The following is a 144,179-nucleotide window of genomic DNA, read 5'->3' as shown; positions in this document are numbered from 1 at the left end:
TTTTCCCTGGTGTGTGGACGGACATTCCTTTTCTTGTAATGGCGCTTTTAGGCTTAATAATTTAGGCTCCTCATCCATCTCTTCTCAACTACCAACCATTTGTTGCCGCTCTCATGTACCGCTCTCCCCAAGTACCCTGAATGAACCATTCCCAAATGTCTCCACCACTTACTTCCCTCGACTATTTCTAACAGGCTGGAGTGAAAATCTGCAAGCTATTAATTTCAGGGATGGTTCCATGAATGTCGTGATGTTCTAGTAAGATTTTTTTGGAACGCTACCGGAATGTTTTCATCTTTCTGATTCTATGTTCATAAGGATTTTGCCCTATTAATGTGATAAACCTACAACCTGACTGTGGTCTACAGAAAACAAAATGAAAAAATGTCTTGCGAATGCTTAAAACATTTCGAAATACTGTTCTTTAACTATGTACTCCTTTGCTGTACCTTATATTTTCCATCAATTTGCTCCCATCACCCACCTCCTAGTAAACTTCACCTATAGCTACCCTACACTGCTTACTTACCCTTAATACCACAACCGCCCGTCTCATCTTTCCACTCATCGCCCTTATTTCTCTCGGTATTGGTAGTCTCCCAGCCCTCCCTCTGCCTCCTTCATCCTCTTACCTCCTCCCTTCTTTCCCTTCCATTCCCACCAAGGCGTTCTGCGTTATAGGCACTGGAGACGAGATTAGCTAGAGCCCCCGGGTAGGTGCGGGATGAGGGGGCGGGAATAGCGTGGGAAGGAAAGTAGAAGGTTGGGGCAAGAAATTGGTTAGCAGTGAGAAGGTTTAGTGGAGGCGGTATTGAGGTCAGAGGGTTGCTGTGTGTGTACTGCTAAGCGTGCGTATTGTTTTATTGTGATTATGTATTGAGAGAGTGAATTGTGGCACAAAATGGGAGAGAGATGTACGAATAGCTCATTAAGAATGCGTTTTTATTTTTTTTGTTATTGAATTTACTGTGTGTGTGTGTGTGTGTGTTTAGAGGCCATGTAGTCCAATCTACTATGTGTATGGGTAACGCTGAGGCTCTTGAGATCTTTCAAACGTCCATCATCCTCTTACACAGGCCAAGCACTGCTCGGTCGTCAGTGAATGCCTATGATGCCTGAGTAGGGTGCGCACCTGGGCTTGCTTGGCAAGTGACAGGTGGCGACTGTTTAACCGTATTTTTGTCAAGGAATCTTTATATCACAACGTGTCAGGCAGCATATCTCTTTCCTGTTCTGTTTTCTCTACTTCATCCTTCCCTTCTTCCCAGTTCCTATTATTTATTCGTTTTTCTCATTCAAGATCCTTAATTCGGCTTGTTCTGTCTCATTCGCCCCCAACCCATTCCTCTCCTCCTCTATTCTTCTTTTCTCCCTTCATCCCCATTCTTCCTACCTTTTTGCCTAATCTTCGTTTCCGCAGTCCCCGTCATTCTCCTCCTTTAATTTATCCCTTTCATCCGTGTCCTTTCGACCATTACTCCCTTCTCCCTCTTCCCTCGTTTACTTCGTTTCTTCCTCTCCCCTTTCCTGGAACTCATGCCCTCCTCCCTTTCCCTCAGCCTTAATCCTTACGACGCCACTCTTTCCATGCCATCTCACCCTCGCACCTTTACGCTTCCCTCCCTGCCACATGCTCTCTCCACCTCCACCACCATTCTCCAGGTCTGGTGACGCTTGCTAAATTACTATGACTTGTTGATTTGTAATGATGGAGGAGGAGGAGGAGGAGGAGGAGGAGGAGGAGGAGGAGGAGGAGGAGGACGACGACGACGACGACGACGACCCTGGGTGCCTCGTTGAGTTGATGTGCAGTTCCTTCTTCAAGACCACTGCTTTCCATCTCTGGCTGACTGACTTTACGTTCGTGTGTGTGTGTGTTGGGAAAGATAAGTGACAGAATTATATTTTTGCATACATAACCAGATTTTGGATAATCCTTTGGCATTTCTCTTATGGAACTGGAACCTTAGTCATCAATTTTTTCTCTCCCTTTTTATTGATTTGTTCTTTATTGTCTGAGGCCAATATCCTTCATACTCTGGGACGGCGTAAATCCATGAACAGAACATAGCATAACACACACACACACACACACACACTATACACCGCGTAGTGTAGTGGTTAGCACAATCGAGAGGGCCGGGTTCGAGTCCCGGAAAGTGGCGAGGCAAATGTGTGGCCCCTGTTCACCTAGCAGTAAATAGGTACGAGATGTAACTCGAGAGGTTGTGGCCTCGCTTTCCCGGTGTGTGGATTGTGTTGTGGTCTCAGTCCTACCCGAAGATCGGTCTATGAGCTCTGAGCTCGCTCCGTAATGGGAAGACTTGGTGACCAGCAGACGACCGAGGTGAATTACACACACACACACACACACACACACTCTCACACCACGTAGTGTAGTGGTTAGCACGCTCAATTCACAATCGAGAGGGTCCGGGTTCGAGTCCCGTAGGCGGCGAGGCAAATGGGCAAGCCTCTTAATGTGTGGCCCCTGTTCACCTAGGAGTAAATAGGTACGGGATGTAACTCGAGGGGTTGTGGCCTCGCTTTCCCGGTGTATGGAGTGTGTTGTGGTCTCAGTCCTACCCGAAGATCAGTCTATGAGCTCTGAGCTCGCTCCGTAATGGGTAAGACTGGCTTGGTGACCAGCAGACAACCGTGGTGAATTATACACACACACACACACACACACACACACACACACACACACACACACACACACGGTAGCTCAGTGGTTAGAGCGCTGGCTTCACAAGCCAGAGGACCGGGGTTCGATTCCCCGGCCGGGTGGAGATATTTGGGTGTGTCTCCTTTGACGTGTAGCCCTTGTTCACCTAGCAGTGAGTAGGTACGGGATGTAAATCGAGAAGTTGTGACCTTGTTGTCCCGGTGTGTGGTGTGTGCCTGGTCTCAGGCCTATCCGAAGATCGGAAATAATGAGCTCTGAGCTCGTTCCGTAGGGTAACGTCTGGCTGTCTCGTCAGAGACTGCAGCAGATCAAAGTGAAACACATACACACACACACACACGCACACACACACTCTCTCTCTTACACAATCATTAACATAATTAACATGAAAAAAAAGCAAGTAATGAGGAAAATTAACACTTCACACAAACCACACTCCACACAAACTACCAATAACGCTAAAGATTCAGTACGCGTGAAAAGAGGTAGTCATCATTCAATTCCCCGGCTCATGGATGGGAAGGGGATCAGCATCATTTCGATCGACGGGGCACCCATTATGAGGTGGGAATTTGACGCCGTGAAAAGGTGGATTTATGGAGCGGAATTTCACAGAACACAGGCGAGAGGGACTGATTTACGAGGCGATGCATCTTCAGAGAGAGAGAGAGAGAGAGAGAGAGAGAGAGAGAGAGTGAGAGAGAGAGAGAGAGAGAGAGAGAGAGAGAGAGAGAGAGAGAGAGAGAGAGAGAGAGAGAGAGAGAGAGAGAGAGAGAGAGAGAGAGAGAGAGAGAGAGAGAGAGAGAGAGAGAGAGAGAGAGAGAGAGAGAGAGAGAGAGATGCATTTAAAAAATTTTCTTAATTTAGATTTAGAACTAAACTAGAAGCAAATTTCTTAATTTAGATTTAGAACTAAACTCTAAACTAGAAGCAGAGATAGTGGAGGTGATATTAAAAGGAGAGTTCCTAAACTAGAAGCAGAGATAGTGGAGGTGATATTAACAAGAGAGTTCCATGTCTTTGGGCCAGTGACTGTGAATGGCCTGGCAACAGTGTCAGTCTCGTAGTGAGGGACCTAGTGATAATTGCTGTACTGTTATGAACAAGCCAGGAATGATTAGAACCACTCAGGATGCACATTATTTACAATCTTAAACATGTCAAAACTAATGTCATACAAATACTTTTATCTTACTTTCAACCACTTGTTCTTTAAAAGCAGGAGAAATTTGGTCATATTTGTTAATACCACCGACGACAACTCATGCTCCAAAATTCTGAAGTTTTTGGACCTTGTTAATTAATAAGAGAAATAGTGATGGTGCTCCAAATACTAAGGCAATAATTAATATGACTGAGGACAAGTGACTGAACTCCAATATTCTCAAGATTTCTTATCCAAGTAAGAACCTGTCCTATTAATATAAAAAAAGCATGCCCATTACTTATTTGCTGATTTCATTGACATGTGTCTAAATTTACATGTATCAGTCCATGTACAGGCCTAGGTTCTTAATGTGGGTGCTGGGATTGATAATGGTACCATCAAACTCATCCTACATATCACACACAGGCCTGTGTGATTCCCCTTTACTATCACATCCTCAGGCATCCAGGAACACAGCTGTAGACTACCGATAGAAGTACATTGCATTTTAGAAGCATTTATCATTAAGCCACTTTTTTAAAATAAGTTTTAATTTCCTTTACAGTATCTTCAGTTTCATTAATTAATTTGTTTAATTTGTCTAATACACCTTGATGAAATTGTGTATCATCCGCATACTGAACAAGTGTGCAGTCAGAAATGTGGTCCTCCATATCGTTAACATAAATATTGAATAAAATAGGGCCTAATATTGAACCTTGGGAAACACCAAAAGGTACAGTGGCTTTTGAAGATAATGTCTTATTAAGCTTGATAGACTGTGTTCTATTCTTCAGATAACTCCTTAGCCAGAATGAGTTTATATTAAGAAAGGCACATTTCAAGATAATAGAATGGTTTACACTGTCAAAAGTTTTTGATTAATCACAATTAAAAAGGCATCATTTTGTTATCTATGTTCTTATCTTCAAAAGAGCCAATTCAGTGAAAGATTGGGTCTGAAACCATGCTGACTGTTTGACAATAAAAATTTAGTCTAAAAGATTATTTGATTCAATTTTTCTAAAATCTTGGATAAAATAAGTAAAAGAGATTTGTCTATAGATACTTACATTTTCCTGATCATCTTTTCAAATTTTTGGAAACAACCCAATAATCAAGGTGTTGTGACAATAACAGGTAAATGAAAAGCAATCGTGTAGAAAGAATCTGACGAAATTAAGAGAAATACCATCTCATCCAAACAATTGAGTTTCATTCAGGCTTTTTATTGTGAGTATCACAGTTTCAATGTTTGTTGTCAAAATCATGAAATGAGAATTCTTTAATTCTGGGCAAGTCAAGTCATTATTTAGAAGAGATTTTCAAGTTAGTTCAAAAGTGTTTTTTCAAACATTGGCAAATAAAGTATAGAAATGCACTGATTTTGCTTCTTGGCAAATAAAGTATAGAAATGCACTGACTGATTTTTCTTCTTTGTCTGAAGATACATCTTCTGAGCTACTTTTTGAATTGGGAAATACATATTTGTTTGATAATGTTTCACTTATCACTGAAACAGTTTTTGTTGTTGCTGAGTTCATTCAGATAGTATTCTTTTTTTTGTTGAGTGTATTTAATGACTTGCCTCTTCCCACTCCTGTACTGCTCCATGAAAAGTATATTTGTTCAGTCTTTTTAAAGGGAATTATGAATTGCTTTCATTTTACTTATTGTAGCCCTTAACTAATCAGTAATCATGGTCTTTTAGTTTCTTTAGTGACAACAGGAGCGCATATATCTAAACATTTAATAAAATTTTTGTTAAATATCTGTACCTGATGATTGACATTGTCAGTATGAAGAATTCCTTTGAAACTGTGATACTCAGACATTATCTTTATCATAGTTCCTGAGTTGACAATGTTCTGATGACAGGTTGTCTTCTATGTTTAGTAATATTAATCTTAATATCTAACCATGATTTAGTAGTTGTTAAGTTAGGAACAATGACTTTGGCTAAAACTAAGTAAGGGTTATTAGTTATGATTAAATCTAAAAGAATAGTAGCTGTGTAAGTCTGTTATTTCTTAAAATATAATTTAAATTACTACTATTTAGAAGCAAGTCATTAAAATCTCCAGGTATATAAAAGTTCTTCTCACAGACACATAACTGCCTAAGCACATTTTGTAAATATTGAAATAGACAGACACTGCCACCCTGGCTAACATCACTTCTATACAGAACATAATTGAGGATACTGATATGTACACATCAGAGGTCTGTAGCCAGGTCTCACTTACACATAGCACATCAATGTTCCTGATATAAACAAACATTTTATTTTGTCAAAATTAAATTACATATTATGCAGTAATGTATTCTATAATTAGTTAACCTTTTTTCACATTTATAAGCATTGGCAGGGTCTTCTTTAATATTGACACAATCTTCTCTTATGACCCAGATCATACCATAATCCACACCTTAGCTTACAGACACATCTATACAGGTTTGCTGTTGATGGTTAAAATCACCACAGTTATAACACCTTATTCTTCTTTTTACATTGTAATAATGACCATAGTCTCTGTATCATGATGTATCCATTCATAAAGGCCCTCTCTTAAATTAGTATTGTTAGGGAGGTAAGTTCTGTGGTGTGGTGTTTGCATATAGGGGAGATAGGGTCTGTATTGTAGTGTATTCACCTAGTTGTAATTTTACAGGGCCTGGGTATCATACTCGTGTGGCCCCGTCTCCATATCTACACACATCCAACTTTCCTTTAAAACTATGCACACTCCTCGCTGACACCACCTCCTCACTCAAACCATTCCACACCTCCACACATCTTTGTGGGAAACTATATTTCTTCACATCCTTCAAGCATATTCCTTTGGCTATCTTTTTACTATGCGATCTCGTAGTTCTATTTAAGTTTTCCTCTCTCAACATCATTTGCTCATTATCCACTTCATCCAGTCCGTTCAACAGTTTATAAACCTGTATTAAATCTCCTCTTTCTCTTCTTTGTTCCAAGGTAAGCAAATTCATTTCTTTTAATCTCTCCTCATAGGTCATTTCTGCCAATTCCGGAACCATTTGTGTTGCCATTCTCTGCAATCTCTCCAACTTCCTTATATGCTTCTTTTTAAAACCACTCCAGCATATTCCAATCTTGGTCTAATTACCGTACTAATTAATTTCTTCGTCATATCTTTATCCATATAATGGAAGGCTAATCCAATATTTTTTATCAAATTATACGTTTTTCCAAACATCTTATCAATATGAGCCTCAAACTGCCCATGGTCTTGTATTATCACTCCCAAATCCTTTTCCTTTTCCACCTTTTTCATCACTACTTCTTCACCCATCTTATATGACCCTCTTGGCCGTCTTCCACTCTTCCCCATCTCCATCACATGACTTTTGCTCAGATTAAATTCCATTTGCCACCTCTTGCTCCACTCCCAAATCTTATCCAGATCTGCCTGTAAAATTTCACAATCTTCTTCACTCTTCACACACCTACACAACTTCGCATCATCCGCAAACAAATTAATATAACTGTTTACTCCCTCTGGCATGTCATTAATATATACAAGGAAAAGTATTGGTGCCAGCACTGAGCCTTGTGGGACTCCACTCTCCACCACCAACCAGTCCGACTTTGCATCCCTTATTACCGTTCTCATCTCCCTCCATCTCAAGTAGTTTTCCATCCACTTTAACACTTTTCCTTTCAGTCCTCCATAAATCTCTAATTTCCATAGCAGTCTCATGTGAGGTACCTTGTCAAAAGCTTTCTTTAAATCCAAATATACACAGTCCATCCATCCTCTCTCTCTTGTATTTTGTCAACCACTCTTGAATAAAAGCTCAGTAGATTTGTTACACATGACCTCCCTTTCCTAAAGCCAAATTGATGATCCGATAATAACTTATGATCCTCCAGGAACCGTATCCAATATTTCTTTATCACCCTCTCACAAATCTTACCGACCACACTTGTTAGAGACACAGGTCTATAGTTAAGAGGCTCTTCCTTACTGCCTCCCTTATAAATGGGCACCACTTCAGCTCTTTTCCACTCTACTGGTACTTCCCTGTTTCTAATGAACACCTTATAATATCATATAATGGATCAATCAATTCTTCTCTACACTCCTTCAATAATTTTCCTGAAACTTCATCTGGTCCCATCGCTTTATCATCTTTAAGTTCCTCCAACATTTTATATAACTCCTTTTAGGTATCTTAATGTCATCCATGTGCACATTTCCTTGTACATTCTGAGGCTTTACAAACATTGTTTCTTCAGTAAATACTTGCTGAAACCTATTATTTAGCAATTCCGCTATATTCTTAGGGTCATCTACTATCCCTTGCTCTCCTTTTAATCTTTCAATGGACTCTCTCTTTTAAGTTTACCATTTATGAACCTGTAAAACAATTTTGGATGTTCCTTACTCTTGTCTACAATATCTTTTCAAATTTTCTTTCTTCCTCCTCCTTACCCTCACATACTCATTTCTCGCCACTCTATAATTCTCCTTATTTAGTATATTCCTGCTCTTTTCCATCTTTTCCAAGCCACATCTCTCTTTTCCTTAGCCTTAACACAAGTTGCATTAAACCAATCCTTTCTTCCTTCCTCTCTTGGTTTATACTTTGGTACAAATTTCATAACTCCTTCTTTATAATATTTCATAAAAATCTCATATTTTTTTGCACTTCTCTGATTTGTAACATCTCCCAATCTAATTTTCTGAAATAATTTTTCAAACTTTCTGTGTCCATCTTTCTATAATTCAATCTACCACTCCTGTATGTCTCGTCTTTCCTTCGCTGTGTTGTTGCTATCTGCATTTCCATAACCACATGATCACTCTTTCCCAAAGGACATTTGTATTGTATATCTCCACATAGGTACACTTCTCTTGTTAACACCAAATCCAGTCTAGCCGGTTCATCATCTCCTCTATATCTAGTATTTTCCTTCACCCTCTGTTCCATCATATTTTCCATCATTAGATTAAGAAATCTCTCTCCCATGCTTCCTCTCCAACACCACTTACTAGATTTTCCCAATCCACCTCCTTACAATTAAAATCTCCTACTAGTATCACCTTTCTTTTTCCAGATAATACACTTTCCAAACTCTGTAAAGTATCCTTGATCATATTGTCGTATTCCCTTAATGTCCAAGAATTTGTTTTAGGAGGTACATAGGTCACCATGATTATTAATTCTTTTCCATCACTTTTTATCCTTATGCTTATCACTTCTGCGTTGTTCTTCCCATACCAAACCTTATCCACATTTATTTATTTCTTCGTCATAATCATAACTCCTCCTCCACCTTTACTCTCTATCCTTTCTCCATATATTATATTTATTATCCAAATTTATCTTTGTTTTTCATGCAATTTTGTCTCAGTCAAACACACTATATCAGGCTTCTCCACCATCATATAGTCTTGCAATTCCAATCTACTTGACAGTATCCCATCTATATTAGTATACATTACGGTCCACCCACTGCTCCCTCTAGGGGTTTCTCCGCATTCCTTCTTTCCACATACCACTTTCTGACTCTCTCTCCTATAACTCTCCAAAAAAACTTTTCTCTTTCCTCCTCAGACCGCTCATCATTTTTCCTTCTCGCCTCTTCCACCAATTCCTTATATCTTCTCCTCTCTTCCTCATTTCTATTCTTTCTCACAAACACCTCTTTACAACCTTCTATCTCTCTTAACTTTGATGTTCTATATAGGATATCCTCCGCAGATTGTTGTGACTTCAGTACTACTTTAATCGGTCTGCTCACTCCCTCCTTATACGGACCCAGTCTATGGATCTCTTCCACTTCTTCTTGTAGGTCTTTTTTTTCATCATCATTTAGATTTTTGAACAGATCTCTTACCGTTTTTAATTCTTCCTTAATTCTCTTAGGCTTATATGTTATATTTTGTTCTTTCATCCCAAATATTAACACACTCTTCTTTTCTGCTATTTCCCTTATCAATGTTTCCTTATTCTTCATTACATTAACCAGTTCCTTGGACCTTTCTTTTTTGTCTTCCTTCAACTGATCTTTAATTATTTCTTGTAATCCAACCATCTCTGCTTCCCTCGACTCAGTCCATTGTGTTTTCTTCAGTTCCCATTCCCTTTCAAACCTTTCATTCTGCTCACTAATCATTTCCTTAAAGTCATCTTTCTCCTTTACTACTCTCTCCATTTTCTCCTCCAACCATCTCTTGTATTTTTCAACCTCCACTCTCAAGTGTGCATTCTCATCCACCAATCGTTTTTCATTTTCCTCCAGTCTCTTAACTCTTTCCTTCAAAGCCTTGCGGAATTCTCTATCCTGCTCCTCCTCACTCCTCTGAACTTTTAATTCCTTCACCAACTCCTCAAATCTCTTCTCCAACATTACCAATCTACCTTGCATTGTTGCCCCTGTTGAAGATGGACTCATGCTTTGACTGGCCACTTTCGGCTTTGCTCCCTGGGCCTCATCGACATATTTTGAATTTGGTAATTTATTTCTTACCGGTCTATCCATTTTTTTTACTCTTCCTGGGAGCATGTGGGTGTGTGGTCACTGGGGGCCAGGCCTGGTAGCTACGTGTGTGTGGTGGGATGCATTGGCGGCTGCTATGGCTGGCCTTTGTGTGGTTCCCGCTCTGTCGTTTGGAGTGTGGAGGTTCTCACACCTCCGATCACTCCCATGTACACGCCACCAGGCTACATTCACTCTGTACACTCGTTCACTCGCTCTGGTTGCCCCTCAATACCAATAACGATTTTCACTCAAGCACATTGCTTAGCGTGTGGAGTGTTAGTTAGATGCCACTCTGAGCAGGAGGCACGTCCGCTCTCCATGGAGCGCGGAGTGTGTGTGTGGATAGATAAGTGTTGTTATGGATGTTATGTCTGTATTGTGATGCATGTGGATAGGAGTTGTAGTTAGGGTGGAGAGAGAGAGAGAGAGAGAGAGAGAGAGAGAGAGAGAGAGAGAGAGAGAGAGAGAGAGAGAGAGAGAGAGAGAGAGAGAGAGAGAGAGAGAGAGAATTTCTTCTTTTCTTATCTTGGTCTTTTGTCCTTTTCTTTTTATATTTTTTTTCCTCCACCTCTTGTTTTTTTTCTTCTGCTCCTCCTCTTCCTCTTTTTCCTGCAATAATAGGAAGCAAGTAAGATTTAGGTCTATTGTCAATATTTACTCTCTCCAGTGATAATATTTGCTTGAAAACTTTTTCTCAGATCTTTTGTCTACACAGAGCCTCCTTACTAGCCAGAGAAAAAGGTAAATGTAAGCTTGTATTTTCTTCCGAAACTTGTATTGTGCTGGTAAAACAAGCTTTAAACAAGTATTCTTTTGAATATATAGAATATAACTTTTTTTGCTTTGACTAGTTTGTATAGACTATTTAAAGAACTAAAGGATAAATCTAAAATTTTCTATTCCAGCATGCACGAACTAAAAACAGTGAAGAAAGACATGCAACTCTAGAATGAGCAAGCTTTCCGGTCTACAACAATAGAGAGGCTAGCTACTATTACCAACAATTGTTATGGCTACAGGTAGTGGAGTAGGAACCCTTTAGTCAACAACAATAGCATCAATTGGAACCAGTATCTTGCCTGCCCAGGATGCTGTACCTAGCACACTATTGAAATAGAGGATGAAAGTGGCTCACTCCTAAATTAACTAAAAAAAACAACTGTACTACATATGTCAAAAATACTCAAGACTCTGGAGATTTTATAGCAGCGTAGCAATTATCAAAGAAAAACAACCAGTTAGAAATCTTAAATTCTTCATTACACAATATAGAGGGTCTTTCGAGTATTTTTGGCTTAGTACAGTTGTTTATTGGAGAATTTTTAGGCCCACTTTAATACAATACTAGACTTTAAGGCATTTTTAGGCCCTGTTATAGTTATAGGAAACTTGAAGGCCATTTTCCTTACTTCTTCAGTAGTGAAATAGGGCAGGAAGCTGGTTCAACTGGTGCAGGGAAACTCAAGAAGCTGCTGAATCCCAATGACAGTTTCTTAGACGAGCCATTTTGTTGCATTGTTGGTAATGAGCGAAGGCTCTTTTCATACTAACTGTTCTACTGATCTTGCTAACTGCATTCCTTCCCTCCACCTGCAGTCTTGCTGCAAAAGGCTTTCTTCTTCCTCTCATTCCTATTCTGTCCAACCCTCTAACTCAAGAGTTAACCAGTACTCTATCATTTATACCTTTTCTCTGGCAAACTCTGGAACTCCCTACCTGCTTCTATATTTCCGTCTTCCTACAACTTGACTTCTTCTTTTAAGAAGAAGGTATGAAGACATTTGTTCCTTAATTTTGGTTAACTCTTTACTTTTTTTTTTTTTAGGAAACCAGCACTCAAGTGTCCGTTTTTTTAATATTTTGTTGCCCTTGGCTGACTTCTCTCTTGCAAAAAAAATGTCTTCTCTACAATATATTCATATTTAAAGATGAAGAAGCCTTATCTATATTTCAAGCTATTTATTTACAAAGATACTCGAACTGTACTTAGAAACATCTAAAAAGATATTCAGAGACAGACAAAATATGTAATTGGATTCATATCTGTTTCGATACATTCAAATAAATAATGAGAACTAACTACGTACATAGAAATTGATTCATAGTTCGAGCCATCTAGAAAGATACTCAAATACAATATACATATCTACACACATATGAAGCAATTAATCATGAGTATTGCAATATCTCAAAATGTATTCAGAATAGCTATGAAGCATTTCAGGGTTCACATATTTATTATTGATGGAGGTCAAGAAGCAGTGAACTGCACGGGAGCTAGGTTAGTTATGCTTGGACAGAGGGATATTTCTCATCATGGTATAGTCAAAATTACAGGGATTACAGTGCATAATACATCAATAGTGATAATTTGGGTGCAGTGCTAAAAATTTTACTTTAACTACTGAATAACACAGACCTGGATATCATGTGCTACCAGTGTATTAACTCTGCACTTTTCAAGGATAAGTATCCACATTATTTAACAACTGGCCAGTTAGTAAAATAGAGAATAACTTATAGGAAAGAGTTACGAGGCTTAGTCGGCCTCCAAAAACATAAACGTAAGTTTAATAGTACAGGCATTTGATATATGAATGTCAAACAATTTTATCATTAAGAATAATCTATTTTGTGACAATACTTTTTTTGTCTTCAACAATATAAATAATAAAAAAATAGTAAATTGAAATAACATCCACATTTCATTTCAATTTTCAGAATTACTCATTTAGTTAAGGAATCCTCAAGCCATAAGTAAACAAATACACAATAAAGCATATCAATAGCCCATTATAATGTTGCATGAAAGATAACTGTATTCTAAAGGACAACTAGGGTAGTTGTAACAGTTAACCATTTCACGACACAGGATGCTGGTCCAATGGATGTAGAGAAACTCAGGACACTGAGGAATCCACACCACACCTATGTATGCAGATAGTGCTGGTGATACACTTCCTGGCTCCATCACAAGCCTATTAAAATAGGGATGGGATAAATTGTTAGTCAGAATTCCACTATCCATGAAAATATAATTCCTTAAAGCTATGAAGCAGCTTTTAAAATACACATTGTTTTCCTTCTTTTAAGATAGCTGACAAAAACACAACACAGCATGCTTCCACCAACCTTACAATCTCACCAATGGCAAGACAACACTACTTCTACAACTTCCATCTAAATGAGAAGTGAGTACAATAATGCTTGTGCTTGGTGGAAAGGTCAAAACTGTTGAAAGCATGCTAGATCATCAGATGGGTGTAGCTTACTTCTCCTGGTCTGGTAATAACAACTACAAACAGTTTTCATGAGTGTAAAGAGTTAAGACAAAATCAACAATAGTTCAGTGCTTGTGATCAATGGTAGATGGTACGAATTGGAAGCACAGCCTGTCAACTGAAGGGGCTGATCTTTCTTGGCCTGCCAATGAAAACTAAAGCATCAAGATAATTCAATAATTATAAAAAAAAAAGAAGAAAATAGCAGAGGTGGTGATGTACTTCTTATGTATGCACTAATATCCATACAATTTTTAATCACTAGTGTTCTCTAGTTTCTTGAGCATTATTATTGCCCATGTATGCTTTTATCATGGCATCATGCCTCAAAGAGGCAACCTCCTTACCAGCTGCAAAGCCAGGTTTACCACTATGTGTTCGGCTTCACATGAAGGTTAAGCATGGAAGACAGCATCATCTCCCTCCTGACTCAGTCAACTATCACCATGCATTCATAGTCTTCCTAGACCTGGAGATAGCTTTCAAGCTCGAGTCTCGACCTGACCTCAAGTGACCATGGACATGCATGACCTCCACTCATACTATCTTCAAGTCAAGCTAGGTTAAGTAGGCTGTGGTGTCCTTAGACACCAGCTCAGGAACTGTGAAGAGAAAACAAGTATGTATTGGACTTATCCTCCTTGGAATCCCTGATGAAATGCTCAACCCCTAAGAAGGCTGCCTGTGCTCTTGAGAGTGAGCTGGCTCACAACAGGGAAAGATGCAGTAATGGTGAGTGCAAAGAGTGGCCTTTATCACTTCACCTCTCCTTCTCAAACGAGGGGCCAGAAAAGGGTGAACCAGAGCTGCAGGATCAGGACTGGACATGTGTGGGCAAGACTGGATGTGCTGCCTGCCACCAGTACTATCCCTGGCCCAAGCTCAAACTGGGCTGCTTGGAGAACACGAGTCTGCTTACAGCACCATTATGGTGCTAGAGGTGGAGCACTCATAACTGAAGATGGAAATGAGGCCTAACCTCAAGGCAGATTACATCCTCACCCCAAAGGACAAAGCCTCTTCCCCAGAGACGTAACAGAGCCGGGTTCCACTGAAAACATGCAACAATGCACCCGTGGAGCTTCACACGACACCAACTGCTGAACAACTTTCTTTACCACCTGCAGCACCACACATAGAGGGCAAGGTCCCCATGATTAGGCTGAGTGAGGAATTGCATGGTCTAGTGCATGGATGTCTAGGAGCTAGTGGAGGATCGAGGTGAGGCAGCTCATCCTGTCGGCTGAATTCAGAGCTCAGAAGGGCATGGACATGTTCCTCCTTCAGGGAAGTGGCAGCCGCCATCACAACAGTAGGAGGTTTACAGCAGCCTGTGCCAGCCAAGGGGGAGCCCCCGCAGCAGCCCACACAACCAGCAGACCAAATTCGTCATAATGGGGAGGTGCAGTACCACCAACACCAATTCAGCAGCTCTAGGCTGAAATTCCTACAATGGAATGTGCAGAGCCTCCATCCAAATGTCACCAGGTTCTCCAGGCTGTAATAAAGGAAAACCTTGATGTGGTGCTCCTCCATGAGACATTGGCACTGGCAGACTTCAAGTGAAGGATAACAAGATACACTCACTGGCCGCCGCCATGGTTGTGGGAGGCCACGGCTGCCTAGTGCTGCTGGTGAGGAGTGCCATCGCATACCAAAAAAACTATCAACCAGTGCACTGCAGGCAGGCATGGAGGGACTGGTGCAGGACTGCAATGGCTTCACCCAAGCCTTAAGTACATCAAACAGCATCATATCCCTTCTAACACAGGTCAATTACTGCCTCGCACTTGTAGTCTTCCTCAATCTAGAGAAAGCTTTTGAGCTGGCCAGCCCTCATGCCATCTTCGCCACCCTGGCAAGTAAGGGGGTTTAAGGAAGACTACTCCTCTGGATTCCACACTACCTTCAGCACTGCCTCATCTGGTTTAAATTTCAGGGCCACAATTCCAGCTCCTGTGAGCTTGAGAATGGGATGCCACAGGGCAACATCTTAACCCTGTTCATCTTCATCATGCTGATGGAACAGTTTGTTGCCCTCCCTTTCTAGGTGGGCACAGTGCTACTCAACAATGCAGATGACCTTGCCCTTGTAATCGTGGGGCAGGCCTTGGAATGCGCTGGACTTCATCATGGCAAAGTGTGAAGAGCTGCAACACAAAACTTTTGCAGAGAAGTCCTGGGCCATGGCTAGGGATGTAATGGAATGCCTGACTTTCTGATCTTTCTAAGATTTCTGATTTGGGCAAAAGAAGCTTAGTAGTGTTCAAAGCCTCAAAATCTCAATTCCTCCATCTTATCAACTTGACACAACCTTTCAGACAACTATCCCATCTTTTTCACGGACACTCAGCTTTCCCAAATACACTGAATATCCTTGGTCTGTTCATTATTCATACTCTATACTGGAAACTTCACCTCTCTTCTCTTGCCAAAAAGTTTCTATGAAGTTAGACATTCTGAGGCATCTCTTGACAGTTTTTCTCACCCCTCCAACTACTAACTCAGTACAAGGGCCTTATCTGCCCTTTTTATGGAATACTCTTAGTATGTTTTGGGGTGTTCCACTTGCACAGCTTTATTAAATATGGTGAAATGAAAAGCTTTTCATCTCATCAACTCCCCTCCTCAGACTGACTTTCTTCAGCCTCTTTCTCACTGTCTGAATGTTGCATCCTCTGCTATTTTTTATTGCTATTTTCATGCTAACTGCTCTTCTGATCTTGCTAACTGCCTGCCTTCTCTCCTCCTGCAGGCTCGCTGCACAAAGCTTTCTTCTTCCTCTCACCTTTATTCTCTCCAACTCTCTAATGCAAGAGATAACCAGTACTCTCATTCATACCTTTCTGTGATAAACTCTGAAACTTCTTGGCGGCTTCTGTATTTCCATCTTCCAACGACTTGACTTCTTTTCAGAGAGATGTTTCAAGACATTTGTCCCAGTTTTTTTGGCTCTCTTAATCTTTTAAGGAACTGGCAATCAAGTGGCACCTTTTTTTTTTTTCCTTGGCCAGCTTTCCACACTCCATTAAAAAAAAAAATCCTCAGTGGGGCTCAGCAGATGCTGGACCTCATCATGACCAAGTGTGAGGAGCTGCCTGGACTCAAAATCTTGGCAGAGAGGTCCTGGGATATGTCCATCGAAACAGCCACCCCGATGGGCCAGCTGAGCATTCAGGGCATCAGGCTAGCCTGGACCTTTTCTTTACCTTTATCCTTCTGCTTATGCTGTTACCTTAACTTCTCTGTTGGGTTCCTCCAATTGCAATATCATTTCTGTATCTTGTCCTAGTTCTCCAATCCCTCCTCAGGATTTCCTAAGGCAGACTTGCCTTTGGCATTTTGCTTCTGCCAGTTGGGGAGACCTGAAGAGGTACAGGGTGTTTCAGAAAAAATGCCAGGATTTGGATCTCCATTTATTCAAAAACTAATAATGACAAAAGAACAAACTGTAGTGCTATCAAAAGCAAACTTGATGGCAATTTATCCCTTGTCTAAGTGAACTTCTTGAAGTTCATTTTTTCAATATGAGTGCCATGTCGGTTGAAGCATGCTTTAAGGCATACACAGAAATTGTTGAAGTACACGAGACTTACCTCGGGTCAGTTGAAGTGTGCTTCATAATTTTACGAGGCACGTCGCCTCTGCTGGATGGGAGCGCTTACATGAGAAAGCTTTCGCCACGTCACACCTCAGACTTTGAAGTCATACAATCACCCACATGCCATGTAATCCCAAAAATTCGGTACTTAACCGGGAGGGAGAGGAGGGTATGTAAGCGCTCCCAACCAGCAGAGGCGACGTGCCTCGTAGAATTGCGAAGCACACTTCAACTGACCTGAGGTAAGTCTCGTGTACTTCAACAATTTTACCTGGTACCGCCCTCTGCTGGTGGAGCACTTACATGAAGCTTTGAAACCATGTGGGTGTCGTTAGTGTATGCTGTATCCCACCTCTGTGCCTTCTAAACAAGACTTAAAAGTAGGAATGAAAAGGAAAGTATGATTGTCCCCAAAACCTTCTATTTTACTTATAACTCCTGCCACTTACAAGTAGTAATACATATGCAATCACAAAACAATGATAACAATAAGAATAATGACAAGGTAAATGGACAACAAATAAAAGAGCCCTAAATTGTAAGGACTAGTACTTCATGGTAGCCCATGAAAAAAGAAGCTGTAGAGACATAGCAAAATTAAACTAATGTTATAAAACAGTGTTCAACCACATTTGGTCATTCCTGTCGTCCTTAGGCCAAGACTGCATCCTGGAAAGTATCTGCAATTGGAATAATAGTCTTGTCATAAAACTTTGCAAAAGTACTTTCATTAGTCCAACCTGCTTTTGCCATAATGCATGTAATTGGCACTGCCATAGCTTTGGCCTTTGATGCTGCCGTAAACCTAGAAGTATTAATACCAGTCAACTGAAGCATGGTTTAATCCACCTAGCAATTGTGTCCCTGGAAACGGCCTTGTGTGGTTTAACAACACTAATGAATAAGAAAACCTTGCTGTGTGGTACATCCTGTCTAAGTGCCTCTGTCCTGAGGATGTACGTTTGCAGTGTTTCACACACACACAACCTACGGTCAGCCGGGTATGCCTAGAATTTCACAGTCTGCACATTAAATTTGGGCCTACACTGTTTAATGGTACCCCCCAATGGCAAAGTAATTGAATTCTGATTAATCAAAATGCCATCCAACATGAGCAAATGAAGTGTCTGAACCCTGGCTGCCTGAGTCAAAGCCATCAACATCACCAGTTTTAGAGTTAGTTCTCTGAGGGACAGTTCTTGAAGTGGAGACATAGATTTTAATTTCTGGAGCACAGGCCCTACATCCCATGTCTCTGCGTAACGTGGTTTAGGTGGTCTAAGATGAAAGACACTCTTCATAAATCTATTAACCAATGGATGGCAATCTGCTCTACACCCATCCACCATGATACCAATCGAAGACAAGGCACCTCTAGCTGTGTTTAGTCATACCCAACATTCCTGTGAAATGTGTCTGCTAAAAAAATTATAATGTTGGCCAGAGAGGGAACAAGGGGACTGAAATTCCCTCTAATACAAAATTGGGACCACCGTCTAATGTGTGGCTGATACTGCTTTCCCGTGCCTGGCTTCCAGGAAGCTATGATAGCAGCCTTTGCATGAATACCCTGTTGTCGTAAGGTGTCCCGGATAAACGGCATGCCATCAGTTTTGTGTGCGACATGACTGGGTGTTCCTCTCCTGACGCTGAGTGAGTTAGCACCCCTTTTTTCCCCATGATGAGTCGGGGGTGATTTGTAAGCATGCCGAGCAGCATCCCCATCCAAGGCTGCGACATCCAAAAGGGCACCACCATCCAGACACGCTCTCTCTTCCCGGATCTTTTGGAGGCACCTAGCAATAAGCGAAAAGGGTGTAAATAAATAGGGAGGTCGAACTGGGCCCAGTGAAGAGAGAACGCGTCAATGTATGTCGCTAATGGGTCCGGTTTCCATGGACAGAAGGTTTTAAGCTGAGTATTGATCCTAGAAGCAAAAAGGTCAATTGAGGGAGTGCCAAAATCACTGCAAAGAGAAAGGAACACATCTGAGTTTAGTTTCCACTCCAGCCTGTCATTCACCTGACGCGAGGCCAAGTCCGCCTTAATGTTTTGGTTGCCTGGGATGTGCGAACATGTAACCCATGGCACTGTTCGCAATGCACCAATCCCAGATTACGACTGCGATGTTGTTACATGCAAGAGACTTTGTATCCCCCATCTCATTTATGTATGACACTGCCGTAGTATTGTCACAGAAAATTTTTGTGCTTCCCTCTGAGCTCAGACTCGAAAGTTTGGAGTGTCAACAGGATGGCTTTAAGCTCCAGGACATTGATGTGTAAATAAATGTCTCTCTGCCAGGGACCAACTGCCATTAATCGTATGCCGATGGAGGCAGCCACCCCAACCCTCAATTGATGCATCAGTGAAAATCTCGACTTCCGCGCTAGATCTGAAAATTTTTCGGTCTTGCTTAGCGACATTTTTGATCCACCACCTTAGTTCATGTTTCATCTCCTCTGTGGTGGACTTGCGGCAGTCAAAGTTACCTTTCATTTCCCTTAGAGCTAGAATTTTAGTAGCTTCCAATTGCCTATATATAATGAAGCTTACCCATTTCAACCGCTGGGATGGCCACCACGAGTAAACCTATGACCTGAGCAACCTCTCTAATTCTAGCTGTGTCTTTGCCCAAAAGACTATCACATGCTTGAATAATTTTGTCCCTTCTGCGTACCAGCAGAAAAACTCTCATACCCTCAGTGTCAATGATGTTGCCGAGATATTCAAGACGTTTAGTTGGAGTTAAAGCTGACTTTTCTACATTAATGCAGAACCCCAACTTTTCTAAAATGAGGGTGGTGTCCTGAATAGAAGAAAGACATCCAAGAAAGGAATTGCTACAAATGAGTGTGTCATCAATGAAACTAGTAATAGTATGACCTTGTTTCCTAAGCGTTGCAAATACTGGTTTCATCAGTTTTGTAAAAATCCTAGGTCCTTCTGCAATACCATTGGGCAGGCAAGTGAATTTGTATAAAACACCCTTCCAAGTAAAACACAAAAACCTTTGATGTTCCTCTGCAATTCTAATGGAGTAATAAGCGTGCCTCAAGTCCACTGATGCCAAAAAATCATCCTTGTTTATGAGCCTAACTGCTTGCTCAAAGTTCTCCATTTTAAAATGTCTGTAAGAAATTAATTTGTTAAGCTTTTCCAAATTAATCACCAACCTGTTTTTCTTCGCCCTCAGAAAAATGAGGGAGATAACCTGATCATCCTGTCTTTCCGTTACACAAATAACCTGAAGTTTTAAAAAACATTTTACTGATCTCATCATCAATGAACTTCTGTTCATCCCTGTTAAACCTATACTCCAACTCATGATGGAATAAATGATCAATGTTATCAACATCAACACTAAAGTGACAATGTGACACAATGTCTAAAATAACTTGGTCACTGGTTATGTTTTGCCATTCCTGCAGAAAATAATGGATTCTACCTGCCTGAAAGCAGTCACTTGCCTCCTCATTTACCGGGGTCTTTCAGTGCCCCGGCTCTTGTAGTTTTTTGACTCAGAGTCCAGCAGCAGAGAGGATGAACGTTGGTTGCCCCTGAAGCTTGACCTCTGCCGACCATATGGCTGGAACCTTGAAGCAAAGCCCCTCTGCGTCTGCCTAGCCCAGGGAATCCGCAGGCGGCTGTTAGCAGCCCTCCAAGACAAGGCTAGTTTTCTACTAGAAATCTTGTTCCTCAGCTTCTCCGCATCTTCAATCTGTTTAGTGGACTGGGAAACATCGTCCCCAAACTGAAACCTGGTCACCGGCACCTTTTCTGAACACAAGTGGGCGTATTTGGTGTTAATTTCACGTTTAAGAACAGCTTGACGAGCGAGGTTGTTTTTGTAGTTAGCATTACCCAAGTGCCAGTGCGCCATTAATTAACCCCACTTCCTGTGCAACAATTGGGTTTTGTGTGTGCTCAGCCACTTTGTCGAGAGTCAGCAGTGACTTTGTAATAATTGTAGAAGCACCCAGGATATCCTTACTTACATCTTTGAGGTGAAAGTCATTTCTCTTTGCCTCTCCCCTAAGTGCATCCCATTGGGGCAAGCGCCTGGCAATTAATTGTTAGGTATCTTGATAATATTATCCTCAAACATGTGTTGGTACTCATCATCCCTCATACCTTTACTGAAGAGATGATTCACCATGTCAGCTACCTTGGCATCAATGTCCTCTGACACGGTATCTGCCGGTCCAAACACCTTGACCCCAAGCATCAGGCCGCTTCCCAGAGGGCTCTCTTCCAACACTTCCCCTTCCTCCAAGTGACGGGGAAACTCATGGAACCCAGAGAAGTCATGCGGAGGGGCAGGAGAGCAAGCGTGGGAAGTACTCGTGCCTTCATTCACAGCACAAGCCCTAGGAGGTGAGGTCCGTTGCTTCTTAAGGTTATCTAACTCGCCCCTGAGGTCAGCCAAAGCCTCAAGCAGCACAGACCACGGCACTGGTGGGTCCGTTTCCTGCCTTGGGTGTTTGTTGTGCTTGCGCCAGCTGTCCCTGCCAGCGCGCCGGTCCGACATACACGTGTCTCCCTTGGTGGGGGAAGGCCACGCCAAGTCCACATTCTGCTGTTGCTCTTAAGAGATCCTGCGGTCCCCACCTGGCCGGTCACTCGTCTCGTTCATTAGGCCTATGATAGATTGTATCAAGTAGTATGATTGTTTTTTCATAAAAAGGTCTCAATAAACAATGATTCAATAACATCAGACATTACACATAAATTTTGTAGAATACGACATGAAAAACAATCTCTGAGATACATAAAAATTCCCCCACCATAAAGATTCCTGTTGTTGGCAAAAAAGTTTAAAACCTTTAGTCGTGTAGAAGTGTTCAGTGTCATTGGACAGGCGTGTTTCACAGAAAGAAATTATAACAATTGGAGAATTTTTTGTATTTCTGATTGAATGAGAAATTTATCTTAGGTTTTGTTGAATACTTGAAATGTTATATACAAGAGCAACATGGGTGTTGAGTTTTTTAACTGTTGTTCAGAGTCAAGTCTTCCTTCAGCAAAGTTTTCACTACCCAATATAACAGTTACAAAAATAACTGAAATAGTAAGAGTAAGTAATGGAAATTACGCTTTGTTCATATTAGCAGCAGGATCACCTCTCCACGACGCTCTCCAGCAGCAGCCAGCCAACCAGCAGTCTCCACGCAAGCTCCGCCCCCGTGGTCCTAAAGGACCAATAGGCGCGCTGCACGGCCTCAGTCGCTGCTCCGGCTGCGCCTTTAAGTAGGCCACACAGGTGTCCACTCCATTGGACCCACAGCAGCCGCGACATCACCACCTCCGCTCCAGCACAATAAAACACAGAGGCTTAGTCCTCACTATACAAAAAAAAGAATATAGACGGCAGACTCCTAGAGGAGCCACTTCCTTCCCTACGTACCCGGTGGAGAGAGCCTCACCTAAGGGTAACGCTGGAAGGCTGTGGTAACTCGCCCTACCCAGGAGACAATTTTGCCACCACTGTCCCTCTTCCCCTCATACCTTTCCTCTTTTCGCACCGGCGACCGGAGCCAGGATCGGGCCTTAGGCAAGCCCGCTTTCCGCACTCCTAGCCAGCCAGGGGTTTCTAGGTTGGCCAGAGCGGCCTAGAGATTCCTTGGTAGCGTGCCAGCCCTCCCTTCGGGTTAGACAGTTAGGGACACTTCAAAGAGCTCAGGATCCCCCTTGGGATACAGGACATTAGGGCGATAGGTAACAGTCTTAGACTGTTATAGGTCTCCCTAGGATAATCCATCCCCTTTTTCACCAACAGATTCCTCACCCATGACCGAAGGATGAGGAACGAACGCCCCCCGGATCGCACCATACGGTATCGTATAAAGACTAACAACCTTCCTGCCGAACTTAGTAATGTCTTCTTCTCTCAAACACAGGTACCTCATACGAAATGCTTCAAGTCTGGACCCTATATCATCGTAGGTGTTGCCAGCGAAGCAGACCGGGACAAACACACCACCAGCGCTGCCACCGGAAAACTTCAAGCCCTTGGTTTTGAGCTCGTTGAGTCTCAAGACCAAATATCTGCCAAAACCATCCTTGCCCGCCGTGTCGACGATTACATCCTCCAAATGAGTGTCGAAACTCTAAGAGATGAAATCGAAGACAAAAACAACATAAAAATCGCAGACATAAAAATAATCCCCAAGGCACACATGATCAAACTCAGACTCAACAACAAACAAGAAGCAGAAAACACAAAAAACAAGGGTATCAAAGCCTTCTCCCAGATCATCCCACACTACAACATAAACATAGAGGAATACCTACCTGTTACACAATGCTACAAATGCTACCAATACACTCACCGGACAAACCAGTGCAAGGAACAGGAACAATCGTGCTCTAAGTGCGCAGCTAAGGGCCACGATTATAAGAACTGCCAAGCACCTACACTAAAATGTATTAACTGCGACGGTGATCACACAGCCGTTTCATTTAAATGCCAGATTAAACGGGAACAGCAAAAACAACAAAACTCCTCTACACCAGCCACAAACACAGTATCTTACGCCCAAATTACCACACCAACCACCTCTGCCGCACCAGCCACTACAGCACCTACACAAACACAACCCAACACGGAAAAACTCTTACTAGCAGAAACAATCATTAAATACTCTATTCACCTCTCTCTTGGGGACCTACAAAAACAAACAGACCTAATGAACTCTCTCTTAAAACATAACGGCTGCCCCACAATATCTTTCCCACAACAGTACATAGAAAACAACAAACAACATTACCAACAAAAATACACAGAACAAATGGAAAAAACTCCTCCAACCACATCATTCCTACCACAGGATTCTTCCTCCTCTGGTGACACCAGTCCGAGCTCACCACCGGCCCTCCTTATTGCCGAAGAGACATCTGGGGAACCGCAGCCCCAGAAGCCCTCTCCACCGGAACCTGCTCCAAACACCGACACTAACAGCAACTCCACAAACACCACCACCAACAACAACGCCACCGCCACTAACAACACCACCACTAACAACACCAACACCACAAAAAACAACCCTTGATACAAAGCGACACCTCCTTGTTCCACCCCAACCCTCCCCTCCCTCTACACGTACCGCGTTAAGAGGAAGGAAAAACATATAAAGAAATATGATAACAATTATGCAATTAAACTGTCGCGTCTTCTGGAATAACAGACACCTTATCTCAGAAGCCATCCGATCTACCGATCCAGACATTGTTCTCCTCAACCACACTGGTCTTCCTCCTAAACCCCTCAAACATTACGGCTACAATACACGATACACGATAGGAACGGTCTATGACGGCGTAGCCGTCATGGTTAAAAACAACATAAAACACGTACACATAACCGACTGGCCATCAGAACACTTCCTTGCAACCAAAATTCACACTCAGCACGGGCAATTCCTAGTTGCCACAACATATGCAAGACCAAACACTGGACTTCCTCTGAACAGTTTAACTAACCTTTTCAACAACACAAACATACCAGTCTACATTTTAGCTGACCTCAACGCCACACACACAGCCTTTCGTCACAACAGCAACAACAGACACGGACAAGAACTCCTCATGCTCACACAACTCAAACGCCTCCGGTTCCTTGGCCCAGATTTTCCTACCTGCTTCACCAATCATGGATCTGGCAGACCCGACCTCATCCTCTCCAACCGCCAGTCCTTACCCTTCCATCACCACATCTCCCACGGACCACCCTGTGGCTCAGACCACGTTCCCTCATCCTGAAAATATCCTCCAACCCCATCTCTATTCCTTCCACTAACTGGGAACCAGCCCTGATTACCAGGGCCTACCACACACACACATAGACAGGGCCCTTGAGCGACTTCACAACAACATCATAACATCAGCCGACAGACACATCCCAAGAAAACACCACAAGATCCACATTGACTTCAGACCCTCTATCAGGACACAGAGACTACAAATATGTTACAAAACATGCTTTTTCAAAACCACAGAGACACACACATCCTCCGCAGACACATCATAAACAGCTTGCTGGATGACCACGACGCCCACTGGAGAACTAAGGTCTCCCGTTTGGACGGAGCCCGCTGCAAAAACCCCAGTCAGTTCTGGTGCATGGTGCACAGGCTGAGGGGATGCCAGCTCTTGTATAACATTTCAAGTATTCCACAAAACTTAAGATAAATTTCTCATTCAATCAGAAATACAATAAATTCTCCAATTGTTATTATAATTTCTTTCTGTGAAACACGCCTGTCCAACGACACTGAAACCTCCTCTACACGACTAAAGGTTTTAAACTTTTTTGCCAACAACAGGAATCTTTATGGTGGGGGAATTTGTATGTATCTCATGTTTTTCATGTCGTATTCTACAAAATTTATGTGTAATGTCTGATGTTATTGAATCATTGTTTATTGAGACCTTTTATATGAAAAAACAATCATACTACTTGATACAATCTAGCATAGGCCTAATGCTAACTTTTCTTTGTTTATTGAATATTTAGAAGCTCTCCTCAAAAATATTTCTCAAGATTGGAAAAAATTGTTTACTTATGGGTGACTTCAATGTGAACATTCTTGATAGTTCTGACAAAGGTGAGAGTGTATCTAGACTTACTAATCAGTTATGGGGTATTAATCCTTGTACACATAAGCCTACAAGAGTACAAAAACATAGTGCAACTATCATATATCAAATCTTGTGTAATAACACAAGCATTTTATCAGGTGTTGGCATCCTCGTAACTGATGTAAGTGACCACTTCGCCCCATTTCTGCTCCTAAAAGGTGGAACCCCTAACCTGAAGGATCTTCTTACCTTCTCATACAGAGATTATAAAACAATTGATAAAGATAATATGTGTTCAACTATGCAAGAGGAAATAGAAAAACTAAATCTAGATGATGATCCTAACATCTACAATGCAGTCTCAGACGTAATAATGGAAGTTATAAATCATGTTATTCCCATCAAAACCGTAAAAATTAATAATAAGCAGTTGAATAAACCTTGGATAACTCGAACTCCAAAACCTTATTAAAGAAAGACAGAATAAAAATATTTAAAGAAGCCTATCTCACTTGGTAGAAAATATAAATAATTAAGAAACAAAGTAAATAACGCAAAGAAAAACTATTATCAACATAAATTCAAAGATAATGATGGAAACAGTAAGGCTATCTGGAAACTTATAAAAGAAATTACAAATGGGGAGGGCAAAAGTAATCTCAATATTAAATATCTAAACATTGGAGATAACAAAACATCTGATCCCAAGTTGATAAGTAATTCCTTTAACGATCACTTCTACATCATCGGAAACCGATCGGCAAGTGTTTTACCAACTTGTAATATCTCACCTATAAATTATCTATCTGTTGATTATCCTGAATTTATACCCTCAGATACCACACCTAATGAAATTGCCTCCATTATCAATACGCTCAAAGATTCTGCACCAGGTTTGGATGACATGCATATAAAGGTCTTGAAGTTAACAGTCACTGTTTTAGCCCCAACTATCTCTAAATTAATTAATTTATCTTTCAGAACCGGCATATTTCCAGCAAAATTAAAGGCAGCTAAAGTAATACCGGTTTTTAAAGGGGGCGAATCAGGTGATGTAACAAATTATCGGCCAATTTCTATCCTTAATTCTATTAGTAAAATATACGAACGTGCAATGTCAGACAGACTGGTAAGTTTTCTGGAACAGCATGGGGCTCTAACTGATGCACAATTTGGTTTTTGCAGAAACCTATCCCCTCAAGTTGCTATTACTCATTTAGTTGACAGAATACGTCAGGATCAGTGATAATAAATATTCAATTAGTATTTTTCTAGATCTCAACAAAGCTTTTGATACTTTAAATCATAATATATTGCTCGGTAAATTACAACACTATGGTATTCGGAATTTATATTACAACTGGTTTAAAAGCTATCTGTCTGAACGTACGCAGTATACTGTCTCAAATAATGTTATTTCCACAGCTTCTGAGGTAACTACTGGAGTCCCCCAGGGCTCTATATTAGGACCAACTTTATTTTTGCTGTATATCAATGATATTGTTAAGTCTTCAAATATTTTAAAGTTTACCTTGTTCGCAGATGACACCAACATTACTTACTCAGAAACAGACATGGTCTTCCTAACCAGAATAATCAGTCTCCACTTAGTTGCTGGCTAATAAACTTTCACTTAATGTTGAAAAAAACAATTACTTAATATTTGCTGGCAACAAACCCATAACTGAAAATTTCAATGTAATGCTCTGCAACAAAATTATACACAGATCCTCAACAATAAAATACCTTGGAGTTATTATTGATAACAAACTTAATTGGAAAGACCACATCTGTCACATACATAGTAAAGTTGCAAAATCATCTAGCATCATGCATAAAATAAAACAAAATTATTATTAACCACTGAAACACTGATCACTTTGTATTACACATTAATATATCCATATCTACAATACTGTAACACTGTATGGGGGATGGCTACTAAGACCACACTTAATTCTGCTCCAAAAAAGAATAATTAGAACAATGGCTCAAATAGATTTTCATGAACACACCACTCCATTATTTAAAAGGTTACGGGTTCTAAAAATCATTGATATTTACAAGCTGGAATGCCTAAAATTTATTCACTCAACAGCAACATATTGATAATCTGTTTGTATTTCCTTCTGCATCCGATACACATAATATAAATACATGAAATCGTCATAATCTAAGATCACCTTTTCCCAAAACAGAATCTCAAAAAAGATTTGTAACCTATCTTGGAGCTGTAAATTGGAATGAATTACCAGAAAATATCAAAAATATTGTTAACAAACAGAATTTTAAATCAATGTAAAAAAAAAAAAAAACATCATTGAAAGTTATTGATAAAAATCATGGTTTAGTTGTTTATGTATTATGTAACTAGGTATATATATGAATATATGTATGTATGTATATGGTATTTATACTAAATAATTGTATATTCTTGATTCTGTGTAGCATTATGTATGTATAAATGTATGCTCATATACTATAGAAGTGATAGTGACAAATATTTTCATAACTTGTGCTTTAGTTGTTGAGGACGGCTTAAGATAATGAAACATATTGTGTACTTTTCAGTAATTGTTATTCTTTTGAATATGCTTTTCATTGTATATTTTTTTACTCAAGTAAATATATTTCATATCAATCAATAGTCTCTGATAGTTATATTAAGAAACTTATTAAGGGCCTGTCAAAAATAACATATTTAACGGGCCCAGCCAAAAAATATTAGTCTATATACTTTCTCCTTGTAATTATATATGGCTAAATAAACCATTTGAATTTGAATTTGGGAGAGAGAGAGAGAGAGAGAGAGAGAGAGAGAGAGAGAGAGAGAGAGAGAGAGAGAGAGAGAGAGAGAATTTTGGTTCAATTTATTACGCCTGTGGGCAGCAGACCTAGTAACATTACAGGTACAGAGAGATTATGTATACATTGCACTCGTGTCTCGCAGGGCACGCTGAAAACACACACGCACGCACGCACGCACACACACACACACACACACACACACACACACACACACACACACACACACACACACACACACTCACCTCGGTCGTCTGCTGGTCACCCATCCAGTCTTCCCCATTACGGAGCGATCTCAGAGCTCATAGGGCAATCTTCGGGTAGGACTGAGACCACATCAACACACAACACACACCAGGAAAGCGAGGCCACAACCCCTAGAGTTACATCCCGTACCTATTTACTGCTAGGTGAACAGGGGCTACACATTAAGAGGCTTGCCCATTTGCCTCGCCACTTATCAGGACTCAAACCTGGCCCTCTCGATTGTGGGTCGAGCGTGCTAACCACTACACTACGCGGTGTAGGAACGCAATACAGTAGTTTAGTAGCCACCAAAGTGAGGATGGCGGGTAAGAATGAGACATCGAGATGATCGTCTGTGAGGAGGTATTTACAGACATTAATTAAGTCCAGTCCTTGCGGGAGTAAGTTAATCACTGTGGGACAATGAAGGCAGTAATGGTCAAGGGTGTTGGCATTGGGAGTGTTACGGTCTGCAGGAGGAGTAGTGCTGCATGTCCTGCGCCTAGGATACTTGCCACACAGGCCTGTACCCCAGCCTGAGCCAAGCACTGGCGACATTGTGCCTGCGCACCATGAGGCCATGTCGGCGGTACTCATGGCGACATTGGAGGAAGTGGTCGTGATGCTGTATGGACACACTGTTGGCTCTCTCTGCATTCCTGCGATGTACTGTCGAAGCGTGGGCAGCTGAGTAGATGGTGTGTTTCAGGCAGTGAAGAGACGGGTCAGCATGTGTCCCATCTCAGTCCAGCGTACAGGCCGCCTTGGCAAGACGATCCACCGTCTCATTGCCACTAAGCCCTATGTGAGAAGGCGTCCACACAAAGCCTATGGCAAGGGATGCATCGTGGGCAAGGGCGAGGTGACACAGAAAGTCCTGCGTGACGCAGCCATAGCTGGGTGTGGGGGAAGAGAGGGAGTGAAGAGCCGACAGAGAGTCCCAGACGACTACTCCATTCAGGCTTCGTTGGACAAGTAGGCTTACGGCGTCCAGTATGCTGTGTAACTCAAAGGTGGAGGCTGACGAATTGGGGAGTCTGCAGCCGATCCATCCCTCCTGCGCAGGGTGTGGCGTAGAGTACACGGCGCAGGCAGAACTACCGTCTGCCTTCACTTAGCCGTCAACGTAGATGTGATGTGCTTCGGGGATGGACGCAGACACAATGGCGATGGTTTCCAGGGCTGCCTGCTTCTGTAGGATAGGAGAGGCATCTTTGGTGATTGGTGTGAAGGTGACGTCTAGGGATGGAATCCGCCATGGTGGTAGATGAGGGACATCTTGTTCTTCAGGGACATGAAGATTAAGGGCACAGTAGTTGTCACACACTGCCTTAACGAGATTTTGGCCACCTAGCCGAAGTGGGAGTCTGGGGGTGTCCAGGTTGAGTGATGTTTTGATGACAGCAGAGTATTGCAGGGCAAGATGCAGAGAGTGGAGACATTTCACTGTGAAATATGTAATGTTGGCGTAAATCCTGTCTATGATTGGTGGCATATCGAGATCAGTCTGCATATTGACTATGCGAGTAGAGGGAGGACAACCAAGGATGAATTTCATGATCCGGTTTTGAAATTTCTCAAGAGGTTCTAGTACTTTTCTTGGTAGTTGAGCAAGAGCAGGGAACAGATAATCGATAACAGACCGAATAAACTGTATGTAAAGTGTCCTCACAACCGGGGTTGACACACCAGTGGCATTGGTGGCGAGCCATTTAATAAGGGTGAATCGAGGTTCCAGATGATCAAGAAGGTCTTTGATGATGGGGTGAACACGTTGTCGTGCGGGTATAGATGAAGTGACCCGGACTGGAGCGCCAAGGTAAGTGTACTGCGCGCAGTGAGGGACGACAGTTCCACCCACGGTGAACGGCGGCAGTGCCCTGAGGTTACGGGAGGAAAAATCCTGCTCTTTTCTTGGGAGATAATTAAGCCACAGGAGACAGGACAAGTGGAAGGCATGAAGAAAGTGTTGTACATTGGGAGGTGATGAGAAGTGGATACAGATGTTATCGCGCCGCGTAACACATGATGGTAGTTCCAGGGATGGCAGGGAGAAGTGAGAGAAGTCAGTGCATGAAGATATTAACCCGTAAACTGAGACATTCACATTTAGAGGGTGTCTCCTGGTGCGGCTAAATCAGCGAACGATTGACTTTCAATGAAAGATATATACTTTATAAAGATGTGTCACAAATACTTCATTTCACAATTCTGTAACTCAAAATTTACTGTAGCTACCATATTTCTAAGTATTTTTCGCCACAAAAATGGATTTCTGGCAGTATCTGAAAGCATTGTGGAGAGCGGGATGGGAGGAGGGAGGTAGGGGGAGGCGGCAGGGGGGATACACACAGACCGCTTGTTGCCACTGTTCGTCGACGGGACAGTGTTGTCAACGCTCGAATGTTGTCTCTCTCTCTCTCTCTCTCTTGCTTGCTTCAAGAGAAATAAATGATAAAACAAAAGTATTTTATTTCTATAATGGCCATCACGACAGCCACCCTGGCGGGCCTGCTGCACGTCCACGGTACAGGTTGGCCTGTACAGATTGTTACCAGTAGTTCGGGGTATAGCTCAACTTACGGCTTTCCTTCACAGCACAGCTCACGGACCTCAGGAAGAGAGTGCCGGCCAGGATGAACGTCATGAGGGCCATGACATGGCCTGGTTCTGGGGCTACCTATGATGTCTTGCGGCTGTATTACGTGCAGGCGGTGCGCTCTTTTTTATACCATGTGGGCTTTTCACGGGAATTTATAGGCTAAAGGGGATACTTTTTGGGGTACCTCCTATCTCAAAGCCCACCCGCTAGGAAACCGTTGCCCCGAGTGAGGAAGCCCAACCTACACTCGGACCGTGGACAGGATTCGAACCCGTGCGCTTGGAGACCCCTCGGATCCCAAAGCACGCATGGTTCCACTGTACCACGGCGTTCCCTTTGGTAGATCACAGCGCTCCTGTCCTCACCTTACTTTCCCCAAGCCAGGGAACACGCCTGGAGGTGGTGCAAAAGCAGCGCCATGAAGGTGATACTGGGAATTTTGAGGCGGTGCAGCGCCAATGTGATGCAGAGCAGGTCCAGACTTGTGCCCCTTGCTACCAGGGTGGATTACGTCTCAGCCAGCCAAGGTCTGGATCCTGAACTGCAACGAGGAGGACATCCTGCAGATGGTCGTGGTGCAGAGAGGCAAGCGATTGCACAGCAAACCATGACTGACCATAAACTCATAGCTACCAGCATCCTTGGCTACATGGAAGGGTAGCCCTACCAGTGGCAGGAGGCCAATGTGCCCACCCCATGGGAAAAACCTGCCGCCTCATTGACGACCACGCCTCTGCCAGTCCCTTTTCAATATATTTCCACACCCTCCCCAGCCTCTGCCAGTCCCTTTTCAATATATTTCCACACCCTCCCCAGCTACGAGTCCTCTCAACAAAGACTGAACCACAACGAGCAATTCTATGTGCACACGAAGGCCTTGGTACCAGTATTGAAAGTAAAAGTATGAGTGGACATCAGGGAATAACGGCAATGACGAATGTTCTAAACAGAAAATTTTATAGGCGTACAATGGATGCTGATATTAAAGAATATTGCAAGCGGTGTAAGATGTGTCAGAAAGTCAATCCCAAGTGGAGGCAAGAGAAACCTCCCTTACAGAATGTACCTGTCCCAAAAGCTGTGATGCAACAGATTGGAGTCGACATAACTTCACTTCCTGAGTGTGATGGATATCATTACTTTATCCTTGCAGTAGATTATTTTTCCAAATGGACTGAAGGGAAGCCCTTGAAAGATAAGATAGCAGCTTCAGTGGCCAAAGGTAATATGTTGTCATTCTTGTATAAAAATTCAAATCAATGACTAAGGAAGAGAGTTTATAAACTCTGTATCTCTAGAGTTGCATCGCCTCACTGGAGTCCATCATCCACAAGCAAACGGTCTTGTCGAAAAACAGAATGGGACCATCAAGAATAAGCTTCTCAAGGTTTTACTAGGAAATCCTTATGGATGGTCAAGATGCCTTGAGCCACTGCTATTTGCTCATCGTACAACTGTACATGGATCAATATAGATGACACCATTTTTCCTAATGTATGGAAGACAGCCAACATTGCTTCTAGATGTTGCCAACCTTTTAGATAGTGATGATACTACTGATGATAACTCCAATTCTATTCATGAAGATGATAGCAACTCTGATGATGATATCTGAGTTTGATGAAGATGAAGTGATGAAAGTGATGGAAGGAATGATGAAGATTAGAGAAAAGACACATGATGCAGCTCATAACAATATCAATCTTGCGCAGGCAACGCAAAAACAGCAGTATGACAAAAGGCAAGGATGGACTGGTTCTTCCCTTACAGAAGGGCAGCAAGTTTTACTGAAGGATATGTACAGAAAGGACAGGAAAGGTGGTAAGACAGCTTTGCCTTTCAAGGGGCCTTACGTTATCGTAAAGATTTACGACAATCAAGTTAGTACATTGAAGAATGAAAAAGGTGAAGTTCTGAAAATCAGGCAAAATATTGCTAACTTGAAGCCATTCTTTGCTCCTCCCAAAGAAGATGAAAGTCTAGAGGAAGAAAAGGAAAAGGAAAAAGAGACAGCTGAAGATGACGTTGAAGTACACAAGATCGAACGAAATGCTCCCTGCACTTACAACCCTGTCACTAGTCACTGGCAAAAAAAAAAAAAGGCTGCTCAACTACAACTGACTGTTTAGAGCATTCATCGCCCAAGAAAAAGAGGATGTTTACTCACCAAGCCAGCAACACTTGAGAGGATAAATGGTGATGGCAAATGTTTTTTTTTTCGGTACGTATACTACGTATACGTAAGGAAGGCGGTGGCGTAGTGGATAAGGTGGTAAGCGTGGGATCGGGCAGAGACGTAGGTTCGAATCCCACCACGTACAGCCTTAAAAACTTTGCCATTTGTCGAGTGGTTTAAAGTTACCTACATGTCACCATGATACCCAGGTTCTTGGTGGTTACACCCAAGATGAGCTTCCAGGGTGTTATGGGCCCTAATATGGGTACCACTATAAATAAAATTGCCTGCGCCACTAACGGGCGGATGATGAACAGCTCTTCCCATACACTCTTCTCAAGTGTGCCTACAGACGCTATAGGCCTAAACGTAAAAAAAAAAAAAAAATACTACACAGTACTTCTGGGATCGGTCCACTCCCCCCGGGGAAAATTAACATTGCATCTGGAAACCTTATCAATGTGCATATCTGCTGCGTCTGCATAGCAGTCCATGTACTGATCTTTTTAATGACTGCTGACATTCATTCTATTGTCGTTCACCTATACACACACACACACACACACACACACACACACACACACACACACACACACACGATATGCGCGCGTGATAGTAAACTCCAGAAATCTCCTCAGTGAAAAAAAAAATAAACTAAAGAAATAATATCATATGCAGTAATTACTGTATCGAATTCCAACAACCTATCACGTTAATTTCCTTCTCGCCATAGTGAAGAAAAGCATGTTAAAGGTTATCAGTGGTGTTAGGTTAGTGTAAACAGTCACTGCTACATGTCAGGTTTGTATAGAGCAAAGGTTCGCAAACTTTTTTGGGTTGAAGCACCCTTGGCAAGCCCTGCAAAAGTCCCAGACACATTTTTAGGGAGTAGGAATTCTGATTACAAAACAAATAATCACTATTTGCAAATAATCACTATTTACAATATGTTTGCAGTTACTATTAGGACAAAAGTCTTTAATTTAGCTTTTGGTGTTGTTAAGTATACAGAAAATACTAATACTTCATAATGAATGAATAAAAAATGGAAAAGGCAAATGAATAAACGACTCAAGAACTCGGCTAAATACAATACATAAGTCCTGCCGCCTTTGCAGGCAAACGGTAACTGAAGAATGAGAAAAAATAGAAAAGAGTGGCAACACCTCTAAACTTGTGCAGCAGAGTAACCGATAATTATTATGAATTATGTGCAATTTGTGTTGGTTTACCTTTGTTTATCGGAGAGAGAGAGAGAGAGAGAGAGAGAGAGAGAGAGAGAGAGAGAGAGAGAGAGTGTGACGGTAGTACAGAAATTGTTTTTAGCCCTGAATTTTGCCGGCACCTTTAGTAAATGTAACGGTAGGCTACCCTTTGGTGCCGCGGGTGGACACGGGTCCTAAACAACTGGTAGAGAGTGTTTGCTATCGTTGCACCACCAGAGACTGTCAATTTCTTCTACGATGGAGACTATGTTCGAGATTAACGATATGGTAGTAGAAATGAACAACTTTGTGTTGGTTATTTAATATAATTTAAATGTATAATTGCGGTTTTACAATCATTAATACCTTATAAATACATGTGTTCAGGGTATGGTTAAATAAGAAAACTGTCTGAACGTTGCTTTTATACCATGATGAGTAAACATGTGAAGAATGCATGTCTTGCAAAATGTTCACGACAGAATCAATAGAACACGAGTAGGTTGTGCATCCAGTAGGTACATCCGAGATGAACCCTAAACGTGTGCATGGAAGAAGGGCATCCTGACAAACTAAATACTTACTACTTGAGATTTTTGCAATGCAAAATGCTAAACAAAAGTATGATTCTTTATAAGTATTTTGATATTGTTGGAGTAAAAGTGTTGAATATGTATTATTATGAGCGGTATCATAGAAAAAGTGTACGTTAAGTATAGACCACCAGCCATCATCTCTAGACACAGCCCACTAGCAGCCCGGAGACGACGGCGTGCTGCTGCAGCGAGGAAGGCTTGGCTACCCCATCCGTAGACAGCTGAGCGAGGACTTTGTGGGACAGGTGCGGGGCGCACAGTTGCCTTTCACTGGTTTATTACCTGCAATCCTGCCTCGCCAAGGCCCGACTCGGACCAGGGCCAGCCGTAGCCATCCAGATTCCCCGCCACTGACCTCTTAAACAGTCGCGAGATGAACTCTGCCCTGCTTATCCGCAACATCCCGTGAGACATTCTGATAAAGGTGCTAAGAGCAGCACCCTCTCCCCGATGTCCTAACTGCGCCTCACAACCACCTGACTCTCAAGAGAGAGGGAATGGAGTTTCTTCACTGGCGGGCTGATGTCTGCATTGTACTATATACTATACAATTTTTCTGCAATATAAATGTATCTATATGTTGTATAATAAAGCTAAATAACAAACAACTCAAATTCTCTGCCTGCTTCTTCTTACGACTTGACTTCTTTCTTTTAAGAGGGAGATTTCAAGACATTTATCCTACATTTTGGAAAACTCTATGACTTTTAGGGAACTGGGAATCAAGTGCGCCTTTTTTTTCTTATTTATTGTTGCCCTTGGCAAAGGCGCTTTATATTATGCATTAGCATATGCACCATTAAGTTACTATGAGAAATATCCAGATATGGTATACTCTACTGTACCTTTACACGTTTGTTCTCGATAACTACACAATTAAATACATAATGAAAAAATGAAATGTCATTCTACAATTGTAACAAGCACGCAGATACAGGAAAGAAGAGTCGTCCTCCCCATAGACAGCAGATCGGGCCACTTCAGCGTCACCGCAAAACGGTAACGCATCTACCATATTGCCTACCAACTCACATTGCACACCATATAGACCACGATGGGATGGGTGAAAGCACTGCGTCACCATCAAAGTTATAAGCAGAGCCTCTGGGGCAGGGCTCTGACAGCATCACGCACACTATCTTAGTGGAAACTTTGAGGCCACACAAGGCATTCAATGTCAGACAATTAGGGGGATGCGCGAACGCAATCCCCCGCTATCAAAAATTTCGCACTCGAGTTAACCACATTTGGGTTAATCGCAGGGGTCAGCACCGCCGGAGTGCAATGGTGGGCCTCGCCCTGGGAGAACCGCCTTCATGATCACGGTGTCTCCTGTGCCAGGTAAGTATGCATTCTATCCAAACTCCGCTCACCCAACCCTCAACAGCTAAACACTCGCAAAACTGTTACAATATTTTATGCAAGTACTCGTTCGAAACTATATCAATATTTACGTTATTATTAAGGTTAAAATTAATATAAAAATTATCATTCACAGCCTGCCTCGTTTTTACACAATCACCATAGGTATATCAATAAATAAATAAATAAATAAATAAATAAATATATATATATATATATATATATATATATATATATATATATATATATATATATATATATATATATATATATATATTATTACAAATTATCCGGTTTCTCACCAAAAACATTTTAACAAGGTTATTTCCACAATAAACGTCAATGAAACACAAATATATGTACATTTTGTCCTAGCAAACTAAGGATAAAATGTGCTCTAGCAAGCCGCTTAGCGCATTACAAATACGATCATCAAGTGCTGATACAGTTTTAGCTTAAAGATACATTTATAATACGGGTCAATATCTGTGTTACATACAATGTCCAAAGGAGAACAACTTGTTCAAAAATCTCCAGCAACAAGTAAAAGCAGCACGTCATGTGCACCAGCATAATATGGTACCACGTTGACTATACTATGTTCTTATCTTATCAGAACGCTTTCCAAGTGCATATATATATATATATATATATATATATATATATATATATATATATATATATATATATATATATATATATATATATATATATATATATATATATATATATATATATATATATATTAGTCCTGTCATGAACCTTCCTTTACTCAAGTTCCTGTTAGCTATCCCTACTGGTACACAAGTTCTCTATTGTGCTCATTATGAACGTGAGACTCATCAAATCCCAAACTTTACATTTCAATCTACTGCACATTGGTCCTAGCCTATAAAAAACATATATCACACGAAACAAAACAAATCTTCCTATGTACCTGTACATGGCAGTTAGTACCTGAATAAGGACTACCTCCTGTGCTCAGGAGGAGCAGGCAACTCTGGAGCCAAGGTAGCGCGGCTCACTATCTGGGACGATATAATTATTATTATAGTAACAGCAGGTATAGAAAAAATTGAACCGTTCACCAACAACACTAAAGAACTGTTGATCGTGTACATAAAATAACTAGAAATTTGTTCATCACAGTAGACAGACCTCTGAATGTAAGATTGGATCAATTCAATGAGACCTCTTAATGAAATAAATGAGGGATTATTTCCAGAGAAAGGTATAAAAAACTGAGAGTATTGGTTAACTCTTCCGTTAGAGAGTTGGACAGAATAGGGGTGTAAAGCGAGGGCACAGGAGGGCAGGCATGTAGTTATGAAGATCAAAAGGGCAGTTAGTAGGAAAATTGCGATAAAAGATAGCAAAGATACAACATTTCGCCGAGAGAAAGAGGCTCAATACAGTCAGTTGAGGGAGGGGAATTGATATGACGAAAAGCTTTTGATACCACCCTATTAAAAAAAAAATCTTTAATTTATTGATAGTATAATTGTTAGGTGTAGCCAAATATATATTTAAGACTAGAACGTGTACAGTATTTTTTAATCTGCCTCAATTTTCGTGTTACAAGACTTTGTGTAATAAACATACGAAATATTAAATAACATAACACCCTTTATTATACATTCTTGTAAGATTAACTACACCAGATACGGAAAGATAGAATATTTACATTATTTTATTAATCGCTCTTATATTTATTGTGTTAACAGTGTAATAAACTTGATGAAATATGTTAAATAACTCCTTTCTTTATAAATAGCCTAGTTGGATTAGCAACACTAGATACGGAAGATAGAACATTAATCTTATAAATACACCTTCAAGAATTATATGACTGTGAATAATCATTGTTCAAAATCACAGCACGTTAATGTAAAACGATCTTATGCAAAAACTTATTCATAAAAAATAGTTGTTCTCAGTTCTTAAAAAAAAAAAATTACATTAAACATCTTGACAATTCACCAGATATAAAGGTTATACGTACCAAACTTTTTTTCGTTCAACTAAATACAATACGAATCACCCTTTATTGTAAGCAGAAGAATCAAGCGTAAGCATTCAGTTATAAAGTGTGTTTTCAATAATAATAAAACAAATTCTGCAATATTTGAACCGCAATGGGCTTCGGGAGGGAGGAGGTGGGCGGAAAGAGCATCAGACAGCATTTTCTGCTCTTACTTAAACATCCCTTTATCTTCAGCTAACTTTGTATACACATTTGCAGAATTCAATGTTACAAAAAGACACTTAATCATAACACGCAGCGACCTGTTATGTATGCAGTAATATATATATATATATATATATATATATATATATATATATATATATATATATATATATATATATAAAATGCCCCTAACTGTTAGTGTTCTCTAGATTCCGAAGTATTATTGACTACGTATGCTTATATCACGACATCAAACTCTGCTTGGCGACAGCCGCCCTCAGACCCAGCCTGAAAAACGCGGCCTCTTCACCAGCCACATGTGCTCACAGATGTGATATTGTGGGTGCTCAGGGCGGCATCACTATTCCACTTCCCTTCCCGACATAGAAATGACGACGACGAGCGGCAGATGTCACCACGCTACCCAAGGGCATGTGAATATCGTGAATACACGCAATTACTTTACATGCAAGTCCTTTGTATATGTAAATATATATGAACATGTAATATATACAAAATAAACCTTCACTTCTTACTGAAAAAGGCATTGGGAGGGTCAAATTACCACCACTGCATTGTAAAATAAAGATTATATGCTTTCCCAAGGAGACGACACCAAAATGTTATATTGTGCAATATATTCTGTCATCATCGTCAAAACATCAGCATTAATATCTTGATGCCGTTTTATATACATTTTGTTATGAAGCCCACTATGTGGGCCAATAAAAATTTCTTAAGACTCATTGAGTTGTTCCCCTCCACGGAAATCTTTAGTAAAAGGCGAAAGATTTATGCGTTTTGAAGGGAAACCAGAGTTATGTTAAGCGACCAAACTCTCGGCCAATACCTTTAAACCTGAACACCTGCGCAGGATCCATGTCAGAGTAAGAAAGGCTAGTCTATACTTAACGTACAGTTTTTTTCTGTGATACCACACATAATAATACATATTCAACACTTTTACTCCAACAATATTAAAATACTTATAAAGAATCATACTTTTGTTTAGCATTTTACATTGCAAAAATCTCAAATAAGCATATAGTTTGTCGGGATGCCCTTCTTCCATGCACACGTTTAGGGTTCATCTCAGATGTACCTACTGGATGCACAACCTACTCGTGTTCTATTGATTCTGTCGTGAACATTTCGCAAGACCTGCATTCTTCACATGTTTACTCATCATGGTATAAAAGCAACGTTCAGACAGTTTACTTATTTAACCATACCCTGAACACATGTATTTATAAGGTATTAATATTTGACTACAAAAACCACAATCATACATTTCAATTATATTAAAATAACCAACACAAAGTTGTTCATTTCTACTATCATATCGTTAATCTCAAACATAGTCTCCATCTTAGAAGTTGACAGTCTCTGGTGGTGCAACGATAGCAAACACTCTCTACCAGTTGTTTAGGACCCGTGTGCCGCGGCATCAAAGGGTAGACTACCGTTACATTTACTAACGGTGCCGGCAAAATTCAGGGCTAAAACAATTTCCGTACTACCGTCACTCTCTCTCTCTCTCTCTCTCTCTCTCTCTCTATTCGATAAACAAAGGTAAACCAACACACATTGCTCATAATTCATAATAATTATTAGCTATGCTGCTGCAGAAGTTTAGAGGTGTTGCCACTCTTTTCTATTTTTTCTCATTCTTCAGTTACCCGTCTGCCTGCAAAGGCGGCAGAACTTGTGTATTGTATTTAGCCAAGTTCTTGAGTCGTTTATTCATTTGCCTTTTTCATTTTTTATTCATTCATTATAAAGTATTAGTATTTTCTGTATACTTAAGAACACCAAAAGCTAAATTCAAGACTTTTATCCTCTAATAGTAACTGCAAACATATTGTAAATTGTGATTATTTGTAATTCTTTTGTAATTAGAATTCATACTCCCTAAAAAATGTGCAAGGGCCTTCAGAAAGCTTGCCAAGGATGCTTCAAACCAAAAAAAATTTCGAATCTTTGCTCTATACAAACCTGAAATGTAGCAGTGACTGTTTACACTAACCTAACACCACTGATAACCTCATGCTTTTCTTCACTCTGGCGAAAAGGAAATTAACGTGATAGGTTGTTTGAATTGGATACAGTAATTACTGCAAATGAGATTATTTCTCTAGTTTATTATTTTTTTTCATTATGAGGAAATTTCTGGAGTTTACTATCACGCGGGATTATCGTGTGTGTGTGTGTGTGTGTGTGTGTAGATTTGAGCGACAATAGAAGGAATGTCAACAATCCAAAAAATAAGTACATGGACTGCTATGCAGAGGCAGCAGATATGCACAATGATAAGATTTCCAGATGCAATGCTAATTCTCCCCGGGGGGAGTGGACCGATCCCGGAAGTACTGCAATACCGGGCCGATCCGCGGCAAAGGTGGAGCAAGCCCCTAGCACTTCGCCATAGTCCAAAAATCAGATTAATATCGTAGATCCCACATGGGGATCGTATCAGATATTAAGCTGATAAGAACAGATACTACACTTTGATCTTAGCCAAAAGGCCGAGAAGCGATACCCGCCAATAGGAACGCAAGAGCCACACTCCCAAAGACTGAACACCCAGGCCGATCAGTGATTTACTATGCTATTGGTATCTAACCCTCGTCTTATTTACAGATAAACTTGAAGTCTATGTTAGGAAATTAAATATATTCTCGATCCTTAAGATTCATTACACTGGTTCCTTAACCAGTGTAATGAATACGCAGGTGTCACTGCATAAAAATTTTCAGGGAAAAAAAAAATACTCCAGGAACAATGAATGGTATTGATATTAAGCATCATACAGAGACAGCTACAAGTGGAACTGACGTTCCTAGCAGCAATTAGTTTTAATCTTAATCTTTTACTTATTTTCCTCAATCTAATCGACAAAAGATTAAGCTCCTGGAAGTAATATATTTGTGTGCTTTATGAAATTTAGTTTTTAGTATCAAGGAATGTTTACATCTTGTACTGATACTCTATAAACCTTTAATAATAGTAAATAATAATAATGAATGTTTACACAACGGGGCAAAATTGAATGTATTAGAAATTTCATAGCATACTGAATATCAACAGGATCAAAACTTTCTCGAGAATCTCTGGCAACAACACAACAAAACAGAATAAGCATGTTATATGCACCAGCATAACTAACACACTGCCTCTACCATGCCATAATCTTATCAGGCAGCTTCACAGGTGTATATAGACAAGAAGTCCTGCAATGAGCTTTCCACCATAACAACACCTATACCTAAGTTGGCCATCAATACGGCTACGCAAGTTTTCTTCTGTGCTATTATGAACCAGAGTCACGTAAACCCAAGATTTTCAAGTAATTTATCTGCATGCAATATTGTTCTGATTTTGTATTTCCTGACCTCATTAGTGAAAGACATAACTCGATCGATCTAATGCTCCCCCACCCAAAACATCCGATTTCCCACAGGTACCCTAAGATAGTTGGGAGTGACAAGTAGGCGCATTAAGTTCGATTTGAAAAAGTCAAATCGAAAAATATATATTTCCAACGGAAAAGAAGAATGCCATCAATCGATGCGGTATATTTCTCAACAGAAAAACAGACGCCATATCGGAGATTCCTTGGATGGGTGAAGGTCCAAACTCGCCGAAATTTCATATGGTTCTTCAATAACTACTGAACCATTTTGATGCTGAAACTTTGTATAATGTCAAGAACTCTCCAACTATGTACACAATAACCGAGCATGTGCGTCAACAAACACTGATGTAGGTACAATATAAATAATAAAGGAGAAGCAATATAAAGCCTATAAAGCATAACGTTCGTGGTACTCTTCTGTAAATATGTGCAAAAGCACCTTAAGTAATGCAATAATGGACGCACCATGTATTTGTGCAAAAGCACTTGACATAATGCATTAATGGACGCACCACTGAATTACTGTCACTAACATCCAGATATGCTACACTGTATGTACTGTAGTACCTCAACACACATGTTCTCATTAACTACACATTCAAATATGTAATAGCAACGAGAAATGTCATTCAACAATTGTAACAAGCACGCAGATACAGGAAAGAAGACTCGTCTCCCCATAGACAGCAGATCGGGCCACTTCAGCGTCACCGCAAAACGGTAACGCATCTACCATATTGCCTACCAACTCACATTGCACACCATTATAGACCACGATGGGATGGGTGAAACCACTGTCACCAACAAAGTTATAAGCAGAGCCTCTGGGACGGGGCTCTGACAGCATCACGCACACTATCTTAGTGGAAACTTTGTGGCCACACAAGGCATTCAATAACAGACAATTAAGGGGATGCGCGAACGCAATCCCCGCTATCAAAAATTTCGCACTCGAGTTAACCACATTTGGGTTAATCGCAGGGGTCAGCACCACCGGAGTGCAATGGTGGGCCTCGCCCTGGGAAAACCGCCTTCATGATCACGGTATCTCCTGTGCCAGGTAAGTATGCATTCTATCAAACTCCGCTCACCCAACCCTCAACAGCTAAACACTTGCTAAACAGTTACAATATTTTATGCAAGTACTCTTTTAACAAGATATTAACGTTTACGTTATTATTACTTTTACAATTAAATAAAACTTCTCATTCACTGCCTGCCTCACTATAAGTATATAATGAAATATATACATATACATATTGCAAATTACCTGGTTTGTCACCACTCGCATTTTAACAAGATTGTTTCTACTATAAACGTCGTGTTAACCATCACTACTGTTACATAAGTTCTCTATCGTTATGAACCAGAGACTTACCAAACCTAATCTTTGCAACGCATTCCATTGCACTTTGGTCCTCGCCATGTAAAAAAAAAAGTAAATCACATGAGACAAAATAAAAGTTCCTGTGAACAGAGTAGTTAGTACCTGAATAAGGACTACCTCCTGTGCTCGGGAGGGTTAGGCAACACAGGAGGCAAGGTAGCAGCTAATTGTATCTGGGACGATATAGTTACTATAGCAGCAGGATGTACAGGAGAAATACGTAGAATCCTTCACCAACAACGCAATAAAACTGTTGATGGTGTACATAAAACAACTAAACCTTTTGTTCATCACAGTATACAGACCTCTGAACATAACCTTGGAACAATTCAACGAGATACTCAACAAAATATATGAAGGATTAATTCAGTTGCATAAACAGAGAACCAAAACAATTATGCTGTGTAACTCAACTTCCCATTTCTCGATCAGACAATCAGACATGAAAATAAATGGAGGTACTCAGGAAGAATGACAACAAGCTGCTGGCCTAATAAAACAATACCTAACTCAAGTTCAGAGAAACCACTGGAAGTAAAGATAGACTTAATTGACCTTATCCTCACAAACAATAACAATCTGACCCATTCCTATGATGTTGGTAGAACGATAGGTCAGACCATAAGCAAATTCAAGTCAAGATTACTACATGCAAGTTTGTAGAACAAGAGCCAATTAAGACACAGAAGTAAAAATGCAATGGTAGACCCTTTAGACCATCTAAATTTCTACATCTCAGACATGAAATTTAGAGGCAAACCTGTTAACAAATAAAAACCCCAATGTTCAATGGGTCTACATATAAAAATGTTAATGATAATGATAAAAATAAAAATAGAAATAATAATAGTAATAATAATAATAATAATAATAATAATAATAATAATAATAATGAATAATAAGAGAGAGAGAGAGAGAGAGAGAGAGAGAGAGAGAGAGAGAGAGAGAGAGAGAGAGAGAGAGAGAGAGAGAGAGAGAATTGTTTAAGGTTTATTGTGTAAAATGTGCAATATTTACTTAATTACGTTATATATATATATATATATATATATATATATATATATATATATATATATATACACACAAATGTACATTGATACACAAGCGGGCATGAGCCCGCCGGTGGCGTGTCGAGGGCTGGTGTTTGCCGTCCTCTGTGCTGTGGTGGGCGGCTGTTTGTGACCACCCGCAGCGAGGCGTGGTCAGCGGGGAGGAGGGGCAGCCCGGAGCACCCGCAGCATCACGTTCAAGGGCGTGATGGACAAGAAAGACAGCTCTAGCCTCGCGGCGGGCGAGCACGTCATCGCTGTCAGGCTTATTGGGTGCTGGCTGTGCTGGTCTGAGGGGAGCGATCGCGGGGCAGGGCAGGAAGTAGTGGAAGAGTGGATGGCGGCTGTGCTTCCCGTAGTGGTCACACTCCTGCCTCTGGAAGCTCCTCCCTGATGCAGTAGCCCAGTCTCACTCGCTGCAGCAGCACGCCGTCTGCACGTGACCGCTGCTGGGAGGCGTCCAGCGGCTGGTAGTCAATGGCAGTGGCGTACCAGTTAGTTAGGCACGAGGCTTTCGTTGTCGCTGGGCTGCGGCTGCTGGAGGACCTGCAACCCCGCCCTGGAATCCATGTGGACCACCATGGTGGCCTCCTGACGGTGTTGGACGTGCTCCAGGATCAACTGGATGGCCACCAGCTCCGTCTGCAGAGTGGAGCAGTGGTCAGGAGTCCTGGCGCACAGCTCCATGCTGCCGGTGATGGCAGCAGCAGCCGTCCTGCCGCTTGGGTTTACCGTGCCGTCGACGTAGTACATGGCACATCCTAGCTGGCTCAGTGACGCGCCATGGCCATGAGAACGTGTTACTGCAGCTCTGTGGTGGTGCTGAGGGACTTGCTGACGGGCACAGGAGTGACAGTGAGTTAGCTGTGTTGGCCTCCCATGCAAGGGGCCGGTGAGCGGTAGATCTGGGGGATCTGGCTGAGGCTTGGCCTCATAACCTGCATGTAAGGTGGTGGGTTGCGAGCACAGACCGAAGTAGCCACGAGTTGTGGAGGACCTAAGCGCCATGTGTCATCGCCAGTCATAGCCTCCTCTGTGACACGCCCTCCGCGTAAGTCTGCAGCACCCTGAACACGCGGCAGGCTTCGATCTGTTCCACTCAGGTATTGAGGGGCACGAGACCGATCTCCCACTGCATGACGCTAGCGCTGGACCACCACGGTGCCCCCAGCATGGTCCTCATGGAGGCGTTCTGCAACTCCTCCAGTCGCTCCTGCTGGTGGGGGGAAAGAGTGCAATGAGCACCAGGGTGCTGTAGTCCATCAAGGACCACACCGCCTGTACGTGGCACAGACGCATGATGGAGTACGTGGCACCCGGCTGGCCTGTGCTCTCTCCCTCAGGCAAGTGACGTGGGCTGTGAAGGACTGCCGCTTGTCCCGGCTGGGGAGGAGGGCTCGCTGCGTCCCGCTGTTGCTCCAAGGCAGTGACCCTCACACGCAAGTCCCTGGCATTAGCCAGGGGCAGCAGGAGCTGCACCACGTCCTGGAGGGTCGCAGGCACGCCAGCCTGCAATGCAGGGACTGCACCCTCAGACCCTACCACAGCAGCATAGTAAGGGGCAGTCCTGGGTGACACAAGGACAGGTGGCTGTATGGCAGGGATGGGAGAGTGAGCCACCCCAGAAAGGGCTGGGGCAGCTGCGCCAGGCAGGGGCGGAAATGCTGATGGCTGAGCAGCTGGCAGAGGCAGAGCAGGGAAGTCGGACCAGGACGGGGCACCACTTGCCCAAGCATTGTGTTCCGGAGCTGGGACGGGCCGGAAAACCACCCTGGAGGGGCCGACAATGATGCCGCAGGTCTGTGGCTCCCTGACGGGCCTGGGCCGAGCAGGCAGCGGCGACAAGAGGCGTTGTGCTCGCTCCCACAGTTGCAATACAGCGGGACGACTCTGGTGCCAGCATGTATCTTCTCCAGGCAGCAGGAGGAAGGATGACCCCCAGAACAGTACCTGCAGCGCGGCGCCGACTTGAACTTCCAGCTCTGATGCCCGAACCGACAGCAGTGGCCGCACAGGTCAGGCTCAGGGGTATACAGGCCCACGCGGAAGCGGCCCAGGCCGTGGAGGTGCACCGAGCTGGGCATGGCCCCTTCAACGAGGCCCAGGAGCTGAGGGCGGGGTTCACCTGTGATGACGCGCCTCTTGAGCCAAAGGAAGGCCTCTGGGGTGGAAAGAAGATCAACATCGATGACGGTAGACGTCATGAACGATGACCATCAGCTGCCGGGCGTCAGGGTGTGCGGGATCATGGTGAGGCCGAGTAAAACCCTCTTTCACCAACATGTATGCTGCCGACCGAGGGTTGACTGTCAGGTACGGCATGCGCCTACCTTCTTTCATGAGTGGTTCCAAGGACGGGTGCTGTTTGAGCACCGCCATGAACCACTCGTAGAGTTGGGCCAGACTCTTGCCGTGCCCCTAGGGAAAGGTCACACGGCGACGGGAAGCGCCCGGCTGAAGCGAGGAAGCACGAGATGGGGCGTCAGTATCCATGGCGTCATGCAGGCCTGGAGACAAGGGTGGCGAGTCCATAGGGGTGGAGGTCAGGTCAGGGGAGGCTATGCGGTCAACGGCGGCGGGGAGACAAAGCTTCTTTGCTCCACCAACAGGAAGTTTTACCTTCTTCACATGAATAATGGTCTCCCTTGGCTGGCCTGCTGCAAGACAAGTGTCTTGGCTATCCACAGGAGAGGCCGTGAAGGTTTGCTCCACAGCACTTCTCTTCTTTGTAAGGGCTTTGTTCCCACAGAACGGAGCGAGGAAACTAGACACCCGCCAGCCACGGGCCGTGGTTGCTAACTGTTTCGTAATGGCTAATTATGACAGGTATGACCACTGTTACGTTCACCGGTTAAACGGGTAAGATTGGCATCGGGGAGCCGGTGAACAATAACAATAAAAAAAACACTGCAGGTTCAACTGGTGAGGAAATGCAAAGGGGCACTTTAAAAAGCTATTTTAATAAACCATAATGAAACTGACACACATAGATATAACATGAAACATGAAACTGACATACACATAGATATAACATGAAACATATGAAACCGACATACACATATACATATAACACAGAAATAAATACAACAACAAAGAACCCAACTTAATACCTAACAATAATACTAATCCTATATGGAGGCAATGTGGAAAAACACGGGACGAGGTGAAGTGATACTTATGCGGTGTCGCAGTGGTGAAGTGCTGGGTGATGGTTGATCCCACAATAGTCCAAGAGGCGTTGTGTTCACTGGTTGAGGCCTAGACCTCGACTGACTTCCAAAAAGCCAAGAGCTGGCTTAACACTTCCGGTTGAGTCGAATGGGACCGCGTGAATCCAACTTCTGGACAGCAGCGAGCTTCATGAGACGGTGACGTGGAGGGTTCATGAGACGGTGCCGTGGAAGGTTCATGAGACGGTGACGTGGAACGGGAGGTGGAGAGGTGGCGAACGAGGTAGCAAGCGGAGACGGTGATGGTAGTGGAGTATGTTACGGGCGGGCCGGCCCGTAACACCACTTCACATCATCATCCATCGTGTTTCAGGATAATATCAAGACAATACTAAACCCACTGAATCTTGTAATATACCACTAATCATGCTTGTAAAGCTTTATCATTGGCCTTAAATCACCTCTAAACAACTAATATGACATTTCAATCACTTAGAAACATTGTAATATCATCGTGGCCAGGTGGGTTGGAGGAGCAGGGACAGAAGTGTGTATCTGATGAGCAAATATCTAATGAATGAGAAGAAGATAGGCTTGCATAGGCTAATTATCCCCTCGAGTTGTGACGTCATGGTGTTGGGCGTTTCTGATTGGTGGAGCCGCTTCTCCAGTTCAATATGTCTTTAATTTCTTAACAAAATAGTAAGTGTAGCAAATATTTAAGACTAGAATGTATACAAACTTTATTATTAATCTGCCTCAATTTTCGTGTTACTAATGTAATAAACATACAGAGTGTTAAATAACATAATATCTTTTATTATATAGCCTTGTGAGATTAGCTCTCTCAGATATGAAAAAATAAAAATAAAAATTTACATTATCTTATCAATTCTTCTTTATCATGCTAACAGTGTAGTAAACGTGATGAAATATGATGAATAACTCTTTTGTTTATAAATACCATGGTTGGATTAGCTATACAAGAAATGGAAAGATAGAACATTAATCTTATCAATACTTTTATCAGTCTGTGAATAATTCTTGTTCATAATCAGAGCACATTAATGTAGAACGATTTTATGTAAGAACTTATTTATAAAAAAATAAAGAAATCGTTATGTTCTCAGTACTTCAAAATAATTATATTAAACCTGAAATTTTACCAGATAAAGGTTATAACAAAGTCTTTTTTTCGTTCAACTATATGCAATACGAATTACCCAGAAGAATCAAGCGTAAGAATTGAGTTTTCAAATGCCTTTTGAATAATAACACATATTCCGTAATATTTGCACAGCAAAGGAATATGGGAGGGAGATGGGCGGATAGGGCATCAGACAACATCGCTTATCTTGAGCTAACTTTGTATACACATTTTGCAGAATTCAAAGTTATAAAGAGACAGTTAATCAATACACGCATGGATGTGTTAAGTTCGTATGCAGAAACATCCATAAAATGGTTTTAAGTGTTAGTGTCCGTTAGTTACCCATTCATTATTGACTACGTATGCTTATATCACGGCATCAGGCTCTGCTAGGTAAATCTAGCTACGTCACACACGGGCAGGTGACTATACGTAAGCACTGTACATGCATGTACTTTGTATGTGTATGTAAATGTGTATGAACATGAAATATGTACACAATTAAACTTCACTTCTTAATGAAACAGGCACGGGCATGTCATGTTACCCCCATTACATTGGAAAATAGGGATTCTAATATGATTTCACAACAGAAACACGTAGCCAAGATGACACCAAAAGATTACATTGTGTCATCAAAGCCAGAACATCAGCATCAACATCTTAATACCATTTCATATACATTTTGTTATGCAGCCCACTAGGTGAAACAATAAAAATTTAACTCATTGAGTTGTTCCCCTCCACAGAAATCTTCAGTAAAGGCAAAAGATTTAAGCATTTTCAAGGGAACCCAGAGTTATCCTCATAAGTTCATAAGTCTTGAAAGGCAGAACATCAGCATCAACATCTTAAAGCCGTTTCATATACATTTTGTTATGAAGTCCTTTAGGTAGCCCAATAGAAATTTCTTAAAGGTCATTGAGTTCTTCCCCTCCACGGAAATCTTTAGTAAAGGCGAAAAAATTATGCGGCTTAAAGGGAAACCAGAGTCATCCTCAGCGTCACAACTCCGGATCAATACCTTTAAATCTGAACACCTGCGCAGGCTGCATATCTGAGTAAGAAAGGCACGTCTATATTTAACATACACTTTCTCTGTGATACCGCTCATAATACTTTACATACATTACTTTTATTTCCACAATATTAGAATACTTATAAAGAATCATACACTTGTTTAACATTTTCTGCCATCACCAGACACGTGCCGCCCAGCCGACAGGATTAGGCGAGGGTGAGGAGAACCATGGCTCAACGCTCCCACCCCACCAGGCGGACCGGGAGCTAGAAGCCAGCAAGAGGCAGGTGTCCTGGTACGCTGCCGCCACCCCCTATTACCTCTAGACACAGCCCACTAGCAGCCCAGAGAGGACGGCGTGCTGCTGCAACAAGTAAGGCTCGGCTACCCCATCCGTAAACAGCTGAGCGAGGACTTTGTGGGGACAGGTGTGTTCCCACTGAGGAGCGCACAGTTGCCTTTCACTGGTTTATTACCTCCTATCCTGCCTCACCACCGCCCGATTCGGACCAAGATCAGCCGTAGCCATCCAGACCCTGCCGGCGGCCTCTTGAGCAGTCACGAGGTGAACTCTACCCTGCTTATCCACAGCATCCCATGAGACTTACTGATATAGGTGCTAAGAGCAGCACCACCTCCCCGATGTCTTCACCGCGCCTCACAACCAGCTGACGCCTGTATTGTACTATATACTATATAATTTTTTGAAATATAAATGTATGCATATTTTGTACGTTAACCTTAACAACAAACAACTCTGAAACTCTCTGCCTACTTTTCTTACAACTAACTTCTTTAAGAGGGAGGTTTCAAGACATACACATTTTGCAGAATTCAAAGTTATAAAGAGACAGTTAATCAATACACGCATGGATGTGTTAAGTACGTATGCAGAAACATCCATAAAATGGTTTTAAGTGTTAATATCCATTAGTCTCCATCTCACATTTTGGCTAACTCTATGACTCTTCTAGGCAACTGGATATCAAGTAGGCCTTTTTTCTTTTTATTTTTGTTGCCCTTAACAAGCTTCCCTTCTTCCATAAAAAAAAATAATAATAAATAAAATAAAAAAATAAGCTGGAATTGAAAGTCATAATTCCAAAAGTATACATTTCCGATGTTAATGATGTATACCATCAATCAATTCACTACATTTCTCACAAAAAAAAAAAAAAAAGCCACGCAGATTCGTTAGTTGGGTTGATCTAAATTGACCGAAATTTCATATAGTTCTTAAATAACTACTTATGTTGAAACTTATACCGTTTCTGGACCTCTCCGAAACTTTATACAGTAGAGTATCAAGAACTCTCCAAACAAGTACACAACACCATTTCGGTAGACACCTACCGAAACGATAATTTACTCCCAGCGAGGTCTAATAACACTATAACACTATAGTTCAGATGGTACTGTGAACCTTCCATTAAAGCTAGTTGTGATCTCGTTGAACGTTTCCCTTAGTGTCTCACAACTCACGGGGGCAGTCACAGCCTGCCCTCTAAAGACAACTCTCCTTCTTCACAGAAAACTACATGTACTTATCACACATACACCCTGAACTTAAAAAATAAAAAATAAATAAATAATAAAAAAAAAAAGGCGACTCCAACCTCAGTCTTGGAGTTCCCTTCTGAAGGTGACCAGAAATGTCCCCAGGTCGGGCTCCTCTCTTGATAACGACCCAAATGTCTTAACACCTCCAACATTTTTTTCTACATTAACTTCTGCAACATTCGCGGTCTTGGATCTAATTTTCAATCTGTAGAACACCACCTCTCCTCTACTAAACCTCATTTTCTTTTCCTCACCGAAACACAGGTGTCTGAGGCAACTGACAGCAGCCCTTTCTCTGTTCCCCTTTACTTTCTCTATTCTCATTTTCGTGCCAAAGCTGGATGTTGCGTCTGTGTGTGCAACGACTTAACTTGCTCTCGTGCCTACGTTCTCGAATCTTCTGAGTTTTCCATCATCTGGCTTTGACTCAATAATCATTCTGTAACTAAATTCATCTGTGCTGCCTATCTCTCCCTTAACTCCTCTGACAATAGTAAATTCTTTGACTATTTAACTTCCAAAGTGGAGCACATTCTGTCCCTCTAACCATTCGCAAAGATTTCCATTCTTGGAGATATTAATGTTCACCACAAGCTTTGGCTTTCCCCTCCTTCACTGACCATCCTGGTGAACTAGCCTTCAATTTTGCTATCCTCCATGACCTAGAGCAATTGGTACAACACCCTACTCGTATTCCTGACCGTCTTAGAGATATGCCCAACATTCTTGATCTCTTCCTCACCTCTTAATCCGTCTGCTTATGCTGTCACCCTATCATCTCCGTTGGGCTCCTCCGATCATAATCTCATTTCTGTATCTTGTGATTGTCTTCATCGTACATTACTCATTCTTTTTCTCAACCTAAAACTTCTAAACCTTGGTTTAACACACACTTTTCTCGTGCTTTGCATGATAGATACGTGGCCCAAAAGACACTTGAGACTTCCCTCTTCTGAATCTCACGTACTTTATATTTCTGCCCAGAATCATGCCGAGTCTGTTCTACTACTTGCCAAACAGTCCCTCATAAATAGAAAATGTCAAAATCTTTGAAACTCAAACTCCCCTCGAGACTTCTGGCTAAGAACATCTCCAATAACTTCACTTCTTAATTTTTCTCAACCTAAACCTTCTAAACCTTTGTTTAATATAGCTTTTTCTTGTGCTATACATGATAGAGAGGTTGCCCACAAAAGGTACTTGAGCCTTCCTGAATCTCATGCACTTTATATTTCTGCCCGGAATCATGCCAAGTCTGTTCTTCAACTTCCCAAACACTCCTTCATAAACAGAAAATGTCAAATCTTTGAAACTCAAACTCCCCTCGAGACTTCTGGCATCTAGCCAAAAACATCTCCAATAACTTCATTTCATCATCTTTCCCTCCTTTATTTCATCCTGATGGCACCACTGCTATCTCTCCTGTCTGTAAAGCTGAACTCTTCTCTCAAATCTTTACTAACAACTCCACCTTGGATGATTCTGGGCTTGTCTCTCCCTCTCCTCCTTCCACTGACTTTTGTCAATTAAAATTCTTCGTAATGATGTTTTCCATGCCCTCGCTGGCCTAAACCCTCGGAGGGCTTATGGACCTGATGGTGTCCCTCCTATTATTCTCAAGAACTGTGCTTCCGTGCTTGCACCTTGTCTGGCCAAACTCTTTCAACTTAGTCTATCAACTTCTACCTCTCCTTCTTGCTGGAAGTTTGCCTAAATTCAGCCTGTTCCAAAAAAAGGGTGACTGTTCTAATCCCTCACACTACCGTTTTATAGCTTTAATCTCTTGCTTGTTTAAATTTTATTTTAATCTATTCTGAATTGGAAATTCTTAAACTACTGTCACTTCGCAATCTTTTATCTGATCGCCAGTATGGCTTCCGTCAAGGTCGCTCTACTGGTGATCTTCTAGCTCTCTTTACTGAGTCTTGGTCATCCTCTTTTAGAAATTTCGGAGAAACTTTTGCTGTCACGTTATATATATCAAAAGCTTTTGATAAAGTCTGGCAGAAAGCTTTCATTTCCAAACTGCCCTCCTACAGTTTCTATCGTTCTCTCTACAACTTTATCTCAAGTTTTCTTTCCGACCGTTCTATTGCTGCTGTAGTAGACGGACACAATTCTTCTCCTAAATCTATTAATAGTGGTGTTCCTCAGGGTTCTGTCCTGTCACCCACTCTCTTTCTATTATCCATTAATGATCTTAACCAAACTTCTTGCCCTATTCACTCCTACGCTGATGATACCACCCTACATCTTTCCACGTCCTTTCAGAGACGACCAACCCTTCAGGAAGTCAACAGATCGCGCAGTGATGCCACAGAACGCCTGATTTCTGATCTAAGATTTCTGATTGGAGCAGAGAAAATCCAGTAGTTTTCAATGCCTCAAGAATTCAACTCCTCCATCTATCAACTCAACACAACCTTCCAGACAACTATCCCCTCTTCTTCGATGACACTCAACTGTCTCCCTCTTCCACACTGAATATCTTCGGTCTGTCCTTTACTCATAATCTTAACTGGAAACTTCACATCTCATCTCTCGCTAAAACAGATTCTATGAAGTAAGGCGTTCTGAGTCGTTTCCACCAGTTTTCTCGCCTTTCTAACAAGTACCTTACCTGCCCCATATGGAGTACTCTTCGCATGCTTAATGAGTTTCCACATATACAGTTTTATTAGATAGGGTAAAATCAAAAGCTTTTCGTCTCATCAATCCCCTCCTCTCACTGACTGTCTTCAGCCTCTTTCTCACCGCCGAAATGTTGCATCTCTTTCTATCTTATATCGCTATTTTCATGCTAACTGTTCTACAAATCTTGCTAATTGCATGCCTCCCTTCCTCCTGTGGCCTCGCTGCACAAGGCTTTCTTCTTCCTCTCATCCCTTTTCTATCCAACTCCCTGATACAAGAGTTAACCAGTACTCTCAATCATTCATACCTTTCACAGGTACACTCTGGAACTTCCTACTTGCTGCTGCATTTCCATCTTCCTACGACTTGTCTTCTTTTAAGAGGGATGTATCAAGACATTTACTCCCAAATTTTGGCTAACAGTTTTCTTTCTTCTAGAGCAGTGGTTCCCAAACTGTGGGAAATGTGAAGCTACCAGGGGGCAAATAATTACAGTACCTACTAACTAAAAAATCTCGAAGTCAAATCAAAAGTCATTTTATTTGTTACTAACCGTTCTCTATGGCTATGCTTAGTTGTTACTAACTGCTCTCTATCCACTTTACTCTGTAACTATAAGTTTATCAGTATATTTGTACATTTGAAAAATAGTTAGTAAATAGTCGTAGTGTGTTTTAACTGCTCTTTCTCTCATACACATGAAGGGGGAAATCTGGATGGATGAACTGGGTGCAGGAGGAAATGACAGAAAGAAGTTTGGGAACCACTGTTCTAGAGAACCAGCACCCAAGTGGGCATCTTTTTTTTTTTTTTCTTAAATATTTTTTTGATCTTGGCTGGCCCTCTCTCCTACATGGAGGGAAAAAAAAAAAAAAACTGAGCAAGTGCATCAAGATACGCTTCACAGTAATTAAAGTACAATATCAATAATAAAAGGGTAGCAATATTAAGTCTAACGTTCATGGTATTCTTCTATAAATATATATAAAAGCATTTTACATTATGCATTAATGGACACAGTAGGCAATTGTGCAAAGGCGCTTTATATTATGCATTAACATTAAATTACTATGAGAAACATCTAGATATGCTAGATATGTTACACTGTACCGTACCTTAACACACTTCTCGATAACTACACATTGAAATACGTAATGACAAAATAAAATGTCATTTAACAATTGTAACAAGTAGGGACATACAGGAATGAAGACTTGTCCTCCCCATACACAGCAGATCAGGCCACTTCAGCGTCATTGCAAAACGGTAACACATCTACCATATTGCCTAACAACTCACATTGCACACCATTATAGACCACGATGGGATGGGTGAAAACACTGCGTCACCATCAAAGTTATAAGCAGAGCCTCTGGGACGGGGCTCTGACAGCATCACGCAGACTATCTTAGTGGAAACTTAGAGGCCACACAAGGCATTCAATGTCAGACAATTAGGGGGATGCGCGAACGCAATCCCCCGCTATCAAAAATTTCTCACTCGAGTTAACCACATTTGGGTTAATCGCAGGGGTCAGCACCGCCGGAGTGCAATGGTGGGCCTCGCCTGGGAGAACCGCCTTCATGATCACGGTGTCCCCTGTGCCAGGTAAGTATGCATTCTATCCAAACTCCGCTCACCCAACCCTCAACAGCTGTTTGTTAGTTAGTTATCCGTCCCTAAAAGAAAGGGACGGAGTGGGCCCTCAACAGCTGAACACTCGCAAAACAATGGGACCGATCGCGATGTGCTATGTAGGTGCCTTCAACCGCCAGATGGGTTAATTATTTCACAGTAAGTTGGTCAACTGAAACGTACTTTTCTGCACGTTTTGTAAATATTAAATGGTTTAATAAAATAGTTATAATCTTTCTAAGAATGTACTCGTGGCATATAAGCTAAAAACGTTAAAATATTTATATATATGTAGAGCGCTCTTCTTTACCATCTCTATTTCTGGGACAAAAAATAGAAAAGATCATTAATAGGTAAAGCGTAGTTTTAATGCCTTTTTCTTTCCATAAAAACTAATATGAATTATATTCATACAGAAAATCACAATTAATAATCTTAAGAAATTAATAGTATAGAGGATATTGTCTAACATGCACCGAGATTGTTCTATCGAAACGTAAACAAATCTAGCGTTAAGAGCCATCGCCACACTCGCTACACAACGACTTCACTATGGATAACACTATGGATATTAGTGAGGATGAACTTAGAAAATGGACAGTGCCAACTCTAAAAAACTTTCTGAGATCAAAAGGCATACCATAAACCTATTAATAGTGGTGTTCCTCAGGGTTCTGTCCTGTCACCCACTCTCTATTATTCATTAATGACCTTCTTAACCAAACTTCTTGCCATATCCACTCCTACGCTGATGATACCACCCTACATCTTTCCACGTTCTTTCAGAGACGTCCAACCCTTCAGGAAATCAACAGATCACGCAGGGACGCCACGGAACGCTTGACTCCCGATCTTTTTAAGATTTCCGATTGGAGCAGAGAAAATCTAGTAGTTTTCAATGCCTCAAAAACTCAATTCCTCCATCTATCAACTCGACACAACCTTCCAGACAACTATCCCCTCTTCTTCAATGACACTCAACTGTTTCCCTCTTCCACAATGAATATCCTCGATCTGTCCTTTGCTCATAATCTTAACTGGAAACTTCACATCTCATCTCTTGCTAAAACAGCTTCTATGAAGTTAGGTGTTCTGAGGCGTCTCCGACAGTTTTCTCTCCCTCCAACTGCTTACTCTGTATAAGGGCCTTATCCGTCCCTGTATGGAGTACTCTTCGCATGTTTGGGGGGGTTCCAGTCACACAGCTTTGCTTGATAGGGTGGAATCGAAAGCTCTTCGTCTCATCAACTCCCCTCCTCTGACTAACTGTCTTCAGTCTTTTTCTCACCGCCGAAATGTTGCATCCCTTTCTATATTTTATCGCTATTTTCATGGTAACTGTTCTACTGATCTTGCTAATTGCATGCCTCCCCTCCTCCTGCGGCCACGCTGCACAAGGCTTTCTTCTTCCTCTCATCCCTATTCTGTCCAACTCTCTAATACAAGAGTTAACCAGTACGCTCAATCATTCATCCCTTTCACTGGTAAACTCTGGAACTCCCTCCCTGCATCTGTATTTCCGAATTCCTACAACTTGTCTTATTTTAAGAGAGAGGTATCGAGGCATTTGCTCCCCTAATTCTGGCTGACGGTTTTGGCACTTTTGAAGTCTTTGGATAGCCAGCGCTCAAGTGGGCCTTTTTCTAACTTTCTTTTTTTTGCCCTTGGCTGGTCCTCTTCCCTACGTAAAAAAAAAAAAAAAAAAAAAAAAAAAAAAAAACCAAGTTCACTTGTTGTGATTCCGTTAGGAAAATTCGGTTTCGGTAATGTTGGCCAGGATATTTTGGCACAGACTCCGATTATTATTATTTTTTTTTTTTTGTAAATGCTACTCAGTGATATTTGCTCTACGCTTTTTGCGTGGAACATTATCCTATGCAGAAACTCTGACAATTTTGTGATAAGGTATATGTACTATTAGACTTACAAAAAATATTTTGATGGGACACTGGTACATCCATACTTTGCAACATTAGGAATATATATTTGCATATTTTTATATCATTTTCAATCAGACACAGTGAAACAACCAAACGTTTATATTATGAGGAATGTAGGCATATCAATATATATATATTTTTTTTTTAATAGGGCTTCCACAAGAGCGACAGTGCGACGAGATAGGCAGGACTAACTTGTGAATTAAACTAGCTGGCGAATAATGAAAACTACACAGATCGCGATTGGAGCCATTATAACACTTTATGCAAGTATTCGTTCTGGACAATATAAATTTTTACGTTACTATTACGTTTAAAATTACAGCAAAATTTATTATTCACTGCCTGCCTCATTACTACACAAGCACCATAGCTATATATATCTATCTATCTATCTATATATATATATATATATATATATATATATATATATATATATATATATATATATATATATATATATATATATATTGCAGATTGTCTACTTTCTCACCAAACACGTTTTAACAATGTTTTTTCCACAATACATGTCAATCAAACACAAATGTATCTACATTTTGTCCTTGCAAACTAAGGATACAGTGGGTTCTAGCAAGCCGTTCAACACATTACAATTAACTTCATAACGTTCTAATACACTTTAAGCCTAAAGATACATTTACAATACGCGTCAACAATATGGATTGGAAATAGCTATAGATATTTAACTTTTGATATATCTGTGTTACATAGAATGTCCAAATGAGCACAGCTTGTACAAAAATCTCCAGCAACAACAAAAAGCAGCACGTCATGTACACCAGCATAAGGTACCTCGCTGAACTATGTTTTAATCTATCAGGACGCTTTCTAAGTGCATAAGTGCATATATATATATATATATATATATATATATATATATATATATATATATATATATATATATATATATATGAACTGTTGATGGTGTATATAAAACAACTACACCTTTTCTTCATCACAGTATACAGACCTCTGAACGTAAGTTTGGAACAATTCAATGAGGGATTATTTCCAGAAAAAGGTATAAAAAACTGAGTATTGATTAACTCTTGCGTTAGGGAGTTGGACAGAATAGGGGTGTACAGCGAGGCCACAGGAAGGGAGGTATATGTAGTTATCAAGATCAAAAGGGGAGTTAGCAAAAAAATTGCGATAAAAGATAGCAAGAGATACAATTTAACGAAACCCTCAATAAGATAAATAAGGAATTAATTCCAGAGAAAGGTATAAAAGACAGAAAATTGGTAAACTCTTGCGTTAGAGAGTTGGACAGAATAGGGGTGTACAGCGAGGCCACAAGAGGAGAGGAAACATGCAGTTAGCCAGATCAAAAGTTAGCAAACAAATTGCGATAAAAAATAGCAAAAGATACATGTCGGCGTTGAGAACAAGGCTTAACACAGTCAGTTAAGGGAGGGAATTGATATGACGAAAAGCGTTTGAACCCACCCTATTTAATAGAAGTCTTTAATTTATTGATAGTAGAGATGTTAGATGTTGTCTAATAGGACGCGTGCAGTATTTTTTTATCTGCCTCAATTTTCGTGTTACAAGTATAATAAACATATGAAATATTAAATGATATAACACCCTTTATTATATAGTCTTGTAATATTAACTAGAACGTATATGGAAAGATATAATATTTACATTACTTTATTAAATTATTCTTATATTTGTTGTGTTAACAGTGTAATATACTTGATGAAATATGTTAAATAACTCAATTCTTTATAAATACCCTAGTTGGATTAGCAACACTAGATACGGAAGATAGAACATTCATCTTATAAATACACCTTCAAGAATTATACGACTGTGAATAATTATTGTTCAAAATCAGAGCACGTTAATGTAAAACGATCTTATGCAAAAACTTATTCATAAAAAATAAAGAGAGTTATGTTCTCAGTTCTTAAAAAATAATGACATTATACAACTTGACAATTCACCAGATATAAAGGTTATACGTACCAATTTTTTTTTCGTTCAACTAAATACAATACGAATCACCCTTTATTGTAAGCAGAAGAATCAAACGTAAGCATTGAGTTTTAAAGTGTGTTTTCAATAATAATAAAACAAATTCTGCAATATTTGAACCGCAATGGGCTTCGGGAGGGAGAAGGTGGGTGGAAAGAGCATCAGACAGCATTTTCTGCTCTTACTTAACATCGCTTATCTTCAGCTAACTTTGTATACACATTTGCAGAATTCAATGTTACAAAGAGACACTTAATCGTAACACGCAACGACCTGTTATGTATGCAGTAATATATAAAAAAAAAAATGCCCCTAACTGATAGTGTTCTCTAGATTCCCAAGCATTATTGACTACGTATGCTTATATCACGGCATCAGGCTCTGCTTGGCGACCGCCGCCCTCAGACCCAGCCTGAAAAACGCGGCCTCCTCACCAGCCGCATGTGCTCACAGATGTGATATTGTGGGTGCTCAGGGCGGCATCACTATTCTACTTCCCTTCCCGACATAGAAATGACGACGACGAGAGGCAGATGTCACCACGCCACCCAAGGGCATGTGAATATCGTGAATACACGTAATTACTTTATATGTAAGTGCTTTGTATATGTAAATATATATAAACATGTAATATATACAAATAAACCTTCACTTCTTACTGAAAAAGGTATTGGGAAAGTCAAATTACCGCCACTGCATTGTAAAATAAAGATTCCATGCTTTCCCAAAGAGACGGCACCAAAACGCTTTATATATTCTGTTATCATCGTCCGAACATCAGCATTAATATCTTAATGCCGTTTCATATACATTTTGTTATGAAACCCACTATGTGGGCCAATAAAAATTTCTTAAGACTCATTGAGTTGTTCCCCTCCACGGAAATCTTTAGTAAAAGGCGAAAGATTTATGCATTTTCTAGGGAAACCAGAGTTATATCAAGCGTTGTTGTTATTGTTTATAGGTTTATTGTATAAATTTATATACATTACATATACAAATAGTATACAAAGCGGGCTTCAGCCTGCCGGTGGGGGTTGTAGTGTTGTGTGGCCACTGTGGGTCCAGCGAGCTGTGGTTCCGCCGCCTTCGTGTTGTGGTAGAGAGCGGCGCTGGCAGGTCAGGCCAGATCAGCGGGGAGGACGTGCCGCCCTGAACACCTGCAGCATGGCCTCCCTTGGCGTGTGGCGGATGAGATGGGCCATCCTGGCTTCGCGTCTGCTGAGGAGGCCGCCGGCTGCAGGCTGGACGAGTAGTGGCGGCGGTGGTCTGAGGGCGGCTGTGGCGGGGCAAGACAGGAAGTTGTGCAGCAGCGGGCGGCGATCCTGCCTCCCGCAGTGCTCACACTCCTGCCACTCGAAGCCGTCATAGAGCTCCTCCTTCGTGCAGAAACCCAGCCTGACGCGCTGCAGCAGCACGCCGTCCGCCCTGGGCCGCTGCAGGGAGGCGTCGAGCGGCTGATAGTCGGCGGCGGCGGCTTACTATGCCGCCTGCCTCTTCCCGGCCTCCAGCTCCCAGTGTGTCTGGCGCGTCGTCTCGATGGCGGCGCGCCTGGCTCGCGCCTTCACCTACCGCAGACTGAAGGGCACGGGCCTGGTCACCCGGGGGCTCTCCGCTGCTCTCGTAGCGGCCGCGTCGGCAGCCTCGTTGTCTCGCACCCCCACATGGCTGGGGATCCAGTTGAGCCTCACCTGCCGCCCCTGCACGGCGAGGCTCTGGAGGCTGCCCAGGATGGCGGTGACGAGGCTCACGTTGTCGCTGGGCTGCGGCTGCTGGAGGGCCTGCAATCCCGACCTGGAGTCGGTGTGCAGCACCACGGTGGGCTCCTGGCGGTGGTGGGCGTGCTCCAGGGCCAGCCGCAGTCTCCTCTGGGTCACGCCCTCCGCATCGCGATGATGGACCCGGGCCAAGTGGCAGGCCATGACCTGCTGGACTCTGACCGAGAGGGGCACCAAACAGGTCTCGCTCTGCATGACGCAGGCGCTGGACCAACTCGGTGTCCCTAGCATGGTCCTCATGGCGGTGTTCTGCACCACCTTGAACCGCTCCTGCTGGTTGGGAGAGAACACCACGAGGACGGGAACGCTGTAGTGAACCGGCGAGCGGACGGCTTGCACGTAGTACAGGCGCAGGACGGAGAAAGTGGCACCGGCGGTGGGTCGCGTCATGGCCCACATCACGTTGAGCCTTGCCTGCGTCCTCTCCCTCAGGTAGGCGGCGTGGGCTGTGAAGGACAGCCGCTTGTCCAACCACACCCCGAGTCAGTTCGACTCCCTGGACGCGCAGCTGCCAGGCCAGGTCAGCAGCTTTCACCATCATGGCCCGAGACTTCTCTGCCGAGATCTTTAGCCTTCGCACTTCTCGCTGATGAGGTCGAGGTCATCGGCGTAACTCAGGAGGACGGTGCCGTTTTGGAAGGGCAGGACCACCAGCAGACCCATCATCAGGTTGAAGAGGCAGGGGCTGAGGATGCTGCCCTGCGGAGTCCCGTTCTCGAACTCTTGGGAGCTCAACTTGAGGCCCTGAAACTTGACTTCAGAGCGGCGTTATTGCAGGTAGTCCCGGAGCTAGGCCAGCAGCCTTCCTCGCACCCCCTTCTGCACGAGTAAGGCGTGCACAGCTCGAGGGTTGGCCAGCTCGAAGGCCTTCTCGAGGTGGAGGAAGACGACGATGGTGGGGCGGTGGTTGGCCTGTGCCAGCAAGGCAAGAATGCTGTCTGCCGTGCTCACGCCGCGTGTGTAGCCGAACACGTGTGGATGGAGTGGCCCCACCCGCCACCATAGTCAGGCCAGGACCATTCTCTCCGCCGTTTTGGCCGTGCAGCTGAGGAGAGAGATGGGCCTGAGCTTGGTGGGTTCCCTCAGCTTGGGGATGGGCTGGATGTCGGCCTCCTTCCACGCGGGTGGTAGGCGGCCCGCCGCCCACGACGCGTTGATCACGGCCAGCAGAGCGGCGTCCCTGTCTAGCTCGACGTGGGCCAGCATGGAGTACAGCACGCCGTCCGACCCCGCTGCTGTGCCGCGGCCACGCCTTTTCGCACGGTCCAGCTCCTGCTGCGTGAAGGCCCTGTCGGTGTCGTCCGCTTCCTCCACTGACGCCCTGACGGCGTAGTCCCGGCGGGGCTGGAGATGGTGTTAAAGCGGCGTGTGTGGGGGGGGAAGCTGGTCGCTGGAGCCTCGTTCGGTGAACACAATGACGAGTCTCTCTGCCTCCTGTTGGGGGTGGGGGTGGGCTGCCGGGCGGGGCGGGGCTGCGCCAGAAGCCGTACTAATGCTCCTCCACAACTGGCCAAGGGACGTGTGTTGGCTGAGGTTGGAGCACCACTCTAGCCACTTAGCGTCCTTCGCCTTCAGGGACACCTCCAGCGCGCCAGCCACCACGTCCTGCAAGAGTCTCAAGTTGGTAGGGTTGGGGCACCTCTTATATAGCTTTCTGTGGACGTTAACGCGGTGGTTGTGTTCCCACACCTCCTCGTTGTAGAACCACCAGTCAGGCCGATGACGGCGGCTCCGTGCACGAGGGATGGCAGCGTCGGCCGCCCGCTGTAAGGCCTCCGTCACGTCCCTCTCCTGCTAGTGCAGGTCGGCTGGGGGCTGGTAGGCAGTCCACCACTCATCGAGAGAGGCCTGAAACTTGGGCCAGTCTGCCTTCCTAGTGTTCCAACGCGAGAGCGGGCGGGGCGGGGCGGGTGGGATGTCTGGGAGCGTGGCGAAATGGTCACTAGCGAGAGTGGGGTGAACCCGCCAAGCAGCGCCGGCCGCCAGGTCCCTCAACACCAGGGTGAGGTCGAGCATGCCTCCCCAGGTGTGGGTGGCTTCCCCTGTGTTTAGGAGGCGGACGTAAGGGACGTCCTCGAGCAGGACGGCCAGGTGCCGCCCCGCCTCGTTGGCTCGGGACAGGGAGTGGAGCACGGCGTGATGAGCGTTGAAGTCACCCCCACAAGGCTTGTGTGGGCGGCGAGGGTGAGCAGCTCACCCGCCTCCAGCTGGTGCCTCTGGCTCCTGTAGATGTTGTACACCAGTAGCCAGAGGCTTCCCACGTGCAGCTCCAACGCCAGCACCTCCACGCCGTCGCCGCAAAGCATTGGGGTGGCGACTCCGGAGCCCACCTGCTTTTTTTTTTTTTTTTTTTTTTTGGCCATCACCGTCTTGGGTATTAGGCCATTTATTTATTTTTCAACTTTTTTAAAGTTTTACATTTCTTTTAAAATAAAGCCTTTTATTTTGTTTTAACATATATACAGTTTTTTATTGGATTTATTTATTTATTTATTTTTATTTATATAATTTGTTTTTGTTTTTGTTTTAATATCTTAACATTAAGTATCTTCACACATTCTCATGCACGCTTCATTCACACAGGGATCCTATACCTATCTCAAAACTATTGTCCTTTGTCAGGGCATGGAGGAGGGGAGATAAATCACAATCACACACGGTGGCTACGTAGTATCACTACGTATTGCATATATACATGAAGGGAAAACATTCATATTAGATCAAGCAAAATTGGAAACATACACACTTTCATACTTTTATTTACATAAATATATAGAATAAATAACATAATATATACACATAAATCACAACTCTCTGATTAAATTGGCCTCAGTCAGGTAAATCATCAGTCTATTGACCACATCCGGGTGTTCGTCACCCAGGAGGATGGTCTGCGTTAGCGGGAGGCCGCGACTCTGGCAATACGCCGCCAAGAGCAGCCTCTCCTCACGATAACGCACACAGTGAAGCAGGATGTGCTCAACAGAGATGGTAACATTACAGGTGGAACACTGTGGTGGGAAGGCGTGTGCTATGTATGGAAGCATGTGGGTGGGGAGAGTGCAGTCCATCCTGAGGCGTGCGAGGACCACCTCCTCCCGCCTTTTGGGGCGATTGGAGGAGGCCCACTCGCCCAGGATGGGTTTGGTGGTGTGGATGTGGAGGTTATCCCAGTGACTCTGCCACAGGAGTTTTGCTGATGATTTAACAACTGAGAGACATGACTGAAGATCCCGACGGAGGTTCCACGCTCCCTCGAGCTCTGCAGCAGACCGTGCTAGCATGTCAGCCTGTTCATTCCAGCGTATACTGGAATGTCCAGGCACCCAAACAAGCGAAAAGGATTTATGACATGAATTCAGCTTATTAATGATGTTGCCCTGGATTTCATTTGTATCCGTGCGGCCGGACTCTATTGCCTGAAGGGCTGACATAGATTCCGAAAAAATGACAATTGAATTATGAAGTAAATATAAAAAGCATAATCTATGGCTTTGTCAATAGCAAAAATTTCAGCAGAGAACACCGATGTATGAGTAGGCAGTCGGAACCTGAGGGCACATTCATTCGACCAGACACTTGCACCCACACATTCATCTGTCTTGGAGCCGTCTGTGTGGAGATGTAGGGATGGAGGGAAGCCAGCGACGAGGGCCCGAAAGTGGTGTTGAAGCTCCACCTCGGAAACCACAGCTCTGGATCAATACCTTTAAACCTGAACACCTGCGCTGGCTGCATGTCAGAGTAAGAATGGGAAGTCTATACTTGATGTACACTTTTTCTGTGATACACTCATAATAATATATATTTAACGCTTTACTTCAACAATACGAAAATACTTAAAAAGAATCATAATTTTGTATAGCATTTTACATTGCAAAAATCTCAAATAGTAAGAATATAGTTTGTCAGGATACCCTTTTTCCATGCACACGTTTAGGGTTCAGCTCAGATTTACCTACTGAAGGCAAAACCTACTCATGTTCTATTGATTCTGTCGTGAACATTTTGCAAGATCTGCATTCTTCAGAAGATTAGTTATCATGGTTAATTTTATATAAAAGCAACGTTCAGAGTTTACTTATTTAACCATACCCTGAACACAAGTATTTATAAGGTATTAATGATTGTAAAAACCACAATCATACATTTCAATTATATAAAATAACCAACACAAAGTTATTCATTTCCGCTATCATATCGTTAATCTCGAACATAGATTCCATTTTAAAAGAAGGTGACAGTCTCTGGTGGTGCAACGATAGCAAACACTCTCTACCAGTTCTTTAGGACACGTGTGCCGCGACACCAAAGGGTAGCCTACCGTTACATTTACTAACGGTGCTGGCAAAATTCAGGGCTAAAACAATTTCCGTACTCTCTCTCTCTCTCTCTCTCTCTCTCTCTTTTATTCGATAAACAAAGATAAACCAACACAAATTGCACATTATTCATAGTAATTATCGGCTACGCTGCTGCAGAAGTTTAAAGGTGTTGCCACTCTTTTCTATTTCTTCTCATTCTTCAGTTACCCGTCTGCCTGCAAAGGCGGCAGGACTTATGTATTATATCTAACCAAGTTCTTGAGTCGTTTATTCATTTGCCTTTTCAATTTTTATTCATTCATTATGAAGTACTAGTATTTTCTGTATACTTAAGAACACCAAAAGCTAAATTTATGACTTTTATCCTCTAACAGTAACTGCAAACATATTGTAAATTGTGATTATTTACAATTCTTTTATAACTAGAATTCATACTCCCTAAAAAATGTGCCTGGGACTTTAGCAAAGCTTGCCAAGGGTACTTCAAACCAAAAAAGTTTGCGAACTTTGCTCTATACAAACCTGACATGTAATAGTGACTGTTTACACTAACCTAAAACCACTGATAACCTTTAACATGCTTTACCTCACTATGGTGAAAAGGAAATTAACGTGATAGGTTGTTGGAATTGGATACAGTAATTACTGCAAATTAGATTATTTATTTATTTATTTTATTATTATTTTTTTTTTTCCCTGAGGAGATTTCTGGAGTTTACCATCATGCGCACATATCGTGTGTGTGTGTGTGTGTGTGTAGATGAGCGACAATAGAAGGAATGTCAAGACTCCAATAAAATAAGTACATGGACTGCTTTGAAGACGCAGCAGATATGCATATTGTTAAGATTCCCAGATGTATTGCTAATTCTCCCCAGGGGGAGTGGACCGATCCCGGAAGTACTGCAATACCGGGCCGATCCGCGGCAAAGGTGGAGCAAGCCCCTAGCACTTCGCCATAGTCCAAAAATCAGTTTAATATCGTAGATCCCACATGGGGATCGTATCAGATATTAAGCTGATAAGAACAGATACTACACTTTGATCTTAGCCAAAAGGCCGAGAAGCGATACCCAACAACTAGAACGCAATAGCCACATTCCCAAAGACTGAACACCCAGGCCGATCAGTGATTTACTATGCTATTGGTATCTAACCCTTGCCTTATTTACAGATTAACTTCAAGTCTATGATAGGAAATTAAATATATTCTCAATCCTCAAGATTCATTACACTGGTTCCTTAACCAGTGTAATGAATACGCAGGTGTCACTGCATAAAAATTTTCATGGAAAAACAAAAATACTCCAGGAACAATGAATGTCAATGATATTAAGCATAATACAGAGACAGCTACAAGTGGAACTGACATTCCTAGCAGCAATTAGTTTCCATCTCACTTTTTTTTTACTTTTTTCCTCGATCTAATCGATAAAAGATTAAGCTGCTGGATGTAATGCATTTGTGTGCTTTATGATATTTAGTTTTTAGTATCAAGGAATGTTTACATCTTGTTGTGATACTCTATAAACCTATAATAATAATAAATAATAATAATGAATGTTTACACAACGGGGCAAAATTGAGTGTATTAGAAATTTCATCACATACTGAATATCAACATGATCAAAACTTTCTCGAGAATCTCTGGCAAAAAAAAACAGAGTAAGCATGTTATATACACCAGCATAACTAAAAAGCTGCCTCTACCATGCCATAATCTTATCAGGCAGCTTCACAGGTGTATATAGACAAGAAGTCCTGCAATGAGCTTATATTCTTCCCTATACCTAAGTTGGGCATCAATAAGGCTACGCAAGTTTTCTGTGCTATTATGAACCAGAGTCATGTAACCCAAGATTTTACAAGTAATTTATCTGCATGCAATATCTCTTTTGTGAAGGACATAACTCGATCGATCTAATGCTCCCCCACCCAAAACATCCGATTTCCCAAAGATCCCCTAAGATAGTTGGGAGTGACAAGTAGGCGCATTAAATTCGATTTCAAAAAGTCAAATCGAAAAATATATATTTCCGACGGAAATGAAGTATACCATCAATCGATTCGCTATATTTCTCAACAGAAAAACAGACGCCACATCGGAGATTCCTTGGATGGGTGAAGGTCCAAACTCACCGAAATTTCATATGGTTCTTCAATAACTACTGAACCTTTTTAACGCTGAAACATTGTATAATTTCGGGAACTCTGCAACTATGTACATATAATAACCGAGCATGTGCGTCAACACTGATGTAGGTACAATATAAATAATAAAGGAGAAGCATAATAAAGCCTATAAAGCATAACGTTCATGGTACTCTTCTGTAAATATGTGCAAAAGCACCTTATATAATGCATTAATAGACGCACCATGTATTTGTGCAAAAGCACTTGACATTATGCATTAATGGACGCACCACTGAATTACTGTCAGATATCCAGATATACTATACTGCATGTACTGCAGTACCTTAACACACTTGTTCTCATTAACTACCCATTCAAGTATGTAATAGCAACGTGAAATGTCATTCAACAATTGTAACAAGCACGCAGATACAGGAAAGAAAACTCGTTCTCCCCATAGACAGCAGATTAGGCCACTTCAGCGTCACCACAAAAGGGTAACGCATCTACCATATTGCCTACCAACTCACATTGCACACCATTATAGACCACGATGGGATGGGTGAAACCACTGTCACCAACAAAGTTATAAGCAGCGCCTCTGGGGCGGAGCCGTGACAGCATCACGCAGACTATCTTAGTGGAAACTTTGGGGCCACACAAGGCATTCAATAACGGACAATTAGGGGATGCGCGAACGCAATCCCCGCTATCAAAAATTTCGCACTCGAGTTAACCACATTTGGGTTAATCGCAGGGGTCAGCACCGCCGGAGTGCAATGGTGGGCCTCGCCCTGGGAAAACCGCCTTCATGATCACGGTATCTCCTGTGCCAGGTAAGTATGCTTTCTATCCAAACTCCGCTCAACCAACCCTCAACAGCTAAACACTAGCAAAACAGTTACAATATTTTATGCAAGTACTCTTTTAACAGGATATTAACGTTTACGATATTATTACTTTTAAAATTAAATAAAACTTTTTATTCAGTCTTCCTCACTTCTACACAAACACTATAGGTATATAATGAAATATATACATATATGTATTGCAAATTACCTGGTTTGTCACCACTCGCAATTCAACAAGGTCGTTTCCACAATAAACGTCGATCCCACACAAGTATATGTACATTTTGTCCTTGCAAACAAACGATATAATATGCTCTCGCAAGCAGCTCGACGCAAATCAATCACGTGATCGTTACTTGCTAATACAGTTTTAGCCTAAAGATACTTTTACAATACGGGTCAATAATATGCATTTTAAATATCTATACGTATTTAACTTTGATGTGTCTGTGTTACATAGAATGTCCAAATAGCACAACTTGCTCGAGAATCTCAGGCAATAAGCAAAAGCAGCACGTCATGTGCACCACCACAATTACCTACCATGCTGCCTATACTATATTATAATCTCATCAGGAAGCTTTCCAAGTGCATATATATATATATATATATATATATATATATATATATATATATATATATATATATATATATATATATATATATATATATATATATATATATATATATATATATATATATATATATATATATATATATGATTCCTGCAATGAACTTCACTTTACCCAAGTTCCTGTTAGCCATCACTACTGGTACACAAGTTCTCTATCGTACGCATAATAAACCAGACTCAACAAAACCCAATCTTTACAACTCATTGCATTGCACTTTAGTCGATCATAGCCATATGGAAAGAAAAAAAAATCACCGAGACAAAACAAATGTTCCTGTGTACAAGACAGTTAGTACCTGAATAAGGATTAACTCCTCTTCTCAGTAGGTAATTCAGGAGCCAAAGTAGCGCGGCTCACTGTACCTGGGACAATATAATTATTATTATAGTAGCAGCAGGTATAGAAAAAAAAATTGAATCGTTCACCAACACCAAAAAAAGCTGCAAGAATGGCCAACTTAACAAATTCACTAATTGCAAGGAGTTGTTTCAGACTGTTAATCGGAAAAATATACTGGAAAAGTATAGCTCTGCAATCCATCCTGTAAGATGTCAATATTAAAGATTTTACTAAAGAAGAAAGAGAAATTACAAAGGATAGAAAATAGCCTAGGTAGAAAAAACAGCGTTAACCCCTTGAGTACCACGACATGTTTCCATATTCATTCAACTTACTTTGGTGATTTTATGCAGCTTTAGAGACTTTTGACCTCCACAGACCCTTCCGAATGTCAATAAAATGGTCTAATCATACACAAATTTCAAGGTAAAACTGTGTCCCAGTACTGAAGGGGTTAAGAAGATAAGGTTTTTGAGTATGAGAGCACGAATATTGGAAGGGCAGCAAAAATATCTACATATATTGAGAGAGTGTAGAAGAAATGTGAATGGCAAATAAACTGAATACTTAGATTGATAAAAGGATTAACAAAAGATAGGAAAACAGTAGGAATTAGAAGTAGAAATGTAAGCAATGATGAAATAAGTAAGAAAATTAAGGAATAAGACACACATAAGGAAAAAAGAACTGGAAAAAGTTAATCTAAATATGTATAATGAATGGAGAAAAAAACATGGGAAGTTAAAAAGAAATACAAACAAAGGCAAGGAGGTCCAGAGTTTACCAGAGAAAGGTATAGAAGACAGAGTATTGGTTAACTCTTGCGTTAGAGAATTGGGAGAAATAGCGGTGCAAAGCGAGGCCGTAGGAGGGGAGGCATGCACTTAGCAAGATCAAAAGGGCAGTTACCATGAAAATAGCGATACAAGATAGCAAGAGATGCAACATACCGGCGAAGAGAAAGAGGCTGAAGACAGTCAGTTAAAGGAAGGGAATTGATGAGACGAAAAGCGTTTGATCCCACCCTATTTAATAGAAGTCTTAAATTATTGATAGTAGATGTTAGGTGTAATCAAATATATATTTAAGATTAGGACGTGTGCAGAATTTTTTAATCTGCCTCAATTTTCGTGTTACATGTGTAATAGACATACGAAATATTAAATAACATGACCCTTTATTATATAGTCTTGTAAGATTAACTACATCAGATATGGAAAGATAGAATATTTACATTATTTTATTAATTCCTCTTAAATTTATTGTTAACAGTTATTGTAATAAGCTTGATGAATTATGTCAAATAACTCCTTTCTTTATAAATAGCCTAGTTGGATTAGCAACACTAGATACAGAAGATAGAGCATTAATCTTATAAATACACCTTCAAGAATTATATCACTGAATAATTACACGGTGTAACAAAATTTTGACTTTTTTTTTCTTTGGTCAATTAATGTTATTTTATATTTCCTTTCACCTAAAAAACGAAGAATATAATGCTTATTCTCTTTAAACTTTGATTTTTATAAACTGGCCAGCGATGTTTTGAAATCCAGACAGATTCTACACTAATTTGGTGAAAAAAAAATTAAAGAACTTTCTAGATGACTCCAGAACCTTCAAAACTATTCTTTCCAAACGTTTCACGAACTTTTAGAACATTCTTGCAACGTATATGGCAGTATAAATGCAGGGAACGTATGCTCAACGGGCAGCAGCGCAGTTCTCTCTGAACCTCTGCGCTGCACGGACGTCCCCGAGCTGCTCTCCAGTCCAGCTTCTCCGCCCCTTCGCTTCCAAGGACTACTCAAGCCTACTGAGGACCTGCGTATCCATCCCGTCTCCTTTTTTTTCTGTGATTTTATTTTCTGTGATTTCTTTTCCCCTTACAGCGGATTACGTTTAGCAGCAGCCCAGCACCGCCGCACCGTGGAGTGAGTACAACTTAACATACTTTTCTTACAGAACCCTGTCATTTCCATGTTGTTTTTGTTATGTGTGTCATTTATGCCATTTGTGTGAGATAGAATGACATCTGTACGCCCCCTGACCGGACACTAAGGTACCGGATCGTGACTGCCACCCTTCCCCCTGACCTAAGCAATGCCTTCTTCTCACGGACTCAAGTTCCCCACACAAAATGCTTTAGATCTGGCCCCTATATCATCGTTGGCGTAGCTAGCGATGTAGACCGCGACATGCACACCACACCTGACGCTACCCAAAAACTAAAACTCATCGGCTTCGAGCTCGTAGAGTCTCAGGAGCAAATATCTGCTAGGACCTTACTTGCCCGACGTGTAGACGACTACCTCTTAAAAATGACCAACGAAGACCTGCGTACAGAGATAGAAGGAAAAAATAACATAAAGATCGACGACATACACACCATTCCAAAAGTACACATGATAAAAATTAGGTTACAATCACGACAACAAGCAAAACACACAAAAGACACTGGCATCAAGCTCTTCTCACAGATCATTCCATCATACAACATAAACATTGAAGAATATCGCCCTGTCACTCAATGCTATAAATGTTACCAGTTCACCCATCGTACAAATCAATGCAAGGAGACAGACATAATATGCTCTAAATGTGCCACAAAAGGACATGACTACAGGAACTGCCAGGCGACAACCCTCAAATGCATCAACTGCTCTGGGGAACACACAGCCGTTTCATTCAGATGCCCAAACAAACGCACTGCACAACAACACCAAAGCTCATAAACGCCAGCAGCCACTACACAAAACACCACATACGCACAAGCCGCCACATCAGTCACACCCTCACCCAACACCACAACCACTTCCAACAACACAGAAAAACAAAGCCTACTAGACACAATAATCAAAATGTCTATCCAGCTTTCCTTTGGAAACTTAGAAAAGCAAACAGAGCTGCTGAACTCCCTCCTTACTAGTAATGGCTACCCAACAGTAAAATTTCCAGCGAACTTCATACAGAACAACGAAAAACAATATCAGCAAAGCTACACTGAGAACCAACAAACAACACAAAACTCTACACCACAGCATTCTACTTCTGCTCTCAGCCCACCTGAAAACACCAGCCTCTCCTCATCAGGCCCATTAGTCATTGACGAAGAGGTAAACACCGGGGAACCACAGCCCCAAAGCTCCTCCACGTCACACCAAACCACAAACACAGCAAACAAGCGACATATACCCCTCACATTACCGACCTCTCCACGAAATACGCGAACCACCTCTAGGGTTAAGAGAAAACACTTAGAGCATGATCACAATCATGCAACTCAACTGTCGCGGCTTCTGGAATAACAGACACCTTATCTCAGAAGCCATCCGCTCTATCAATCCAGACATTGTTCTCCTCAACCACACTGGTCTTCCTCCTAAACCCCTCAAACTATACGGCTACAATACACGATACACGACAGGAACGGTCTATGACGGCGTAGCCGTCATGGTTAAAAACACCATAAAACACCTACACATAACCGACTGGCCATCAGAACACTTCCTTGCGACCAAAATACACACACAACACGGGCAATTCCTAGTTGCCACAACATATGCAAGACCGAACACTGGACTTCCTCTCAACAGTCTAACTAACCTTTTCAACAACACAAACATACCGGTCTACATTTTAGCTGACCTCAACGCTACACACACAGCCTTTCGCCACAACAGCAACAACAGACACGGACAAGAACTCCTCATGCTCACACAACTCAAACGCCTCCGCTTCCTTGGCCCAGATTTTCCTACCTGCTTCACCTATCATGGATCTGGCAGACCCGACCTCATCCTCTCCAACCGCCAGTCCTTACCCTTCCATCACCACATCTCCCACGGACCACCCTGTGGCTCAGACCACGTTCCCGTCATCCTAAAAATATCCTCCAACCCCATCTCTATTCCTTCCCACCCCATCCCTGATTACCGCTCCACTAACTGGGAACATTTCAAGGAAACACTTGCAGACATACATCAAACACCACATCTCGAGGGCCTACCACACACACAGATAGACAGGGCCCTTGAGCGACTTCACAACGACATCATAACATCAGCCGACAGACACATCCCAAAAAAACACCACAAAATCCACATTGACTTCAGACCCTCTATCAGAACACAGAGACTACAAATATGTTACAAAACACGCTTTTTTCAAAACCACAGAGACACACACATCCTCCGCAGACACATCATAAACAGCTTGCTAGATGACCACAGCGCCCACTGGAGAACTATGGTCTCCCGTTTGGACGGAGCCCGCTGCCAAAACCCCATTCAGTTCTGGCACATGGTGCACAGGCTGAGGGGATGCCAGCGGGAGAGATTCGAGTATCTCCTAGTGGACGGCGTGCGCATCTCTGACCCAGCCCAGGTAGCCGACACATTCAAAACACACTGGCAAAACATCTTCCATCCTCACCCTCTCCCTGCCCACGGGCCCAGTGTCGAACACATCAACAACATCACAACACACGTACAACAACACTTAGAAAATACGCTGCCTCACAACACACCACAGCTAACACGCTTAGATCCAAACCACTATCTCACAACACCCTTTGAGGAGGAGGATGTCTCCAAGATGCTCAGGCACACCCCAAAACGGGCACCCGGCCCAACAGGTATAACCTGGCCAATGATAAAAAATCTTCCCCCAGAAATTATAACCAGTCTCACAAAATTTTCAACGCCTCCCTTTCCTCCGGGTACTTCCCAAAACCATTCAAAATTTCTAACATAACACTCATCCCGAAGCCCGGCAAAAATTTACATCTCCTGAAAATTATCGCCCCATAAGCTTGCTGGAAATACTCGGTAAATCTTTCGAGCGGTTAATTAATCAAAGGTTAAGATCATACCTCGAAAGCAACGAAATGCTGGGTCCCCAGCAATTCGGCTTTCGTAGTAATGCTTCAACCGAAGACGCCCTTAATAGTATTATCACGTATTTAGATGGAAACTCGTCCTATTATAAATCTGCACTAGTGACAAAAGACGTGAAAAAAGCTTTCGATACAGTCTGGCGCACAGGATTGAAATACAAAATTTGCAATAACTTTGATCTGCCCCCCCTAACCCAAAAAATCCTGTGCAGTTTCTTGGACGAGCGAGAAACTAGAATCAGACACCAGGGCGTCTTCTCCGCTTATTTCTCCCCCCAGGCCGGAGTCCCACAAGGCTCCGTACTCTCCCACCCTCTACAACATGTATACCGCCGACCTACCCCGTCCCACCCACAATGATTCCTTAACAATTCAATATGCAGACGATGTAACACAATTGGCGCGCGCCAGAACGTTAGATCGCCTTACTGACAAAATTCAAGAAGAGTTAACAACCACAAGCTTATGGGAGCTAGAATGGCGCATCCACTCCCATCCAGAAAAATCTAAGGTTACCTACTTTAACAACAAATCCAAACAGCCCCGCCAAATTTCACTTTATAAAACTTTCCAAACCCTGTACCCATCCCAATAAGCAAAGTCAACACTGTCCTTGGCCTCACCATCGACAATCACCTTAGATTTCATATCCATATAAGTAAAAAAGTCGCCATTGCCTCAGGGGCCCTGAGCAACTTGGAACGTTTTCGCGACAGTACTTCTAAGCTGAAACTTCACCTTTATAAAGCTTTTATTCTTCCTCTAATAACATACTGCCCTCTTGCCTTGTCTCTCTCAGCCCCTTCCAATCTTCTAAAACTACAAAAGGTCCAGAACCGAGCAGTTCGTTTCGCACTTGGAACGAAGTGGTTCGATTTCCGGACCTCTTCATCTCTTCATGAGGAGTCCAACATCCTACCACTAAACATCACACTCTACAACAGAATAAACAAACAACTAAACACGTTTCCAGACAGACACACAGACACATACAACTTCCTGAAAAACCTTCCACGACCACACAGACGTCTACCCCACACCACCCTCCTTGACCCCACAGATGAACCTCCTGATCCTATCTACAGATAACGGACTCCTCTTCCCCTCTTTCATCCCCCATCTCACCTTTCTTTCACTCCCTCTTACTAACTAACTCCTACTCCTATCCATCCTCCCTATCACTTCTTCACTAACAAACCTTATTTTATTTTTTTCTCCATCCATCCTCCTTTCACTTCCTTTCACACTCTCTCTCTCACTTATCTTTACTACTAACAGTACCACTCCAGGTGTCAGAGTGGCATCACCCACACCCCCATCACATGCCCCTTCCTACGGGAGTGGGCCCGCGTGCCAACGCCTAGTGGTGTTTTCATATTTTTTGTCTTATGGCTTTGTATTCATCTTTTTGTTTTTATGCATTATTTTTCCGTCTCGCAGCCTAGGCTTTAAGGGGGCACCGGACCACCTCCAAGGGTCGGGGACAGCATTACCGCTCCCCTCCCAGTGACGGCACGGCATGGGGCCCCCGGCCGTCTGCATGACGTTCCGGTAGTGGCACCCCCTGTGTCTGTTACTGCGGAGCGGCCAGTACTGATGGAAGGTACTGTGAACGCACAAAACGCGGGAACATTTTCATCACCTCCACAGAGGTAGTTGGGAGCGGCCAATGCTGGGCGAATGACGAGAACAACCGCACCCTCCCTCTGACGGCGCGGCAATGGGGCCCCCCGGCCGTCTACATGACGTTCCGGCAGCGGCACCCCCCCGCGTCTGTTATGGAGGGGCCAGTACTGATGGAAGGTACTGTGAACGCACAAAACGCGGGAACATTTTCATCACCTCCACAGAGGACGCGGAACTGTTCGGTCATCTCGCCGTCACGTCATCCACCCTCACAAACAAACCATCTCCATCCAATTGACATTTTTAATCCTTTACTTATATCCATAGCAGGTTGATCTCCCCAGAACAGGGTGATACTCCAGGACCGGACCACTCCCGGCGGACACCACCAAACACCAATATCCACTCATCACATGCATTTAATCACAAATAAAATATTCATAACCCCCCTCACCAACCTCGCTAATAAAGTTAAAACATATCCTACAACCCCAAATCACCAATTCTACTACTATCCGTGGTTCGGAACCCACGTAAAACTGTAGGTCCCTCCGCTATACGGAAGTACTTCTCACCCCATCCTCTCTATGTGTCATCCTTTCCCCTCCTACTATCACGTACTTCACTCTTCCTGCTTCACGGTGTTTGTTGTTTGCACTGAAAACGAGAGGGTTTGGCCGCCACTTCCGTGTGGGTGCGTCGCCCTCGTCCGTGGCATTGGCGGTCCTTTGCTCTTGCGTGCTCGGTAGTAATGCGCTCTGCTTGGCTCCCCCTGGTCTGGTGCCGGCCTCCCTTCAGCGTCCATCTCTTCTATAAAGAAACATACAATAGACCAAACGCTCAGTCATCACAGAAGTCCATCTTGCGCCTGGGTCAAGCCCCAGTGACTTTATCCTCTTACTGAAGCTCCCTTCTTATCATCCATCTATTCTTCTTCTGTCCCCACTTCCCCCTCCCCATCTTTTCTTTTTTTAATTCTGAATTCTGATTCTCAAAAGGTCAGTTCACTTCTAGCCGTTAATGTGTAAACAAGTCGATCGTCATCAGTCATTACTATCTGCATTCATCAAGCATGGCATCCAGAGGTTGTAAGCATCCGGCAGACGCATTTTGCTACGTCTGTGGCGAGTTTATCAAAACTAGAGCTAAAAAGTACTCAGGAAAGATCACTGAAAAAGCGCGAGGCCTACAATGCATATTTCAGCATGCCTGTCAGGGAGCAGGACAAACCTTGGGCACCTCATTTGACCTGCGAACTCTGGAAAAGAACTCTGCAAGATAAGAAAAACACTAATATATATATATATATATATATATATATATATATATATATATATATATATATATATATATATATATATATCTCAGTACAGTAATACTCCGCTCAACGAACCGGATAGGGGGTGTCAAAGCTGTTCATAGAGCAAAAATTCGTAAATAATGGAAATAGGGGGGGATGCGTTCTGGGCTGGTCCCAACATACCACATGGGTTAAAAAAAAAAAAACTATATATACGTTTGACAGCATATTGGTCCACCGCTGTACCACTACTTTTATGATGTCATGAGTCATTGGAAGTTAGAGGAGCTACGTACAAATTTTCTCACATTCTCTCAGTTATGTTCACAAAGCAACATTTCTATTAGCTTTTTACAAACCTTATCCCCAAGAAAGGATTGTTTTGTAATGCATTAAGTGAAATCTTACATGGAATACCAAGAAATAAAGCAGAGATGAGATCAGCCACAGACGAATCGGGAGACTCGCGGCCACTCGGCCGCTTCTTCTTCTTCTTCTTGTGACCCTTTTTAGCTTGGCATGTTGTCTTTTCACATGATATTTGTTTTCACTCCTCTATTGCCTGCTATAATGGATATCATATCTTAGTATTCATATACGCTCATACCATGAGGATAACCACGACTGCGTGGCGCTGAGTGATAGTGAATTATTAATGAAATACCGCGACATTTCATTAGTAATTCACTGTCACTCAGTGCCACGGAGTCAAGGTTATCCTCATGGCATGAGCGTATATAAATACTAAAATATGATATCCATTATAGCAGGCAATAGAGGAGTGAAAACATAAACATCATGATGAAAGTAACACGCAAGCAAAAGGGTCACAAGAAGAAGCGGCTGAGTGGCCGCGAGTCTCCCGCTTCGTCTGTGGCTGATCTCATCTTTTCTTTATTTTTTTGGTAATCCATGTAAGATTTCACTTTATGCATTACAAAACAAACCTTTTTTGGGGGCAAGGTTTGTAAAAAGCTAATAGAAATGTTTTGTGAACATAAATGCATATATATAAGATATTAACACCACCTCGAGAGGTGGTGTTCCCAGCAACCTCAGAGCAACCTGATAGCAACCTTGTCACCGTCACTCCAAGCGTTCATGGATGCCATTTCACTGCAGGAGGTTGCTCTGACGTTGTTATAGAAACTTGGATCCAGCTCCAGGAGCGCCAGAGACAGAGGCGGGGAGCCAGCCAATTAATCACAGCGAAGCTAATGCGTTTGGTCCCTCACCCGGCAAATTCAAACCCAGAAAACCCAGAAAAACGGATGTGGTTGTAAGTTATGCGGACTTTTTGGTCTAACTTTGTATAGTACGTTAAACCGGAAATTCGTTAGACAAACGTTCGTTAAGCGGATTATTACTGTATATACTTTTTTATTTTAAAATATCCTATTACACTGAGTTGAATGTATCTATTTTTATATTTATGTTTTCATTCTGTTTTTTACAGGTTGGGACAGAGGGGAAAACAGAGCTATGAGATTTGCAATCCCCCGAATTTGGAGGGAACCAACTGATCACTCAAGCCACTGCTTTTTCTGTATGGTAGACCCTTCCAAACGTCGAGCAGGCAAAAATGCGCCTGCTATCATATATCCTGACCTTCTGTCATCCATTGCGCCAGTGCCACACTGCTCTGAGCTCCCCATACCCACTCCTCCTAAGAGAGAGCAGCAGTGTTTACAAAAGGAAAGTAGTTCAAAAGAACATGAAGACACTGACCCAGAGTTCAGAGACGCAACTGATGAGAGAAATCCATTCTACCCCACCCAAGAAGACATCAATGACCTGATCAGAGATCCTGACCTCACGAAGTCAAATGGCGAGCTTTTAACTTCGAGAGTCAAACAGTGGAATTTGCTAGATGAGGGTGTGCACATATCAGGTCAGAGAAAGCGTCACCAGCATTTTTCAAGCTTTTTCACACCTCAAAATGAGCTTTGCTTTTGCCACAATGTAACCGATCTGTTTGAGGCAAAGGAATTACCCCTAACCCCAAAGAGTGGCGGCTCTTTATTGACAGCTCGTCCAGAAACCTCAAAGCAGTGCTGCTTCATAACGAGAAATGGTACCCATCTCTCCCCCTCACCCATTCTGTCCAGCTCAAAGAGGAATACAAGAGTGTCAAGATGTTGTTGGATGCCTTGAAATATTAAGAGTACCGTTGGGAGGTTATAGGAGACTTCAAAATGGTGGCTTTCCTGATGGGTCTCCAAAGCGGCTTTACCAATTATCCTTGTTATCTTTGTGTTTGGGACAAAGAAACTAACTCATTTCTAATGTGTCTATTGTCTCACTGATGTGATTCTAGAATAAATAAATGCTATTATTGCATTATATGTCGTTTTGTGTCTACTTTATTCAAGTCAAACTTTCAAAAATGTCATTATCCTGGACATTTAGAAATGAATATAAGTATTTTTTCATGTTTTCTAGACATAAGCAAATAAGAAATAACAGTTTCAACTCAAGGACAAAACCTTTGTTACACAGCGATCGTTCAAAATCAGAGCACGTTAATGTAAAACGATCTTATGCAAAAACTTATTTATAAAAAACAGTTATGTTCTCAGTTCTTAAAAAATAAGGACATTAAACAACTTGACAATTCACCATATATAAAGGTTATACGTACCAAACTTTTTTTTTCGTTCAACTAAATACAATACGAATCACCCTTTATTGTAAGCAGAAGAATCAAGCGCAAGCATTGAGTTTTAAAGTGTGTTTTCAATAATAATAAAACAAATTCTGCAATATTTGCACCGCAATGGGCTTCGGGAAGGAGGAGGTGGGCGGAAAGAGCATCAGACAGCATTTTCTGCTATTACTTAACATCGCTTATCTTCAGCTAACCTTGTATACACAGCGACCTGCTATGTAGGGAAGACAGGGCTAGTTGTATACTGGGGTAAGTTGATACAATCTCATTAGCTTCAATATGTGGCAACAGATGGAGGTCAGATTTTAGTGGCATGTAAACATCAGCATCGGTCACATTCTCGGAGAGAGAAAGCCACTGGTGACTACGGTCTTTAAAACTACAACCAAAAATCTGTTTTTGGCATCTTGAGTAAGTATTCTGGCTTTTCAAAATATTTTTAAAGATCTTGTTGCAGCTAAAGTTCACTAAAGTTGACTTAATTACTTGAAACAGCTGTCCTTTTGCTCGATTTATGATAACAATTTATTTTCCTAAAACTTGACTGAATAGCCTAAGTTATGAAGTGAAGTGATATGGTCACCTTGTGGCTTGTTGTTACAAGTTGTAACAACTTGTCCCATAAAGGGATAATTTCATATTCAACTGGTGTAATTTAATTACTGGGCTATCAAACAGAGTACGGACCTACAAAAGAAAGACAAATCGATCTGATAGATGTAACACAAATATTTTGGGAGTTTGCAGCCGAGCGTGTCATCAATCATAATGATAGCTTACGGAAAGTGGCTGATGACTACAAGATACGTCCAGATCATTAATGCCCCAATATTTTATCACATGAGTGGAGATTTTGGATATTTGACGAAATAAACTGGTGAAGAAGTATGTATGTATGTATGTATAATAGGCTATGTATGTATAATAGGCTATGTATGTAGCCTATGTATTTTTGTTTGTATGTATGTATGTATGTTTGTATGTATGTTCCTAAAATAGTTCAGTTGACACTAATCAAACTTTCCTCTCTTTCAGATTAGTTTTATGACCCCGCATCGTTATAAAGTCTGCTGGGAAAAAAAAAAAATAGAAAGGACATTGAACAGTATTGGTGTCTTGCATGTGGTGGAAACTGATCAAATTCAGCCCCAGGGGAGCAATGAGTATAATGTATCGAATGCAAAGATTGGGCAGATGAAAACTGCACAGATGGGAATGCTTGTTACGTGTGTAAACTCTGTGAATGAAGAAATTTACGTTTTGTTTTTGTTTCCAAAGGATATATTTCATTTTGCATTTTTGTAACAACTTACCCCATCGTATATAACGATGTAAATAAAAAGTTTTTGTGTTACTTTGTTATTTCTCAGAAATTAAGAAATATATAATCTTTATGATTATTGTTTTTGGTAATATACATGATAAACTTCCATGGTAGATTTTCATTTAAGTTACCTTCTGTACATTTTGTTAGAGGCAAAATAGTAAACCTGTAACAACTAGCCCCGGTCTTCCTTATCAGTAATATATATAAAATGCCCCTCAAGTATTATTGACTACGTATGCTTATATCATGGCATCAGGCTCTGCTTGGCGACCATCGCACTCAGACCCAGCCTGAAAGAGGCGGCCTCCTCCCCAGCCGCAAGATCAGAGACATTTGCCACATGTGCTCACAGATGTGATATTGTGGGTGTTCAGGGCGGCATCACTACTCCACTTCCCTTCCCGACATAGAAATGACGACGACGAGCGGCAGATGTCACCACGCCACCCAAGGGCATATGAATGTCGTGAATACACGTAATTACTTTACATGCAAGTGCTTTGTATATGTAAATATATATGAACATGTAATATATACAAAATAAACCTTCACTTCTTACTGAAAAGGCATTGGGAAGGTCAAATTACCACCACTGTATTGTAAAATAAAGATTCTATGCTTTGCCAGAGACACCAAAACGTTATATTGTGCAATATATTCTGTTATCATCGACAGAACATCAGCATTAATATCTTGATGCCGTTTCATATACATTTTGTTATGAAGCCCACTATGTGGGCCAATAAAAATTTCTTAAGACTCATTGAGTTGTTCCCCTCCACGGAAATCTTTAGTAAAAGGCGAAAGATTTATGCGTTTTGAAGGGAAACCAGAGTTATGTTGAACGACCAAGCTCTGGACCAATACCTTTAAACCTGAACACCTGCGCAGGCTCCATGTCAGAGTAAGAAAGGCAAGTCTATGCTTAACGTACACTTTTTTCTGTAATACCGCTCATAATGATACATATTCAACACTTTTACTCCAACAATATTAAAATACTTATAAAGAATCATACTTTTGTTTAGCATTTTACATTGCAAAAATCTCAAGTAGTAAGTATATAGTTTGTCGGGATGCCCTTCTTCCATGCACACGTTTAGGGTTCATCTCAGATGTACCTACTGGATGCACAACCTACTCGTGTTCTATTGATTCTGTCGTGAACATTTCGCAAGACCTGCATTCTTCACATGTTTACTCATCATGGTATAAAAGCAACGTTCAGACAGTTTACTTATTTAACCATACCCTGAACACATGTATTTATAAGATATTAATATTAGACTGCAAAAACCACAATCATACATTTCAATTATATTAAAATAACCAACACAAAGTTGTTCATTTCTACTATCATATCGTTAATCTCAAACATAGTCTCCATCTTAGAAGTTGACAGTCTCTGGTGGTGCAACGATAGCAAACACTCTCTACCAGTTGTTTAGGACCCGTGTGCCGCGGCATCAAAGGGTAGACTACCGTTACATTTACTAACGGTGCCGGCAAAATTCAGGGCTAAAACAATTTCCGTACTACCGTCACTCTCTCTCTCTCTCTCTCTATTCGATAAACAAAGGTAAACCAACACACATTGCTCATAATTCATAATAATTATTAGCTATGCTGCTGCAGAAGTTTAAAGGTGTTGCCACTCTTCTATTTTTTCTCATTCTTCAGTTACCCGTCTGCCTGCAAAGGCGGCAGGACTTATGTATTGTATTTAGCCAAGTTCTTGAGTCGTTTATTCATTTGCCTTTTCCATTTTTTATTCATTCATTGTGAAGTAATAGTATTTTCTGTATACTTAAGAACACCAAAAGCTAAATTTAAGACTTTTATCCTCTAATAGTAACTGCAAACATATTGTAAATTGTGATTATTTGTAATTCTTTTCTAACTAGAATTCATACTCCCTAAAAAATGAGCAGGGGACTTTTGCAGGGCTTGCCAAGGGTGCTTCAAACCAAAAAAGTTTGCGAACCTTTGCTCTATACAAACCTGACATGTAGCAGTGACTGTTTACACTAACCTAACACCACTGATAACCTTTAACATGCTTTTCTTCACTATGGCGAAAAGGAAATTAACGTGATAGGTTGTTGGAATTGGATACAGTAATTATTGCAAATGAGATTACTTCATTAGTTTTTTTTTTTCACCGAGGAGATTTTGGGAGTTTACGATCACGCGCGCATATCGTGTGTGTGTGTGTGTGTGTGTGTGTGTGTGTGTGTGTGTGTGTGTGTGTGTGTGTGTGTGTGTGTGTGTGTGTGTGTGTGTTTACCTAGTTGTATTTACCTAGTTGTAGTTTTATAGGGCCTGGGCTTTATGCTCGTGTGGCCCCGTCTCCATATCTACACTTATCCAATTTTTTTTAAAATTATGTACACTCTGCTGACACCACTTCCTCACTCAAACTGTTCCAAGTCTCAACACATCATTGAGGGAAACTAAATTTTTTAACATCTCTCAGACATCTTCCCTTCCTCAGTTTCTTACTATGCTATCTTGTGCTTCTAATGTCATATTCTTCTCTCAGGATTAGTTTCTCATTATCCACTTGATCCATTCCGTTAATCAATTCATAAACTTGTATCAGATCCCCTCTCTCTCTTCTGTGTTCCAGGGTTGATAGATCCATTGCTTTTAGTCCCTTTAAATTCTGGAACCATTCTTGTAGCCATTTTTTTGTAGTCTCTCCAATTTCCTTATGTGTTTCTTTTTATGGAGGGTCCACACAACTCCTGCATATTCCAATCTAGGTCTTATTTTTGTACTTATCAATTTCTTTGTCCATATAGTGAAGTGTGTGTGTGTGTGTGTGTGTGTGTGTAATTCAACTCGGTCGTCTGCTGGTCAACCAGCCAGTCTTCCCCAATACGGAGCGAGCTCAGAGCTCATAGACCGATCTTCGGGTAGGACTGAGACCACATCAACACACAACACACACTGGGAAAGCGAGGCCACAACCCTTCGAGTTACATCCCGTACCTATTTACTGCTAGGTGAACAGGGGCCACATATTAAGAGGCTTGCCCATTTGCCTCGCCGCTTAACGGGACTCGAACCCGGCCCTCTCGATTGTGAGTCGAGCGTGCTAAGTGCTAACCACTACACTACGCTGTGTGATTCACCTCGGTCGCCTGCTGGTCACCCAGCCAGTCTTCCCCAATACGGAGAGAGCTCAGAGCTCATAGACCGATCTTCGGGTAGGACTGAGACCACATCAACACACAACACACACTGGGAAAGCGAGGCCACAACCCCTCGAGTTACATCCCGTACCTATTTGCTGCTAGGTGAACAGGGGACTTGCCCATTTGCCTCGCCGCTTACCGGGATTCGCACCCAGCCCTCTCGATTGTGAGTCGAGCGTGCTAACCACTACACTACTCGGTGTGTGTGTGTGTGTGTGTGTGTGTGTGTGTGTGTGTGTGTGTGTGTGTGTGTGTGTGTGTGTGTGTGTGTACTGTAGAGATTAAAGGCGTTTTCAGGAGCGGCACGGCTGGGGGCAAACGGAGTCAAACGGAGGCAAGTTTTCGCAAACGCGAGCAAACGCCTTTCCAAAGCGTTTGCTCTCGTTTGGCAAACGCTTTTTAGCCAATCAGCGTGGAGCAACCCTATCAACCTCATGGAATGAGATCAAGGAGTTACATTTCGAATAAAACTTAATAGTTAGACGTATGTTAGGCCATAGAAGTGGGTACTGTAGATGTAGATTTACGTTTCCATATTGTGAGGCATACTGGAGAGAACCGATATAAAAAATACGGCGTGAAATCAATTAAGGAGCCGGTGGTAGCTGGTCTGTCCTTGTTGTGGAGTGTTATCCGATTCCATACTTCTTCTAGTCGTTACTTCGATACAATAATGGAGTTACTTTTCTATTATTAGGTGAAAAAATGATAATATTTTTACAAATCCTTATATCATAAAGTAATGAATGATGGTAAAAATATATTATCTACTAATTATTGACGTAATTCAATTATATAGGCGTCAGAAAACCGCAGCCATACATCTACAATGGAACACCTTCAAAACAAGCCCGCGTATATCAAACCACTTTCAGGACTGAAGACCCGTTGTTTTTTATGAGTATTGCGCTGCTCGGTCCTCGGCATATACAAATGATGAAACACTGGTGACCTATAATACTCCCCATCAAGGAATAAATCTCCAAACTCTTCCACTATGCTGCTGTGTTTACGTCTTGACCACAGTGCTGGCTCAGGCGACTGATGTGTACGATAACTTCTCACAGAGATTGAGATCACAGTGAAACGGTCGCCTGGCACCACCGACGGTATCCTCAGCACTGTCCTGTTCAGCGTTAACTCAAACATGTTTGGCCTTGCGGTAACGCTACTGAAAACGCCTTAACTACAATAGAAGGAATGTCAACAGTCTAAAAAAAATAAGTACATGGACTGCTATGCAGACACAGATAAGGTTTCCAGATGCAATGCTAATTCTCCCCGGGGGGAATGGACCGATCCCGGAAGTACTGCAATACCGGGCCGATCCGCGGCAAAGGTGGAGCAAGCCCCTAGCACTTCGCCATAGTCCAAAAATCAGATTAATATCGTAGATCCCACATGGGGATCGTATCAGATATTAAGCTGATAAGAACAGATACTACACTTTGATCTTAGCCAAAAGGCCGAGAAGCGATACCCGCCAACAGGAACGCAAGAGCCACACTCCCAAAGACTGAACATCCAGGCCGATCAGTGATTTACTATGCTATTGGTATCTAACCCTCGTCTTATTTACAGATTGACTTCAAGTCTATGATAGGAAATTAAATATATTCTCAATCCTTAAGATTCATTACACTGGTTCCTTAACCAGTGTAATGAATACGCAGGTGTCACTGCATAAAAATTTTCAGGGGAAAACAAAAATACTCCAGGAACAATGAATGAATGGCATTGATATTAAGCATCAAACAGAGATAGCTACAAGTGGAACTGACGTTCCTAGCAGCAATTAGTTTCCATCTCACTTTTTTATTTTTTTTCCTCGATCTAATCGACAAAAGATTAAGCTCCTGGAAGTAATGCATTTGTGTGCTTTATGAAATTTACTTTTTAGTATCAAGGAATGATTACATCTTGTACTGGTACTCTATAAACTTTTAATAATAATAAATAATAATAATAATGAATGTTTACACAACGGGTCAAAATTGAGTGTATTAGAAATTTCATCACATACTGAATATCAACATGATCAAAACTTTCTCGAGAATCTCTGGCAACAAAACAGAGTAAGCATGTTATATACACCAGCATAACTAACAAGCTGCCTCTACCATACCATAATCTTATCAGGCAGCTTCACAGGTGTATATAGACAAGAAGTCCTGCAATGAGCTTTCCACCATAACAACACTGATATTCTTCCCTATACCTAAGTTGGCCATCAATAAGGCTACGCAAGTTTTCTGTGCTATTATGAACCAGAGTCACGTAAACCCAACATTTTACAAGTAATTTATCTGCATGCAATATTGTTTTGATTTTGTATTTCCTGACCTCATTAGTGAAAGACATAACTCGATCGATCTAATACTCCCCCACCCAAAACATCCGATTTCCCACAGGTACCCCAAGATAATTGGGAGTGACAAGTAGGCGCAGTTCGATTTGAAAAAGTCAAATCGAAAAATATATATTTCCGACGGAAATTAAGTATATCATCAATCGATTCGCTATATTTCTCAACAGAAAAACAGACGCCACATCGGAGATTCCTTGGATGGGTGAAGGTCCAAACTCACCGAAATTTCATAAGGTTCTTCAATAACTACTGAACCTTTTTAACGCTGAAACTTTGTATAATGTCGGGTACTCTCCAACTATGTACACAATAACCGAGCATGTGCGTCAACAAACACTGATGTAGGTGCAATATAAATAATAAAGGAGAAGCAATATAAAGCCTATAAAGCATAACGTTCGTGGTACTCTTCTGTAAATATGTGCAAAAGCACCTTATATAATGCATTAATGGACGCACCATGTATTTGTGCAAAAGCACTTGACATTATGCATTAATGGACGCACCACTGAATTACTGTCACTAACATCCAGATATGCTATACTGCATGTACTGTAGTACCTTAACACACTTGTTCTCATTAACTACCCATTCAAATATGTAATAGCAACGAGAAATGTCATTTAACAATTGTAACAAGCACGCAGATACAGGAAAGAAGACTCGTCCTCCCCATAGACAGCAGATCGGGCCACTTCAGCGTCACCACAAAACGGTAACGCATCTACCATATTACTTACCAACTCACATTGCACACCATTATAGACCACGATGGGATGGGTGAAAGCACTGCGTCACCATCAAAGTTATAAGCAGCATAACGCAGACTATCTTAGTGGAAACTTTGAGGCCACACAAGGCATTCTATAACACAGACAATTAGGGGGATGCGCGAACGCAATCCCCCGCTATCAAAAATTTCGCACTCGAGTTAACCACATTTGGGTTAATCGCAGGGGTCAGCACCGCCGGAGTGCAATGGTGGGCCTCGCCCTGGGAGAACCGCCTTCATGATCACGGTGTCTCCTGTGCCAGGTAAGTATGCTTTCTATCCAAACTACGCTCACCCAACCCTCAACAGCTAAACACTCCCAAAACGGTTACAATATTTTATGCAAATACTCTTTTAACGGGATATTAACGTTTGCGATATTATTACTTTTACAATTAAATAAAACTTTTCATTCACTGTCTGCCTCACTTTTACACAAGCACTAAAGGTATATAATGAAATATATACATATACGTATTGCAAATTACCTGGTTTGTCACCATTCGCATTTTAACAAGGTTGTTTCCACAATAAACGTCGATCCAGTGGTGTTAATTGTACGACAATTATCGTATTTGTACGATAATATGGCTGTTTGTACGATGTACGATACATAGGAAAGAATCGTACACCAATATACGATTTGTAATACGGTACTGGAATAATTGTGTAAAAAAAAAAAAAATATCGATGTCAACATTTCAGAGAGAGAGAGGGGCTGGGGACTGAGGAGGGAAGGAAACAGGAGAGAGACGCTGTCAGTCACAGTCAGTGTCAAGTGACAAAATGATCTTATTAGTGTGACACTTAGTGTTTGTATGGTGAAGGGCGAGTTTTCCTTCTCTTATCATATCTTCTATTTGACGTATAACGGTATGAAAAAACAAAACATTCTCATTATGTGGCAATAATGGGCAACAATAAATAAAGAAATAAATAATAACGGTTTTCCAGTGTAGGTTGTGTTGCGGAGAGTGATGGACTGAAGGTTGACTGATACGTTGACCCCTTGGAGATACATGCACATTGACACTGTACGTAAGCTTTTATCAATATACAGTTTTCATTATATATATATATATATATATATATATATATATATATATATATATATATATATATATATATATATATATACACACACACACACACACACACACACACACACACCTTTGTGTAACCTTTGTATGTGTAGTATGTCATTTGCATATGAAAATGAATGAAAATTAATGAAATGTTCAATACAGTGTATAATGCAGTTCTGATGAGTGTATATTATTTTTCCTTTGGATGTACGATAATATTTGGCAAAATACGATAATTCTGGTGGTTCGGTACGACAATGTGGGCTAGAAAAGTTAACATCACTGCGTCGATCCCACACAAATATATGTACATTTTCTCCTTGCAAACAAACGATACAATATGCTCTTGCAAGCAGCTCGACGCAAAACAATCACGCGATCGTTACCTGCTAATACAGTTTTAGCCTAAAGATACTTTTACAATACGGGTCAATAATATGCATTTTAAATATCTATACGTATTTAACTTTGATGTGTCTGTGTTACATAGAATGTCCAAATAAGCACAACTTGCTCGAGAATCTCAGGCAATAAGCAAAAGCAGCACGTCATGTGCACCACCACAATTACCTACCATGCTGCCTATACTATATTATAATCTCATCAGGCAGCTTTCCAAGTGCATATATATATATATATATATATATATATATATATATATATATATATATATATATATATATATATATATATATATGATTCCAGCAATAAACTTCACTTTACCTAAGTTCCTGTTAACCATCACTACTGGTACACAAGTTCTCTATCGTACGCATAATAAACCAGAATCATCAAAACCCAATCTTTACAACTCATTCCATTGCACTTTAGTCGATCATAGCCATATGGAAGGAAAAAAAAAAAATCACCCGAGACAAAACAGTTGTTCCTGTATACATGGCAGTTAGTAACTGAATAAGGATTAACTCCTCTTCTCAATAGGTAACTCAGGAGCCAAAGTAGCGCGGATCACTGTATCTGGGACAATATAATCATTATTATAGTAGCAGCAGGTATAGAAAAAAATTGAATCGTATCGTTCATCAACAACACTAAAGAACTGTTGATGGTGTACATAAAACAACTATACCTTTTGTTCATCACAGTATACAGACCCCTAAGCGTAAGTTTAGAACAGCTCAATGAAACCCTCAATAAAATAAATGAGGGATTAATTCAGTTGCGCAAACAGAGAACCAAAGCAACTGTACTGTGTAACTCAACTTCCATTTCTCGATCAGACTACAAGACATAAAAATTAATGGAGGTACTCAGGAAGAGTGGCAAGAAGCTGCTTGTCTAACAAACACTGATACTTAACTCAAATTCAGATAAACAACTAGAAGTAGATAGCCTTGACCTCATCCTCACAAACAATAACAGTCTGATCCACTCCTATGGAGTTTGTGGAACCATCATGTCAGGCCGCAAGGAAATCGAAATTAATATTATCACAAGCTAGCTTGTAAAGCAAGAGCCAAGATACAAAAGAAAATATGCAATGGTAGACCCTCTAGTCTAGACCATCTAAATTTCTACGTCTAAGACGAACTGGAAACAGATTAAAAAATATATACAAGAAATTAAGAGGCAAATCTTAATGATACATTGAAAACTATCGTGATGCACTGCCAGGATATCTGTAAGCTAACCAGAATCTAGCACACTAATGATTCCTAATACTAGTAAACCAAACACTAATGAATTTAGACCAATAGCTTTAACCAACACAGGGTACAAATTATCAATGGCTGTTTCAATGGTAAGTACAGAAGAACATATAGTGAGAAATCGGTACGTTAAGGATAATCAGGCTGGATTTATGGTGGAAGGATAGAGTAGAAATTACCCTGTTAATATTTATTGTGTAGAAAAATAATTTAAAAGTAAAAAAAAAAAAATTTATTGCAATTTTAATATTTTTCTAAAGCTTCTGACAGTATTAAAAAGGATTATAGAACTAAAACTTTGATGGAATAACAAATAAATGAAAAAAGTAATAGACTTAGCTAATATATATATATGATTTTATGTATATGATTTTATGCATTACACTGGAAAAATTCAACCTGTTGGCAAGCCTAATGTTCCGGAGGAAGACCTTCAAATGCTGTAGATAGTGCCTTTGCTCAGAAGAGGAAAACTGGGAGAGCCACCAAGAAAATTCCAGAAAAAGACATACGGCAAGACAATGTGGGACATTTCCCTGCTTTCAATGCACAAAGGGGCACATGCAAGTTGCCAGGCTGTAAGTACAGATGTACTGTATGAAATGCAAAGTTCACCTATGTTGTGATGCAAGAAGGAACTGCTTCTATGATTTCCACACAAAATGAAGTGGCACACAAGGATTGTATCCCCCCAAAAAAGGAAAAAACAAATTATTTTTTTATATTATTCAGAGATGTAATATTAGAACACGAATGTTCAGTACAAACATTAGAGGTCATTTCCGTATTTGTTTTCTTTCATATAAGGCTTAATGTTATAAGAAATCCTAAACTTATTGGTAATACTATTCAGACAATGAATTTGCCATACGCCTGAATGGACATTTGTGTCCTCTTTATGGATTGTCTTTATAATTGAACAATATAAATGAAAAAACATGCCTATATGTTTATTTTGCCCTTAAGAGAAGGATAATGATATGAAAGATTTTTTTAAGAGCTGAAAAATAATTCAGGCAGTAAAGGGTTAAATTCGATTTGAAAAAGTCAAATCGAAAAATATATATTTCCGACGGAAATGAAGTATACCATCAATCGATTCGCTATATTTTTCAACAGAAAAACAGACGCCACATCGGAGATTCCTTGGATGGGTGAAGGTCCAAACTTACCGAAATTTCATATGGTTCTTCAATAACTACTGAACCTTTTTAACGCTGAAACATTGTATAATTTCGGGAACTCTGCAACTATGTATATAATAACCGAGCATGAGCGTCAACACTGATGTAGGTACAATATAAATAATAAAGGAGAAGCATAATAAAGCCTATAAAGCATAACGTTCATGGTACTCTTCTGTAAATATGTGCAAAAGCACCTTATATAATGCATTAATGGACGCACCATGTATTTGTGCAAAAGCACTTGACATTATGCATTAACGGACGCACCACTGAATTACTGTCAGACATCCAGATATACTATACTGCATGTACTGTAGTACCTTAACACACTTGTTCTCATTAACTACCCATTCAAGTATGTAATAGCAACGTGAAATGTCATTCAACAACTGTAACAAGCACGCAGATACAGGAAAGAAAACTCGTTCTCCCCATAGACAGCAGATCAGGCCACTTCAGCGTCACCACAAAACGGTAACGCATCTACCATATTGCCTACCAACTCACATTGCACACCATTATAGACCACGATGGGATGGGTGAAACCACTGCGTCACCATCAAAGTTATAAGCAGAGCCTCTGGGACGGGGCTCTGACAGCATCACGCACACATCTTGTGGAAACTTTGGGGCCACACAAGGTATTCAATAACGGACAATTAAGGGGATGCGCGAACGCAATCCCCGCTATCAAAAATTTCGCACTCGAGTTAACCACATTTGGGTTAATCGCAGGGGTCAGCACCGCCGGAGTGCAATGGTGGGCCTCGCCCTGGGAAAACCGCCTTCATGATCACGGTATCTCCTGTGCCAGGTAAGTATGCTTTCTATCCAAACTCCGCTCAACCAACCCTCAACAGCTAAACACTAACAAAACAGTTACAATATTTTATGCAAGTACTCTTTTAACAGGATATTAACGTTTACGATATTATTACTTTTAAAATTAAATAAAACTTTTTATTCACTGTCTGCCTCACTTCTACACAAGCACTATAGGTATATAATGAAATATATACATATATGTATTGCAAATTACCTGGTTTGTCACCACTCGCAATTTAACAAGGTTGTTTCCACAATAAACGTCGATCCCACACAAATATATGTACATTTTGTCCTTGCAAACAAACGATACAATATGCTCTCGCAAGCAGCTCGACGCAAATCAATCACGTGATCGTTACTTGCTAATACAGTTTTAGCCTAAAGATACTTTTACAATACGGGTCAATAATATGCATTTTAAATATCTATACGTATTTAACTTTGATGTGTCTGTGTTACATAGAATGTCCAAATAGCACAACTTGCTCGAGAATCTCAGGCAATAAGCAAAAGCAGCACGTCATGTGCACCACCACAATTACCTACCATGCTGCCTATACTATATTATAATCTCATCAGGAAGCTTTCCAAGTGCATATATATATATATATATATATATATATATATATATATATATATATATATATATATATATATATATATATATATGATTCCTGCAATGAACTTCACTTTACCCAAGTTCCTGTTAGCCATCACTACTGGTACACAAGTTCTCTATCGTACGCATAATAAACCAGACTCAACAAAACCCAATCTTTACAACTCATTGCATTGCACTTTAGTCGATCATAGCCATATGGAAAGAAAAAAAAATCACCCGAGACAAAACAAATGTTCCTGTGTACAAGACAGTTAGTACCTGAATAAGGATTAACTCCTCTTCTCAGTAGGTAACTCAGGAGCCAAAGTAGCGCGGCTCACTGTATCTGGGACGATATAATCATTATTATAGTAGCAGCAGGTATAGAAAAAAAATTGAATCGTTCACCAACAACACTAAAGAACTGTTGATGGTGTACATAAAACAACTACACCTTTTGTTCATCACAGTATACAGACCCCTAAGCGTAAGTTTAGAACAGCTCAATGAAACCCTCAATAAAATAAATGAGAGATTAATTCAGTTGCGCAAACAGAGAACCAAAGCAACTGTACTGTGTAACTCAACTTCCATTTCTCGATCAGACTACAAGACATAAAAATTAATGGAGGTACTCAGGAAGAGTGGCAAGAAGCTGCTTGTCTAACAAACACTGATACTTAACTCAAATTCAGATAAACAACTAGAAGTAAATAGCCTTGACCTCATCCTCACAAACAATAACAGTCTGATCCACTCCTATGGAGTTTGTGGAACCATCATGTCAGGCCGCAAGGAAATCGAAATTAATATTATCACAAGCTAGCTTGTAAAGCAAGAGCCAAGATACAAAAGAAAATATGCAATGGTAGACCCTCTAGTCTAGACCATCTAAATTTCTACGTCTAAGACGAACTGGAAACAGATTAAAAAATATATACAAGAAATTAAGAGGCAAATCTTAATGATACATTGAAAATTATCGTGATGCACTGCCAGGATATCTGTAAGCTAACCAGAATCTAGCACACTAATGATTCCTAATACTAGTAAACCAAACACTAATGAATTTAGACCAATAGCTTTAACCAACACAGGGTACAAATTATCAATGTTTCAATGGTAAGTACAGAAGAACATATAGAGAGAAATCGGTACGTTAAGGATAATCAGGCTGGATTTATGGTGGAAGGATAGAGTAGAAATTAACCTATTTATTGTGTAGAAAAATAATTTAAAAGTAAAAAAAAATCTTTAATTGTAATTTTAATAGATTTTTCTAAAGCTTCTGACAGTATTAAAATGGATTATAGAACTAAAACTTTAATGGAATAACAAATAAATGAAAAAGTAATAGACTTAGCTAATAAGTAAACTTTACACAGGATACGAAACTAGAATAAAACTTGAAACAAAAAATATAACAATACCAATACCAAGTGGCATCAGACAGGGATGTATACAGGCTTCACAACTTTTAAATTAATACTTTAAAATAAAACACAAATGGGAAAAATAAAATTTATACTTCAAGGATAACATCTTAAATGTAACACCATTATTTTTTGCGGATGATGGAATGCTGTCAGCAAGTAATACAGAAGATGCAGAGTGGTAGGAGAGGTAATGGAGATAGGAAAGAACGTGAAAAATTAATAAACAAGCTAGTAATATCATAATCTTTAATATGAAAGCCAAGTCTCACGAAATGGCAGAAATATGGAAAGACAGAACAAAACATCTAGAATAACCATAAATGACACTAAAACCTTTTTTTAAAGTACATCAACTAAACATGATAAAAAAAAAAAAAAAAAGCTGCAAGAATGGCCAACTTAACAAATTCACTAATTGCAAGGAGTTGTTTCAGACTGTTAATCGGAAAAATATACTGGAAAAGTATAGCTCTGCAATCCATCCTGTAAGATGTCAATATTAAAGATTTTACTAATGAAGAAAGAGAAATTACAAAGGATAGAAAATAGCCTAGGTAGAAAAAACAGCGTTAACCCTGAGTACCACGACATGTTTCCATATTCATTCAACTTACTTTGGTGATTTTATGCAGCTTTAGAGACTTTTGACCTCCACAGACCCTTCCGAATGTCAATAAAATGGTCTAATCATACACAAATTTCAAGGTAAAACTGTGTCCCAGTACTGAAGGGGTTAAGAAGATAAGGTTTTTGAGTATGAGAGCACGAATATTGGAAGGGCAGCAAAAATATCTACATATATTGAGAGGTGAAGGCAATGCACTGCTTGAGAGAGTGTAGAAGAAATGTGAATGGCAAATAAACTGAATACTTAGATTGATAAAAGGATTAACAAAAGATAGGAAAACAGAAGGAATTAGAAGTGGAAATGTAAGCAATGATGAAATAAGTAAGAAAATTAAGGAATAAGACACACACATAAGGAAAATAGAACTGGAAAAAGTTAATCTAAATATGTATAATGAATGGAGAAAAAAACATGGAAAGTTAAAAAGAAATACAGACAAAGGCAAGGAGGTCCAGAGTTTACCAGAGAAAGGTATAGAAGACAGAGTATTGGTTAACTCTTGCGTTAGAGAACTGGGAGAAATAGGGGCGCACAGCGAGGCCATACGAGGAGGGGAGGCATGCACTTAGCAAGATCAAAAGGGCAGTTATCATGAAAATAGCGATACAAGATAGCAAGAGATGCAACATACCGGCGAAGAGAAAGAGGCTGAAGACAGTCAGTTAAAGGAAGGGAATTGATGAGACGAAAAGCGTTTGATCCCACCCTATTTAATAGAAGTCTTAAATTATTGATAGTAGATGTTAGGTGTAATCAAATATATATTTAAGATTAGGACGTGTGCAGAATTTTTTAATCTGCCTCAATTTTCGTGTTACATGTGTAATAGACATACGAAATATTAAATAACATGAGCCTTTATTATATAGTCTTGTAAGATTAACTACATCAGATATGGAAAGATAGAATATTTACATTATTTTATCAATTCCTCTTAAATTTATTGTTAACAGTTATTGTAATAAGCTTGATGAATTATGTCAAATAACTCCTTTCTTTATAAATAGCCTAGTTGGATTAGCAACACTAGATACAGAAGATAGAGCATTAATCTTATAAATACACCTTCAAGAATTATATCACTGAATAATTACACGGTATAACAAAATTTTGACTTTTCTTTTCTTTGGTCAATTAATGTTATTTTATATTCCTTTCATCTAAAAAACGAAGAATATAATGCTTATTCTCTTAAAACTTTGATTTTTATAAACTGGCCAGCGATGTTTTGAAATCCAGACAGATTCTACACTAATTTGGTGAAAAAAAAATAAATAACTTTCTAGATGACTCCAGAACCTTCAAAACTATTCTTTCCAAACGTTTCACGAACTTCTAGAACATTCTTGCAACGTATATGGCAGTATAAATGCAGGGAACGTATGCTTAACAGGTCAGTTCACTTCTAGCCGTTAATGTGTAAACAAGTCGATCGTCATCAGTCATTACTATCTGCATTTATCAAGCATGGCATCCAGAGGTTGTAAGCATCCGGCAGACGCATTTTGCTACGTCTGTGGCGAGTTTATCAAAACTAGAGCTAAAAAGTACTCAGGAAAGATCACTGAAAAAGCGCGAGGCCTACAATGCATATTTCGGCATGCCTGTCAGGGAGCAGGACAAACCTTGGGCACCTCATTTGACCTGCGAACTCTGGAAAAGAACTCTGCAAGATAAGAAAAACACTATATATATATATATATATATATATATATATATATATATATATATATATATATATATATATATATATCTCAGTACAGTAATACTCCGCTCAACGAACAGGATAGGGGGTGTCAAAGCTGTTCGTAGAGCAAAAATTCGTTAAGCGGACGTAATTTTCCCTTAGGAAATAATGGAAATAGGGGGGGATGCGTTCTGGGCTGGTCCCAACATACCACATGGGTTAAAAAAAAAAAAAAATTATATATACGTTTGGCAGCATATTGGTCCACCGCTGTACCACTACTTTTATGATGTCATGAGTCATTGGAAGTTAGAGGAGCTACGTACAAATTCTCTCACATTCTCTCAGTTATGTTCACAAAACAATATTTCTATTAGCTTTTTACAAACCTTGCCCCCAAGAAAGGATTGTTTTGTAATGCATTAAGTGAAATCTTACATGGAATACCAAGAAATAAAGCAGAGAGGAGATCAGCCACAGACGAAGCGGGAGACTCGCGGCCACTCGGCCGCTTCTTCTTCTTGTGACCCTTTTAGCTTGGCATGTTGTCTTTCCCCCATGATATTTGTTTTCACTCCTCTATTGCCTGCTATAATGGATATCATATCTTAGTATTCATATACGCTCATGCCATGAGGATAACCTCGACTGCGTGGCACTGATTGATAGTGAATTATTAATGAAATACCGCGATATTTTATTAGTAATTCACTATCACTCGTGCCACGGAGTCAAGGTTATCCTCATGGCATGAGTGTACAGTATATGAATACTAAGATTTTGATATCCATTATAGCAGGCAATAGAGGAGTGAAAACATAAACATTATGATGAAAGTAACACGCAAGCAGAAGGGTCACAAGAAGAAGAAGCCGAGTTTTCCGCGAGTCTCCCGCTTCGTCTGTGGCTGATCTCATCTCTTCTTTATTTTTTGGTAATCCATGTAAGATTTCACTTTATGCATTACAAAACAAAACTTTTTGTGGGGCAAGGTTTGTAAAAAGCTAATAGAAATGTTTTGTGAACAAAAATGCATATATAAGATATAACACCAACTCCAGAGGTGGTGTTCCCAGCAACCTCAGAGCAACCTGATAGCAACCTTGTCACCGTTCCTCCAAGCGTTCATGGACGCCATTTCGCTGCAGGAGGTTGCTCTGACGTTGTTAAAGAATCTTGGATCCAGCTCCAGGAGTGCTAGAGACAGAGGCTGGGAGCTAGCCAATTAATCACAGCGAAGCTACTGCGTTTGGTCCCTCACCCGGCAAATTCAAACCCACAAAATTCGCTAAAACAGATGTGGTTGTAATTTATGCGAACTTTTTGGTCTAACTTTGTATAGTACGTTAAACCGGAAATTCGTTAGACAAACGTTCGTTAAGCGGAGTATTACTGTATATACTTTTATATTTTAACATATCCTATTACACTGAGTTGAATGTATCTATATTTTTACATTTATGTTTTCATTCTGCTTTTTACAGGTTGGTACAGAGGGGAAAACAGAGCTATGAGATTTGCAATCCCCGAATTTAGAGGGAACCAACTGATCACTCAAGCCATTGCTTTTTCTGTATGGTAGACCCTTCCAAACGTTGAGCAGGCAAAAATGCGCCTGCTATCATATATCCTGACCTTCTGTCATCCATTGCGCCAGTGCCACACTGCTCTGAGCTCCCCGTACCCACTCCTCCTAAGAGAGAGCAGCAGTGTTTACAAAAGGAAAGTAGTTCAGAACATGAAGATACTGACCCAGAGTTCAGAGACGTAACTGATGAGAGAAATCCATTCTACCCCACCCAAGAAGACATCAATGACCTGATCAGAGATCTTGACCTCACGAAGTCAAATGGCGAGCTTTTAACGTCGAGATTCAAGCAGTGGAATTTGCTAGATGAGGGTGTGCACATATCAGGTCAGAGAAAGCGTCACCAGCATTTTTCAAGCTTTTTCACTCGTCAAAATGAGCTTTGCTTTTGCCACAATGTAACTGGTCTGTTTGAGGCAATGGAATTACCCTTAACCCCAAAGAGTGGCGGCTCTTTATCGACAGCTCGTGCAGAAGCCTCAAAGCAGTGCTGCTTCATAACGGGAAATGGTACCCATCTCTCCCCCTCACCCACTCTGTCCAGCTCAAAGAGGAATACAAGAGTGACTGTCAAGATGCCTTGAAATATTAAGAGTACCGTTGGGAGGTTATAGGAGACTTAAAAATGGTGGCTTTCCTGATGGGTCTCCAAAGCGGCTTTACCAATTATCCTTGTTATCTTTGTGTTTGGGACAAAAGAACTACTCATTTCTAATGTGTCTATTGTCTCACTGGTGTGATTCTAGAATAAATAAATGCTATTATTGCATTATATGTCGTTTTGTATCTACTTTACTCAAGTCAAACTTTCAAAAATGTCATTATCCTGGACAATTAGAAATGAATATAAGTATTTTTTCATGTTTTCTAGACATAAGCAAATAAGAAATAACAGTTTCAACTCAAGGACAAAACCTTTGTTACACAGCGATCGTTCAAAATCAGAGCACGTTAATGTAAAACGATCTTATGCAAAAACTTATTTATAGAAAACAGTTATGTTCTCAGTTCTTAAAAAAATAATGACATTAAACAACTTGACAATTCACCATATATAAAGGTTATACGTACCAAACTTTTTTTTTCGTTCAACTAAATACAATACGAATCACCCTTTATTGTAAGCAGAAGAATCAAGCGTAAGCATTGAGTTTTAAAGTGTGTTTTCAATAATAATAAAACAAATTCTGCAATATTTGCACCGCAATGGGCTTCGGGAAGGAGGAGGTGGGTGGAAAGAGCATCAGACAGCATTTTCTGCTATTACTTAACATCGCTTATCTTCAGCTAACCTTGTATACACAGCGACCTGCTATGTAGGGAAGACAGGGCTAGTTGTATACTGGGGTAAGTTGATACAATCTCATTAGCTTCAATATGTGGCAACAGATGGAGGTCAGATTTTAGTGGCATGTAAACATCAGCATCGGTCACATTCTCGGAGAGAGAAAGCCACTGGTGACTACGGTCTTTAAAACTACAACCAAAAATCTGTTTTTGGCATCTTGAGTAAGTATTCTGGCTTTTCAAAATATTTTTAAAGATCTTGTTGCAGCTAAAGTTCACTAAAGTTGACTTAATTACTTGAAACAGCTGTCCTTTTGCTCGATTTATGATAACAATTTATTTTCCTAAAACTTGACTGAATAGCCTAAGTTATGAAGTGAAGTGATATGGTCACCTTGTGGCTTGTTGTTACAAGTTGTAACAACTTGTCCCATAAAGGGATAATTTCATATTCAACTGGTGTAATTTAATTACAGGGCTATCAAACAGAGTACGGACCTACAAAAGAAAGACAAATCGATCTGATAGATGTAACACAAATATTTTGGAGTTTGCAGCCGAGCGTGTCATCAATCATAATGATAGCTTACGGAAAGTGGCTGATGACTACAAGATACGTCCAGATCATTAATGCCCCAATATTTTATCACATGAGTGGAGATTTTGGATATTTGACGAAATAAACTGGTGAAGAAGTATGTATGTATGTATGTATAATAGGCTATGTATGTAGCCTATGTATGTTTGTATGTATGTATGTATGTATGTTTGTATGTATGTTCCTAAAATAGTTCAGTTGACACTAATCAAACTTTCCTCTCTTTCAGATTAGTTTTATGACCCCGCATCGTTATAAAGTCTGCTGGGAAAAAAAAAAAAATAGAAAGGACATTGAACAGTATTGGTGTCTTGCATGTGGTGGAAACTGATCAAATTCAGCCCCAGGGGAGCAATGAGTATAATGTATCGAATGCAAAGATTGGGCAGATGAAAACTGCACAGATGGGAATGCTTGTTACGTGTGTAAACTCTGTGAATGAAGAAATTTACGTTTTGTTTTTGTTTCCAAAGGATATATTTCATTTTGCATTTTTGTAACAACTTACCCCATCGTATATAACGATGTAAATAAAAAGTTTTTGTGTTACTTTGTTATTTCTCAGAAATTAAGAAATATATAATCTTTATGATTATTGTTTTTGGTAATATACATGATAAACTTCCATGGTAGATTTTCATTTAAGTTACCTTCTGTACATTTTGTTAGAGGCAAAAATAGTAAACCTGTAACAACTAGCCCCGGTCTCCCTTATCAGTAATATATATAAAATGCCCCTCAAGTATTATTGACTACGTATGCTTATATCATGGCATCAGGCTCTGCTTGGCGACCATCGCACTCAGACCCAGCCTGAAAGAGGCGGCCTCCTCCCCAGCCGCAAGATCAGAGACATTTGCCACATGTGCTCACAGATGTGATATTGTGGGTGTTCAGGGCGGCATCACTACTCCACTTCCCTTCCCGACATAGAAATGACGACGACGAGCGGCAGATGTCACCACGCCACCCAAGGGCATATGAATGTCGTGAATACACGTAATTACTTTACATGCAAGTGCTTTGTATATGTAAATATATATGAACATGTAATATATACAAAATAAACCTTCACTTCTTACTGAAAAAGGCATTGGGAAGGTCAAATTACCACCACTGTATTGTAAAATAAAGATTCTATGCTTTGCCAGAGACACCAAAACGTTATATTGTGCAATATATTCTGTTATCATCGACAGAACATCAGCATTAATATCTTGATGCCGTTTCATATACATTTTGTTATGAAGCCCACTATGTGGGCCAATAAAAATTTCTTAAGACTCATTGAGTTGTTCCCCTCCACGGAAATCTTTAGTAAAAGGCGAAAGATTTATGCGTTTTGAAGGGAAACCAGAGTTATGTTGAACGACCAAGCTCTGGACCAATACCTTTAAACCTGAACACCTGCGCAGGCTCCATGTCAGAGTAAGAAAGGCAAGTCTATGCTTAACGTACACTTTTTTCTGTAATACCGCTCATAATGATACATATTCAACACTTTTACTCCAACAATATTAAAATACTTATAAAGAATCATACTTTTGTTTAGCATTTTACATTGCAAAAATCTCAAGTAGTAAGTATATAGTTTGTCGGGATGCCCTTCTTCCATGCACACGTTTAGGGTTCATCTCAGATGTACCTACTGGATGCACAACCTACTCGTGTTCTATTGATTCTGTCGTGAACATTTCGCAAGACCTGCATTCTTCACATGTTTACTCATCATGGTATAAAAGCAACGTTCAGACAGTTTACTTATTTAACCATACCCTGAACACATGTATTTATAAGATATTAATATTAGACTGCAAAAACCACAATCATACATTTCAATTATATTAAAATAACCAACACAAAGTTGTTCATTTCTACTATCATATCGTTAATCTCAAACATAGTCTCCATCTTAGAAGTTGACAGTCTCTGGTGGTGCAACGATAGCAAACACTCTCTACCAGTTGTTTAGGACCCGTGTGCCGCGGCATCAAAGGGCAGACTACCGTTACATTTACTAACGGTGCCGGCAAAATTCAGGGCTAAAACAATTTCCGTACTACCGTCACTCTCTCCCTCTTTTATTCGATAAACAAAGGTAAACCAACACATTTTGCACATAATTCATAATAATTATCGGCTACGCTGCTGCAGAAGTTTAAAGGTGTTGCCACTCTTCTATTTTTTCTCATTCTTCAGTTACCCGTCTGCCTGCAAAGGCGGCAGGACTTATGTATTGTATTTAGCCAAGTTCTTAGAGTCGTTTATTCATTTGCCTTTTCCATTTTTTATTCATTCATTGTGAAGTAATAGTATTTTCTGTATACTTAAGAACACCAAAAGCTAAATTTAAGACTTTTATCCTCTAATAGTAACTGCAAACATATTGTAAATTGTGATTATTTGTAATTCTTTTCTAACTAGAATTCATACTCCCTAAAAAATGAGCAGGGGACTTTTGCAGGGCTTGCTAAGGGTGCTTCAAACCAAAAAAGTTTGCGAACTTTTGCTCTATACAAACCTGACATGTAGCAGTGACTGTTTACACTAACCTAACACCACTGATAACCTTTAACATGCTTTTCTTCACTATGGCGAAAAGGAAATTAACGTGATAGGTTGTTGGAATTGGATACAGTAATTATTGCAAATGAGATTACTTCTTTAGTCTTTTTTTTTTTTTCACCGAGATTTTGGGAGTTTACGATCACGCGCGCATATCGTGTGTGTGTGTAATTCACCGTTTGATCTGCTGCAGTCTCTGACGAGACAGCCAGACGTTACCCTACGGAACGAGCTCAGAGCTCATTGTTTCCGATCTTCAGATAGGCCTGAGACCAGGCACACACCGGGACAACAAGGTCACAACTCCTCGATTTACATCCCGTACCTACTCACTGCTAGGTGAACAGGGGCTACACGTGAAAGGAGACACACCCAAATATCTCCACCCGGCCGGGGAATCGAACCCCGGTCATCTGGCTTGTGAAGCCAGCGCTCTAACCACTGAGCTACCGGGCCGTGTGTGTGTGTGTGTGTGTGTGTGTGTGTGTGTGTGTGTGTGTGTGTGTGTGTGTGTGTGTGTGTGTGTGTGTGTGTTTACCTAGTTGTATTTACCTAGTTGTAGTTTTACAGAGCCTGGGCTTTATGCTCGTGTGGCCCCGTCTCCATATCTACACATATCCAATTTTTCTTTAAAACTATGTACACTCTTTGCTGACACCACTTCCTCACTCAAACTGTTCCAAGTCTCAACACATCATTGAAGGCAACTAAATTTTTTAACATCTTCTAGACATCTTCTCTTCCTCAGTTTCTTACTATGCTATCTTGTGCTTCTAATGTCATATTCTTCTCTCAGGATTAGTTTCTCATTATCCACTTGGTCTATTCCGTTAATCAATTTATAAACTTGTATCAGATCCCCTCTCTCTCTTCTGTGTTCCAGGGTTGACAGATCCATTGCTTTTAGTCCCTTTAAATTCTGGAACCATTCTTGTAGCCATTTTTTGTAGTCTCTCCAATTTCCTTATGTGTTTTTTTTATGGAGGGTCCACACAACTCCTGCATATTCCAATCTAGGTCTTATTTTAGTACTTATCAATTTCTTCATCATTTCTTTGTCCATATAGTGTGTGTGTGTGTGTGTGTGTGTGTGTGTGTGTGTGTGTGTGTGTGTGTGTGTGTGTGTGTGTGTGTGATTCACCTCGGTCGTCTGCTGGTCAACCAGCCAGTCTTCCCCAATACGGAGCGAGCTCAGACCTCATAGACCGATCTTCGGGTAGGACTGAAACCACATCAACACACAACACACACTTGGAAAGCGAGGCCACAACCCCTGGAGTTACATCTCGTACCTATTTACTGCTAGGTGAACAGGGGCCACATATTGAGAGACTTGCCCATTTGCCTTGCCGCTTACCGGGACTCGAACCCGGCCCTCTAGATTGTGAGTCGAGCGTGCAAACTAGGGATGTACCGATGCATCGGTATCGGTATCGGAATCGGCGGTATCGGCCCATTTTTTAGGTATCGGTATCGGCTTATTGTATGCCGATACTTCCGATACCTAAAAGGAATTTACTACTTAGTGATATATTCGATATAAGATATTGATGATACCAAATTAATATATACGACGTATTAAGTTTCCGTAGTGATTACCGTATGTCATAGAATACTGTTTTCTGTGGTAATAAGCCACAATCTCTAAATTGGACGTGTATGAAACGCGTATAGGCTGAACTCAGGCATCCTGTCAGTGTCACACGGTCGGTCATGAGTCACCACGCATTCTCACTGTCTCTCAGTCAGATGCTGCTCCTCCACCCACACAAAGTTCACACAGGTGAAAAGCTTATGTTTTTTAACTATAATCTAAGAATGTCAAACTTCAGATATTGAGAATAAAACAAAATGATTTGGTAATATATATATTACCCAGCCATTCTTCCCCATTACGGAGCGAGCTCAAAGCTCATAGACCGATCTTCGGGTAGAACTGAGACCACATAACACACTCCACACACCGGGAAAACGAGGTCACAACCCCTCGAGTTACATCCCGTACCTACTTACTGCTATAGGTGAACAGGGGGAACACATTAAGAGACTTGCCCATTTCCCGCGCCGCTTACCGGGATTCGCACCCAGCCCTCTCGATTGTGAGTCGAGCGTGCTAACCACTACACTACTCGGTGTGTGTGTGTGTGTGTGTGTACTGTAGAGATTAACTAAAATAGAAGGAATGTCAACAATCTAAAAAAAAAAATAAGTACATGGACTGCTATGCAGACGCAGATAAGGATTCCAGATGCAATGCTAATTCTCCCCGGGGGGAGTGGACCGATCCCGGAAGTACTGCAATACCGGGCCGATCCGCGGCAAAGGTGGAGCAAGCCCCTAGCACTTCGCCATAGTCCAAAAATCAGATTAATATCGTAGATCCCACATGGGGATCGTATCAGATATTAAGCTGATAAGAACAGATACTACACTTTGATCTTAGCCAAAAGGCCGAGAAGCGATACCCGCCAACAGGAACGCAAGAGCCACACTCCCAAAGACTGAACACCCAGGCCGATCAGTGATTTACTATGCTATTGGTATCTAACCCTCGTCTTATTTACAGATTGACTTCAAGTCTATGATAGGAAATTAAATATATTCTCAATCCTTAAGATTCATTACACTGATTCATTACACTGGTTCCTTAACCAGTGTAATGAATACGCAGGTGTCACTGCATAAAAATTTTCCGGGAAAAACAAAAATACTCCAGGAACAATGAATGGCATTGATATTAAGCATCAAACAGAGATAGCTACAAGTGGAACTGACGTTCCTAGCAGCAATTAGTTTCCATCTCACTTTTTTACTTTTTTTTCCTCGATCTAATCGACAAAAGATTAAGCTACTGGAAGTAATGCATTTGTGTGCTTTATGAAATTTAGTTTTTAGTATCAAGGAATGTTTACATCTTGTACTGATACTCTATAAACCTTTAATAATAATAAATAATAGTAATGAATGTTTACACAACGGGGCAAAATTTTGTGTATTAGAAACTTCATCACATACTGAATATCAACATGATCAAAACTTTCTCGAGAATCTCTGGCAACAAAACAGAGTAAGCATGTTATATACACCAGCATAACCAACAAGCTGCCTCTACCATGCCATAATCTTATCAGGCAGCTTCACAGGTGTATATAGACAAGAAGTCCTGCAATGAGCTTTCCACCATAACACTGATATTCTTCCCTATACCTAAGTTGGCCATCAATAAGGCTACGCAAGTTTTCTGTGCTATTATGAACCAGAGTCACGTAAACCCAACATTTTACAAGTAATTTATCTGCATGCAATATTGTTTTGATTTTGCATTTCCTGACCCCATTAGTGAAAGACATAACTCGATCGATCTAATGCTCCCCCACCCAAAACATCCGATTTCCCACAGATAATTGGGAGTGACAAGTAGGCGCATTAAGTTTGATTTGAAAAAGTCAAATAAAAAAATATACATTCCCGACGGATATGAAGTATGCCATCAATCCATTCGCTATATTTCTCAACAGAAAAACAGACGCCACATCGGAGATTCCTTGGATGGGTGAAGGTCCAAACTCACCGAAATTTCATATGGTTCTTCAATAACTACTGAACCTTTTTAACGCTGAAACTTTGTATAATGTCGGGAACTCTCCAACTATGTATATAATAACCGAGCATGTGCGTCAACAAACACTGATGTAGGTGCAATATAAATAATAAAGGAGAAGCAATATAAAGCCTATAAAGCATAACGTTCGTAGTACTCTTCTGTAAATATGTGCAAAAGCACCTTATATAATGCAATAATGGACGCACCATGTATTTGTGCAAAAGCACTTGACATTATGCATTAATGGATGCACCACTGAATTACTGTCACTAACATCCAGATATGCTATACTGCATGTACTGTAGTACCTTAACACACTTGTTCTCATTAACTACCCATTCAAATATGTAATAGCAACGAGAAATGTCATTCAACAATTGTAACAAGCACGCAGATACAGGAAAGAAGACTCGTCCTCCCATAGACAGCAGATCGGGCCACTTCAGCGTCACCACAAAACGGTAACGCATCTACCATATTGCCTACCAACTCACATTGCACACCATTATAGACCACGATGGGATGGGTGAAACCACTGCGTCACCATCAAAGTTATAAGCAGAGCCTCTGGGAGGTGGTAGGGGCCTCTGCAGCATCACGCAGACTATCTTAGTGGCAACTTTGGGGCCATACAAGGCATTCAATATCTCAAACATTTAGGGGGATGCGCGAACGCAATCCCCCGCTATCAAAAATTTCGCACTCGAGTTAACCACATTTGGGTTAATCGCAGGGGTCAGCACCGCCGGAGTGCAATGGTGGGCCTCGCCCTGGGAGAACCGCCTTCATGATCACGGTGTCTCCTGTGCCAGGTAAGTATGCATTTTATCCAAACTCCGCTCACCCAACCCTCAACAGCTAAACACTCGCAAAACTGTTACAATATTTTATGCAAGTACACTTTTAACAGGATATTAACGTTTACGGTATTATTACTTTTAAAATTAAAAAAAACTATTCATTCACTGCCTGCCTCACTTCTACACAAGCACTATAGGTATATAATGAAATATATACATATACATATTGCAAATTACCTGGTTTGTCACCACTCGCATTTTAACAAGGTTGTTTCCACAATAAACGTCGATCCCACACAAGTATATGTACATTTTGCACTTGCAAACAAACGATACAATATGCTCTCGCAAGCAGCTCGACGCAAAACAGTCACGCGATCGTTACCTGCTAATACAGTTTTAGCCTAAAGATACTTTTACAATACGGGTCAATAATATGCATTTTAAATATCTATACGTATTTAACTTTGATGTCCTTGTTACATAGAATGTCCAAATAGCACAACTTCCTCGAGAATCTCAGGCAATAAGCAAAAGCAGCACGTCATGTGCACCACCACAATTACCTACCACGCTGGCTATACTATATTATAATCTTATCAGGCAGCTTTCCAAGTGCATATATATATATATATATATATATATATATATATATATATATATATATATATATATATATATATATATATGGTATTACTGCAGAGTTTCACCACAATCAGCTATGTGTTTTTTACCCACCTCAAGAGATAGAGCTCCTGATTACGAGTAATTTGAACCTCATATATACTATATACTGAATGGCGACACAGATTTTTTAAAATGTAAGCGTGTTTTGGTGATAGCCGTGACAATAGCCTCCCACATCAAACCCTGCTGCACACTGATGGTGTCATGCGCTCGCGGCGGCTCGGCGGGCTCCGTGACATACCATTGTCTGAGCATGCGCTTAATTGTTAACGCTGATTGGTTCTGTTCTTTGAAACTGAAGCGGTGGCCAATGCAAAAAAAAAATAAATAAATAAATAAATAAATTATTTCCACCAATCACGATGGCCCCTGAGGTTAGGTTTAGTTAGGTTAGGTTAGGTTTGGTTTAGTTAGGTTAGGTTAGGTTGGGTTAGGTTGGGTTAGGTTAGGTTAGATTAGGTTTAGTTAGGTTAGGTTAGGTTAGGTTAGGTTAGGTTAGGTTAGGTTTGGTTAGGTTAGGTTAGGTTAGGTTAGGTTTGGTTAGGTTAGGTTAGGTTTAGTTAGGTTAGGTTAGGTTAGGTTAGGTTGGGTTGGGTTGGGTTGGGTTAGGTTAGGTTAGGTTGGGTTAGGTTAGGTTAGATTACGTTAAGTTGGGTTAGGTTAGGTTAGGTTAGATTGGGTTTAGTTAGGTTTAGTTAGGTTAGGTTGCGGTAGGTTAGATTAGGTTGGGTTGGGTTGGGTTGGGTTGGGTTGGGTTGGGTTGGGTTCTTTACTAGAGGAAACTATTCTTTTCTAGTAGATTTCGGCTTGTTTTTAATTAATTTACCAGTTGTTGTTTTTTATGCAAATCATAATATGTTTCCGGGCTGTAAAAAAAAATTGGTTGATTTGCGCCAAAACAAGTGGTATTTTAATTAAAAGCAAGCCGAAATCTACCAAAAAGGGCAAGGTGGTGAAACTCTGTAGGTTTACCATATATATATATATATATATATATATATATATATATATATATATATATATATATATATATATATATATATATATATATATATATATATATATATATATATATATATATATATATATATATATATATATATATATATATATATATATATATATATATATATATATATATATGATTCCTGCAATGAACTTCACTTTACGCAAGTTGCTGTTGGCCATCATTACTGGTACACAAGTTCTCTATCGTACACATAATAAATCAGAGACTCATCAAAATCCAATCTTTACAACTCATTCCATTGCACTTTAATCGATCATATCCATATGGAAAGAAAAAAAATCACCCGAGACAAAACAATGTTCCTGTGTACATGGCAGTTAGTACCTGAATAACAATTAACTCCTCTTCTCAGTAGGTAACTCAGGAGCCAAAGTAGCGCGGCTCACTGTATCTGAGACTATATAATCATTATTATAGTAGCAGCAGGTATAGAAAAATATTGAATCGTTCACCAACAACACTAAAGAACTGTTGATAGTGTACATATTTTGCCACCACTGTCCCTCTTCCCCTCATACCTTTCTTCTTTTCGCACCGGCGACCGGAGCCAGGATCGGGCCTTAGGCAAGCCCGCTTTCCGCACTCCTAGCCAGCCAGGGGTTTCTAGGTTGGCCAGAGCGGCCTAGAGATTCCTTGGTAGCGTGCCAGCCCTCCCTTCGGGTTAGACAGTTAGGGATATCTTCAAAGAGCTCAGGATCCCCCTTGGGATACAGGACATAGGGCGATAGGTAACAGTCTTAGACTGTTATAGGTCTCCCTAGGATAACCCACCCCCCTTTCTTTTCACCAACAGAGACTCCTCACCCATGACCGAAGGATGAGGAACGAACGCCCCCCGGATCGCACCATACGGTATCGTATAAAGACTAATAACCTTCCTGCTGACCTTAGTAATGTCTTCTTTTCCCAAACACAGGTACCTCATACGAAATGCTTCAAGTCTGGACCCTATATCATCGTAGGTGTTGCCAGCGAAGCAGACCGGGACAAACACACCACCAGCGCTGCCACCGGAAAACTTCAAGCCCTTGGTTTTGAGCTCGTTGAGTCTCAAGACCAAATATCTGCCAAAACCATCCTTGCCCGCCGTGTCGACGATTACATCCTCCAAATGAGTGTCGAAACTCTAAGAGATGAAATCGAAGACAAAAACAACATAAAAATCGCAGACATAAAAATAATCCCCAAGGCACACATGATCAAACTCAGACTCAACAACAAACAAGAAGCAGAAAACACAAAAAACAAGGGTATCAAAGCCTTCTCCCAGATCATCCCACACTACAACATAAACATAGAGGAATACCTACCTGTTACACAATGCTACAAATGCTACCAATACACTCACCGGACAAACCAGTGCAAGGAACAGGAACAATCGTGCTCTAAGTGCGCAGCTAAGGGCCACGATTATAAGAACTGCCAAGCACCTACACTAAAATGTATTAACTGCGACGGTGATCACACAGCCGTTTCATTTAAATGCCAGATTAAACGGGAACAGCAAAAAACAACAAAACTCCTCTACACCAGCCACAAACACAGTATCTTACGCCCAAATTACCACACCAACCACCTCTGCCGCACCAGCCACTACAGCACCTACACAAACACAACCCAACACGGAAAAACTCTTACTAGCAGAAACAATCATTAAATACTCTATTCACCTCTCTCTTGGGGACCTACAAAAACAAACAGACCTAATGAACTCTCTCTTAAAACATAACGGCTGCCCCACAATATCTTTCCCACAACAGTACATAGAAAACAACAAACAACATTACCAACAAAAATACACAGAACAAATGGAAAAAACTCCTCCAACCACTTCATTCCTACCACAGGATTCTTCCTCCTCTGGTGACACCAGTCCGAGCTCACCACCGGCCCTCCTTATTGCCGAAGAGACATCTGGGGAACCGCAGCCCCAGAAGCCCTCTCTACCGGAACCTGCTACAAACACCGACACTAACAGCAACTCCACACACACCACCACCAACAACAACGCCACCGCCACTAACAACACCACCACTAACAACACCAACACCACAAAAACAACCCTTGATACAAAGCGACACCTCCTTGTTCCACCCCAACCCTCCCTCCTCTACACGTACCGCGTTAAGAGGAAGGAAAAACATATAAAGAAATATGATAACAATTATGCAATTAAACTGTCGCGTCTTCTGGAATAACAGACACCTTATCTCAGAAGCCATCCTATCTACCGATCCAGACATTGTTCTCCTCAACCACACTGGTCTTCCTCCTAAACCCCTCAAACATTACGGCTACAATACACGATACACGATAGAACGCCTTATGACGGCGTAGCCGTCATGGTTAAAAACAACATAAAACACGTACACATAACCGACTGGCCATCAGAACACTTCCTTGCAACCAAAATTCACACTCAGCACGGGCAATTCCTAGTTGCCACAACATATGCAAGACCAAACACTGGACTTCCTCTGAACAGTTTAACTAACCTTTTCAACAACACAAACATACCAGTCTACGTTTTAGCTGACCTCAACGCCACACACACAGCCTTTCGTCACAACAGCAACAACAGACACGGACAAGAACTCCTCATGCTCACACAACTCAAACGCCTCCGGTTCCTTGGCCCAGATTTTCCTACCTGCTTCACCAATCATGGATCTGGCAGACCCGACCTCATCCTCTCCAACCGCCAGTCCTTACCCTTCCATCACCACATCTCCCACGGACCACCCTGTGGCTCAGACCACGTTCCCTCATCCTTAAAATATCCTCCAACCCCATCTCTATTCCTTCCCACCCCATCCCTGATTACCGATCCACTAACTGGGAACATTTCAAGGAAACACTTGCAGACATACATCAAACACCACATCTCGAGGGCCTACCACACACACAGATAGACAGGGCCCTTGAGCGACTTCACAACGACATCATAACATCAGCCGACAGACACATCCCAAAAAAACACCACAAAATCCACATTGACTTCAGACCCTCTATCAGAACACAGAGACTACAAATCTGTTACAAAACACGCTTTTTTCAAAACCACAGAGACACACACATCCTCCGCAGACACATCATAAACAGCTTGCTAGATGACCACAGCGCCCACTGGAGAACTATGGTCTCCCGTTTGGACGGAGCCCGCTGCCAAAACCCCATTCAGTTCTGGCACATGGTGCACAGGCTGAGGGATGCCAGCAGGAGAGATTCGAGTATCTCCTAGTGGACGGCGTGCGCATCTCTGACCCAGCCCAGGTAGCCGACACATTCAAAACACACTGGCAAAACATCTTCCATCCTCACCCTCTCCCTGCCTACGGGCCCAGTGTCGAACACATCAACAACATCACAACACACGTACAACAACACTTAGAAAATACGCTGCCTCACAACACACCACAGCTAACACGCTTAGATCCAAACCACTATCTCACAACACCCTTTGAGGAGGAGGATGTCTCCAAGATGCTCAGGCACACCCCAAAACGGGCACCCGGGCCAACAGGTATAACCTGGCCAATGATAAAAATCTTCCCCAGAAATTATAACCAGTCTCACAAAAATTTTCAACGCCTCCCTTTCCTCCGGGTACTTCCCAAAACCATTCAAAATTTCTAACATAACACTCATCCCGAAGCCCGGCAAAAATTTACATCTCCTGAAAATTATCGCCCCATAAGCTTGCTGGAAATACTCGGTAAATCTTTCGAGCGGTTAATTAATCAAAGGTTAAGATCATACCTCGAAAGCAACGAATTGCTGGGTCCCCAGCAATTCGGCTTTCGTAGTAATGCTTCAACCGAAGACGCCCTTAACAGTATTATCACGTATTTAGATGGAAACTCGCCCTATTATAAATCTGCACTAGTGACAAAAGACGTGAAAAAAGCTTTCGATACAGTCTGGCTCACAGGATTAAAATACAAAATTTGCAATAACTTTGATCTACCCCCCCTAACCCAAAAATCCTGTGCAGTTTCTTGGACGAGCGAGAAACTAGAATCAGACACCAGGGCGTCTTCTCCGCTTATTTCTCCCCCCAGGCCGGAGTCCCACAAGGCTCCGTCTCTCTCCCACCCTCTACAACATGTATACCGCCGACCTACCCCGTCCCACCCACAATGATTCCTTAACAATTCAATATGCAGACGATGTAACACAATTGGCGCGCGCCAGAACGTTAGATCGCCTTACTGACAAAATTCAAGAAGAGTTAACAACCACAAGCTTATGGGAGCTAGAATGGCGCATTCACTCCCATCCAGAAAAATCTAAGGTTACCTACTTTAACACCAAATCCAAACAGCCCCGCCAAATTTCACTTTATAAAACTTTCCAAACCCTGTACCCATCCCAATAAGCAAAGTCAACATTGTCCTTGGCCTCACCATCGACAATCACCTTAGATTTCATACCCATATAAGTAAAAAAGTCGCCACTGCCTCAGGGGCCCTGAGCAACTTGGAACGTTTTCGCGACAGTACTTCTAAGCTGAAACTTCACCTTTATAAAGCTTTTATTCTTCCTCTAATAACATACTGCCCTCTTGCCTTGTCTCTCTCAGCCCCTTCCAATCTTCAAAACTACAAAGGTCCAGAACCGAGCAGTTCGTTTCGCACTTGGAACGAAGTGGTTCGACTTCCGGACCTCTTCATCTCTTCATGAGGAGTCCAACATCCTACCACTAAACATCACACTCTACAACAGAATAAACAAACAACTAAACACGTTTCCAGACAGACACACAGACACATACAACTTCCTGAAAACCTTCCACGACCACACAGACGTCTACCCCACACCACCCTCCTTGACCCCACAGATGAACCTCCTGATCCTATCTACAGATAACGGACTCCTCTTCCCCTCTTTCATCATCTCTCATCTCACCTTTCTTTCACTCCCTCTTATTAACTAACTCCTACTCCTATCCATCCTCCCTATCACTTCTTCACTAACAAACCTTATTTTATTTTCTCTCCATCCATCCTCCTTTCACTTCCTTTCACACTCTCCTCTCACTTATCTTTACTACTAACAGTACCACTCCAGGTGTCAGAGTGGCATCACCCACACCCCATCACATGCCCCTTCCTACGGAGTGGGCCCGCGTGCCAACGCCTAGTGGTGTTTTCATATTTTTTGTCTTATGGCTTTGTATTCATCTTTTTGTTTTTATGCATTATTTTTCCGTCTCGCAGCCTAGGCTTTAAGGGGGCACCGGACCACCTCCAAGGGTCGGGGACAGCATTACCGCTCCTCCCAGTGACGGCACGGCATGGGGCCCCCGGCCGTCTGCATGACGTTCCGGTAGTGGCACCCCCTGTGTCTGTTACTGCGGAGCGGCCAGTACTGATGGAAGGTACTGTGAACGCACAAAATGCGGGAACATTTTCATCACCTCCACAGAGGTAGTTGGGAGCGGCCAATGCTGGGCGAATGACGAGAACAACCGCACCCCTCCCTCTGACGGCGCGGCAATGGGGCCCCCCGGCCGTCTACATGACGTTCCGGCAGCGGCACCCCCCCGCGTCTGTTATGGAGGGGCCAGTACTGATGGAAGGTACTGTGAACGCACAAAACGCGGGAACATTTTCATCACCTCCACAGAGGACGCGGAACTGTTCGGTCATCTCGCCGTCACGTCATCCACCCTCACAAAACAAACCATCTCCATCCAATTGACATTTTTAATCCTTTACTTATATCCATAGCAGGTTGATATCCCCAGAACAGGGTGATACTCCAGGACCGGACCACTCCCGGCGGACACCACCAAACACCAATATCCACTCATCACATGCATTTAATCACAAATAAAATATTCATAACCCCCCTCACCAACCTCGCTAATAAAGTTAAAACATATCCTACAACCCCAAATCACCAATTCTACTACTATCCGTGGTTCGGAACCCACGTAAAACTGTAGGTCCCTCCGCTATACGGAAGTACTTCTCACCCCATCCTCTCTATGTGTCATCCTTTCCCCTCCTACTATCACGTACTTCACTCTTCCTGCTTCACGGTGTTTGTTGTTTGCACTGAAGACGAAAAGATTTGGCCGCCACTTCCGTGTGGGTGCGTCGCCCTCGTCCATGGCATTGGCGGTCCTCTGCTCTTGCGTGCTCGGTAGTAATGCGCTCTGCTTGGCTCCCCCTGGTCTGGTGCCGGCCTCCCTTGCCGCGTCCATCTCTTCTATAAAGAACTTCTATAATAGACGTAGCGCTCAGTAACCACAAAAGTCCATCTTGCGCCTGGGTCAAGCCCCAGTGACTTTACCCTCTTACTGAAGCTCCCTTCTTATCACCCATCTATTCTTCTTCTGTCCCCACTTCCCCCTCCCCATCTTTCCTTTTCTGATTCTGTTCTGTTCTGCTCGTGTGGAGTAGGGTGACCAGACGTCCCCGGTTTCCGGGGACAGTCCCCGATTTCAGTGACCTGTCCCCGGCTACTGTTGTCCCCGGTTTTCTGTAACTGAAAGATCACTTGATGCGTTAAAAAACTACTCCTTTTGATTATGATAATTATGTCCTTTTATCATTACTCTTTTAGAATGTCAAGAATAAGGAGAAGGACTTAGTTTCCGTGAAGACGGTGAAGTGTATAGCGGACACATTTTAACAGCTAATGGGTGTTCATGATCTCAGATATTTCATAAGGTAAAGATTTTTTTTTTTTTCTTTGCAACTTGGGTAAATAAGGCGAGAGAAACTTTTGATTGCTGGTTTAGAAATGGTACGGATAGTGTCCCCGTTTTAGTTTTTCCAGTGCAATAACACTTCATGTTTTTACCTCCCTGAACTGAAAATGTCCCCGGATATTGTCTCAGAAATCTGGTCACCCTAGTGTGGAATGTTCTTAGAGCTGGAACAGAATGCCGGTTTATACATGTGCTGTAGCTGACTGCAATTCTATATCAAAAAAGAAAAACCAAGGCGTGAAAAAATAGACTGTGTTTCCCAGGAAGAAAGACGCGGCTTGAAGAAGATTATGGGAGACACGATATAAACGAGGCCCGACGTGGAGAGCTATCAAGGACCATGCTATCTGCTCAAAGCACTTCATAGATTGGTGCAAAGGACCGTCAGTATCGCATCCAGACCTTGAACTGTTTGCCTATAACCGGTGGGGAGCAGGTAGAAACCTGCTTGATGTTGTTTACATACGGAACGGACAATCTTTCACTGAAGTCATACAATGATTTTGCATCAAAACATCGTGTTTATTTGATATTCGTCACATTTTCTGGATTTGATTGCTAATTAATTATCTTCAACCAATGAAATGTGCTTGCTTACTGAAAATAATCTAATTCATTCAAGGTGATGAAGTGTCCCAAAACTAAGACCATGAACCAAGCATTTTTGGCTCGTTTTCCCATATTACGTTCTCTGTGCTTGGTGAAGCTGATTAGAGATGTTCCTTATAATTTATTACTTAGTTTGATAGCACATATATGACGTAAATTTTTTTTCCAGCATACCGAGTTTAATGTGCTAAATTAAGTTATCTGGCGAATCTGGCAGCTTTTCAGCACTTTCCGACGTCGGGAATTGCGCAAACAGAGAACCAAAACAATTGTACTAGGTAACTCAACTTGGGGGGCCGTGGCTAACCACTACACTACGCAGTGTGTGATTCACCTCGGTAGCCTGCTGGTCACCCAGCCAGTCTATGAGCTCAAAGCTCATAGACCGATCTTCAGGTAAAACTGAGACCACATAACACATTCCACACACCGGGAAAACGAGGTCACAACCCCTCGAGTTACATCCCGTACCTATTTACTGCTAGGTGAACAGGGGCCACACATTAAGAGACTTGCCCATTTGCCTCGCCGCTTACCGGGATTCGCACCCAGCCCTCTCGATTGTGAGTCGAGCGTGCTAACCACTACACTACTCGATGTGTGTGTTTCACTGTTTGATCTGCTGCAGTCTCTGACGAGCTCAGAGCTCATTATTTCCGATCTTCGGATAGGCCTAAGACCAGGCACACACCACGCACCGGGACAACAAGGTCACAACTCCTCCATTTACATCCCGTACCTACTCACAACTAGGTGAACAGGGGCTACACGTGAAAGGAGACACACCCAAATATCTCCACCCGGCCGGGGAATCGAACCCCGGTCCTCTGGCTTGTGAAGCCAGCGATCTAACCACTGAGCCACCGTGTGTGTGTGTGTGTGTGTGTGTGTGTGTGTGTGTGTGTGTGTGTGTGTGTGTGTGTGTGTGTGTGTGTGTTTCACTGTTTGATCTGCTGCAGTCTCTGACGAGACAGCCAGACGTTACCCTACGGAACAAGCTCAGAGCTCATTTATTTCCGATCTTCAGATAGGCCTGAGACCAGGCACACACCACACACCGGGACAACAAGGTCACAACTCGATTTACATCCTGTACCTACTCACTGCTAGGTGAACAGGGGCTACACGTGAAAGAGACACACACAAATATCTCCACCCAGCCGGGGAATCGAACCCCGGTCCTCTGACTTGTGAAGCCAGGGCTCTAACCACTGAGCTACCGGGTGTGTGTGTGTGTGTGTGTTTCACTGTTTGATCTGCTGCAGTCTCTGACGAGACAACCAGACGTTACCCTACGGAACGAGCTCAGAGCTCATTATTTCCGATCTTCGGATAGGTCTGAGACCAGGCACACACCACACACCGAGACAACAAGGTCACAACTCCTCGATTTACATCCCGTAACTAGTCACTGCTAGGTGAACAGGGGCTACACGTGAAAGGAGACACACCCAAATATCTCCACCCGGCCGGGGAATCGAACCCCGGTCATCTGGCTTGTGAAGCCAGCGCTCTAACCACTGAGCTACCGGGTGTGTGTGTGTGTGTGTGTGTGTGTGTGTGTGTGTGTGTGTGTGTGTGTGTGTGTGTGTGTGTGTGTGTAGTACTGTGTACTGTAGAGATTAACTACAATAGAAGGAATGTCAACAGTCTAAAAAAAATAAGTGGTACATGGACTGCTATGCAGACGCAGATAAGTTTCCCAGATGCAATGCTAATTCTCCCCGGGGGGAGTGGACCGATCCCGGAAGTACTGCAATACCGGGCCGATCCGCAGCAAAGGTGGAGCAAGCCCCTAGCACTCCGCCATAGTCCAAAAATCAGATTAATATCGTAGATCCCACATGGGAATCGTATCAGATATTAAGCTGATAAGAACAGATACTACACTTTGATCTTAGCCAAAAGGCCGAGAAGTGATACCCTCCAACAGGAATATGATAGACAGACTACTTGTTAACACGGAGTAATGTAATGGCTACCCGGAGTACTACGACCGTGGGTAGTGTTACGCAGACACCCCACCCGACACCAGTCTGGTCCCCAACACAGCTTCAGGGAGACTCACGCTCACTCTCCGCGAGGCATCTCTCTTGCCTCTTTGTCTGACTGGTTATCCTGTCCTGCACAGCCAGTCTACCTTCTACACTGTAAGACTCCAGTTGTCTAGACTGTAATTCTACATCATCACGCTCGCTACCAATCTTCATCTGGCCGCTACCGACAACAATATCACCCCAGCCGCCGGCAACTCCCCACGGCCACTCGCTACCATGTCTCCAAGCTTTTGTATCCTACAAATAAACACAGGGAAAGGCCCCCCGTGATTTTTCTTCAACATAAAGATAGGAACGCAAGAGCCACACTCCCAAAGACTGAACACCCAGGCCGATCAGTGATTTACTATGCTATTGGTTTCTAACCCTAGTCTTGTTTACAGATTAACCTTAAGTCTATGTTAGGAAATTAAATATATTCTCAATCCTTAAGATTTATTACACTGTTGGTTCCTTAACCCGTGTAATGAATACGCAGGTGTCACTGCATAAAAATTTTCAGGGGAAAACAAAAATACTCCAGGAACAATTGAATGGCATTGATATTAAGCATCATACTGAGACAGCTACAAGTGGAACTGACGTTCCTAGCAGCAATTAGTTTCCATCTCACTTTTTCCTTTTTTTCTTGATCTAATCGACAAAAGATTAAGCTCCTGGAAGTAATGCATTTGTGTGCTTTATGAAATTTAGTTTTTAGTATCAAGGAATGTTTACATCTTGTACTGATACTCTATAAACCTTTAATAATAATAAATAATAGTAATGAATGTTTACACAACGGGGCAAAATTTTGTGTATTAGAAACTTCATCACATACTGAATATCAATATGATCAAAACTTTCTCGAAAATCTCTGGCAACAAAACAGAGTAAGCATGTTATATGCACCAGCATTACTAACAAGCTGCCTCTACCATGCCATAATCTTATCAGGCAGCTTCACAGGTATATATAGACAAGAAGTCCTGCAATGAGCTTTCCACCATAACACACTGATATTCTTCCCTATACCTAAGTTGGCCATCAATACGGCTACGCAAGTTTTCTTCTGTGCTATTATGAACCAGAGTTACGTAAACCCAAGATTTTGCAACTAATTTATCTGCATGCAATATTGTTTTGATTTTGTATTTCCTGATCTCTTTTGTGAAGGACATAACTCGATCTAATGCTCCCCCACACAAAACATCCGATTTCCCACAGGTCTCCCAAGATAATTGGGAGTGACAAGTAGGCGCATTAAGTTCGAGTTGAAAAAGTCGTCGAAAAATATACATTCCCAACGGACATGAAGTATACCATCAATCGATTCGCTATATTTCTCAACAGAAAAACAGACGCCACATCGGAGATTCCTTGGATGGGTGAAGGTCCAAACTCACCGAAATTTCATATGGTTCTTCAATAACTACTGAACCTTTTTAACGCTGAAACTTTGTATAATGTCGGGAACTCTCCAACTATGTATATAATAACCGAGCATGTGCGTCAACACTGATGTAGGTACAATATAAATAATAAAGGAGAAGCAATATAAAGCCTATAAAGCATAACGTTCGTGGTACTCTTCTGTAAATATGTGCAAAAGCACCTGATTTAATGCATTAATGGACGCACCATGTATTTGTGCAAAAGCACTTGACATTATGCATTAATGGACGCACCACTGAATTACTGTCACTAACATCCAGATTTGTTATATATAGTGCATGTACTGTAGTACCTTAACACACTTGTTCTCATTAACTACCCATTCAAATATGTAATAGCAACGAGAAATGTCATTCAACAATTGTAACAAGCACGCAGATACAGGAAAGAAGACTCGTCCTCCCCAGACAGCAGATTGGGCCACTTCATCGTCACCACAAAACGGTAACGCATCTACCATATTGCCTACCAACTCACATTGCACACCATTATAGACCACGATGGGATGGGTGAAACCACTGTCACCAACAAAGTTATAAGCAGCGCCTCTGGGGCGGAGCTGTGACAGCATCACGCAGACTATCTTAATGGCAACTTTGGGGCCACACAAGGCATTCAATAACACAGACAATTAGGGGGATGCGCGAACGCAATCCCCCGCTATCAAAAATTTCGCACTCGAGTTAACCACATTTGGGTTAATCGCAGGGGTCAGCACCGCCGGAGTGCAATGGTGGGCCTCGCCCTGGGAAAACCGCCTTCATGATCACGGTATCTCCTGTGCCAGGTAAGTATGCATTCTATCAAACTCCGCTCACCCAACCCTCAACAGCTAAACACTCGCAAAACAGTTACAATATTTTATGCAAGTACTCTTTTAACAGGATATTAATGTTTACGATATTATTACTTTTTAAATTTTAAAAAAACAATTCATTCATTGTCTGCCTCACTTCGACACAAGCACTATAGTTATATAATGAAATATATACATGTACGTATTGCAAATTACCTGGTTTATCACCACTCGCATTTTAACAAGGTTGTTTGCACAATAAACGTCGATCCCACACAAATATATGTACATATTGTCCTTGCAAACAAACGATACAATATGTTCTCGCACGCAGCTCGACGCAAAACAATCACGCGATCGTTACCTGCTAATACAGTTTTAGCCTAAAGATACTTTTACAATACGGGTCAATAATATGCATTTTAAATATCTATACGTATTTAACTTTGATGTGTCTGTGTTACATAGAATGTCCAAATAGCACAACTTCCTCGAGAATCTCAGGCAATAAGCAAAAGCAGCACATCATGTGCACCACCACAATTACGTACCACGCTGCCTATACTATATTATAATCTTAATCAGGTAGCTTTCCAAGTGCATATTATATGTATATATATATATATATATATATATATATATATATATATATATATATATATATATATATATATATATATATATATGATTCCTGCAATAAACTTCACTTTACCCAAGTTGCTGTTAACCATCACTACTGGTACCCCAGTTCTCTATCGTACGCATAATAAACCAGACTCATCAAAACCCAATCTTTACAACTCATTCCATTGCACTTTAGTCGATCATGGCCATATGAAAAGAAAAAAAAAAAATCACCCGAGACAAAACAAATGTTCCTGTGTACATGGCAGTTAGTACCTGAGTAAGGATTAACTCTTCTCATTAGATAACTCAGGAGCCAAAGTAGCGCGGCTCACTGTATCTGGGACAATATAATCATTATTATAGTAGCAGCAGGTATAGAAAAAAATTGAATCGTTCACCACAACACTAAAGAACTGTTGATGGTGTACATAAAACAACTACACCTTTTGTTCATCACAGTATACAGACCTCTAAGCGTAAATTTAGAACTCAATGAAACCCTCAATAAAATAAATGAGGGATTAATTCAATTGCGCAAACGGAGAACCAAAACAATTGTACTGTGTAACTCAACTTCCATTTCTTGATCAGACAACAAAACATAAAAATCAATGGAGGTACTCAGGAAGAGTGGCAACACCCCAATATAGGCAGGATATCAACATGTTAGAAGCAATTCAGAGAAGAGCTGTGGGGATAACGGTTGTTTGTATAACGTAACTGTAATTATAGTGTAAATGTAATTAATTGTAATGTTTAACTATGTAGTATATTGACTTTCAATTTAACTGAACAAGTGTTCAGGTTAAGAGTTGGTTGTTATGCATCATGCTTCATTTGTGTATTGCTTCACTTTTAATGTTCGAACCTTTAATTGAGTATAATGCATAGTTTCTTTGATACTAGTGTCTGGCCGAGAGATCAGACCACTCCTGGCTTCTCCAGGAGACACACCTCCTGTAACCACCAGAGAAAAATATACAAAATAGAAGACAACGAGTTATTCGCTTCAAGTCCCTCACCATATATACGCCCACAAACTGGTGACCCCGGAGTGACTTAGAGAGACACGGAGTGAAGACCGAGAAAATGAGTGAAGACGACGACTTCAAGGTGATGGGTGAAACACAACACGTCTCCATTAAGCCACCCCCGTTCATGGAGTCTTCAGTGGATGGGGGGTTCACCATCATGGAGGCACAGTTTCATTTACAACGCATATCTTCATAGTCAACCAAGTTCTACTACGTTCTATCTGCGCTTCCACCCAACGTCGTCGGACAACTAACTGTGGATACGCTTACCTCTAAATCCTTTGACAGTCTCAACCCCGAAGTGATTCAGTTGTTTGAACGGACCAAACCGGAGTTGTTTGAACAACTTATCTCTACTGCAGCTACGATTGGTACAGTTCTTGCAGCACAGAAAGACCTACACACCACTTAGTCGGCTGGCCAAGTTAGGAGACGAGCTTATACCTGTGGCTCGAGGACAGCAACAGTGCTTTTCTATAGATTCATCAGTGTCAACTCCTTCCACGACTCTGCCCAGGAGGCAGCGACAAGACGATCGTCGGCACTTCGCAGTTACGGGTTGAAACCCTTCCATGAAGATCAACGACTGGTGGTGTGTCGTGCTCATCTGTACTTCAGCGCAAAAGCTCGAACCTGCAAGCCTTGGTGTAGATGTCCTACCAAACTGGAGTCCCTTCACATGCAGTCATCTTCAAGACCTACCTCCCCGGCTCGTTCAACTACTACTGAAGCACCTGCTTCAACATCTAGTTCTTTAAACTAGATCGGCAGGTCTGGGCTGCTGCCACTGGCCTGCCACTCCTGAAGTTGCAGCTTTAGTTGGCGTCACGAACATGAAGTTTTTGGTGGACACCGGTGCTGCTGTGTCTATCATACTCATAACTAAAGTGTCCGGCTACTTTATTCAACCAACACCAGTGAGTATTTCTAATGCAAGTGGTTCAAAGATTAAAACTTATGGTGAAGTTCTCTTACATCTTAAAATACCTGAGCTTAAAAGGACATTTGATTGGGTGTTTGTAGTGGCTGATGTTACAATGCCACTTCTTGGCTATGATATTTTGGAACACTTTGGTTTATTAGTTGACTGCAAAGGTAGATGTTTACGTGACAGCGTAACCCAGTTAGAGGTACATGGTGAGCTAAGAAAAGCCCCTTGTTATGTTATAAATACAGTGTCATGTCTACCTAAGAAAGTGCAGCTTCTTTTGGCGAAATACAAGTCTGTGATTGAACCACATCAAATAGAAACAGATAAATGCCATGTCACCACTGCCTCTCATTACATTGACACAGGAAGTTCTCCACCGTGCTTTGCTTCCCCTCTACGTCTACCATACGACAAGGAAGCATTCCAAGCACTACTAACTTCCGGCATCATACACCCCTCTCGTTCACCGTTGGCGTCTCCTCTACATCTGGTCCCCAAGAGTAAGCCGGGAGAGTGGCGGGTCACGGGTGATTACCGTTCCCTTAACGCAATTACCAAGCCTGATCGCTACTCTCTCCCGCACATACAAAGTCTCTCCAACCAACTTCATGGTATATCTCGTTTCAGCAAGGTAGACCTACTTCGAACATATCACCAGATCCCTATGAACCCGGAGGACATTGAGAAAACCACAGTCACTACACCTTTTGGCCTATATGAGTACGTATATATGCCTATGGGGCTCAAGAACGCGGGAAGTACTTTTCAAAGAGTAATGGACTGCATATTCCGTGATGTTAAGTGCGTATTTATATATTTGGATGACATTCTAATTTTCTCCCCAAATGAAGAACAACACTCAAGATCTTGAATTAGTATTTCAGAAGCTGCAGGATCATAAGTTAAGGGTCTCGCTGGAAAAATGCGTCTTCAATGAAGAAAGCCTACATTTCCTGGGACACCAAGTATCCTCAGAAAGCCTGCGACCACCACAAGAGAAGAAAGAAGAAATTTCCAACATTCCTCGGCCAAAGGATTCTGCAACCTTACGCCGCTTCCTTGGTATGGTCAGTTTTTATAGGAGAATGATTCCTTACGCCGCTTCCTTGGTATGGTCAGTTTTTATAGGAGAATGATTCCTCACTTCTCTGACATTGTGCATCCTTTAAGTGAACTGATTAGACACCATCCTAAGTCATCACAACTACCATGGGAGCAACAACATTCACAGTCGTTTGACACCATTAAACAAGCTCTTCAAGATGCCTGTACTCTTCGCCATCCTTTACCTCATTGTGCAGATTATCAGCTTGTAACAGACTGTTCACAAGTGGCTGTCGGAGCTGCCCTTCATCAGATGGTGGACGGCAATCCAGTACCTGTAGCCTTCTTTTCTAAGAAGTTGAGTGACTCCCAGAAGGTGTACGCTACATATGACAGGGAACTCTTGGCTGCATATTTGGCTGTGTTACACTTTCGCCACATAATTGAGGGCCGGCGTGTAACTTTGTTTACAGACCGTAAACCTCTCACAATCTCTTTTCACAGTTCCCATGTAGCCAAGACCGATCGCCAACAACGATACTGGACTGTCATTACGGAATATATTACATTGGTCCAGTTCATCAAGGGAGAGGATAACATCGTAGCAGATTGTTTGAGCCGCGCTGTTAACGCCATCCAAATGCTTACGACCTCATCTCCATCGCGAAACACCAACGGGAGGATGACGAGATGAAAACCTACAAGGATCGCCTCAAGAAGTTTCCAGTAGCCAAGGACACTACTTTACTCTGCGACACGACCACGGTACATCCACGTCCCTTTCTTCCTACCTCATGTCGTTTGCCTATTTTTAATTAATTCCATTCTCTCGCACATCCAGGAATCAAGGCTACATTAAGGATTTTGAAATCAAGATACTTCTGGCCCGACATGGATCGTCATATACGCAGCTGGGTCAAGACCTGCAGTTCCTGCCAGTCTGCGAAGGTGCACCGTCACACCAAGTCACCACTAGCAAGTTTCGACACTCCATGTTCACGTTTTGAGATTGTTCATATTGACTTGGTTGGCCCATTGCCACCATCAACAGCTTATGGATCTCAATATTCTTCATCTTGTCAATATCTACTAACTTATATTGACAGATCAACAAAATGGCTAGAAGCGACTCCTGTAGCTGATATAACAGCCGCTACTGTAGCTGCCGCATTTTTGGACACCTGGGTATCTCGCTTTGGAGTTCCCTTGTATGTGGTAACCGATAGAGGTGCCCAATTTGTCTGACCTTTTTAGGGAATTATCACAGATGGTGGGATTTCATCGCATCAGGACCACGGCATACCACCCATCCTCAAATGGGCTTCTGGAGAGGGCACACCGTACGCTGAAGACCGCGATCATTGCCAGAGGACAGGAATGGATTCAGTCTTTACCTGTCGTCCTGCTGGGTCTCCGGACGATGCCAAACGAGTCTGGTTATTCGCCTTTCACTGCCGTCACAGGAAGTCAGTTACTATTTCCGCGTGTCTTGTTAGAGAAACAGGCACCATACACCAGTCCCTTTCGCGTGCTCAAGAGGGCAGACAAGTGCTTCTTCATTCTTGAACTTCCATCTGGGGCTCATGAAACTGTCTCCATCGATCGATTGAAGCCTGCCTACTTACCACAGTCTTCATTTACGCCACCGGCACGCCCGTCTCCATCTCCTGAACCTGTCTCCAGTCCTAATTTTGGACGTGAGGGCCATCGTGGACCGACGACGTCAAGTAGCAAGCCACAGCCTGTGCAAGATGCTGTGGTGCTCCCTCTTCAGCAGCCTTCGGACAAGACGGACTGTGCGTATCAAGAAGGATCCTGACTATTTTTACTATTAGTTCATTGTGCGTTATGGCACTCCTCGCCTAACGCACAATTCTCGGCGGGGCGGATTCAGGATGCTCTTGATTCCGTCCAGCATTGGGCCTCACTGTGGGGATTTAAGTTTTCCGTTGCTAAGTGTATTGGTGTTGTTTTCACTAGACGTAACGTACCTGATTTGCAAATAACTCTTCAAGGCCAACCGATACTGTTTCAAAATTCAGTCAAGTTCTTGGGTCTGCATTTTGATAGCAGACTCAATTGGAAGACTCATGTTAATGAAATGCTCATTCGTTGTCATAAAAAAATCAATGTCCTCAAATACCTTTCTGGTACTTCATGGAGAGCAGACAGAAAATCTTTATCAATGGTGTACAAGTCCTTAATTCGTTCTCATTTAGACTATGACTCCCTGGTGTATGGGTCTGCGTCGGAACCAACACTGAGGAGATTGGATGTACTGCAGAATGAATGTGTGCGAATGTGTCTTGGAGCCCTGCGCTGCACTCGTGTGGCGCGGATGGAGGTTGAGGCCAATACACCACCGCTACAGCTACGTCGCGACGCCCTCCTTTTATCCCATGGGATAAAAGCGGCTCGGAAAGCTCCCCTCAGTAACACAGCAAACAAGATTACAGTATATGGCAGCACCACCACCTCCACAATGCGGTCCCCCGTCCAGTCTCAGTCAGACTACACACGCTCGGCCAGCAAACGGGCGTGAGACTGGACGATGCGGGACCAGCTCGTGCTGCCCATCCTTCCCCCATGGAAACTTCCCACCACCACCTTCAACATCACCTGGCTTCAGGGGAAGAAGGCTGTGGTTACCGAGGTGGAGCTCCAACACCACTTCCGAGCCCTCGTCGCTGGCCTCCCTCCATCCCTACATCTCTACACAGACGGCTCCAAGACAGGTGAATGTGTGGGTGCAAGTGTGTGGACGTGTGAATGTGCCCTCAGGTTCTGGCTGCCTACCCATACATCGGTGTTTTCTGCTGAAATTTTTGCTTTTGACAAAGCCATAGATTAAGCTTTAAATTCACTTCATAATTCAATTGTCATTTTTTCGGACTCTGTCAGCCCTTCATGCAATAGAGTCCGGCCGCACGGATACAACTGAAATCCAGGGCAACATCATTAATAAGCTGAATTCATGTCATAAATCCTTCTCACTGCTTTGGGTGCCTGGACATTCCAGTATACACGGGAATGAACAGGCTGACATGCTAGCTCGGTCTGCTGCAGAGCTCGAGGGAGCGTGGAACCTCCGTCGGGATCTGCAGTCATGTCTCTCAGTTGTTAAATCATCAGCAAAACTCCTGTGGCAGAGTCACTGATACAACCTCCACCTCCACACCACAAAACCCATCCTGGACTAGTGGGCCTCCTCCAATCGCCCCACAAGGCGGGAGGAGGTGGTCCTCGCACGCCTCAGGATGGGCTGCACCCTCCCCACCCACATGCTCCCCTACATAGCCAACGCCTTCCCACCACAGTGTTCCAGCTATAATGTCTCTCTCTCTGTCGAGCCCTTGGCGGCGTATTGCCGGGGTCGCGGCCTCCCGCTAACGCAAACCACCCTCCTGGGTGATGAACATCCGGATGTGGTCGATAGACTGATGATTTACCTGACTGAGGCCAATTTAATCAGAGAGTTGTGATTTATGTGTATATATTATGTTATTTATTCTATGTATTTATTCTATATATTTATGTAAATAAAAGTATGAAAGTGAGTATGTTTCCAATTTTGCGTGATCTAATGTGAATGTTTTCCCTTCATGTATATATGCAATACGTAGTGATACTACGTAGCCACCCTGTGTGATTGTGATTTATCCCTCCCTCCCCCATGCCCTGACAAAGGACAATAATTTTGAGATAGGTATAGGATCCCTGTGTGAATGAAGCGTGCATGAGGATGTGTCAAGATACTTAATGTTAAGATATTAAAACAAAAAAACAAAAATTATATAAATAAAAATAAATAAATAAAACCAATAAAAAACTGTATATATGTTAAAACAAAATAAAAGGCTTTATTTAAAAGAAATGTAAAACTTTAAAAAATAAATAAATGGCCTAATACCCAAGACAGGGTGATGCCCCCCCCAAAAAAAAAAAAAAAAAAAAAATATGTCCTCACACAGACCACCACCGCTCTTGTCTAAGGTAGGTTCCCCGACCAATATCACGGTGGTGCTGCAGTACTCCACGAGGTATTGCAAGAACAAAATCATTAGGAGATACTTCTTGTGGTTTCAGCAACACCCCTGTGGGACCCTCTGCCCTATTCCACCCAGCAGGCAGACTCAGGCTGAGAGAGAGAGAGAGGAGGACGGCAGAGAGACACGCGACGCCATACCTCCCTCCCGGGACGCCACCGGTCACGCCACCTCACCCCGTCCCAAAGCTGAGTCACCTGAAGTTCCCCCATGGTTCTCCCTCTAGAGCAGTGTTTCCCAACCTTTTCGCAGCGATTACCCAAAAATACAATTTCACAATCATCCATTACCCCAATGAACAAATACTCGCAATATAGGAAAAAAGTAACTATTTCATACTTCAAAAACAGACAAAATAGAAACTATGCAACACAATAATGCAAATCTATAATACGAAAAGAAGTCATTTTAGTTCATACATAGAAAGCAGAACAAATTAATAGAAATCTTCATTGAAATTATATGAAAATGTAAACTGATTACCTCATTCCATGCCAAACATCCATTACCCCAAAAATATGGGGTCATTACCCCACTGGGGTAATTTACCCCTAGGTTGGGAACCACTGCTCTAGAGATAGGGTAGATGGGCGATTTCGTGACGGTGCTGTGTCGCTAGTGGAGTAAAGTGTTCTATTTTTTGTTAAGTTTGGCTGTTTCTCCCCCCCTTGGATCCGTTACATCTTTCTTTTTTTTAACCACTCGGCCTAAGCTTCACTTAGGCCCAGTACACTAGGCCTGAGCGTCACATAGTCCCAGTACATACACATTCCAATATGTAATAGCAACGAGAAATGTCATTCAACAATTGTAACAAGCACGCAGATACAGGAAAGAAGACTCGTTCTCCCCATAGACAGCAGATCGGGGCACTTCAGCGTCACCACAAAACGGTAACGCATCTACCATATTGCCTACCAACTCACATTGCACACCATTATAGACCACGATGGGATGGGTGAAACCACTGCGTCACCATCAAAGTTATAAGCAGAGCCTCTGGGGCGGAGCTGTGACAGCATCACGCAGACGATCTTAGTGGAAACTTTGGGGCCACACAAGGCATTCAATATCACAGACAATTAGGGGGATGCGCGAACGCAATCCCCCGCTATCAAAAATTTCGCACTCGAGTTAACCACATTTGGGTTAATCGCAGGGGTCAGCACCGCCGGAGTGCAATGGTGGGCCTCGCCCTGGGAGAACCGCCTTCATGATCACGGTGTCTCCTGTGCCAGGTAAGTATGCGTTCTATCCAAACTCCGCTCACCCAACCCTCAACAGCTAAACACTAGCAAAACAGTTACAATATTTTATGCAAGTATTCTTTTAACAGGATATTAATGTTTACGATATTATTACTTTAAAAATTAAATAAAACTTTTCATTCACTGTCTGCCTCACTTCTACACAAGCACTATAGGTATATAATGAAATATATACATATACGTATTCCAAATTACCTGGTTTATCACCACTCGCATTTTAACAAGGTTGTTTCAACAATAAACGTCTATCCCACACAAATATAATTATGTACATTTTGTCCTTGCAAACAAACGATACAATATGCTTTCGCAAGCAGCTCCACACAAAACAATCACGCGATCGTTACCTGCTATATTATAATACAGTTTTAGCCTAAAGATACTTTTACAATACGGGTCAATAATATGCATTTTAAATATCTATACATATTTAACTTTGATGTGTCTGTGTTACATTGAATGTCCAAATAGCACAACTTCCTCGAGAATCTCAGGCAATATGCAAAAGCAGCACGTCATGTGCACCACCACAATTACGTACCACGCTGTCTATACTATATTGTAATCTTATCAGGCAGCTTTCCAAGTGCATACATATATATATATATATATATATATATATATATATATATATATATATATATATATATATATATATATATATATATATATATGATTTCTGCAATGAACTTCACTTTACCCAAGTTGCTGTTAACCATCACTACTGGTACACAAGTTCCCTATCGTACGCATAATAAATCAGAGACTCATCAAAACCCAATCTTTACAACTCATTCCATTGCACTTTAGTCGATCATATCCATATGGAAAGAAAAAAATCACCCGAGACAAAACAAATGTTCCTGTATACATGGCAGTTAGTAACTGAATAAGGATTAACTCCTCTTCTCAGTAGGTAACTCAGGAACCAAAGTAGCGCGGCTCACTGTATCTGGGACAATATAATCATTATTATAGTAGCAGCAGGTATAGAAAAAAATTGAATCGTTCACCCACAACACTAAAGAACTGTTGATGGTGTACATAAAACAACTACACCTTTTGTTCATCACAGTATACAGACGTCTAAGCGTAAATTTAGAACTCAATGAAACCCTCAATAAAATAAATGAGGGATTAATTCAATTGCGCAAACAGAGAACCAAAACAATTGTACTGTGTAACTCAACTTCCATTTCTTGATCAGACAACAAAACATAAAAATCAATGGAGGTACTCAGGAAGAGTGGCAACAAGCTGCTTGCCTAATAAAACACTGATACCTAACTCAAGTTCAGAGAAAAAACTAGAAGTAAAAAAAAAAAAAAAACTTAACCTCATCCTTCACAAACAATAACAGTCTGACCCACTGCTATGAAGTTTGTGGAACCATCATGTCAGGCCACAAGGAAATCCAAATTAAGATTATTACACGCTAGCTTGTAAAGGAAGAGCCAAGTTGCTAAAGGAAAAGTGCAATGAAGACTCTCTAGACCATCTAAATTTATACTTCTGAGACATGAACTGGGAACAGATTAAAAGAAATATATAAGAAATTAAGAGACAAAACAATCAACAGATAAAGATCATGATGCATTGAAAACCAATGTTATACATTGCCAGGATATCTACCTACAGGCTAACCAGAATCTAGCATACTGATGATTCCTAAAACTAGTAAACCAAAAAACTAAGATATGAATGCCCACTAGGAGAAAGTGATCATGTGGTCATAGAAATGGAGGTTGTGGTTAACAGCGGCAAATTAGATGAATCATATAAAGAAAGGCTAAATTACAGGAAGGTGGACATAGAGAAACTTAAGTATTTTGAAAACTTAAACTGGGAGGAGTTGCTCAGGGCAGGAGTGCAAGAGAAATATAATATTTTCATGGAAGTGTACAAAATAGGCATCACGAATTTTGTCCCTAAATATAAGACAAGAGAGGAAGAAAAAAAGGACTGGTTCAATGTACGGTGTGCCAGAGCAAAGAAAAAGAAGGACAAAGCATGGAATAAATGGAAAAGAAACAGAAATCCAAGAAACAAGGAAAATTTCAAATTAGCAAGAATCTAAAATGACTACATGAAAATGAAAAAGGAGGAAGAGAGAATAAGAAAAGGGCATCGTGGAAAAATGCAAGGAGCACCCAAAAATGTTATTTAAATTCATAAATGAAAAATTAAACCGAAGGAGGCTATTGAAAGACTGAGAGGAGAAAACGGGATAATTGATGATCCAAAAACTATGACGGAATTGTTAAACAACAGATTTCAACAAGTTTTTACTCAAGAGTCCAAATATGATAAGCTGGATGATCATGAGGAGGGTGTTCACCTGGGTGAGATCAAAGTAGAAAAGTCAGAAATATATAAATTGGTGGAGAAACTAGAGGAGGGAAAGACAATGGGACCATATGAAATTTCAGGAAGCATACTGAGAGCATGCAAGGAAGAACTAGTGAGCCCTATAGTGCATGACATCATAAAATGTTGAATAGAAAATGCACTGTACCAGTGGAATGGAAAAGGGCTGAAGTGGTCCCCATACATGAAAGTGGTGGTGTCACTAACCAGTGAGGTGTGCAAGATGAGTGATAAAAAAAAAAAAAAAAAAAAAAAAAAAATGGATTGAGTTTATAGATGATAACAAGTTAATCTTGGAAATACAATTTGGTTTTAGATATGGCCCCTTTTGTGTAACAAACTTGCTGAGTTTTTAATCTAGAGCAATAGACATTATTCAGGAGAGAGATGGATGAGTCAACTGTATATACCTGTATTTAAAAAAGTTTTTTGACAGGGTACCACACTCAAGATTGACATGGAAGCTAAAGAATAAAGGAGGATTGAAGGGGAAGGCATTAGAGTGAATGGAGAGTTACCTGAGAGGAAGGGAGATGAGAACGGTAATAAAGGATATTAAATCGGAGTGGAGAATAGTGGAGAGCTGAGTGCTACATGGGTAGGTGTTGGCACCTATACTTTTTCTTGTATGCATAAATGACACACCAGAGGGAGTAAACAGTTACATGAACCTATTTGCAGATGATGTTAAGCTGCTCAGACAAGTAAAAAACAATGAGGACTTTGAAATATTACATGAGGACCTTAACAAGGTCTGGAGGTGGAGTAGGAAGTGGGGGATGGAATTCAATGTGGATAGAAGTTATGTTATGAAATTGGGAAGGAGTGGAAGATGACCAGAGGAGATTTAAAAGATCGGAAATAGGATAGAACTGAAGAAAGTTAACAAGGAAAGGGACCTCAGAGTGACTATACAAGAGAATAATCAACAGGACAGCCATGTGAACAAAATATTTGGCAAGGCATACAATTTGGTAAGAAATATTGGATAGGCTTTCTACTAAATGGATAAAGATATGAAGAAGAAACTCATATTCACTGTGATCAGACCCAGATTGGAGTATGCAAAGATGGTGTGATCCCCACACAAAAAGAGGCATGTGATACAGGTCTACAAACTAATGAATGGAATGGATGTAATAGATAACAAGGAACTGTTACTAAAAGATGAAGTCACTAGTATAAGCATAAGATGTCATAGTAAAAACTTGAGGATGGGAAGATGCTTCAAGAACGTGAAAAATTCAGCTTTCCACAAAGAAGTATAGCGGCATGGAATAGCCTGAGTGAATGTGGGAAATAATGGATATAACAATAACTCACCCTTCGATAGGTCCACTACTCCACAGAAAACAATCTTCATATACGTGTGTCTTATACGTACTCACAAACTCTCTTCGTCACTTAATACACTGAAAGTGCGAGAATCAATATTAGCGGGTTATCATTTATTTGTAGCAAGTTATTCATTACTTGATTACGTGGGAGATAATCGTTCCACTATGTACTGTTCACCTTTGTGTTTTAATAATCCTGCGTCGTAATGCTGTTCCTTCACGGTAGTTACTCTATAATCCCTACTGGCCAGCGGTAATTATCCGAGTACTTATCTGACTTTGCATAAGTGAACAGCGGACGAAGATCTCAGTGATCGTGATGTGGCGTGGTGTTGAAGTCACAACACAGTAGCTGTCTCTGTGTTGTTGATATGGTATAATCCCGTATGACACAATCACTGTAGTAGTATATCCTTATGCGGTGATAGTGGAGCGAGAACTACCTCCGTTCCCTATCTCTCTCTCTCTCTCTAGCCTTACGGAGAGTGTCCGAGTGTCTCGACGTGCTCAACTCGCCACTCAAGCACTATTTCAACATCATTATAAACAGATGTAGTTCGGTGTTTCCTGCACCGTTATAGTTATACCTTATCCTATGCTTATTGCTAATGTTAGTGCTTTACCCCTTTGTGCATTTTATGTACATCTATATACAACCTCCACTCAGCTTGTGGAACAACCGACTCATTCGTCTGTGGGACACATTTCCCACAGTGAAGGTGTAGTGTCAGCAAGGAGTGTGCACAGCTTTAAAGTTGGACAAATCTAGATATGGAGACAGAGCCACATGAGCATAATGTCCAGGCCCTGTAAAACTACAACTAGGTAAATAAAACTAGGTAAATATATATATACACACACTACAACTAGGTAAATATATATATATATATATATATATATATATATATATATATATATATATATATATATATATATATATATATATACACACACACACACACACACACAAGAAGAGACAGAGAAGGTAAAGGAGGAGGAGGAGTCATGATAATGTTAAGGAAGGAGATAGTGATAAACAAAGTGGAATGTGGGGAAGGAAAAGCAGAAGTATTGTATGTTAAGATGCATATTAATAAAAAGAGTTAACAATCATTGTAACATATGTACCACCAAAAACAAATTCATGGACCAATCAAGAATATAGAGACATGATAGATGACACAATAAGGAGTCTAACGAGAATCGCTAAAGAAAGGACAAAAGTTATATTAATAGGAGATTTCAACTGTAAAGAAGTGGACTGGGAAAATTATGAAAGTGGTATGGGGTAAGAAGCCTGGGGAGAAAGATTCTTGAACCTAATGATAGACAATATGATGGACCAGAGAGTAAAGGAATGCACAAGATTCAGAGGAAACGACCAGCCGGCGAGATTGGACCTAGTTTTTACGAGGGTTATACAAATGAATGATGATATAATATATAAGTGCCCATTGGGAAAGAGTGACCATGTAATATTAGAAATAGATATAGAAGAGGAAAGGAAGATAGAGACGATTCATACAAAGGAGACCGATTAAATTACAGAAAGGCTGATATTGAGAATCTCAAGAACTATTTTAAAACGTAAACTGGGAGGAGATGGAAAACTCAGAGACGATGCAAGAGAATATAACTTATTTTTGGAAATATACAAAACAGGAGTCAGGAATATGTCCCAAAATATAGACCTAAAGAAGAAGGAAAGAAAGATTGGTTTAATGCAAGGTGTGCTAGGGCAAAGGAGAAAAGAGATGGAGCATGGAAAAGGTGGAGGAGAAATAGAAATCCAACAAATAAGGAAAACTTCAAGGCAGCAAGAAATGAATATGTTAAGGTGAGGAAGGAAGAGGAAAAGAACTTTGAAAAGGACATTGTCGAAAAATGTAAGGAGCAACCAAAATTGTTCTATAGATTCATAAATGGAAAAATTAGACAAAGAGAAACAATAGAAAGGTTAAAAGGAGAGAATGGGATGGTGGAAAATCCAAAAAGTATGGCAGAACAATTAAATAATAAATTCCAGGAGGTCTTTACTAAGGAATCTAAATTTGAAAGGCCACAGGGTAATAGAGAGACAGTCTATATGAGAGAGATTAAAGTAACCAAGCTTGAAATAAAAGAATTAATGAAGAAACTGGATAAAGACAAGGCAATGGGACCAGATGAAGTCTCAGGCAGAATACTGAAAGAATGTAGGGAAGAACTAGCAAGTCCTATATACAACATCATAAAATGCTCAATAGAAAATGGAACAGTACCAGTAGAATGGAAAAGAGCTGAGGTGGTTCCCATATATAAGAGTGGAAGGAAGGAAGGAAGAACCTTTAAATTACAGACCGGTATCACTAACTAGTGTAATATGCAAGATGTGTGAAAAAATAATAAAGAAACAATGGATCGAGTTCCTTGAAGACAACAAATTAATATCAAATAGCCAATTTGGTTTTAGGAAAAGACAGTCTTGTGTAACTAATTTATTGAGTTTCTATTCTAGAATAGTTGATAGAGTACAAGAGAGAGAGGGATGGGTTGACTGTATTTATTTGGATTTAAAAAAGGCGTTTGACAAAGTGCCACATGCAAGATTACTATGGAAGTTAGAGGAGAAGGGTGGCTTAAAAGGCAGCACATTGAGATGGATAGAAAATTATTTGAGGGGGAGAGAAATAAGGACGGTAGTTAAAGATATGAAGTCCAAGTGGAGAGCAGTAGAAAGCGGAGTGCCACAGGGTCAGTATTGGCACCAATACTTTTCCTCATTTATATTAACGACATGCCAGAAGGAGTGAACAGCTACATAAATCTGTTTGCAGATGATACGAAACTGTGCAGAGTTATAAAGCAAAAGAGGATTGTGAAATACTGCAAGAAGACCTAAATAAGATCTGGGAATGGAGCAAAAGTGGGAAATGGAATTCAATGTGAACAAAAGCCATGTCATGGAAATGGGAAAGAGTGAAAGACGACCATGGGAATCTATAAGATGGGAGATGGAGTAGAACTGGAGAAAGTAAAAAGGAAAAGGACTTAGGAGTGACGATGGAAGAAAACAATCAACCAGTAAGCCATATTGATAGAATTTTTAGAGAAACATATAATTTGCTAAGGAATATTGGAGTAGCATTTCACTACATGGACAAAGAAATGATGAAGAAATTGATAAGTACTATAATAAGACCCAGATTGGAATATGCAGGAGTAGTGTGGACCCCTCATAAAAAGAAACACATAAGGAAATTGGAGAGACTACAAAAAATGGCTACAAGAATGGTTCCAGAATTTGAAGGGATGACATATGAGGAGAGACTAAAGGCTATGGATCTACCAACCCTGGAACAAAGAAGGAGAGAGGAGACCTGATACAAGTTTATAAATTGATCAACGGAATGGACCAAGTGGATAATGAGAAACTGATCCTGAGAGAAGAATATGACATCCGAAGCACAAGATCGCATAGTAAAAAGCTGAGAAAAGGAAGATGTCTGAGAGATGTTAAAAAATATAGTTTCCCACAAAGATGTATTAAGATGTGGAACAGTTTAAATGAAGAAGTAGTGTCTGCAACGAGTGTGCATACTTTTAAAGTAAGATTGGATAAGTGTAGATATGGAGATGGGGCCACACGAGCATAAAGCCCAGGCCCTGTAAAACTACAACTAGGTAAATACAACTAGGTAAATACACACAAAGATAGGCAAAGAGCGGAAAATGATGAACTGAAAAAGGAAATAGCTAACTACAAGAACCAGATGGAAGAAGGACTCGGTAAAGCCGGGAAAGAAAAAGAGAAGCTGAAAGATCTAGTAAACAAAGAGGAAAGAGTACAGAACGTGATTAAAAAAGAAGTACAAGCATGGAGAGAGTCCAAGATAAGAGAGATAAGGATGATTTTCAGGAGGTGATTCAAGAACAATTTAAAGAAAAAGAAGAAAATATGACAAACAAAATGATAGGAGTCCTCAGGAAAAAAGAAAATCTAGTTAAAGAAATTGCAGAAAAAAAGAGTGTAATCGTATTTGGAATAAAAGAAAAAAATATAAAATATAGACCAAGAAGAGAAAAAGAAATGAAATCAGTCAAAAACCTACTAAAAAATCTAAACGATGAAGATAGGCAGAACTTAGAAGAGGAAGTAGAAGAAATAAACAGAATGGGACCATATCAAGAAGGAAAAACAAGACCAATTAAAATACTACTAAAATCACAAGCAGCAACAGAAGAAATATTATAAAGAACAACAAAACTCAGAGAAACAGAAGGCTGCAAGGATATCTATATATAAAAAAATAGAAATGAGGAAGAAAGGAAGAGATAAAATGAACTGGCAGCAGCAATAAGGGGAAAAAAATAATGAAAAGTCAGAAGAGGAAAAAAAAGGCATTTTTTTGGAGAATTCTAGGAGACAAGATAAGGAAATGGTATATAAAAGACAAGGACAAGAAAAAAGTGGAACAAGTTTAACTAAAAACGATAAAGGCAATAAGGAAATGGTATATAAAAGACAAGGACGAGAAAAAAGTGGAACAAGTTTAACTAAAAATGATAAAGGCAACAGAAAAAAAAATGATGTATACGAACATAGACGGAATTTTATTAAGTAAATTAGAATTAAGAGATTACATAAAGAAAGAAAATCCGGATATTGTATGCCTGGCTGAAACAAAACTAAATGAGGTAATCATTATAGACTTGGATAATAGGTATTATGTATGGAGAAGAGACAGAGGGGGTAAAGGAGGAGGAGGAGTCATGATAATGTTAAGTAAGGAGATAGTGATAAACCAAGTGGAATGTGGGGAAGGAAAAGTTAACAAGACTGTATGTTAAGATGCATATTAAGATGCAAAAGATGCAATAACAAGTGGAATGTGGGGAAGGAAAAGCAGAAGTACTGTATGTTAAGATGCATATTAATAAAAAAGAGTTAACAATCATTGTAACATATGTGCCACCAAAAACAAATACATGGACCAATCAAGAATATAAAGACAAGATAGATGACACAATAAGGAGTCTAACAAGAATTGTTCAAGAAAGGAGAAAAGTGATATTAGTAGGAGATTTCGACTGTAAAGAAGTGAACTGGGAAAATTATGAAAGTAGTATGGGGGTAGAAGCCTGGGGAGAAAGATTCCTGAACCTAATGATAGACAATATGATGGACCAGAGAGTAAAGGAATGCACAAGATTCAGAGAAAAACGACGAGCCGGCAAAATTGGAACTAGTTTTTACTAGGGGTATACAAATGAATGACGATATAAGATATAAGTGCCCATTGGGAAAGAGTGACCATGTAATATTAGAAATGGATATAGAAAAGGGAAAGGAAAATAGAGACAATTCATACAAAGGAGACCGATTAAATTACAGAAAGGCTGATATTGAGAATCTCAAGAACTCTTTTAAAAACGTAAACTGGGAGGAGATGGAAAACTCAGAGATGATACAAGAGAAGTATAACTTATTTTTGGAAAAATACAAAACAGGAGTCAGGGAATATGTCCCGAAATATAGTCCTTAAAGAAGAAGGAAAGAAAGATTGGTTTAATGCAAGGTGTGCTAGGGCAAAGGAGAAAAGAGATGGAGCATGGAAAAGGTGAAGAAATAGAAATCCAGTAAATAAGGAAAACTTTAAGGCAGGGACAAATTAATATGTTAAGGTGAGGAAGGAAGAGGAAAAGAACTTTGAAAAAGACATTGTCGGAAAATGTAAGGAACCACTGAAATTGTTCTACAGATTCATAAATGGAAAAATTAGGCAAAAGAAACAATAGAAAGGTTAAAAGGAGAGAATGGGATGGTGGAAGACCCAAAAAGTATGGCAGAATTATTGAATAATAAATTCCAGGAGGTCTTTACTAAGGAATCCAAATTTGAAAGACCACAGGGTAATAGAGAGACAGTCTATATGAAAGAGATTAAAGTAACCAAGCTTGAAATAAAAGAGTTAATGAAGGAACTGGATGAAGAGAAGGCAATGGGACCGGATGAAGTCTCACGCAAAATACTGAAAGAATGTAGGGAAGAACTAGCAAGTCCTATATACATCATAAAATGCTCAATAGAAAATGGAACAGTACCAGTAGAATGGAAAAGAGCTGAGGTGGTTCCCATATATAAGAGCAGAAGGAAGGAAGAAGCTTTAAACTACAGACCGGTACCACTAATTAGTGTAATATGCAAGATGTGTGAAAGAATAATTAAAGAAACAATGGATCAAGTTTTTTGAAGACAACAAATTAATATCAAATAGCCAATTTGGTTTTAGAAAAAGACAGTCGTGTGTAACTAGTTTATTGAGTTGCTATTCTAGAATAGTTGATAGAGTACAAGAGAGGGAGAGATGGGTTGACTGTATTTATTTGGATTAAAAAAAGCATTTGACAAAGTGCCACATGCAAGATTACTATGGATGTTAGAGGAGAAGGGTGGCTTAAAAGGAGGCACATTGAGATGGATAGAAAATTATTTGAGGGGGAGAGAAATAAGGGCAGTAGTTAAAGATATGAAGTCCAAGTGGAGAGCAGTAGAAAGCGGAGTGCCGCAAGGGTCAGTATTGATGATACGAAATGCAGAATAAAAACAAAAAGAGGATTTTCCTCATTTATATGGAAATGGAAATGGGAAAGAGTGAAAGACAAACCGTGGGAATCTATAAGATGGGAGATGGAGTAGAACTAGAGAAAGTAAAAAAGGAAAAGGACTTAGGAGTGATGGAGGAAGAAATTAATCGACCGGTAAGCCATATTGATAGAATTTTTAGAGACATATAATTTGCTAAGGAATATTGAAGTAGCATTTCACTACATGGACAAAGAAATGATGAAGAAATTGATAAGTACTATAATAAGACCCAGATTGGAATATGCAGGAGTAGTGTGGACCCCTCATAAAAGAAACACATAAGGAAGTTAAAGAGACTACAAAAAATGGCTACAAGAATGGTTCCAGAATTTGAAGGGATGACATATGAAGAGAGACTAATGGCTATGGATCTATCAACCCTGGAACAAAGAAGGAGAGAGGGATCTGATACAAGTTTATAAATTGATCAACGGAATGGACCAAGTGGATAATGAGAAACTGATCCTGAGAGAAGAATATGACATTCGAAGCACAAGATCACATAGTAAAAAGCTGAGAAAGGAAGATGTCTGAGAGATGTTAAAAATATAGTTTCCACAAAGATGTATTGAGACGTGGAACAGTTTGAATGAAGAAGTAGTGTCTGCAACGAGTGTGCATACTTTTAAAGAAGATTGGATAAGTGTAGATATGGAGACGGGGCCACACGAGCATAAAGCCCAGGCCCTGTAAAATTACAACTACAAAAACACACACACACACACACACACACACACACACACACACACACACACACACACACACACACACACACACAGTGAAGAAAGAAAAAATACCTGTTACAGGGCCAGGGTAACTCTAAGTTAGTGTCCTGTTAATGTCCTACTGTCTTAGTGTTGAAAGTGAGTGATATGGAGTGATCCTGAGAGGAGAGTGTGGGCGGTGATTGTTTTGGCCGTAATCAGCTGACAATAACAAAATGGCGTAGACAAACTAGAGACTTTGAAGGTTTTATTACTACGCCAAAAGGACTGGAGAAACTTGATATGGATGCAAGAATCCAGGCACTGGAAAGTAAGTTCAAACATTTTGTTAATAGAAGAAAAACTGGATAGAGTTCTAGAGAATGATTCGTTCAAAAAGAGATCTATTTGTTAACGAGAATAAAGAGCTATTGAAGGAAAAAGTAGAGATGGAGAAAGAAACCAACAACTAAGGAAACAATGTGAAGAGATGAAGGCTAAACTCATGGAAATGGATATAAAATATCCGAAGGGGACTTGAGGAAAGAGGAATGCCTTAATCTAATTGATACCAGGATGAAAGAAGTGAACCATGAACATCAGGAGGTACAAAGGTCGTTTAGGAGATAGTAAAAAGCAGGAAGAGGAAAATAAAGGATTACAGAGGAAATGGTAAAGGCACTAAAGGAAAATGAGTATGTGGTGAGAGATATTGCTGAAAAGAAAAAATGTGTGATCATAATAGGATTGAGGAGGAAACTAACAGGAACTGGCAGGACAGGAGGATAAGGAAAATGACAGGATTAAGTCTTTACTGAACAAGATCTCTGTGGAAGAAGAGGACCTATATGCTGAGGTAGAAGAAAGTGTGAGATTGGGAGCTTTTGAGGAAGGCAAGAATAGACCATTAAAATTGAAATTAAAGTCTCAGGTGGCAGCGGAGGCCTTGTTGAGGAGGGCTTGGAAACTTAAGGACTCTGAGGAAACCAAAACAATTTACATAAGAAGAAATATGTCACAAGATGAGAGAATGAAATGAAGGAGCTTGTAACTGAAGTGAAAGAGAGGAATGACGAAAGAACAGAGGAGGAAAAGACCAAGTTTTTTTGGAGGATGAGAAATGGGAGGCTAAAGAAGTGGTGGATAAAACAGACAGAATAGGCATTACATGGAAGAATGAGACTAGGAATGGAATAAAAGTGACTTACACGAACATAGATGGATTTCTGTCTAAGAGGCTAGAATGTATGGATTACCTAAGAAATAACGAACCGGACATAATGTGTGTAGTGGAAACAAAGCTAAGGCCGAAATAAAGCTAGACTGGTTTGTTGTAAAACACTACAAAGTATGGAGAAATGATAGAAAAATAAAAGGTGGTGGTATAATGGTTCTTACTAAGGAAGATCTGATAGTGAAGGAGGTGAACTATAGTAAGAGAAATGAGGAAGTGATAAGTATGCTTATAACAGATGGCAAGAGGGACATTAATATTATAACAGTATACATACCACCCAGAACCAGTGCTTGGGAATATGAACAGTACCAAATGGTGATGAGAAATACTCTAGACAGAATGAAGCAAGAACTCATCAGAAAGGATAGAGTGATGATAGTTGGAGACTTTAATTGCAAAGAAATAGTGTGGGAAGACTACGAAGTGGTGAATGGTGGTGAGTGGGCAGAAGAATTGTTAAAGGTAGCAACAAATAACTTGATGACACAGTGGGTGAGATCACCAACAAGGTGCAGGGACAAGATGTTGCAGCAAGGTTGGATTTGGTATTTACCAGGGAATCTCTAAAAGAGGAAATTGAACATGAAAGTCCCTTGGGGAAAAGCAATCATGATGTCCTAAGCTTTGAGCTGGATACAGAATTAAGCACGAATAAGATTGTGGAAACAGGAGGAAAAATTAAATTATACTAGGGCAAATTATAACCATATAAGGGAGTTCTTTAATGAAATTGACTGGTCCGTGGTATACCAGGAAAGGGATATGCAATTGAAATACGATAAATTTATGGATTTGTATAACTCTGCTGTGAAAAGTTTGTGCCATATTACAGAAAGAGGACTTTAAATAATAAACAGTGGTTTAATAGAAATTGTGAAGAAGCAAAAAAGAACAAAGAAAAGGCATGGAAGAAACTTCAGAAAAACAGTGATGTATTATCAAGGGAAAGCTACAAAACAGCAAGGAATAGATATGTTGAAGTAAGGAGAACAGCACAGAAGGAATATGAACAGAGGGTGGTGGAAAACTGTGATAGTGACCCAAAAATGTTTTACAAATTCATAAATGGAAAACTAAATAAAAGGGAGGCAATAGAAAAGGTAAAAAACGGGGAAGAAGTATATGAAGATGCTGGAGATATAACTGAACTTTTGAACGACAACTTTGGAAAGTGTTTACAAAGGAGGAGCATTTTATGGGAGGAAGGCCTACGGAAATAAAGCAAATGCAGGACATCATGGTTACTAAGGAAGATGTAAGGAAAATTATAAGCAATCTGGATATTAACAAATCAATGGGGCCTGATGGCATATCTGGGAGGTTGCTAAATGAATGTAAGGATCAATTGTTGAACCCGTATTTGATATTGTGGAAACCTCCATACGAACAGGATTAGTCCCGAAAGAGTGGAAAAGAGCTGACATTGTGCCTATATATAAGAATGGTAGTAGAATGGAACCGCTAAATTATAGACCAGTATCGTTGACTAGTATATTGTGCAAGGTATGTGAAGAAGTAATTAAAGCTAAGTGGAGTGAGTATCTAGAAAGTGAAAACATTCTGAGTGAAAGGCAGTTTGGTTTCAGAAAAGGAAGATCGTGTGTATCCAATTTATTATGTTTTTATTCAAGAGTGACTGACATACTACAACATAGAGAGGGATGGGTGGATGCTATCTACCTGGACTTGAGAAAGGCCTTTGATAAAGTACCACACAATAGACTGATGTGGAAACTAAAGATGATTGGAGGAGTAAATGATAAACTAGCAAAATGGATGGAAAATTACTTAATGGGAAGAGAAATGAGAACAGTGGTGAGAGGAAGGAAGTCCGAGTGGAAGAAGGTAACCAGTGGAGTTCCACAAGGGTCAG

The 144,179-nt window shown here is 41.1% G+C and overlaps 1 long non-coding RNA gene and 20 other non-coding genes across 22 annotated transcripts in view; 1 reads left to right on the top strand and 20 right to left on the bottom strand.

Annotated features, from left to right (window-relative positions):
- LOC123499545 overlaps nucleotides 1-418 on the top strand; it is a 45,731-nt gene extending 45,313 nt beyond the window's left edge. For both annotated transcript variants that reach the window (XR_006673028.1, XR_006673029.1), the window contains exon 4: nucleotides 1-418. This exon is cut by the window's left edge and continues 118 nt beyond it. This is a non-coding gene — a long non-coding RNA (uncharacterized LOC123499545).
- Nucleotides 419-36,634: 36,216 nt separating this feature from the next.
- Nucleotides 36,635-36,797, bottom strand: LOC123500218. Its single transcript, XR_006673236.1, has one exon. It is a non-coding gene; the product is annotated as a U1 spliceosomal RNA (small nuclear RNA).
- Nucleotides 36,798-39,705: 2,908 nt separating this feature from the next.
- Nucleotides 39,706-39,819, bottom strand: LOC123500211. The gene has a single exon (XR_006673229.1). It is a non-coding gene; the product is annotated as a U5 spliceosomal RNA (small nuclear RNA).
- A 1,523-nt stretch (nucleotides 39,820-41,342) lies between these two features.
- On the bottom strand, nucleotides 41,343-41,535 carry LOC123500204. Its single transcript, XR_006673222.1, has one exon. It is a non-coding gene; the product is annotated as a U2 spliceosomal RNA (small nuclear RNA).
- A 1,784-nt stretch (nucleotides 41,536-43,319) lies between these two features.
- LOC123500194 lies at nucleotides 43,320-43,481 on the bottom strand. Its single transcript, XR_006673212.1, has one exon. It is a non-coding gene; the product is annotated as a U1 spliceosomal RNA (small nuclear RNA).
- A 6,378-nt stretch (nucleotides 43,482-49,859) lies between these two features.
- LOC123500216 lies at nucleotides 49,860-49,971 on the bottom strand. The gene has a single exon (XR_006673234.1). It is a non-coding gene; the product is annotated as a U5 spliceosomal RNA (small nuclear RNA).
- A 77-nt stretch (nucleotides 49,972-50,048) lies between these two features.
- LOC123500215 lies at nucleotides 50,049-50,164 on the bottom strand. The gene has a single exon (XR_006673233.1). It is a non-coding gene; the product is annotated as a U5 spliceosomal RNA (small nuclear RNA).
- Nucleotides 50,165-55,838: 5,674 nt separating this feature from the next.
- LOC123500199 lies at nucleotides 55,839-56,000 on the bottom strand. Its single transcript, XR_006673217.1, has one exon. It is a non-coding gene; the product is annotated as a U1 spliceosomal RNA (small nuclear RNA).
- A 4,785-nt stretch (nucleotides 56,001-60,785) lies between these two features.
- LOC123500213 lies at nucleotides 60,786-60,899 on the bottom strand. The gene has a single exon (XR_006673231.1). It is a non-coding gene; the product is annotated as a U5 spliceosomal RNA (small nuclear RNA).
- Nucleotides 60,900-66,944: 6,045 nt separating this feature from the next.
- Nucleotides 66,945-67,137, bottom strand: LOC123500200. The gene has a single exon (XR_006673218.1). It is a non-coding gene; the product is annotated as a U2 spliceosomal RNA (small nuclear RNA).
- A 1,744-nt stretch (nucleotides 67,138-68,881) lies between these two features.
- On the bottom strand, nucleotides 68,882-69,043 carry LOC123500195. The gene has a single exon (XR_006673213.1). It is a non-coding gene; the product is annotated as a U1 spliceosomal RNA (small nuclear RNA).
- A 13,526-nt stretch (nucleotides 69,044-82,569) lies between these two features.
- LOC123500210 lies at nucleotides 82,570-82,683 on the bottom strand. Its single transcript, XR_006673228.1, has one exon. It is a non-coding gene; the product is annotated as a U5 spliceosomal RNA (small nuclear RNA).
- A 3,647-nt stretch (nucleotides 82,684-86,330) lies between these two features.
- Nucleotides 86,331-86,523, bottom strand: LOC123500205. Its single transcript, XR_006673223.1, has one exon. It is a non-coding gene; the product is annotated as a U2 spliceosomal RNA (small nuclear RNA).
- A 1,770-nt stretch (nucleotides 86,524-88,293) lies between these two features.
- LOC123500217 lies at nucleotides 88,294-88,456 on the bottom strand. The gene has a single exon (XR_006673235.1). It is a non-coding gene; the product is annotated as a U1 spliceosomal RNA (small nuclear RNA).
- Nucleotides 88,457-92,787: 4,331 nt separating this feature from the next.
- LOC123500196 lies at nucleotides 92,788-92,949 on the bottom strand. Its single transcript, XR_006673214.1, has one exon. It is a non-coding gene; the product is annotated as a U1 spliceosomal RNA (small nuclear RNA).
- Nucleotides 92,950-102,028: 9,079 nt separating this feature from the next.
- On the bottom strand, nucleotides 102,029-102,142 carry LOC123500209. Its single transcript, XR_006673227.1, has one exon. It is a non-coding gene; the product is annotated as a U5 spliceosomal RNA (small nuclear RNA).
- Nucleotides 102,143-105,615: 3,473 nt separating this feature from the next.
- LOC123500202 lies at nucleotides 105,616-105,808 on the bottom strand. The gene has a single exon (XR_006673220.1). It is a non-coding gene; the product is annotated as a U2 spliceosomal RNA (small nuclear RNA).
- Nucleotides 105,809-107,606: 1,798 nt separating this feature from the next.
- On the bottom strand, nucleotides 107,607-107,769 carry LOC123500214. Its single transcript, XR_006673232.1, has one exon. It is a non-coding gene; the product is annotated as a U1 spliceosomal RNA (small nuclear RNA).
- A 10,755-nt stretch (nucleotides 107,770-118,524) lies between these two features.
- Nucleotides 118,525-118,717, bottom strand: LOC123500206. Its single transcript, XR_006673224.1, has one exon. It is a non-coding gene; the product is annotated as a U2 spliceosomal RNA (small nuclear RNA).
- Nucleotides 118,718-120,919: 2,202 nt separating this feature from the next.
- LOC123500193 lies at nucleotides 120,920-121,082 on the bottom strand. Its single transcript, XR_006673211.1, has one exon. It is a non-coding gene; the product is annotated as a U1 spliceosomal RNA (small nuclear RNA).
- Nucleotides 121,083-129,848: 8,766 nt separating this feature from the next.
- On the bottom strand, nucleotides 129,849-130,011 carry LOC123500203. The gene has a single exon (XR_006673221.1). It is a non-coding gene; the product is annotated as a U1 spliceosomal RNA (small nuclear RNA).
- Nucleotides 130,012-144,179: the final 14,168 nt, after the last annotated feature.

The sequence above is a fragment of the Portunus trituberculatus genome, chromosome 50, assembly GCF_017591435.1.
Source record: "Portunus trituberculatus isolate SZX2019 chromosome 50, ASM1759143v1, whole genome shotgun sequence".
Taxonomy (NCBI): domain Eukaryota; kingdom Metazoa; phylum Arthropoda; class Malacostraca; order Decapoda; family Portunidae; genus Portunus; species Portunus trituberculatus.
The sequence above is the reverse complement of the archived record's forward strand: the minus strand, read 5'-3'. Positions and strand labels throughout refer to the sequence as shown.